This window comes from Gobio gobio (genome assembly GCF_949357685.1).
Source record: "Gobio gobio genome assembly, chromosome: 8".
NCBI classification, from domain to species: Eukaryota; Metazoa; Chordata; class Actinopteri; order Cypriniformes; family Gobionidae; genus Gobio; species Gobio gobio.
The window spans coordinates 55,244,211-55,388,389 of record NC_137114.1 but is presented as its reverse complement, the minus strand read 5'-3'; the positions used below and the strand labels follow the sequence as shown (position 1 = coordinate 55,388,389).

General features: G+C 42.8%; 3 protein-coding genes across 4 annotated transcripts in view; all 3 read left to right on the top strand.

Annotated features, from left to right (window-relative positions):
• The first annotated feature begins 23,939 nt into the window (after positions 1 to 23,939).
• On the top strand, positions 23,940 to 37,925 carry LOC307130046 (NLR family CARD domain-containing protein 3-like). Its single transcript, XM_079822908.1, has 5 exons — positions 23,940 to 24,064; positions 25,177 to 25,272; positions 25,479 to 27,215; positions 31,761 to 31,913; positions 36,562 to 37,925. The coding sequence occupies exons 1-5, from the start codon at positions 23,997 to 23,999 to the stop codon at positions 36,584 to 36,586; spliced, it is 2,079 nt and encodes a 692-aa protein (XP_079679034.1). The 5' UTR covers positions 23,940 to 23,996; the 3' UTR covers positions 36,587 to 37,925.
• Positions 37,926 to 61,235: 23,310 nt separating this feature from the next.
• On the top strand, positions 61,236 to 110,383 carry LOC307130040 (NLR family CARD domain-containing protein 3-like). The gene is given in 10 exon segments (XM_079822896.1): positions 61,236 to 61,418; positions 61,564 to 61,677; positions 73,122 to 73,226; positions 73,433 to 73,842; positions 73,845 to 75,159; positions 76,250 to 76,321; positions 86,618 to 86,791; positions 98,713 to 98,886; positions 108,350 to 108,523; positions 108,850 to 110,383. Coding segments are annotated over 10 exon segments (2,655 nt in total). The 5' UTR covers positions 61,236 to 61,308; the 3' UTR covers positions 108,857 to 110,383.
• A 33,521-nt stretch (positions 110,384 to 143,904) lies between these two features.
• LOC307130035 (NLR family CARD domain-containing protein 3-like) overlaps positions 143,905 to 144,179 on the top strand; it is a 90,008-nt gene continuing 89,733 nt past the window's right edge. The window contains exon 1 of one of the 2 annotated variants that reach the window (XM_079822888.1): positions 143,905 to 144,067. The gene's annotated coding sequence lies outside the window, so the exon portion shown is untranslated. The remainder of the gene's footprint in view (positions 144,068 to 144,179) is intronic. The other variant, XM_079822889.1, reaches the window with a different exon arrangement.

The following is a 144,179-nucleotide window of genomic DNA, read 5'->3' as shown; positions in this document are numbered from 1 at the left end:
CTGTTACAAAACGACATGATTTAAGTCCTGTGGACGACAGGACTTAAATCATGTTTATCAGGCATTTTGGAGACATAAGTGAATAGGGAAATAAATTACATATCAATATTCCTATTAAATATTAGATATTATTATGAAAATGTTGCCAATTATTACTCCCATTATTACACTTCTTTTTTCATTACATGTTGCACCAAGAACACATTAATATGCAAATTAGATGCAGCGTATAGATACATTGTATTGAATGGGAAAATCCAAGTATGGCCCTTTTACCCACATATTTCATAAAGTAAAATGGTATATCAATGCATTCCATTATATCTTTCATAACATAGTTCAGAATCATCTGTAAACAAAGTTTGTTTAAAAAAAATCCTGAAACCTTAAAATTGGTGAATTAAAAATAAATCCCATTGTTTTTGCCTATACATGCAATTTCATGTCATTTTATTTTTTAAAGAACTCAGTCCTGGTGTCAACTACAGAGGACATATCATAACATATGAATAAAATATAATTTTTCTTAAAAAAAAATGTTTTTCCATTTGTTTCTTATGCTCTAAACAATGTAATGACATGAAAAAAGACTAAATTCAAAGCACTTTTTTTTCTGGGTCCCAGGAGGATATCAAAGGCTCAAAGGAAAGTTGATTTCTCAATTCATCACCCCTTTAAAACAGCTTCATGAACTTTGAGTAAAAAATGCAATTATATTGGAGAGGTTGGTCAACAAGCAGCTTATGCACTATTTGGAGACTTACAGTGTTCTTAATCAGTTTCAGTCTGGCTTTAGATCCGGCCATAGTTGTATCACCGCTACACTTAAGGTTTTTAACGACATCATATGTGCCATTGACAACAAGGAATATTGTGTAGCTGCATTTGTTGATCTGGCAAAGGCCTTTGATTCTGTGGACCATAACATACTGATGGATAGGTTAAGAGGTATTGGACTTTCTGAGAGCTGTCTGGCTTGGTTCAAGAGTTACTGATCGTTCACAATCAGTAAGGGTGGAGGGGTTTTGGTCAGATCCCCTGCCCCTATTTAAAGGGGTTCCACAAGGAAGTATACTGGGCCTTATACTTTTTAATATTTATGTTAATTATATTGTTTTAGCTGCAGGCGATTCTCATGTACACTTATATGCAGATGACACCATCATTTATACATCCTCTTCATTGACCACTGCATTGTCCTTATTGCAGGCCAGTTTTACCCGCATTCAACATGCTTTCGCTAGCCTTTACTTAGTTTTAAATACAAATAAAACAAAATTCATGCTTTTTAATAGAAATCTTCCACACGTTAAAGATCTGCCTGAAATTTACTCATTGGATGGCTCGAAGATCGATTATGTTGAATGCTACAAATATCTTGGTATCTGGCTTGATAGCAAGTTGTCATTTGAAACTCATATAAACGTATTGCTTAGAAAGGTTCAATCTCGTATTAGGGTTTTTTTCCGTAATAAATCTTCTTTTACACACACTTCAAAACAACTTTTGGTTAAAATGACAGTGCTTCCAATTTTGGATTATGGTAATGTAGTTTAAAGGTCTGCTTCAAAAACTCTCCTTTATAAACTGGATGTTTTATCATGCTGGAATCCGCTTCACGACTGGTGCTTCATTTAATACTCACCATTGTCAATTGTATTCTTTATTAAATTGGTCTTATTGGGAAAAAACACCATTATATTTACAGTCACGTAATATTCGCAACATTAGTCGTAATCTGCACTCTAGCAATTACCTTAATTTATGTATACCTAAAGTCCGTACCGCTTTTGGTCATTATTCTTTTCAGTTTTCTGCTGCCTACGATTGGAATCATTTGGAGCAGACTTTAAAGCTTAGTTAATTTATTTCACTCTCCTCCTTTAAGAATTAAATTTGGTCAATAGTACAAGACCGCTGTACATGTTTTTAGTTATTTGTTTGTTTTATATGTTATTGTTTTTTGTTGTGTTATTTGTAATCATTTTATGTTTTTATTGTACTGCACCCACGTCTTATGCTGCCTCTTGGCCAGGTCGTCATTGTAAACGAGAACTTGTTCTCAACTGACTTACCTGGTTAAATAAGAAAATAAAAAAATGTTGTAGTAACTGTTGATTTACAGCCTGTAGGTACATCATTGATGACAACACATTTTGAGTAATATTTGATCCATGTGTGTATATTTACTATTTCAAAATTCTATTTAAAGGTTGGAACAAACATCATTCAGTATTTAGAGGAGGTGGAGCAACAGAGGCAATTCCCTCATGTTACTTCAATTCCTTCATCATTGTGGGAGGAGTGGCACTAGAGCAAGACAGCCTTTTACAAGCTGAAGATACATGCTTTAAATCATTTTATGTTTTAGACATTGACTATCCCAAGCCTGCTGCTGCTGTTCGGCAGTTTGGTAACGCTTTAGATTACGGCCCGGAAAGTACTGCGTAAGTAAAAAGAATTTACAGCATAACTTTCTGTAATTATAGTGTAACTATAAAGTAAGTATGTGTAGGTATAAGGGAACAATATGTAATATTGGGAGAATAAAGGGGTAACTATCAGTAACATTAACAAATTATTTATACTGTAATTATTACATAATATATATGTAATTATTTATATCTTTTAATTAAGGGGTAATTATCTGTAAATTCAAGAAAAAAAAATCTATAAAAAAAGTACAAAAGAATGAACAAATGAGTGAACAAATCGAGGAATAAACAAAAGAACAAAACTATATGAACGAAAGAAAAAGAAAGAACAAACAAACAAGAACACAATTATGAATAAAGACAAAAAACAAACCACAGGTTAGAAGACCGAAAGAGGAGTACAAGGTAATGCTTACAGATTCACACACACACACACACACACACATTTATATATTATTGTATATTATTATTATTATATATATATAATATATAAGCGTTAAAGCGTGTCCAGAAGAATGTAAAGACGAGTACAGGAGAAACAGATCAGGTGGAACAATCCTCAACAGTGGATGAACAACAAGTGAGCAGTCGAAGAGTAAATGATAAATACAATAATAAATAAATACAATGTTGATTGACAAGATGTCATTCATTGCATTTATGGCAGAAGTGGTTGATTGCTCAGCACAGACAGTGAGCCGTACGGAAAGAATCAGAATAATCCTAAAGGCAGCTCGAAAATATTTGGATGTGGAAGGAGTAACGGTGGAACAAGTAAATGAGAAATTAAAGGTTCAGATATCAAACACACAAGCAGCATGTGGTGGATCTTAATGGTGTTATGGTAGAAGTTTGATAGCAAATGGTCAGGAATTTATTACATTTACGTATTACATACGTTTCACACCTCAAGTAATATGTATTCAGGAATCATGGCTCAAACCGCACTTTAGATTAGTTTTACAAGGATACACAGCAGTTAGTAGGGACAGGAAAGTTGGAAATGGTGGTGGAGTGTGAAGGAAGAATGTGAATCAGTGATAGTAGAGGTGTGGATAGGATCACAACAAATTACAGTAATCCATTTTTACAATCCATGTGAAAGATTAAATAGTGAAACTGATAAATCTAGGGGAGAAGGTAATCATAGTGAGGTGAGGTGTGGTGATTTTAATGCACACAATACATTATGGGATAGCATGCATACGATCACAATGGAGGAGTAGTGGAACTGAAAAATCTACTGTGTATTAATGATGGTAATTATAAACTAGGTCGGATATATCTAAAAGGAGATATTCTGCTATAGATTGAACAATTATGTCTGAAAGTTTAGCAAAAGAATGTGGAAAGTATTAGGGGGAAATTTAATAGGAAGTGACAATTTCCCTATTTACTGTAAAATAGGATTACATTTCAAAAACAGACATAGGAAGGGTCCCTATATGGAAGATTAAAGCAGCAGATTGCAATGCATTTTAGTGTGAATGTCAACCAAAATTACTAAATTTGAGCAACAATAGCAATATAAATAATATTTGTGAAATTGTTTCTCGGTAGCAGAAGAAGTAATAGCTAAAAGTAAAGGTAGGCAGAAAAATGTGCCATGGTGGACGGATTTAGACGGAAAACTAATCTAACTACAAACTGTCTCACAGTGCACTGCAGTGGATAAAATCATATCTTAGTGACCGTGTACAGTGTGTGCGAGTCAATAATATGCTGTCTACATCAAAGGCTTGTGACACAGGTGTCCCCCAGGGCTCTGTTCTTGGGCCACTGCTGTTTACACTCTATATTAATGATCTCCCTTCAGTGTGTGGTGAGGTGGATGTTCAAATGTATGAGGATGATACAATTATTTATGCACATGGAAATGATGCCACTAGTGTGGCTAATAAATTCATGAATAACATTGCAGATTGGCTCACTTCTGCTTCTCTTACACTTAACGTAAATAAAACGGTGTCAATGTATTTCACTAAAATTAGAAAACCAATTACTTTTCCATGTGTTTTTGTAAAAGGAAAAAAGATTAAAGTAGTAGATGAATTCAAATACTTAGGGGTCATTTTAGAACCAACATTCGGTTAAAAAAACATATTAAAAAATTGTCTAATATTTTAAAATACAATATCTCAGTTTTTAAACATATTCGAAATATGCTCACTTATGATGCAGCAAAAATATATCTGGATGCAATGATTATTTCTCATGTTAACTATTGTATCTCCTCAAACAAGTCAAATAACATTAAAACCATTAAAATCACTTTATAATCAGGCTGTAAAAGTATTAGATAAAAAAACATTAAGACATCACCATTGGCAAATTTTTAGGCGGTTAAATATATTAAATTTTGAAAATCTAATTGTATACTCAAATGTTAGGTTAATTTTTAAGATTCTTAATAATAATGCACCTCCACCACTGAGGCGATTTGTACAGCTCTGCTCAGAACAGACTACCAGGACTTCTAGGTCCACAAGTCGAAATGACTGTAGATTACCTAAAAGATGCTCTGCCTTTGCACAGACAGCCTTCTCATTCAAAGCTGTTAAAGAATGGAACAAGCTTCCAGATAGTCTAAAATTAACCTCTGACCTGAGGGACTTCTCTCAAAATGTTAAAAAGGTATTATTAGAAAACCAACTATATCAGCACTGATTATGTTAATGTTTAGTAATAATTGACTATAGCCATTTTAAAAGGTTGATTGTTAACAATATGTACAGGGTTAGCTTAGGCTGAAGTGTAAATGTAAATGAGGTTGTAAATAGATAGTGAGTTATTGATGTTTAGATGTATATATTTTATTGTTTTATCTGCCCAGGGACTGCGGATGGAAATTAGCTGTGGCTAAATCTGGTGTAAAGCATCTTTTCTTTTGTACGATTAATGTACTTGCACATGGTCCCTGTCAAATAAATAATAAACTTAAACTTAAACTTATGAATGCATTAAATGTAGTTAAAACTAATATTACAATATTTAGATAGTCAATACTTTATTTATACAGACGGTTCTAAAGAAACTGGGCGTACAGCGGCTGCTATGTATATTCCTCACTTTAAGTATAAATGGGCAAAAGAGCAGCTGATAATATATCAGGATATGCAGCAGAGATGGTCACTATTCAGATCGCCTTACAGTGGGTGGAAGAAGTCCAGCCTACAACTGAAGTAATCTGTTCAGATTCATATTCTGCATTAATAAAGTATACGGAATGGAAAACCAGAATCTAGGCAAGATATATTAATAGAAGAACGACACAGTTTGTACAGAATATAGCAACTGAGAATAATTACAGAATAACAGAATGTTTATGTGCCGGCTCATGTTGGAGTGGAGGCAAATGAGGAAGTGGACAAGGCCATTAAACCGGCTCTTAAGCTACAAATATCAACACACACATACCCTTAATCAATCAGAAATGAAAGGGTTAATTAAAGTAGCTATCAGAAAAATGTGGTTAGAGAGATGGGATAAAGGAAATAAAGGGTTACATTTTTTTAATATACATAGACTAAACAAGTTGTCCATATAAGAGCAGCTTATGGTAATAGAAGGGATGATACGGTTATATCTCGATTGAGAACTGGACACTCTACTCTTAATAAAATCAGTCCAGATGAAGGGAAACATTAATCCGGTCCGTGTAATCATTGTGGACTCCAGAAACCGTCAAGCATGTGCTGATCAACTGTAGTGCATATGAAGAGGAAAGACTTCAGTTAAAAGAGGAATTCAAATCTGCTGGCATTAATTCCCTAACATTGCAGAATGCACTAAACAGTTCTTATAAAAGCGCTTATACATTTTCTGAAGATTATAAAGTTATATAAAAATATAGGTTTATTTATGTATTATTATTATTTAAATTGTATATATGTAAGATCATTTAATTTAACTATTCGTTTTTTTCCCCTTCATACACTCCATCCCAGTAGGTGGCGGAATACGCACCATAAGTTGGTTCGCCAACCGCCATAGTTGCCAGGGTCGCGGTTTTCCGCACAATTGGGCTATTTTAAAAAAGTTGTGGGAAAAATTACGGAGGCGCGGGTTGCGTTTTTTTGGGCTACTTTTATAATGTACCGCAGCCGCAAAAAAAATTGCAGGCAGAAAAAAAAGGAAAATCGAACCATTTATTCGTTTGTATTGATCCCCCGGGAATGAATACTTTGGAACAACCACTGCTGCCCGTTTGGATTTGACGTAACATCACATGAGTTATGCCTATTGGTGGTTGTAGTAGAAGCATCGGTTCGGTTGTCCGAGGATGAACTAGCAGCATTATAAAATGTCAGGTAAATGGAGAAAAACCATCACCACAAATGCTTTCTCTCTTTACTGCTGAAATCTACTCAGAAGGGTACGTGGGGAAGAGAGCACAAATGTCTAAAAGAAAACAGCCCTGAGATTATATAGTTTTGTTATATACACACATATGCTACCAGTCAAGAGTTTGGAAACTGTACTATTGTGATTGATTTTTAAGAAGTCTCTTCTGCTCACCAAGGCTGCATTTATGTTATTTAAAAAAAAAGAAAAAAAAAGCTGTAGCCTAATATTGTGAAATATTACTAAAATGTAAAGTAAACTGTTTTCTATTTGAGTATATTTTAAAATGTAATTTATTCTTGTGATCAATTTAAATTTTATAAAGATCAATTTATGATACATTTAAAGAAATTAATACATTTATTCAACAAGGATGCATTAAATTGATCAAGTGACAGTATAGACATGTATAATGTTGCAAAAGCTTTATATTTCAGATAAATGCTGTTCTTTTTAACTTTCTATTCATTAAATAATCCTGAAAACAAATGTACACAACTGTTTTCAACATTGATAATAATCAGAACTGTTTCTTGAGCAGCAGATCATGTGAATCACAGAAATAAATTGTATTTCAAAATATATTCAAATAGAAAAAAGTAAGTTATTTTAAATTGTAAAAATATTTCACAATAGTACTATTTTTGCTACATTTTGGATCAAATAAACGCAGCCTTGGTGAGCATTTGAGACTTTTTTACAGTCAGTTGAATGTGTATATGTGTGTGTGTGTGTATATATTTATATATTTCTGGGACCCTGCCAACCGCCATAAAACATCAAAAGAAGAAGAAGAACACAACACGCAAGGTGCTCTCGTGAACGCGCGTCTCCGTTACGCCGTGAAAGTGAAAGTAAGAGTTTTCTTCTCCTTTCACGAATACGACACGTAAAAACAGAGCTTTAAAGTGTTTAATAGAAATGTTTATCGAAGTTTAAGCAGGAATGTCCGTGTATCTTTATGATGTTAAAGCTGGAGGATTTGAGAAGCTGTATCTTGTAAAAGTTTGATCGAGGTGAGTGTTCATGTGTGTGACTTTCTCATAGGCTATTAATATGAATCTCTGGAGGATATTTTGAGTGATTGTTTGTTTGATATGAAATCTTTAATGAAGGGTTTCTTTCACTTCAAGGTTTCTTTAGTGTTTGGTGATGTATGTGATTCTTCAGAGGTTTAACAGCATATGTGTAAACTTGAGTGACTGAGCTTGAGTTCACACAGTCACATGATCGTCTGTAAACTGAAATCGGCCCAATAGACTTGGTCGGCGGCGTGTCATAGCTGGGGGCGTGACGTGGGGGCGGAGTCGGCGTGGGGGAAAACAGTCCATTCCCCCACAATGTAAATGCATGGGGTTAACCCAGTTTAGCCTGTGTAGAATCACTTCTGCCCCTCGACAGAGTAATATATATAGAAAAACGGACCCATATTGGGTCAGATTGTCCGTCCAGTATCTGTGACTGATAAACGACCCAACGGAATCAATGGCCAGGGCTGCATTTCCCGAAACCTTCTTAACACTACGTCGTTCTTAAGTTATACCTTAAGGTGTACCTTAACGTTAATACGTGTTTCCCGAAACTATCTTAGTTAAGAATACCTTCTATAAGTATTACTTTCGTATGGTTGGTCTGGACCACTCTTAGCCATACCTTATCACTATTGACAGTTAATTCCACTAGTGGCCACCACTGTGCAAAAAGCGTCTTTACATGTCAGTCTATACGAATATAATTCTGAAGTTGTAATATACACCTAATGTTCAATCAGGCTAATTTTTTTTAATGAAAGGATTACAATTGTCATTACACTAATGTTTGTTAGATTTTTAATTATATTATCCAAAGGTACATCAGCTGGCAAACCATTAGACAGGAAAAGCTTAGGAGCCTATTTAAAGGGAATGATTGTGGAGGGGAGTTTGGTCAAACTATGTGCTAAATCAAAGACGGCGCCGTCCGCGGAGCCATTTAGTGTATATGCACTATTTCATACGTGAAAACTTTAGTCCCCTGGCTACCATGTCAGAAGCCGCTATTCAAAATAAATTTGGCCTGCCACGACAGCAAATTGAGCAGCTTTTAGATCTTGTTGGTCCAACTTTGTCGAGACAAACTGGACGGAGCTACCCTCTCAGCCCTGAAATCCAGCTGCTGGCGGCTCTCTGTTTTTATGCCGTGGGGAGTTTTCTGGAGGTGGTTGGGGATGGATACCCAGCGGGCACCTTGATGTCAATTTGACGTCAAATATGAGTCAAGACTTGACCAATATACTGTACACGCCATTTTAAATTCAGTTTGGACAGCAATTTCTTCCAGTGTTAATTAGGTGAAAATCGGAAGTTAATCCCACACTAAAAATGATTTTATGGATATGTTGGCCAAAATTTTTGACGTTCAATTTACATCAAATCAATGTCATGTTTTAGACATCAAATTGATGTCATATTGACATCACATTGATATCAATATTTAGTAATTATTTTTCTTTAAGTTTAAGTATTTTTTCTTAACTGAGGCCTCGAAACACGTCCATTTGGCATTTCCTTTCGAACTGTGTTGGATTTGTAACATATTTTACGTGAATCAATGTTTTAAAATCGTTGTGTTTGCAAAAACAACAATAAAAAAAATCTTAAATGATAGAAGTGCCACAATTGTCCCACTATCATGTGGAGGAGTGGCATTTTGCATTAAAATGTAATGTGTTAATTATAAATGCTTATGTTTGTAAATGCTGCGTGACTTTGACGTGTTTTAATGGGCGTGCGCGTTGAACATTCAACTCGATTTCAAACACTGGAGCGCGCAGAGTTGCCCCGGAAACGGCGCAGCAAGCAACAGCTGACAACCAACCGACAAGCCGCAAAGCTCCCTCTGTCGCTGTTGTTTTTTACTGCTTTCAGGTGAGTTTAGTCTGTAAAGTTACACAAATAATACACACAACTGTTCCTGACCCCTTTCTTACGTGTAATTGACGCTTCTGTTGAATATTTACTTTATAGAAAAGTAACTTTAGCGTCTTCGAAGTTCATTAGCATCTCAACCGCCTCAGAACAGGTAAGTTAACGTTAACGTAAGCTCTTGTTTATAAAAGTTTGGACTTTTAATCAAATATTTATGGTAGATGACAGGTTTTGATAGTTTTTGTAAAGGTTTTGCTGCCAATTGAATGGGTCATTAGAAGTTGGCTAATTAATTTACAGTAACGTTAAATGTTAATCGATGACATCACTTAACTTACACAGAAAATCGCGATCGCGAAAATTGTCTGAAACTGGTTAAAATATTGATAAAAATGTTCTGTGATTTCAGGAAGGACAAAATAACTCCTCTACAACAGAGGGGAAGCTCTCAAGATCCCAACATGTCTGAAGGAAGCAGCTGACAGAGAAGTAGGAAACACAGGTGAACTGAAGAAGTTAATTAATCTCATATCCATTTAAACAATATTTTTCACCTATCACATACATCTATCTTCTCTTTATTTTCTCATATTAAATGTTTTATTTATTTAATTCATTTTAGAAGGCTTTGACATCCAAATATAAGTGACGCTGTATGAACAATATTAAATGAATAAGTAACTAAAAACATAAATTCTGATACCCTAAGAATAACAGAAATATGTTCTGTATTAAACTTTCTCTTTTCTGAGAAAGATCTTTTTTTTACCTTTCTTTCTCACATTTCACCTCTGCTGTAGCTTCTTTCCTTTTAATACACCTGGCATTGTATACTAAATATTGTTTGCTCTGTGATAAATTGTTTATGTTGATGCTTTCCAGGTTGAAGCCCTGCACCGTAGCAGAGTTGGAGTGGATCTCCTATTGGACATCTCTTAAGGCGCTATGAACCATGTGACTAGTAAGTGAAACCTCAAACATACACGTTCAAAAGTTTGGTGTTGGTGTTGTATATCTTTTAAAAAAGTCTCTAATGCCCACCAAGACTGCATTTATTTGATTAAAAGTACAGTAAAGACAATAACATTGTGAAAGAATATTAAAACAGCTGTTTTCTAATTTAAATATATTTTAAAGTGTAATTTATTCCTGTGATCAAAGCTGTATTTTCAGCATCATTACTCCAGTTGTCAGTGTCACATGATCCTTCAGAAATCATACGAATGATTTGCTGCTCAGTTATTATTAATAATGGAAACAGATGTGCTGCTTAATATTGATTTTTTTATTCAACAACATTTATTCAAAATAGAAATCTGATACTACATTAGTCCACTAAGACCTTTGTTCATCTTCGGAACACAAATTAAGATTTTTTTTTTTTAATCCGATGGCTCAGAAAGGCCTCCATTCACGAAGCACCATGACGCATGGACGAGAATATGACGTAGAGCCGTCGTTCGGGCATCCAGGAAATGCACGCTTTAGCACCATTTGAGCACTCTAAGCCAAGACCTAAAGCACAATCAATGTAGAATTCAGCAGCTTAGATATGGCGCGTCTTCCTCTGCTTGTAAACAAAGCTCCTCGCTTTCGGCTCTACGTCATATTCTCGCGCATGCGTCGTGGTGCTTCACGAGTTCACGTCAGAGGCCCAGACGGAACACAAGAACTTTTGAATAAAGTCGTTATTTTGATTTTTCTTTTGTGCACAAAAACTATTCTCGTCGCTTCATTAAATTATTGTAGAACCACTGCAGTGAGAATGACTTTTTAACGTCTTAAGTACCTTTTATGGGTCTTGAGAGAGGAAATGTCATTGCTGCCAATGGAGGCCTTTCTCAGCCATCGGATTTCAACTAAAATATTTTAATGTGTCTGAAGATGAACCAAGGTCTAACGGGTGTCGAACAACATGAGGGTAAGTAATTAATGACAGAATTTACATTTTTGGGTGAACTAACCATTTAATTGAATCCTTATTGGTGCATCTCACCCTATAGTGTGTTTCACGTTAAGCGTTTTAAAAACGTCCTGCTGTTTTTAGTGACTGAAATAGTGCAGCAGGTGCTACAGTAGCCTACTGTAGTTAACTAGTCATGTATTATTAGAATGGCAGCACAACACAGAAAGTATAACACTAGCTTTAGAGAGTTTAAATTACTTTGTGAATAAATGATGAACAAGTGATGGTTGCTGAAAATAGTATTTATGCTTTAAATGCTGTGAAACACGTAATACAATATTTGCTCCATCTTCATTCAGGTGCTGTACAGCAGTCAAGCCCAGCATCTTCAGAGGCTGATATAAACAAAATCATATGGAGAACTATATCTGCTCCTGACAGATATGGGGGAATGGGCAGCGATTGATCTGTATTCAGATTTGGTGTACATTTATCTACATTAATCATCTTTTCCATGCTATTTTAATTTGCTTTACATTGTCTCTTGATACAAAATCCTGTATTGTGTGTACCAAAATGCCTTAGTATTTTTTACATATAAGCCTGATTAATAAATTGTTCTTGCATTATTACTTTTGGGTCATTATTTTGGTGGTCAAGAAGACATCAATGTGTGGATGTCAAATTGACATCAAGTTTTTGACATCAATTTGATTTGCATTTTTGACCTGTTTTTTGACGTCAATGTTTGATGTCAATTTGACGTCGTTTTGACATCAATTGCCCGCTGGGTATGGGCTGAGTAACACCTCGGGGTGGCGGTGCGTTCATTCAGTAACAGAAATTAGTTATTTACACAATAATGTAATGCAGCTGCTGGGCAATCATCCCTGATTGTGGAGTAAATTAACACACTATGGAAAATATATTGTAATAATATAAATGACTCTTTCAAATGCCAGTGAAGGCATACTGCCAGTTAGTGTAGCGGGTTGACGCATGATGCGGTTGAGCATGAAATTGCTGGTTCGCGTACTCATGTCAGAATTATATAAAATTTAGTTTGCAAGTTCAACTATTTCTGAAGTGCTTCTTTTATAAAAAAATAAAATATAAAAAATTTGCATAAAGCAGTGAAACAACCCCTGCATAGAGTAAATAATCGATTCTTGAGCTATCGATATAAGCCACTTCAGCACCGCCGCCACGGACAGCACCTGCTAACGTCGCACTTAAGAAGGTTTACCTTAAGTAACCTCCTAAGGTATAGTTCGAGGAACACACCTAGAAATGGTATACCTTTAGTTAAGTTATACCTTTAGAGTCTTCGTAGCGCGCTAAGAGACAACGTTATCGGGAAATGCAGCCCAGAGGTGTCATTTTCTCATCAAAACACATGCTGCTCCGCCGACCCCAATATAGGTATGACATGCCAACTTCATAAATCACTTTTGATGAAGACGTTAATTCAGTGTTCCTGAATTTAATTGATTAAAAGTATGTATTACATACATTTAACGTTTGATCATAAAACGTGTCTTGTGCTATGAAATTGATATTTGGTGTTGACAATATGTTGTCAGTGTCACAATATTATTAGAATTACTGACAAGTAGAATTTTTTATTTACTTTTTTATAGCAAGCGTCTTCATCAAAAGACTGGGAGCAGCATTTTGACGAGAAAATGTACAAGTGTTGTACATATAATGTGACTATCAGCTTGAAGCACAAGCATGAGCCCAGCCCTTCCCATCATGAAATAAAGAAGCTTTTGAATGTGTTGTACATTAATAACCTTACGCATTATGTGGATATGTGATCGCTCATAGTGGAAAACAGCTTTAACGAGTCCCGTCCGTGACAAGTATGACTTTATTGCCGTTTTGTTCAAAGTTTTGCCATTGCGATTAGTAGTGCAAATGTTTAATTGTAATGGACGTATTGCACAGGCTTTTGGAATTGACGAACGGCTCTGTCTGTTTATTTGGCAGTATAAAACTTCAGACCAGGGTTTTTTTTTTACCTACTAGAGGTGCAGAACGCCACATGGCAACTTTGTGGGACTGCACCAAGCAAAAATAATTTGTAATCATCACAAAGAGTAAAGATAAAGCGTCTAACAAGGTCTACGTGCATTAATTCTCTAGAATTCACAAAATTTATATGGTTTGATGTTAATTCTCACTATACAGTATTATACATGCTTGATATTGTTTGAAATGTCTCAGTGCGACTGGTACAAAGATCTCATCCATCACCACAGAAGTAAACAAGAAGATAATAAAGGATTTAAGAGTTAGAGAAATTTGGCTTATTACGGTGGGTGTGGCTTCAACCATTTGGGGTTTTGTTAATACAGGTCATATGGGACAGTGATTAAATGTAAATTCCCATTGTTAACACGTGTTTCCATTTGAAAGAGATTTCTGTCTTGGGCTGAGCTAGGGCAACGATTTGACCAAAAAGAAAAACCTCGATTAATTGAACATTTTACCTCGAATTACGATTAATGAACGATTATTTTGCTTTTTTTTTTTTTTTCATTTTTTGCCCTCGTAAGGTTTTTGATTAAGTTCCTGATAAGGTTTGTACTGTAAGTATTTTCTACTATTAAAGGTGGAATTTTTTTTTCTAATGAAAATCTTTGTGATTTTAAAACACTTGAAGGAAACGGTTCTCTTTCAGCAGTTATTGCCTATGGGGCAGATTTCTGTTTGTTGTTCATCAGATGCAGATAAATTAACACTGTAGGCCTACATGACATTTATTTGAATGCATTAATGAGAGTGTGATTGTGTGTGAATTACTCATACCGTCTCTATTCATTATGAAGCTGTGGTTTGTACTTACTTCAAAGGTATTCAAATATATGCTATAATGGTGGCGTTTCTAATCTACTTTAGTGACTTTACTTTAGTCACAGGACAGCGTTGACACCGCGTTTCTGCGCACGATCTTCACGTGATGTGCGAGCTTCCGTCTGAGTGTTCGTTTGTCACAATATATCAGGCATTAGTTCAACATAATACACATCTGATGGTCTAAACTCGCTTTAATGTTCAAACTGGCAGGGCTTAAAACACATACAAATGACGCAGGTGAAAGAGGTCTGCCTTCAGGGCATGCGCCCGTTGTCAGAGACGCGACACGGCTCGGCTCTCTGTGTCACAGAAAGAAGCTGAGCACTGAACGGATACGTATTGTTTTTTTTGAATAGTGCACAATCGCTTTAAATGTTCAAACTGGCAAGCCTTTAAACGCATTTACTTGACAAACTTTATGAGCACGAAAGTGAAAGCGATCTGGCTTTGGGGCTTGCGCGCGCCATCTGTGTGTGTGTGTGTGTGTGTGTGTGTGTGTGTGTGTCGTGGCAGCGCATATAGGCTATAAGAAAGGCAATCAACTGACCTGTATATAAACTTTGTAAAACATGCAGTTACTACAGTGATTCTGGGCATCTATATACACAGATAACTGCTCCTGCATCTCTCTGTGTGCCTGCAAACTGCACTTGATGTGACTGACGGGGCGGAGTCATGTGAAAACCGAAATAACCGACATGGGAAAAATACATCGGTTAGAGGTTCTAAATGTCGGTTTCGGTTATTTTTCGATTAATCTTACAGCCCTTGTCTGAGCATATAAGGAGGTGTGAGAAAAGGTTAAGGGCGTGATACTGTCATGAGTTCGGCCCGCAACGCTGAGCGCCTATTAGATGCTCAGCGTTATGTAATTCAGAAGTCACTCTTTATTTCAGAGTATTTGATGTTATGTATGGATATCTTTGAATTGATTATATAATTGGCATTATACTGTTATTAAATTGTTACATTTTGATTTATTCTGACTTACTCTGGAATTATTCATTATCTCTAGTAGATTATGAACGAGTATAATTTCAACGAAGGGTTAAACAGAATAATTAAATGTGTGATTAACTATTAAATACAAATTACCAAATAACAAATTGGCATTCAAACCTAAATTCGAGATTATTATAAATGGAGTCAGATAAAAAATGAATTGGAATTAAAAAACGGTGATGCATGTGCAAACTCCATTCATGCTGTTGTTTCGAGTAGGCCTATCTCTTCAGCTGACGCGCAAACTGCCCCAAATGAAGCTTAAATGTTCAGCGTCGTATCCTGAAGCTCAACACACAGATGTTTTCATTTAAAAATAGTGAGACTAAATTATATCACCAGTGCTGATGCTGCTCTCTCTCGCATTGCAGTCTCCGATCTTGAGATGAGCTGAAACCGAAAGTTAAAGAATGACACACATTCATTGCGTTTTACTGTGAAATGAGAGCTCCGTGTCTTTATTAAAATCATCACATTAATGATTTCTCATCCGCCATTACTTTACCGACCTGACCCGCGGATATAACCGCAAAAAACACAAAAAATGTCTTTCTACAAACTGACCAATGGACTACACAAAGCTTCGAGGCAAATTATTTTTTGAATTCGAGTAACTCGTGTTACTCAAGGAATCGTTTTAGCCCTACAGTTTACAGACCAAATATCATTTTTGTTTTAAAATTAACATGAAATATTAAATGAAACAATCATTCAATTTCCTCAGTGTTTTTGATTAAAGAGGAATGTGTTTTTATTAATATGGTTCCTCTCATAAAGAATGATCACAGTAATGTAAAGGATTAAACTGAATCTGTTCTCTGTTCCAGTTCAGTCCAGCAGAAGAGCTCAAACCGAGTGTTCAGCTGTGTGTCTATGAAGAGTGACCGCTCTATGGATCCGCCAATGAAGTTTAAGAGTGGAGACAAACGGCCTCTCAGGTAAATCATCTCTATAAAAGTTATTGCTATAGTATGATTTTTTTGATCAGATGATCAGAAGCAAAATATATCAGTCAGTCAGTCTAATTCTAGCAATGATATAAAGTAAATGTAATCTGAGATTTTTCCACCTTTATATAATAGAATAAGTGTAAAATTGAGCAGATTTTTCTAACTGCTGGTTCAGATTTGTTGAAAGCTTCACAGTGTCTGTCAGAACAGGGATGTTTTACAGCAAGAGTACCGTTACTAGAGTACAGTCATGTGGTTTATCTGTAAAGCTCACTTTTTGAGCTCTCTGAAGTTGGTTGAGCCTTCGTCCTCCATTGTGCCACTGAAAAGAATCATGTGATCGCAGTTAATGTTCACCTGATTTGAATCGTTCTATAAATCTATATTTATTTTCAATTTGTTTGTATTGAATTCCTAATAATTAATATCCTAATATGTGACCCTGGGAGCACAAAACCAGTCATAAGTCAAACGGTTATATTTGTAGCGAGTCAAAATTATATTTTTTTCTTTTTATGCCAAAAATAATTAGGATATTAAGTAAAGATCATGTTCCATGAAGATATTTTGTAAGTTTTCTACCGTAAATATATCAAATGTATTTTTGTGAGTAATATGCGTTGCTAAGGACTCCCATTTGCTTGTCTCGCTTTAAGAGCCAATAGTAACTGAAACCAAGTAGTTAGCACAATAATTCTTTCTGCATACAAAACGTCTCGGTTACGTATGTAACCCTCGTTCCCTGAGGAGGGAACGGAGACGTACGTTAGTGACTAACGAATGGGGGTTTCGCTTAGAAGCCAATCATCTTCGAGTATTCAACAGCGCCCAATGGCAGTGCCAATGCCATGGGCATGCGGAATTTGCATGCGTAACTCCGCCCCACCTCGTGGGTATATAAGGAAGTACGCTGGCAACATCGCATTATGTTACTGCTGCAGGAGCCAAGACTGAACTCCGCGTTCCAGGCAGCACAGCTGACGTGGCAAGGAAACGTACGTCTCCGTTCCCTCCTCAGGGAACGAGGGTTACATACGTAACCGAGACGTTCCCTTTCGTTCAGTCACTACGACGTACGTTAGTGACTAACGAATGGGGGATCCTATACAACAACGCCACTCAGCTGTCATCCAGTGCCCTGCGTAAGTGTGAGTACCCTGTCGTAAGACTAGTACGGACGAAGGACTCCCACTTATCACAGGATTACCAAGGTACACTGGGAAGCATATCCCAGTGAGGGAATGCCAAGATGCCTACCCGTGGGGAGGACTTAGAGAATACACATATGACCCGCTAAGGGCTGCATATGGAAGATCTCTAGGGTACCAGCCGAAGGTGGATTTTTAACCCTAGGGGCGGCAGGGACTTGCCAAGGGAAAGACACCTGCTCGCTGAGGAGGCTTACGGTGGAAATACTCGTGTGGGGGTCGCCGGAGGGGAACCATGCACACGGAGCACCTGGCCGGACATGAGGGTCTGGGCTCGAAAGGGCAGACTGAACTGATGTCGGCGTAAGCAGTGCTGGAGGAGCTCAGGGCTCTCGGGGAGCTCACCTGAGGAAAATATCGCACGTATCCAGTCCTGGGAGTGGAATGACAAGCAAGCGAAGACACCTGAGCCTGGTCCATTACCGGCCACCCGTAGGGGCGAGTACATAGTCGGACACTGGCTCCACTCGGAGATTGTAGAATCTGGCGAATGTGTTGGGTGTCGCCCAGCCTGCAGCTCTGCAGATGTCTGTTAGCGAGGCGCCATGCGCTAGAGCCCAAGAGGAGGCCACACTCCGGGTGGAGTGTGCCCTCACACCAAGGGGACATGGTCGGCCTTGCTGCTGGTAAGCCAAAACAATGGTGTCCACTATCCAGTGAGACAACCTCTGCTTTGAGAGAGCCCTTCCCTTCCGCTCTCCACCATAACAGACAAAGAGCTGGTCTGAGGTCCTGAAACACTGCGTCATGTCTACGTAGGTGCGGAGAGCGCGTACTGGACAGAGCAATGCCAAGGCTGGGTCTGCCTCCTCCAAAGGCAGCGCTTGCAGGTTCACCACCTGATCTCGGAACGGAGAGGTGGGAACCTTGGGCACATATCCGGGCCAGGGTCTCAGGATCACGTGAGAGTTAGCCGGCCCGAACTCAAGGCACGCTTCGTCAACCGAAAATGCTTGCAGGTCCCCGACCCTCTAAGCGAGGCCAATGCGGTCAGCAGAGCCATCTTCATAGACAAGAACTTAATCTCAGCCGACCGCAAAGGCTCAAAGGGAGGCCTCTGCAGAGCACTTAAGACTACTGAGAGGTCCCAAGAGGGAACGAGAGGAGAGCGAGGAGGATTCAGTCTCCTCGCCCCCCTCAGGAACCTGATGATCAGGTCGTGCTGCTACTTACCTTTTTGTCTCCCAGGAGATCGTGGTAGGCAGATATTGCGGCCACGTACACTTAAGGGTGGAAGGAGACAGCCTTCGTCCCACCCCCTCCTGGAGAAACGAAGCACAGACCCGATCGGGCATTTCCAGGGGTCTTCCTGGCGGGAAGAGCACCATGTGACGAAGAGGTCCCACTTCAACGCATAGAGGTGTCGTGTAGACTCTGCCCTAGCGGAAGTGATGGTAGCGACCACCGCAGGTGGAGGGCTACTCAAACCAGCCGCGTCCCGTCCAGAAGCCACACGTGGAGCTTCCAGAACGCTGGACGCGGGTGCCAAAAGGTGCCCCGTCTCTGAGTGAGGAGTTTCAGAGGAATAGGCCAGGGAGGGGCTGTCGCAAGGAGTAGCAGTTCTGAGAACCAGGTCCGGCCGTGCCAACGGGGCGACCAACATGACCTGCTCCTTGTCCTCCCTGATCTTGCACAGTACCTGTGCGAGAAGGCTCACTGGGGGAAACGCATAATTGCGTAGCCCCGACGACCAGCTGTGCGCCAGTGCATCCGTGCCGACCATAGGTCAGGGAATAATACAGGGAGCAATGGGAAGAGTCCTGGGAGGCAACAGGACTACCTGTGCGTCGCCGAACCGTTCCCATATCAGCTGGACCGTCTGGGGATGGAGTCTCCATTCTCCAGGAAGTGGCTGAAGCCGTGAGCTCGTAGGCTGCACGGTTCAGGACTCCCGGGATGTGGACAGCATGAAGGGACCTCAGATGCTTCTGACTCCAAAAAACGAGATGGCGGGCGAGTTGAGACATACGGCGGGAGCGTAGACCGCCCGGCCGTGTCGTCTGTCCTGACTAGTACATGTTGACCCTTCAGCAACGCTCGGAAGCGGTGCAGGGCGAACCGTACTGCCAGCAACTCGAGGCAATTGACATGCAGAAGGCGCTGGGGTCCTATCCAGGAGCCCGTGGCTGCTTGTCCATTGCACATGGCACCCCAGCCCGTGGATGATGCATCTGTTGATACAACAAGATGCCTGGAAACTCGTTCTAAGGACACTCCGGTCCGTAGAAAACTGAGGTTCGACCACGGGGAGAGAGTCTGTAAGCAGGCCCGAGTCACTTGTACCCGGAGCGTGCCAGACCGCCATGCCCATCTCGGGACTCGATCGCGTATCCCGTGCTGAAGCGGTCTCATATGAAGCAATCCGAGCGGCGTTACCGCGGCTGCGGATGCCATATGCCCCAGGAGCCTCTGAAACAGTTTCAGTGGAACCGCACTCTTGCCCTCGACTTGTCGAAGGGAAGTCAGCAGAGACTGCGCGCGCTCGCTCGAAAGCTGCACGCACATGGCGACCGAGTCGATCCATACCGAGAAAAGAGATCCTCTGCGCGGGGCAAAGTTTGCTCTTCTCCCAGTTGACCCGAAGGCCCAGACGGGCTAGGTGATGGAGCACCAAATCTCTGTGTCCGCAAACCTGCTCTCGAGAGTGACCCAGTATGAGCCAGTCGTCGAGGTAATTCAGGATGCGAACCCCGTGCTGCCGGAGGGGCGCAAGGGCTGCCTCGGCAATCTTCGTAAAGACGCGAGGGGACAGAGATAGCCCGAATGGTAGAACTGCGTACTGATATGCCCGCCCCTCGAAAGCAAACCGTAGGAACGGTCTGTGTCGAGGTAGAATGGAGACATGGAAGTAGGCGTCCTTCAGGTCGATCGCTGCAACCAATCGTCTGGACGAACGCATTCGAAAAGGCGTTTCGCTGTCAACATCTTGAACGGAAACCGGTGGAGGTAACGGTTCAAGACGCGCAGGTCCAGGATCGGTCAAGCCCACCGGTCTTTTTGGGTACAATGAAGTACGGGCTGTAAAACCCGGAATTCACCTCGGCTGGAGGGACAGGTTCGATCGCACCCTTCGCCAGTAGGGTGGCAACCTCCGCTCGCATGACGGGGGCATTAGCCCCGATCATAGTGGAACGGACTCCCCGGAAGCAGGGAGGAACCTGCGCGAACTGAATCGCGTAGCCGCACCTGACTGTCTTTCTCGACCCAGCGGGACAGCCCTGGAATCTGAAGCCAGGCTCCCAGGAACTGCACCAGCGGGGTCAAACGGACTACAGGTGTACCCGGAGTGGGGCAGCGATGCAGCGTTACCGACCCGGACAAGGGAGGCTGTTGGGCGTCCCGGTGTGGGGGTGCGGTTAACGGCTGCGTCCTGACAGAGGAGACCAGGGAAGGACGCGCGTTCCACTGGGGTCTGCTCTGCCAGGAGGCTGGCGACAGAGAGGGATGCGAGTGGCGGGACCCGTGGGTGGCGCGCACTGTCATCACCGGTCTCTGGGTCCTCAGAGACAGGAACATGAGTTCTTCCCAATCGCTGCTAGCCCGGGGGCCAGCAGCGGAAGGATTTTCCTCCGGCCCTCCACCGGGGGAAGGAGAGGCCCTGCTACCATCCCCTGGGAAGAACTGGAACCCATCTCTGAGTTGTCCACCTCCAGCGTGGCGTTTAACCAGTCTGGGGAGCGGACTGGGCGACATTCCTCAACCACCTCCACGGCGCGGCCCAGGTTAAGGCTGCTGCTGGGGCCGGGCCGGAAGAGGGAGGGCGCCCTCGGCGGCGAGCGGACTGAGGCGACTGAGCCGGCGGCTGGTGCAGCAGCTGGCCGCCGGGGCAGTACGTGTTACAGCCTCAGTCTGCTCTGGGGCGGCCGAGAACTGTTGGGCGCAGTTCCCAGCCGCGCCGCCGAAGAGGCCAGCCTGGGATATGGGTGAGTTGAGGGGGCGGGCCCACTCAACGTCCTCCAAATCACCAGGTAAGGCCAGGTGTTCTCCCGGACCACAGCTGTGGACATCTCCCGACCCAGGGAGCGTGTGGCCACCTTCACCGCCCGGGGGCGGGATCAGTCGCGGCACGCAGCTCAATGAAGAGCCCTGGGTCGGCTCCACCCTTGTGCATGTGCAACGGGGCGGCGGCCTGCCCGTAGCTCTGCAGGACCACGCCACCGAAGTAGACGATCCCACAGGCTTTGGGAGGGTGCTTAGGACAGCCACACCACGCCACGTCAAGCCCTCTGTGGACACCGTAGTGCGCAACAGAGAGTTCAACAGTGGGGGTGAGGGGGCCCCAGTGTACCCTAGGCCGCGGCCCCATCAAGGGCAGAGAAGGCGGAGGAGGCCACCAAACTATCGCGGGAAGCACAGGGACTTCCAGGACCGCGTGATCTCCTCATGCACCTCGGGAGCGAAAGGCATTGGGGGCGGGGCCCAACAGCTGTCGGGTGCCGTCCCCAAAAACCAATCGCGCAACCACGAGCACTCGCGACTGGGCGGAGTTCCACACCAGCGCGAGACTCGCGGCTGCCCGAGATAACATGGCTGTCAACCTTAGGTCGGATCAGGCAGCGCTGACACACCCGGAGGCGGAGCACAACTCCTAATCGTCATCCCCAAAGGACTCCAGCCCACCTTGGGATGCGGCGATCGACATCTCACTGCTATCTGGAGCGTGGACGAAACGAACGAGGCGTCAGAGACGGGCCGCTGTTTCAGTCCAACACTCGCGGGTTTAAGCAATGTGCGAGAGGGGGCGTGGCCCGAGGAATGATCGTCGGGGTTCTTAATACCACGGCACCGCACTCAGGTCACCCTGGCCACCAGCCAAAGTACCACCTCACTCGGAGACGGTAGATTGGGGTGTGGCATAGGGGACTCTCTCTCCTCACGGAGATCACTGAGTCTCGACCGCAACATCGCGATGGTCACGTTCCCGCAGTGGGAACATGACGCATCCACAAACACTGCCCGAACGTGCTGAAGCCCAAACACATCGAGCAGTGAATGTGCCCATAGACAGCAACGGAGATCGATCGCACCCGGAAGTGCACGGGCGAACCGTCTTGAAAAAGACGTGCCACGCGCAAGCTCTTTTTGTGAGAGGAAAGCTCTGCAGAGTGCCGAAGCGCCCAGGGAAACACACACACAGCTGTTGCAGATCACTGCACAGATCAGCAGGCAGGCAGCATGAGATCGCTGGAACGCGCCGTAACACCAACACCCTGGAGAACCGCTGGTCTCGAAGACTGAAGAGAAGACTTCAGAATTCAGGCTTGTAGGAGTGAAGAGATCCTCTTGGCTCCAAAGCAGAAACATAATGCGATGTTGCCAGCGTACTTCCTTATATACCCACGAGGTGGGGCGGAGTTACGCATGCAAATTCCGCATGCCCATGGCATTGGCACTGCCATTGGGCGCTGTTGAATACTCGAAGATGATTGGCTTCTAAGCGAAACCCCCATTCGTTAGTCACTAACGTACGTCGTAGTGACTGAACGAAAGGGAATCAGAGACTTTGCACGTTCTGTTGTGTTATTCTCACCCTCTAATGAGTTTGCACACATTGAGTTTACAACGCAAACAGCGCACATGCGATAACTGAACACAAACGTAGATTTCACATGGCCTTTCTGCTCATAACTTTATGACAATTGCACAGATTATAGATCATGGCACATCACCATTTACAGCAGATTCTTACGATTAAAAAATCAACATAATCCACTGTGTCGATCACGAGAGATTACTTATAGAATGATGGAACATATTTGGCTAAAAATATTCCTCTTCTTATCGGGATGCAATGTGTCATATGTAGATTTCAAGTGGCATTTTTACTCATAACTTCATGAAACATGCACAGATCGTATAAAATGGCACATCATTATTTAAAGGGGTAGTTCACCCGAAAATCAGTCATCATTTACTCACCTTGTTACCTCACTCAAGTTGTTCCAAACCTGTATGAGTTTCTTTGTTCACAAAATAAAATATTTTGAAGAATGTTTGTAACCAAGCAGATAGAGCAACCATTCACTACCATAGTAGGGGGAAAAAATAAGGGTCAATTAAAAATAATGATGATTGGTTTTGTTGTCCAGGGTCACATATTACTGTTTTTCTCAGTTGCTTTGTTTCATTTTTTTTATCATGTTTAACATTTGCAAAGTTAATTTCTCAAAATAATAGTAATCAAAGTTTGAGACACAGTGAAACACCACTGAGTTACAGACGTTACAGCAAAAGTGTTACAACACTCACTGATCTTTCCTAAGACAGAAGTTTCCAGTAAAAGTGCACAACATGTATAAGTCTGTATGCTTTTTATTTTACTTAGTTTTAAAACCAGTTCAGTCCAGCAGAAGAGATCAAGACCAGAGTCCAGCTGTGTGTCTATGAAGAGTGACCGCTCTATGGATCTGCCAATAAAGTTTAAGAGTGGAGACATGTGCCCTGATCTCAGGTATTTCATCCAGTAGCGTACCGTGGGGTTTCAGTCAGGGCCTTCACTAACAATCACACCCCACGCCGCTGCCATAACACACACACCGATACATACAAAATAGAATCATGCACTGTAAACCCCGCTTTCAAAGTGCTCGTTGGTAAGGTCGCAAGCAACATAAAAGGACACGCGAGACAAAAAGACAATTGAACCATTTATTGATACCACTGCACTCACGTGTCACCGTTTAGGCAACTGGTGAAATTAATCAAAATGAACTCACACAAATACTCTTAAACAAACAAAAACACGGACCAACAAGAATATCAAAAGAAACACGAAAAAAAAACAGCTTGTCAGCTAACATTACCGGCTTGACATCAGGATTCACACGAAGCTCGCGCAGCTCGTCGTCTGCAGCGGCCATAGATAATTTCACATAGATGCTCACAACCCGCGAAAAGTTCAAACGGCTGATAACATCAGCGGGGGGTAGCACCGACACATCGCTGGGCCTCTGGGGCGTTTTATCACTACACATCAAAATCTGATTGGCTGATGACACGCGTCAGTCAAAGGTATGATCCAATGGAAAATGGCAGCTTCAGCGGAAGGCTAGCTATTCTACTAGTGCTGGTCCACGGAGCTGTGATGCTTTTAGATGATGACAAATGTAAAATACAGCTCAGCCTCACAAAAAATAACCACATTCTTTAAGGAAATATAATTGTAACGTACTGAAATAGACAGTAATTGCATGTAGACATGTTCAGACACACATTCATTTAATTTAATTTAATTATTAAAAAAATATATTTTTGATTTTGACAAGGCCATCAGGGCCTTCTCTTCTCCCTGATAGCCCACCACTGATATCATCTCTATTAAAGTTATGCTTATAGTATTTGATTTTTATAAAGTTGTTATTAATATACAGCAGTGTAATGAGTTCAGATCCTGTAAGTTTCAGTCTATTAATGATGATCATTGCGCTCTTGTGTAAAGCTCTATGTATTGTATTGTTAATACATTCACACACTGTAAAAGCTGTTGGTCTGTTACTCAGTTAATGACACAATTACATCAATATCAGTGTGTCTGATTCTTTACCCTCTTCATTCTGATTTAAGGTCAAATCTTCAATCCAGACCAGTTAAAAACAAAACTGTGTTCACACCTGTGATTCAACCACAAGACTTTAATGAAAGCATGTGTCCTGGTTTCAGGTAAAATGTGGGACTTTTGTTGTTGTTTAATTTTAGGAGCTGCAATGACATCACACATCACTCAAACACATGATTAATGATTGAAACATTTCAGAAACAGTATGACGTTCTGTGTCCCATAATACAGCAAACGAAGCATCCATTTTGTGATCTAAGGCTATTTACTTTTCTAACTTGTGTAATAATGTGTTATTTTAATCTTACAGCCATGACTCTAAACCTGCTGAAGTCCTCAACACATTGATATCAAATCTGAGGAAGAAGTTTGAGTGTGTGTGTGAGGGAATATCAAAGCAGGGAAACCCAACACTCCTGAATGAGATCTACACTGAGCTCTACATCACAGAGAGTGAAAGTGGAGAGATCAATAATGAGCATGAGGTGAGACAGATTGAGACACAGTCTAGGAGAGCAGAAACAGAGGACACACCGATCAAATGCAGTGACATCTTTAGACCTTTACCTGGACAAGACAATCCCATCAAAACTGTGCTGACAAAGGGAGTCGCTGGCATTGGAAAAACAGTCTCTGTGCAGAAATTCATCCTGGACTGGGCTGAAGGGAAAAAGAATCAGGACGTCCAGCTCATATTTCCACTTCCTTTCAGAGAGCTCAACTTGATGAAGGACAAAACACTCAGTCTTTCAGATCTTCTTCATGTCTTTTTCCCTGAAACCAAAGAAATGGAAATATCCAGTGATAAGTATAAAGTGTCATTCATCTTTGATGGTCTGGATGAGTGTCGTCTGTCTCTGGATTTTCAGAGCGATGTGAGGTTGTGTGATGTGACTGAATCAGCCTCAGTGGACGAGCTGCTGACGAACCTTATTGCGGGGAATCTGCTTCCCTCTGCTCTCATCTGGATCACCTCCAGACCCGCAGCAGCTGATCTCGTCCCCTCTGAGTGTGTCCATCGAGTGACAGAGGTACGAGGCTTCAGTGACCCACAGAAGGAGGAATACTTCAGGAAGAGAATCAGTGATCAGAGTCTGGCCGAAAGGATCATCTCACACCTGAAGTCATCAAGGAGCCTCTTTATTATGTGTCACATCCCAGTTTTCTGCTGGATCTCAGCCACAGTTCTGGAGAAGATGTTAAGTGAAGCAGAGACTGGAGAAATTCCCAAGACTCTCACTCAAATGTACACACACTTCCTGATCCTTCAAACCAACATCAAACATGAGAAGGACTATGAGAAGAAAGTGAAAGATGAAGACATGATTGTCAAACTGGGGAAACTGGGGAAATTGGCATATCAGCAGCTTGTGAAAGGAAACCTGATCTTTTATGAGGAAGACCTGAGAGAGTGTGGCATTGATGTGACAGAAGCATCAGTGTACTCAGGATTGTGCACTCAGATCTTCAGAGAGGAGTTGAGCTTGTATCAGGGGAAAGTCTTCTGCTTTGTTCATCTGAGCATTCAGGAGCATCTAGCGGCTCTATATGTGCATCTCTCCTTTATAAACAATAACATCAATGTGTTTGACCAGATTCCAAAACCAACTAATGGAGACACAGATTCACTGTCTGATCTCCATCAGAGAGCTGTGGATGAGGCTTTAGACAGTAAAAATGGGCATCTGGACCTTTTCCTTCGTTTCCTTCTGGGTCTGTCAGTGAAGTCTAATCAGAGTCTCTTACAAGAACTAAAGACACAGACAGGAGACAGCTCTCACAGCAATGAGAAAACAGTTGGCTATATTAAAGAAAAGATCAGTGAGAATCCCTCTCCAGATAAATACATCAATCTGTTTCACTGTCTGAATGAACTGGGTGATCTTTCACTAGTGGACGAAGCTCAACCTCATATGAGCCGTGGAGGATTACGTAAAGTGAAACTCTCCTCATCTCAGTGGTCAGCTTTAGTTTTTGTGTTGTTGTCCTCAGAGAAGACGATGCAGGAGTTTGACCTGAGGAGATTAATTGGGGGCAGATATGATCAGTAAGTTACTCTGAGTTCAATCATTACAGTCGAAAAAATATTGAGAACAAAGAAAACAGAGTACATATTTACAAACAGGTATATTTAAATTATGTAAGAAAGATTCCATTAACGAAGCATCAGAAGGAGAATGAGAAGTGTAAAGACTGGAGTAAAAGGAGGAAAACACAGAGTTAACTTTTTGAGGGTCCGTAAGAAGCTTATTAGAATGGTTATCATAAATCTGTGTAATATAGCGGGATGCGGACTGGTGTTTAAGCTGAGAAGCAAGAAGACAGCCTTCTCTGTCCCCATGTTCATAATAGGTGGCTTTAGTTCTTTTAAAATAATATTCTGCTTTATTTGTGAAAGCAAATCAAATTCAGTTTGCAACTTCAAACGTTTAAATTTAAGATCGGGTTTGGGATCACTGGAATACTGGCTATCCACCTCTAAAATTGAACGGATAAGCTCTTTTTGGCGAGACTTCCTAATCTTAGCTAAGTTGGCACCTAAAGAAATTATTCTATCACGAATGAAAACTTTAAATGTCTCCCATAAAAGAGAAGCAGACACTGATTCTTTTTTTTTAGTCTCAATGAAAAAGTCAATATTTTTGGATAAGAATTCACAGAAGTCAGTTCTGACGAGAAGCCCTACATCAAATTTCCACTGAGGTCGGCTCTTGAAAGTGGGCAAAAAGGATATATCTAATATATGCGGGACATGATCGGAAATACCAATGGCAGAGTAATCTGAAGAAATAACCGAAGAAAGTAATGCTTAATCAATCCAGGAATAAACATGGTGCACACTAGAGAAAAAAGAAAATACTTTATCAAAAGGATGGGAAAAGCGCCAGGGATCTACACAGCCTATTTGATTTGTTAGTGAAATTAGAAACCTGGACATAGCCGAGGAAGATGATGATTTAGTCACAGATTTATCAAGATTATTATCAATAACACAGTTATTGATTTGGAGGTCCCCTCCAAAAATAAGATGATGGGTATCAAGATTTGGGATTTTTGAGAAAAGCATAGGCAAAAAAGTAGGGTTGTCCCAATTTGGGGCATATACGTTTATTAACACTACTTGAGTTTGAAAAAGGACACCACTGACAATTACAAAGTGTCCTTCAGGATCTGAAAGTACTTGCTCTGCTAGAAACATGACTCTTTTATGTATCAGAATTGCAGTACCTCTGGATCTGCTATTAAAACTAGAGTGAAATACATGACCAACCCATTTTTTACGCAATCTGATGTGATCACCTGTACGCAGATGTGTCTCCTGAAGAAACAAAATATCATAGGACAGTGTTTTTAGATGAGAGAAAACTCTGGAATGTTTAATTTGGCCACCCAACCCACGTACATTCCATGTAATGATTCTAATATTGTGTCCAACTCCTCCCCCCTTAGAATTAACAGGAGACTTATTCATAAAACTGTGAAGAAGAACATAATGGTTTAAATTGGGAATAAATAAAAAACAATGCTTTTTTAAGCTCGAGCAGGTTTAAATGAGTGAGAAACAAAAATAAAAACCAAATAAGACAAAAGAAACCTCCATCAAACACAACCCCTGAACATACCCAGAACATAGAGAACAAAAACAAAAATATAATCAAAAATAACAAAAGAAAATCCCTTCTGATACCTGACCACTTAGACATGGCGAAAGGCCAGAAAAACTTTATCACAACCGAGTATGTAGTGGAGTTGACTCCAACAAACTTAACACTAATAAGACAGAATTACCCTAATAAAGAATAAACAGGGTGCAGTTCAGTACATTTACAAAACAAGTAACGCTACTCATAGTCTGGCAAGAAAGAGGTGAGTCGAGGAAAAGTTGAAATAGTACTCCGTATTGTTGAGAGGAAAACGAAAATAATAATAAAATAAATAAAAGGGGAAGAAAAGAAAAACAAGAAGGGAAAAAAGGTCTATCCTTGTCGTCAACGTCGCTTGTAAAATTGCTCAGAAAAGTTTTGGTGGTAGTTTTTTTTTTTTTTTTGCAGCCTCAGGAGATTCGAAGTAGTACTCCATATTGTTGAAAAAAAGGTCTCTCTTTATCGTCAAAAAGAGAAAGCTTGAAAAGAGAGGAAAGAGAAGAAAAAACACGCACACTCTCTCAGACACACACAGTCACACACACACACACACACACACACACACACACACACACACACACACACACACACACACACACACACACTCTCTCACACACACTCACACATACATACACACAGACACACACACACACACACACACACACACACGCACACACACACACTCTCTCACACACACACACACACACACACACACACACACACTCAGACACGCACACTCTCTCACACACATACAGTCACACATACAGTCACACATACACACACACACACTCACACCCTCACATACACTCTCACACACACACAGACACGCACACACACACTCACATACACTCTCACACACAGACACGCACACTCTCACACACATACAGTCACATGTACACACAATCACACACTCAGTCGCACACACACTCAGACACGCACACTCTCTCACACACATACAGTCACACATACACACACACACACACACACACACACACACACACACACACACACTCACACACACACACACACACTCTCACACAGTCAAACACACACACACACACGCACACTCTCTCACACACATACAGTCACACGTACACACACTCACACTCTCACACTCATACACACAAAGTCTCACACACACATTTCGGTTTCCATGTTTTATGGGACTTTCCACAGAAATAATGTTTTTATACTGTACAAACTGTATATTCTCTCCTTTAATCCTAACTGATGTATTTTAAAGGTCCCATGGCATGAAATTTTCATTTTATGAGGTTTTTCAACATTAATATGAGTTCCCCTAGCCTGAATATTGTCCCCAAGTGGATAGAAATGTTGATCGGTGTAAAACCGAGTTGTGGCTGTCTTTCTCTGCCTTTGAGAAAATGACAGGCCAGACTAGCCAATCCTGAAGTCTCCTGGTTTGACGTCCAAGCAGGCACGGTTTCCTCCCTTTCCTCCGCCCAGAGAATCTGGCACGCCCATGCAAACGCTCGTCGAGAGATCATTGCATCATTGCTTGTGAACGAGTGAACGCTGGCAGTTTCTCAGTGTTTGGATGTACAAATGAAAACAGAAGTCTTTTTTCAGTTCCTTCTGATCTGTGATCAGTGATTTCTGATGTGTAGCTAATTATTTATTATTCGTGCACACAATGCGACTTCTCTCTCTCCAGACAGAACGGTGTTTTCGTGTTTTATATCTTGTGAGTCAGTGTTTTTGTACGTCCTCGTCGCGTCTATCGGTTCTAAAATGTGCATACAGTCATGAGTTTCTGCTCAACATCAGCAGAGATAAACCTCACACACGCCGAAGCTCGGCCTTCAACATCCCCGACCCACAGTACTGCATCTGGCCCACAGCGGAGGCACCAAACGCGGCGTGAGATTAAGCAGAAGGGGGGTAAGCTTGAGCATATCCGGGCTAGCCAGCCTAGCCCCACAATAAACTGGATTACATCCGATTACTGCTGTTGTGTCTTTGTTTGCGCTGTGTACTCAACGCGCGTCACTGACGCTTTTATTTTATTTTAAAAATAATGCTATTATCAACACTTACTTTTAACTCGTTCATCTCGACAGCTGTAATGGTACTTTGCATGTGTTACAAAGTTGGTAGAATAATGATGAAGAGACGGACTCGGTGTGACTGTTTATTCAGAACTCTCAGATACAAACACAATAAACTCGCGCTGACTGACAGCGCTCTCATAACTCAGTAGTTACTATAAATAACTTTGTTAGCAATCGCTGAGCTCAGTCTCTGATACATTAGTGATGTCCGGTTCGCGAACGATCTTTCTTTTGAACCAGTTCTTTTTAGTGAACCGAATCAGTTCACCAAATCGGACTGAATCGTTCTAAACGGTTCGCGTCTCCAGTCAGCGCTGATCCATAATTTACTAAAGTTACTAACTTTCTGACATGAGTGACAGTCCCTCCGACTAGAAATAGACTAATAACCTAAAGTATATGCTGTAACTAAAACAGTTCAGACATGCTGAGAACTGATGTGAAGTGAACTCAGGTCCATCCGTCTCCCTGGCAGACTCGTGCCTGCTCGTGCCTCGTTAAACCACGCCCCCTCCGCTCATATAAAATGCAAAGATGTCAGCCAATCACAACAGTGGGTGTTTTTACTGAAGTCTCACAGCAGACACGCCTCTTGAAGCAGGGCATTCAGCCACAGGGCAAACAGCAGTATAGAAAAAATGCCTTTTATTTCTAAATTATGACATTTTATGATGTAAAAGTCATACTAACAATATAAGTACAGCTCAGGAAACATTATAAAATAATAGAAAAATGCCATGCCATGGGACCTTTAACAACGTGAACTAATGAGTATTTATATATATTTCATATTGACAGCATTATGTTATTTGTTTATTTTGTTTAAGTGGTCATGTTTAGCTTTGGAGACTTATTGTGTGTCATTGTTCTCTACAGGTTGAGTTATTGTGGTGTCACAGATGAAGGCTGTGCTGCTTTGGCTTCAGCTCTGAGATCAAACCCCTCACATCTGAGAGAACTGGATCTGTCTGGGAATAAACTAGGAGATGATCTGAGGGATGATCCACATTATAAACTGGAGACACTATGGTAACAATAGTTTTTAATAGAGATGCACCGATTGATCGGCCAGGGATCGGAATTGGCCGATTTTCTGCATGATCGGCCTGATCGATGATCGGCCGATAAGTCTCACGTGTCTCCGATTTTGAGCCGATCCGTCTACATGTAGCTGTGCTCACAGCCGCATGCAAACACTAGAAGACACTAATTATGCCATTTGTAAAACTTGTAAGGTTAAAATAAACCCCGGGGGAACCACCAGGAAAGTGCACAACATGACAAACCTAATTAGACACTTAAAACTCCATCCCCCCCGCGGAACATGCCCAGTTTGAAGAAGGTAACGTTAGCAAAGGTAACGGCTAAAGCTGGCCAGAGCTCAGAGCCAGCCACAGGTCTGCAGCCTCTCCTATCTTTCCTTGGTATAAGCAGCGAAAAGACCAAAGCAATTACAAAGAAATTATGGACTTCATGGCGCTGGATGACCAGCCGAATGCATAAACCGTCACTTCATGAGAATTTACCGTTTCATTTGAGAAAACTGTCATATGAACATAGACACTCAAGGGCAAATGCTACAGCTGGCTAAAGGCTAAAGCAAACCGTCTTCACGGCAACCCGTCAAAATAAAAGTTTGATTAAAAAAAAAAAAAAATTGTTAGAATATATTGGGCTACTGTTGTAGCCTACAGAAGATTTAGTGCTGGCTCTATGTAATAATAATACATCTCTACTACTAATAATGTTTATGCTTCAATGGTTGATTATTTTTCACTTAATCTTTTTTTATAAACAATGTTTACTTTTAAACAGCATACAGCCTTTACATTTTTATGTATTATTAACTTATAATGATTATCATCATAAATAATAAACTTAATACATTTAATAAAAAAATTTAAATGGTTAAATACATTTACCTGCACTAGCGGGAGTGGGCACAATGGTGCTTTTGGGGTGGCCGGTGGATTCACCAAATGACATTCACAACAAGACGCACACCACCTGCGTACATTCTCGTGAATGCCCGGCCAGAAGAACCGGGCCATTAGACGGTTAATCGTGGCCGTTTGTCCTAAATGCCCGGCCATCGGATTGAAATTATCTGCCTGGAAAAGCATTTCCCGGCGGCTTTTAGGTACTAACAACTGGGTTGTATCCTGCTTTGTCTGGGCGTCTTGGGTCATCCGATACAACCTATCTTTTAAAATGCAAAGATACGGATAAGAGAGCGGCTGGTCAGGGTGGATGAGGTGGCCGTCGATGGAACGGACCTGCGTAAACGCATTTTTAAGCAACTCGTCCTGGGACTGTTCCAGGGGAAAATCATCGCGGTCTGTGAGAACGGGCATCTCAAGACCGCTTTGTTCCCCCGGAACAGTTCCCAGAGGCCCCGAATCCACCTCTCCCACCTGAGCAACCGACTCTTTCCGGTTTACATGCTTACCCCAAGAAGCACCCGCACACAAGTGTCCCAACAATTCATTAAACGCTGTCCAATTGGTCCCTAAAATTAGCGGATGCCGGAGGTGCAGATTAACTGCCACCTCCACACTATGCTTTTGACCCCTAAATAGAATATCCACGGGCAGCAACGGATATTTCACCACTTCCCCATGCACACACCTTACCGTAACCGTGCGGCCGGTACCCAATGCCTCAGGGCGAATCAGGCTTTGGTGGATAGAGGTCTGGTTACAACCCGAATCGACCAAGGCCTGATACGTACCCCCCTTGATACTCACAGGAATTAGGTACAATCCAGCTTGATGGGGGGCGGCTTGTGGAGCGTCGGGGACCCGGACCAGTGTCCCGACCTCCATGACGGGACAGCGGTCGATGAAATGACCCGGATCCCCGCAGCGCCAGCAAGCTGGCCCAGACTTCCCCGCCGCCCTAGTGGCCGGAAGTAGGTCCGGCGATTGGCGTGGAGAGAGCGCTGAGACAGAGGGGGAGGCGTAGGGATCCGAGACGGTCGCCCCTCCCCTCGGGACCGGGCGGGGTGGTGCTGCCGGATCCCTGGGGCCGCCCGTCCTCCACCTTGGGGCTGGTCTGGGCGGCAACAGTCCACGCGACCTGGGAAGGGGAACAGGCTTGGGGAGAGAAGGGAAAGAAACAGGAAGGGGGAGAGAGAGAGAGAGAGACGCCGATGGTAAGGGTTCGCCGACCCCGTGGCACGCCACCATGTGGTCCTCCGCCAACTGGATGGCCTTGGTTAGCGACGTCGGGCGGTGGTACTGGACCGCGATGCACTGCTCCAGCACCACACGGTCGTTGATACCCTCGACGTCGCCTCCGCCGGCCATCAGCCACTTGCGGCACGAGTCCAGGAGCTGGTGCGCGAAGGTGAAGGGTCAGCCGGATTCGCCGAGGGTAAGGGACCGGAAACGCTGTCGCTGTTGCTCTGGGCTCCGGCCGACCAGCTACAAGATGGCACTTCAGGTCTTCATAGTGCAGGAGATTCTGGACTGGCAGTTGGTGTGCGGCTACCTGCGCTTATCCTGACAACAGTGGCAGGAGCCGCATTGGCCAGTCCGACCGGGGCCACCCCCGGGACTCTGCGGTCCTCTCGAAGAGGTCAATGAATGCCTCCGGATCATCCTCTGAGCCCATCTTCGAAAGGTGGATGGTGGCTACCGAGTCGGTGGTAGATGGGGGGGGGGGGGGGGGGAGTCCGGCCGGAATCTCCCGGGCCATCCAGCTCCGGAACAGCTCGCGGTCTTCATGCTGGGCCCGAATGAGGGCCTCGAAGCGTTTGTCCTGTTCGGCCCTCACGGCCAGCAGATCTTCATGGGTCTGTTGGTGAACACCGGTGAGCGACTGAACGAGGTCCGCAAGCGGCGTCTTTGGCGGGGTCTGCATAGCGGCGGCACTCTTCTCCCTTCCCGGGTTTCGGCACCAGTGTGATGTGTCCGCTACAGACTTTGCAGAACCACGCCCCCTCTGCCACAATATATATATATATATATATATATATATATATATATATATATATATATATATATATATATATATATATATATATATATATATATTAGGGCTGTCAAAAGATTAATCGCGATTAATCACATCCAAAATAAAAGTTTGTGTTTGCATAATATATTTGTGTGTACTCTGTATAATTATTATGTATATATAAATACATACACATTCATGTATATATTTAAGAAATATTTGCATGTATATACTGTATATACATTTATATAATTTATATTATATATAAATATAAATATCTTATGTATAAATATAACAAATTTTTCTTAAATATATACATGCTTGTGTGTGTTTTTATATATAAATAATAATTATACACAGTACACACACATATATTATGTAAACACAAACTTTTATTTTGAATGAGATTAATCGCGATTAATCTTTTGACAGCCCTAATAAAAAAAAAATAAATTAAAAAAAAAATATATATATATATATATATATATATATTGTAGGAGCCAAAATGTGTTTGGCTGGGTGATGTTATTCTTATTTTGACCACTGAGTGGCGCTGTGAACATTACTGAGAGATCAATGTATATAGGTAGCCTTCCTAATGCTGTAGGTAGGTGTTTTGACCCGGAAGGGCAAAAAGGTTTTAACCGCAACAGCTGTGAACGTATATAAACTTCCCTTTGGATGAATGTATTGAATATTCAAATGGACATTATGTACTGTGGTGTTTGTGAAGCCAATAAACTCTGTATAGTGATGCAACGGAAGAATGGTCTTCTCGTTATTATGGACGAAGTAAACAACGTGACACCAAAGAAAGGGAGTCAACCTAACTTCTCCGGGACCAAGACAACTCAGTAGCTTACAGTATTAGATTTAGCTCCTACATATATAAACATTTAGCTGTGGTACCGAAATTGGTACCGAGTACCATAACATTTTTATGGTATTTGTACCGACTACTGGAATTTTGGTACTTTGACATCCCTAGCTGGCAACATTTATTTCCCAAATTACTGAACTATTATTTGGAGGAGTATTGTACACTTCAGGTTTGTTCATTCATAGGATCTTTTGATCTTTTGAGAAAAAGGTCAATTTATAATGTTTTGTTTCATAAAGCAAATGATTTTCAGTTATTTGTTATTTCTACTTCTTTCCAGGCACAGAACACTTATTTTTTGAGGGTTGTTTAAGGGAGAGAAGATCCTGTTGTAATGTTTAATAATTTATTTTAGAATAAAAAAAAATTGCTTTGAAGAAAAAGTGGATTTTTGTTTGTATATGTTGTCAATTATAGTTCTTAGAAAGAAAATCGGAATCTGCAAAAATCGATATCGGCCGATCTCATTAACAAAAAAACGTAAATCGGAATCGGCCAAGAAAATTGCAATCGGTGCATCTCTAGTTTTTAACAGTTTCCATCATATTTTAATTTAAAGTTCAGATGGCTGTTTTACTCACTAGAAATAAAAGGAAATGTGTAGTGGAGTGAAATGATAATTTCTGCTGGTTCTGTATCAGCTGTCCGTTGTGTGAAAGTGACCTTTCATGACCTTTTGATTTTGTAAAGTGACTTTGAGCATCAGATAGAAGCTATATTATCATGTTTGAGAATGAATTAATAAAGCTTATCTAGTTAGTGCTCAGTTTTCTTATGAAAAGATGTGACAGACGTAATGTCTCACACTGCATATGTGACTGTGTGTGTGTTTTATTTTAGGACTTACAATCAGATGACAGTCTGATGTTGTGCTGATCATCTGATGGTGAATAAGGATCCACTACAGAGACTCACAGTCAACAGAATCAACAGAGACTGAAGATACAGTGACTTCACTGTTATAAATTAAGACTTCATTTAGATTTCAACGATCCTCTGACAGACCTGATGAGGCGGCAGTGAAACACCTTTTATTTCACAGCAGCAAATCTCAGTTTCTCATTCACAGATTAACCATTTGATTTCTATAAACACACAGTATAAACTAGGGGTGTGACGAGACACTTATTTCACGAGACGAGATACGAGATTGGGTTCACGAGAACGAGACAAGATTTTTACATAGTATTTTTAAGAAATCCTCATTGATGAAATGCATGACTAGAAAAATAGTTTGCAGGTGCATTTGAAATTGCATTTTGAGGCCTAGTACATGTTCTTTCTAATTACAGTGGAAACTATAGGCTCAATTTAACATATAATGCCATAATAGTTTACAAAACTATTTAATAACACTAACTATTTAATAACGTCTGTGTTTGAGCAACTTGCATCATAAATCCAGTAGATGGCGACAAGGGGCTGTCTTTATGAGTGAGCTATTGAACTATTAATTGAACTGATTAGTCCAAAAACATTAATAAAGTTAAGGGAACATTTTTTTTTTTTTGCTGAAACGGATCTTTGATGCTCATATAAATTGCTCATTTGCCTCTGGACACAGAAGGACTGCATTGACATTTCATCGAAATGTAACATCTACGCAAAATAATCCTTGAAACATTTCTTATTTAAGGCCATTCCTGTTTAGGAATATGTGATTGTGTATTGTCAACAATAAGCATAAATATTCTGCATTTCCATTGTGTAGTGTGGGTCACTGATGTCACTGGCTCACACCCCTAGTCAGATTTGCGATGGAGCTGCACTTCCGGGGTGAGGGACAGCCCTGTCCTCTTCTCCTCGGGCTCTGGCTTATGTATTGTGGTGGGTGTTAGCTCTCCGTCTGTGGTCGAGCGTGTAGATACGGGCTCTGGGTCTGGCTGTGTTCCAGATCGGGACGCGACACTCTCCACACACCGGATGACAGCTTCTCTCCAGTTTAGTCCAGTGGTATCTGGGAGGTCGAGAGGGTGATGGAATGTTGCCCCGATCTGGAACAGGGTTTTTAAGGTCTCGTCATCCAAGGAGCTGGTGACGGCCAAACAAATAAAATCTTTAACAAAAGAAAATAGGTTATGGCTCTCCTGAGCCAGGATGATTATTCTGACCCTATCGTCCATTTCGGGCGGTCCGATCATCTGTCACACAAAGTATTTTTCAACTAAAATCATCATTTAATAATAAAGAATTGTTTAAAATCCAGTCTCAACTTCTGCTCATGTTCTTTCTATTGGCATTAGTGGTGATGATAATGTGAATAGATTTATGATCCGTTAAAACTCCAGGATCAATAGTAATGTTGTCAATCAATGATGTCAACTCCTCTGATATTAACCATAAATCTATACCAGACTGCAATGACAAATCACTATTTTGAGAATTATTACATAAGACAGAAATAATCTTGTTACTAACATAATCTTTTACTCCTTTGGGAGGCCATCTCAGTTATTATCTGGGACACATTAAAATCATCCCCAAGTATAATTTTTCCATTCATGCATTAGTTGACAGGTCTGCAGTTTGTTTTTCTATTTCATCAAGTAAGCAGATTTGTAGATTTGCAATTAGCACCATAAATATGAGCTATATACTGCACATGTGAGTCCTCTAGTTTTAGTATTAAAATAAAAAACAGCCCTTTAACTTTCGAGAACAAAGAAACAGCCTTTCTTTAATTTATATTGTGGATGCTCTGAACATAAAGAGAAACTGATTAAAAAGTCAGGATTATGAATAACGTGAACAATTACCAGAGAGAGAGATAAGGAGGATACAAATGAAAGATAACTGTAAATAAGCCTTTACTGTCACTTTTGAATAATTGAATGCATTCATGCTGAATAAAATGATTAATTTCCTTATGACATCAACATTTTGAACGGTTGTGTACACTTTCACTTTGTTTATTGTTTATTATATTTTGTTAACTCGCGGTTGTTTCTCTGTCATCTGACAAGCATTGTTCAGGGCATCTTTAGCGTTATGATTTTATGCTTATGCTTTTAGAAACGCAGCCGTTTTTGATTAAGCGTCAGCAGCGAGCGCGCTGTGTATTGGTTCTCTCTTGTATCTGGCGAGCAGGAGAAATAGTTCTATCCTACACCGTAGGAAATAGTTTATTTTTCCACTTATGGTTTATTTAAAACATTGAGTTTTGTGTTAGATAAATAAAATTACTGGTTAAAACACTAGGATCAATCGTTGTATGTGATCTTGTCGGTACAACAGCAGAATCGAAAGTGTACGCCCATCCCACTGCAGTGGAATCGATACTTCAGGATCCATCCGCCCATCCCTATTACTGCAGTGATAAACAGTTATAAACGCTCCCGCCCGAGTCTGCACGGGAAGATTCTCCGAGAAGTCACGTTGCAGTGTGTGTGATGTTTACCAAAGACTGTGCGTCTGTTCGAGAAAAGTGAGTTCAATATTATTCCTTGCATGTTTAAGATGTATTATATATCTGTGTATTTACAAATAATTGAGTATTTTGGTCAGAAATACACTCGAGAGAAATGATGAATCATGGATATTCCCGTGTCATTTGCAAATAAGCAAAACTATAATGCAGGCTACAAATTTGTGAAACAATGGTGAGTTATAATGTATCATTTGTCATTGGATAACAAAATGTCCTCTTTTTAATAGGTGAGAGTTAAAAAGAATTTTAGCTAAAACTGTTTCTCAAACCTGTCCTGAGCACACCCTGCACATTTTGTCTCCTTAGGTTTGAGAAACATCAGGGGCTGGGCTGGGGTGGCGGGGTGGTAAGATTTTTTTTGCAATATTGTTTATTGGTAAACACAAAGCAACACACTGTTACAAAAAAGCTGATATATGTTTGTAAATGCTTATGACTGTTACATCTAGTGGTTAAACATTTACATTAGGGCTGTAACGATTTGACCAAAAATAAAAACCTCGATTAATTGAACATTGTACCTTGATTACGATTAATGAACGATTATTTTTCTTTTTTTTGTCCTCGTAAGGTTTTTGAGTAAGTTCCTGATAAGGTTTGTACTGTAAATATTTTCTACTATTAAAGGTGGATTTTTTTTTTTTCTAATGAAAAAGTGCATTTCTTTGTGATTTTAAAACACTTGAAGGAAACGGTTCACTTTCAGCAGTTATTGTCTATGGGGCAGATTTCTGCTTGTTGTACATCAGACACAGATAAATTAACACTGTAGGCCTACATGACATTTATTTGAATGCATGAGATTGTGTGTGTGTTACTCATACCGTCTCTATTCATTATGAAACTGTGGTTTGTACTTCCTTCAAAGGTATTAAAATCTATGCCTATAACGTTTGAGTTTCTAAGCTTAGTGACTTTACTTTAGTCACAGGACAGCGTTGACAATGAGTTTCTGCGCTGCTCTCTGCGCGCGATCTTCACGTGATGTGTGAGCTTCTGTCTGAGTGTTCGTTTGTCACAATATATCAGGCATTAGTTCAACATAATACACATCTGATGGTCTAAACTCACTTTAAAGTTCAAACTGGCAGAGCTTAAAACACATACAAAGGACAAAGCTTTGTGAGGACGCAGGTGACAGAGGTCTGCCTTCAGGGCATGCGCGCGTTGTCAGAGACGCGACACGGCTCGGCTCTCTGTGTCACAGAAAAACGCTGAGCACTGAACGGATACGTATTGTTGTTTTTGAATAGTGCACAATCGCTTTAAATGTTGAAACTGGCAAGCCTTTAAACGTATTTACTTGACAAACTTTATGAGCACGAAAGTGAAAGCGATCTGGCTTCGGGGCTTGCTCGCGCCGTGTGTGTGTGTGTGTGTGTGTGTCTCGGTGGCAGCACGACGATTAACTGACCTGTATATAAACTGTGTAAAACATGCAGTTACTATAGTTATTCTGAGCATCTATAAACACAGGTAACTGCTCCTGCATCTCTCTGTGTGCCTACAAACTGCACTTGATGTGACTGACGGGGCGGAGTCACGTGAAAACCGAAATAACCAACATGGGAAAAATAAGTCGGTTAGAGGTTCTGAATGTCGGTTTCGGTTATTTTTCGATTAATCGTACAGCCCTAATTTACATTACATTTGATTTCCACCAAATAGCACTAATATTCCTCCTTTCAATCATTCACTTGTCTGTGAATTATTATTATTTTTTTGTGCTGGAGTATTACACTGCTTTCACTTTAGTAACGTTACACAGAACATGCACACACATAACCAACTGTTTTCATGTGAACTTTGTGTGTTTCAGACATAACCTTGTGTGCATTTGACAGTTTAATGGCAATAACACATGAAAGAGAACTAGTCTAGTAGTTTAATACTCAGATGTGCCAACAATGTGCATGCGTCGGGTTTGTGTCTCAAGTTGAGATGCCATGTATGTACATTCAAGTTCACTCAAATACGTACTCATAACGTCAAATGCATCCTCACACTATCGGTGAATCGGCACGAAATAACCCCATAATACAGAATTAATGAATAAAGGATAAACACAATAACACTATGCTGTCTGTGGTTTCGCCGCCGGCGGGAGATGTGACGGTCCCGGATCCGTCAGAGATGCAGATCGGAGAAAACGTGAACTGTGCACCGTGACGTGAGTCTTGTTTTTTTAAACATTTGCTAAGTTACCAAATCAGTCGTGATGAGAAACCGCTAACGTTATATCACATAACGTTTAGTGTGGACGGATGTTAACGAGTGTGACTTTTAATGATGGTCAAAGCCTATTCGTTTCTGTTATTGGTAAGTATCAATACTAGATGACAATAACGTTACCAGCTTTGCTATTGCCTGAGACATGATAATAATCAGTACAGTACTGTAATCTGAGCAGTGTTCATAACGTTAGCTATCTTATATATAAGCTAACATTGGTCTCTCACGGAGACACCTGCCACTGTTCTCCACAGTTTCTCCTCACACAACAACTCATTTTGTCTCCTCTGATCTTTGTTCTGTCTAATCCTGGTCTGTCCCTAATTGTGTGTCATAATTGTATGGCTGTGGTCTGCCATATGAGTTTTAATAAACATTTATAATGTCCTCAGCGTCCGACCTGTCATTGCGATTCATTGTTTTACTATCGCTGAAATTCACCGCACTCCCTCTCATTATGTCACGTCCGGTTTTGGCATTTTTAGATGCGGAAGTAAAATTTTCTCACAAAAACAACTCCAAAAGCCTTAATAGCGTATTTTAAAGTATATTTTAAAGAAAATCTAGTTCCTACATTATTTTTCTATACATTGACTCACTGGAGTCTCTAACCTGCAATATGCCCTTTAAGCTTTTCAAACTTTTTCAAACTTTCTGGTCCGGCTTTCTCAAGCCAACTCTCGACAAGCTTTAATATCTGGTCATCCTTCATAACACTGTCGCTATTTAAACTATTGTAAACATCTTGCGTTACCAAGGCAACAACTGACTCGTTTGTGTTACATTTAGTTATCGCAGCGCCACAGTAGAAAACTAAACCATTCCCGCACCGGCAGGCTCGGATCGGCACTGAGCACTTGTTAATAAACAAAGAGAACAGGCCGATGGAGAAGCGGCTCCACCAGTCTATTTTAGGTGAAGGGGTATAAAGTAGAGCTGGGATTGGGCCTTAGTGCTGGCAGATGCCCTCTCACGAGCACCACAAGAAGTAGAGCCAGCACAACAGAAGCAGATGTGGAGACACATGTGGACATGCTGTGTGTGCGTTTCCTGTGTCAGATGCAAAGCCAAAGCAAAGAGGAAACCAAAAAACACACTGGATCGCAAGTTGACATTGATAACATGAATAATGGAAGGCCGACAGGATCCTCTCCAAAATATCGGGATCTAAGAGTTGTGGAGGAAATTCTCCTGAAGTGATCCTGAGAGACTCAATGTGTGAGACATCGCTTAAAGTCAGAGCAATGAGAAAGTGCATGTGTTTGAGTTGAACAGTTGAGTTCAGATGTTACACTGAATGCACATTTAGACACATCACAGAATAACATTACGCTCACTGTTGAATATTTCCTTTAAAGAAAGGGGGATGTGATGATACCAGATGATGATGTTACCTGAGGTCACCACTAGAGGTCACTGTGTGTTCATGTGATGGTGTTTTGACACAGAATGGCACAAACAGAAGAAACTGAGCAGATAGAAATAAAGAGACACATGTTATTACTGCACTACAGATTGTTTCATTGCAAATGTTTCATTGCAAAATATGACAGAAAACAATCATCTGTGATCTCCTCCTCCAGTGAATAGAGACTCATAATAGCACAGAAAAACAATAAAACAGAGCTAAATGTGACTAAAAGAGTGTGATGAGAGAGAACAGAAGAGATGACTTTAAAACATCAGGATTTATTCATTATTTAATGTGTCGCAATCATTTCTGTCCTTTCCTCTCCAGGAGTTTTGACCATTTCAGTAATTCAATTAAAAGTGCAATAAAGTTCTCAGTGCAGGAGAAATAAATGAAAACTGTTCAAGAGTTGACAGTGTTTTTACAGTATGGTTTTAATTTCTCTGATTCTTTCAGGTTTATGTCACATTGCATTGATCCACATTTGGAAAAATCATCTGATAAATGACTAAATGTGATTATAAACATGATCGGATGATGACAAACTTATTTCATATCATACAGATGTGATCAGACAAAGTCCTTTATTAAGATTTATTATCAGGAACTCTGCAGAAAGAGAAATGAAAGACAAAACTGAACAAATGAAGGCAAAGATGAATAAATAAAAAGATTGAATGAACGAGCCAAAGAGAACAAAACAGAAATAATGAAGAAAAACGAATGACAGAAAGAATAAATGAACAAACACATGATCATCACAGCGTGGTACGGGAACAGCACCAGTCACGACTGCAAAGCCCTGCAAAGAGTGGTGCGCTTATCCGAGCGCATCTCAGGCTCAGCTCTCCCGTCTCTGCAGGACATCTACACCAAACGCTGCAGAGGTAGAGCTACTAAAATCATCAGAGACATTAATCACCCTGCAAACTCTCACTTCACCCTGCTGCCATCTGGTAAGCGCTTCCGTAGCCTGATGGCAAAGACTGAAAGACTCAGGAGGAGTTTCTTCCCCCAGGCCATCAGACTCCTGAACTCAGTCACGTGACTTCACTTCACCCCGCACACGCATAAACATACAGTTTATACATTAACATTCACATACTGCCATTGCACTGCACTTTACGTTCCTATTGTTACTGTGTAACAACCTGTAATAAACCTGTTTGCACATCATACTCCTGTTTGCACATTATACTCCGATTTGCAATTATACCTATTGCATGCACATCATACTTCTCTATATATAAATATATATATATATTTTATGTTAACCACTTATTTTTAAGTCTACAGTTTATCTCACTTATCATATCCACTTACTTTATATTTTATATTTTTATTTTATTTTTTTATTTTTATCTTATTTCCTATTTTTATCTTACTTGTTTTATTTATAACTCTACTTATGTTAATACTTTTTATTCTAATTTTATTCTATTTCTATTTTAATTTCCCTTGTGTTCTTGTAACTGTTATTTGCACTGTCCATGGAGCGGACCTGTTTACATTTCACTGCCAGTTGTATATTGTGTATATAACTGTGTATGTGACAAATAAAACTCTTGAATCTTGAATCTTGAATCTTGAAACAAACTGAAGAGAGAGAGAAACTAAATGAGCCTCTCATCATTGCGGTCACTACAGTGGACGGCTGTTCATAAAGCATGTTCTTGCATTGCATGGGTTTTATTAATTTTATTTTTTATTAATATCCGTCCATTCCTTCTATCCTTGGAGACTCTTGCAGGTAAAACAGCATCAAACAATATCTAATGAGTCTCATCACAGTTACATTTGCCAAGTATTGATTTGAGAAACTTCTGATTAATCGTCTGTCCACTATAGTGGACATCACGCATCAAGAGCTGTTTAACTCATACTATTACTGTGACTGTTGTTTCTCATCTGCAGTGACTTTGACTGTAAATAAATGTATTTGTGTTATTAGTATGTAATGTGCATGAACATCATCTGATTACGTGATGATACTTGTACTGCGTTTCCCCAACACTGCTCATTTCAGATGAGATGTAAAGCCCTGATCGCTGGTCTTCTCAGAGGAGAGCTGTGGTAGAGATGTGTCCATCTTGACCATCATCAGAATGAGCACTAATGAGGGTAAATGGACATACTCTGGCCCTGGAGGAGCATCTGAGTCGGGTTTCCACAGCTGACCGGTGAGAGACGTCCTCATGCTCTGATATCAAACATACGCGAAGCTCAACAACTGCGTCTATCAATCTATATTTTTGTATATATTTGATAGTTTTCACATGATTTATACAATTGTATTGCTTGTTTTTTTTTTAAATACACACAATATTGCTGTGTTATTACGGCATTATGTTTAATACAGCATCTCTTCAGTTTAAACCATAAACTCTTGTTTTTCATGCCCTAAGAGCAATAAAAACACATAGGAAATAAATCTGACTGAGATTATCATAATTCATGCATACATTATTAAATTAACCAATGAATAGACAATAAAATATAATAAATTATACAGATAAAAACAAACTGAAACAAAAAACTGAATAAATTCGACAATAGTCAAATAAAACGCAGAAAAAGTACAAAAGACCAAAAGAGTGAACACATGAGGAATAAACAAGAGCAAAACTAGCCTATGAACGAAAGAGAAAATTAAAACAATCAAAAAATAACAAAATTATGAATAAAAGACAAAAAGCTAACAAAACGGCGCGAGGGCTCACACAAAAAAACTAAATTACCACTTTATTCACAAAATATTAATTACCAACAACGTCTGCTCTCACGCACGCGCAGTGGTGCTCTCGCGAACGCGCATCTCTGTTTACGCCTCTCTCTCTCGTCGCAAATGTAAAGTGTAAGTAAGTTAGAGTTTCTCCTGCCGCTATTTTAAGCAGAAAACACGGACACGACACGGAAAAACAGAGCTTTAAAGTTTTTAATAGACAGGTTTCTCGAAGTTTAACCAGGAATGTCCGTGTATGTTTATGATGTTAAAGCTGGAGGATTTGAGAAGCTGTATCTTGTAAAAGTTTGATCGAGGTGAGTGTTCATGTGTGTGACTTCATCATATTAATATGAATCTCTGGATGACATTTTGAGTGATTGTTTGATATGAAATCTTTAATGAAGGGTTTCTTTAGTGTTTGGTGATGTCTGTGGTTCTTCAGAGGTTTATCATCAGATGTGTTGTATTGGTCATTTCATGCGTTTGTTGGGTTTTGTCGGATCTGCGTCTGTTGGTGTTGCTCGGGTTTGTTTTCCAGGGCTGTGCACAGCTGGTCATGTCAATCACAGGACAGACTCTACACCAAACAATGATCTCGAAACTGTAACCAATGAAATTGAAGCCCTGCTTGGAGACAGGCGCTATAAGGGCTTGAGTATCATCTTACAGTTTTTTTCTATTGCTAAACGAGGGCACAACTGGAGTCACATGTGCAAAACTCTAACTACAGTCAGTCTGCACAGCAGCAGTTCATGTGGACCAAACTCTAGATCGTTTTTCATTGCTTGAACACAGTTTTCAAAACTCTACACACTTATCACATGACTTTAACCACAACCTGCACAACACTGGATTTACAGCACATTGTTCAAATGCTAATACACTGCTGTCAAAACTGTGAACCACACATTCAAAACAGAATAGATTTCAGCCTTATGCCTTTCAAACACTGCTGATTGCAATTTCAGTTGAAAGGCTTGTTTTAGACTTGTAACACACACACACACACACACACACACACACACACACACACACACACACACACACACACACACACATCTCGAATTACAGTAGCCTATGTACTTTTAGTTTCTATCTTTTGTTTCTCATTAGGCTACTGTAATTCCGTAAATTACTACAGACTATTGAAGCAAACTGCTGATTTTCATTTACCTTAAAGAATTGGTACATATATTCTGAAAATTTAAATAAATCATGTGACTCTTTTCTTTGAAGAAAATATGACTTTGTATGAAGTCACTGAAATTGTTCAAACTGTAAAGATGAAAAGTGTGTATTTTCTGTATTGGTGTTTGATGCTAGTGTGTGTTCTGAGTGGCAGTGTGTGTTATCTCAGTGAGGGTTGTGCAGTGTTTGGCTGCACTGAGCCTGTTTTGAGCCTGTGTTAGAGTTGTGTTGCTTGGAATGAGTTTTGCAGGTGATGTGAACTGTTTAGCTCAGGTGACTGTTGGTAGTGCAGACTGTAGTTAGAGTTTTGCACCTGTAGCTCCAGTTGGTCTCACTGTCGTTTAGCAATCGAAAAAAAAAATGTAATGTAGAGATTGAATAACAAACCTTTTACAATCATATTGCAAATACAGTTGTTAGGCTTTAGTGCTAATTCAGTTTATGTTGTTGTAATTATGCTTCCAAAAAGTTAATTCTGTGCTAATTTGATCTCATATCTAATGTTTTTTTTTAGATGTTGTAGATTTATGTAGCAAATGAGAATCGCTAAAATTATTGAATATATTTTGAGACACAGGTCTTGTTAATGATTTTCAAGGTAAATAAAGCAACAGTTTTTCAATAACAGAAGATTATGTAATGCATAGTATTTGGTGTAAAAGGCACAATAATTAACATGATAATAAACTTTAACATTTGTTGACATGATTAGGTTCAGATGGGAAATATAAAGTTGGGTGTCCACCTTAGAGATACTAATCATATTTATAATGAAACCATCAGATTTAAAAATATATTAATCATAACATATAATAAAATATATTATAATTATTTGTTTCTACTGTAAAGCTTTATTAAATTATTATGGGATTTCATTCAATGACAAAAACATATTTGTCGTTTTAAAGTATATTTTTATATTAACATTTTAATATTTATTGAACATTAATGAATTATTTTATTTATCAAAACAAACAGAAAATAGTAGGCTACAAACTTTGCAAACAGCAAATTAGGTGTTATTTTATATTAGATCAAATCAGGTACAATAATTTGATTAGACAATTAATTATCTTCCATAAACGTGGACAGTTGCTAGCACTAGAAAACCAGGAGCAAAAACATTAACGGTAAATGGACTGCATTTATATAGCGCTTTGAACAGACCCATGGCCATCCAAAGCACTTTACATATTTCCTCACATTCACCCATTCACACACCGATGGCGGTGTCAGCCATGCAAGGCCCATCCAGCTCGTCAGGAGCAGCTGGGGTTAGGGGTCTTGCTCATGGACACCTCAACACTTGATCAGGTGGAACCAGGGATCGAACCATCAACCTTCCGGTTTGTAGACAACCATGAACCACTGAGCCACTGCCGCCCACTACCAACAAAAATGTGGATTGTAGTTTGTAATCTGCCTGTAAATTTTACTATATCTCTTTACATAAATATTATTTTCTATTTAAAAACTACAATTTCCTTATTTTACTAACCCAACTAATGACTCATGCAGGCTTTCCAATAGTTTGCACGTGAGGGGGAAAAAAACTGAGCTTTTAGGGTTGACCGATGTCCCCTAAATCTGCTGCGTCCCAATTCGCCTACTTATACTGTGACCTAAATGTATGTACTCTTTTTGTGAAGAAAAAGTACATACTTTTGAGTGTGTAGCAAAAGAGTATGCAAGCTTTGGGACATACTACTTTGTTATCTTTAACGGACTCTGTTGCATCCCATTACTGTTTAAACTGCCCTGTCAATCATCGTCACAGTTAAAATCCTCCACATTCAGTTTAATGTCCTAACCGTGACGGAGAGAAATGTAGTCGCACGTTAAATACTGATAATTGATCACTCAAACCCCTTAATCTAAAACTCTCTATTTAATCATTGGACTCGCACATCCGTCATGTTTGTCATTTTTTTAACACTTTATATCCGCGTTTGTAGTTCTATCAAATCCTCGTCCATCTCGCACTGGGTTGTGGGCAATATCAGCCAGACATGTTCACTAGTCCCTGCGGTCCTAGTCAAGTCAAGTCTCAAATATTTGAGGTCCAAGTCAAGTTTCAAGTCTCTAAGGTCCAGGTCAAGTCAAGTGAAGTCAAGTCTTTAGGGTCCAAGTCAAGTTTCAAGTCTCTAAGGTCCAGGTCAAGTCAAGTCAAGTGAAGTCAAGTCTTTAGGGTCCAAGTCAATTCTCGAGTCTCTAAGGTCCAGCTTCAGGTCAGGTCAAGTCAAGTCATGTCTCAAGTCTCAAACCTTTGAGGTCCAAGTCAAGTTTCAAGTCTCTAAGGTCCAGGTCAAGTCAAGTGAAGTCAAGTCTTTAGGGTCCAAGTCAAGTCTCGAGTCTCTAAGGTCCAGGTTCAGGTCAAGTCAAGTCATGTCTCAAGTCTCAAACTTTTGAGGTCCAAGTCAAGTTTCAAGTCTCTAAGGGTCAAGTCAAGTCTCAAGTCTTTAGGGTCCAAGTCACGTTTCAAGTCTCTAAGGGTCAAGTCATGTCTCAAGTCTCAAACTTTTGAGGTCCAAGTCAAGTTTCAAGTCTCTAAGGGTCAAGTCAAGTCTCAAGTCTTTAGGGTCCAAGTCAAGTCTCGAGTCAAGTCCTAGTTCTATTTTTAGCAATATTTTTTCAGCTAGTTGTTATAATTGTATGTATTGAATGTATTGAATACTACTTATATCATTACTTTTCCTTTCCAACTTTGTACAAAATTATACCATTTAGAACCACCACAAGGGGGGAAAAGTGCTGTGTATTTTGAGCTATTTGAGTTGCTGTAGTTTGCTGTAGATCTCAAATCTCGTTTGTAAAAATGAGTCGGACAGGGTCATAAATAGCGTATGAAAGTGTTCGTGCAATCCAGATGCAAATTAACTTGGTAAATCTGGATTATATGCATAGCTAATAGCCTACTATGGGGAAAAAACTTGAATGGACATGGAAATGTTCTTGAGAATGGACCGCAAGCAAGCCTCTGCTGCTGTGAACACCACGGCTTCCCTTCGGATTAAGTGATTGCTTTTCAAATTAAATGACAAAGTTTTGTAAGGTAAGGCTTGACTATATTTGTTGTAGCTGTTTGTCTATAAGTTTATTTGATGAGTAGCTAATCATTCAAGTTCAAAAATGGCCGCTACCTAATGGCCGCTACTGACTGAGAGCTCCAAAAGGTCTCAGCCTGCTGCATTAATAACTTGACTTCTTGAGTAGGTGCTATAAAATTCATGTGACCTAAAGTTAAACCTAAAAGTCTGTTCTATCAACAATTGAAAGAATTTCTATCAAACACTGTCACAATGGAGAATATGGATCAACGTGAGTTTTCCCTCCAAACAATCTTGGGTGCCATAAAACAAAGCAAAATGGAAACGACTGCCCATATTGACAATATGATTCTACCTGTGCAGACTACTTTAAACAATATACAAGGGTCATTATCTACACTATGTGACCAAATCACAGAGTTAGAGCATCGTGTAAGTGCCAATGAATGTAACATCGAAGATCTGACTAAGCGAGTTGCTGTGCTTGAAAAGGAGAACACATACCTGAGGGAAAAAGCCGATGATGCCGAGAACAGGAGCAGGGTTAACAATCTTCGCTTCAATAATGTCTCGGAGCACAGTGAAGGCACCGACACGGCAAGCTTCATAATTCAGCTTCTACGCCACCTTTTCAGCAGTGACAGCTTTTCCACACCGCCAGTGATTGAAAAGGCTCATCGTTCTCCTACATACAGCTCCATAAGTAATGCGAGATCTCCACGGCCTATCCTTGTAAAGTTTCTACACTTCCAGGATAAAGTCAAAATCTTGCGTTTGGCCAGAGAGAAAAAAGAGCTCAGTTTCCAAGGCAGACGCATATACATCAATCCCGACTTCAGCACAGATCTGCTTAAAAGACGCCGCCAATACGATGACATCAAGAAAAAGCTGCGTGAAGCAGGCAAAAGTTACTCATTACTATACCCTGCTACTCTGAGAGTCATTATCGATGGCAAACCCAAGCTTTTTCGCACTCCCGGGGAAGCATATGAGTTTTTTCGGGATCTCGTCTCTTCTCCATGATGTAATTTATAATCCTGGTCATTCTTCTAACGGCTGAATAATGTTTGACATTACGAAAGATACACCATATGCGGTAAATACTTTAAACTTCTCATTTAAGTACTGTACATGCCAGGTCATGTCACTGCAAGCACTTCTTTAAGTTTTTTGTATTCTAATGACTCAACAAGCATGTTCAATGTTTGCCGTATTCTGCGGTGTTCTGTCGCACATTACTATGCTAATGTCGTAAGACCTCAGTGAGTGTAATTCATTGAAATACCTAGTGTGCAAATTGTGATTTTTATGTGCTTGCTATTTTGAGTTTATTTTCTCTGGTGATTTAATACACATTTTTATGTGTCTATTTGAGTTTCCTTATTATATTATTATTCCTACATTTAATTCAAGTAGTTTAATTAAGAGACGCAGCAGGCTACCTGTTATCTAATTGCAGTTGAGCCTCCTATTTTTCACTTTTATGTATGTCATGTCCTTTTTGTTTGTGTGTTTGTCTGTTGTGTGTTTGTCAATGTATGTCTTCTGCTTTAAGTCCTCTTTCTCTCCTATGCCCCATCTCATACTTATTAAATTTGAGGAATAGAATCGTTTAAGGGTCTAAAAATAATTCACCTTAACATAAGAAGTCTAGTACCAAAAATTGATCTTCTGAGAGTTTGGGTTTCCTATCATAAGCCTCATATTATCACCCTTTCTGAAACATGGTTACACAATAAAATATCAGATGTTGAAATAAAGATGGATGGTTATGCTCTTTTTAGATCTGACAGAGGCTCCAGGGGAGGTGGGTTAGTAACATATGTCTCTACAAATTTAACAGGTGAACTTCTCATTCCAACTGTTGAGCCGGTTAATTTTGAATCACTTATTGTAAAAATAATTTTCCATGACAATAAACATATAATTATAACTAATATCTATAAACCACCATCTGCTTCATCTGATTCAATTAAGTCAATTATTAATACAATTAATTCTCTCAGAAAAAACAGTGAAATGGTGGTTCTTGGTGATTTTAACAGCAATTGGCTTCACTGCTCTTCCTCGAGAGACAGAAATATGATTGCAAGTGCCAATTTCACTCAGTTAATAAAAGAACCAACCAGAATTGGTCGCTGTTCGTCATCCTTGCTTGACTGGATACTAGTTACAAATCCAGATAGAATAAGTACATCGGGCATATTGTCTGACAGCTTTAGTGACCACTCAATTGTTTTCTGTGTGTGGAAAATTAAAATACCCAAACTACCACCCAAATATATTAAAGTCAGACAATGCAAAAACATAAATACTGAACAATTTATAAATGACCTGGCTAATATTAATTGGACTAGATTTTATTTAATTCCTTCTGTTGAGAATGCATGGGATTTCTTCTATTCTGAAGTTAACAATGTAATTAATCAACATGCTCCATTTAAAACGATTCGTGTGAAAGGTCAACATCTCCCATGGATTAGTCCTGATTTAATATGCCTTTTTAAAAAACGTGATCGAGCGTGGGAAAAATGTAAACAATCTAGAGACCCTACTGATCGGGAAGTATATCGACAACTTGGGAACCACTGCAAAACACAAACTCGGAATGCAAGATCTAACTATTACAAGGATGCCTTTAGTCAAAATTGGAATAATCCGAAACAGTTCTGGAAACATCTAGATCACCTCCTTAATAAATCAAATAATGACTCTATTAATAGCGTTACTGTAAATGATAATGTTATTTCTGATTCTCTTATGATCGCTCAGGCATTTAATACACATTTTTCTCAAATTAGTAGTTCACTATATTCTGATTATTTAGTTTCTTCTAGTTCATCAAATCAAACTGATGGATCCTTTTCATTTTCTAGAATTCAGCCATCGGAAGTATTTCAAGCCATCTCTGAATTAAAAAATGGTAGTGTTGGACCTGATGGGTTGGAAGCCAAATTTCTTAAACTTGGATCCAGTATATTAATACATCCACTTTCTGATTTGTACAATATGTCTTTAGATATGAGTTCCATTCCAATTGTTTGGAAAACAGCAAGAGTAACTCCAATATTTAAGGGAGGTGACAATACAGATTTATGTAATTACCGTCCAATTTCTATTATTTGTACAGTTACCAAAATATTTGAAAAGATTATTTATCAACAATTATATAAATATCTTAATCAATTAAACATATTATCTCCTTATCAATCAGGTTTTCGTTCTGGGTACTCTACTACAACTGCTTTACTTAAATTCACTAACGATGTATTCTCCTCCTGTGACAAGAACCAATGTACAGGTGCTATATTTCTTGACCTCTCCAAGGCTTTTGACTTGGTAGATCACTACTTGCTCCTGGACAAGCTTAAATCCATAGGTTTTAATAGAAATGCTCTCTTATGGTTTAATGCTTATCTCCATAACAGACGTCAGTTTGTTCAATTTAAAGATGCACAGTCTGACGAATGTATTATGGAAAAAGGTGTGCCACAGGGTTCTATCCTTGGCCCCCTTCTTTTTTCTATTTTTGTTAATGATCTCCCGCAAGTGTGTAATAATTGTCAAGTACATTTATATGCAGATGATACTGTTGTCTATTTTTCAAGTTCCAACTCATTTCTTCTTCAGAACAAATTACAGACAGATCTTAAATCTGTTCAAAATTGGCTTAAAAGTAACCTCTTAAAACTCAATATGAAAAAATCATTATGTATGCTCTTTGGTACTAATCATTCTCTTAAATCTGCTGAACTTAACCTGTATTTTGATAATGGTACTCCAGTGACAAAACAGACCTCTGTTAAATATCTGGGAATTTGGCTTGATCCAGAATTAAATTTCAAACCACATATTGATTACATAATAAAACGAACACACTCTTGTTTAATGCCTCTATACAGGTCATCAAATTGTTTTACATTTAGAGTACCAAAAAAGATAATTACCCAATTAATTTGACCAATTATTGATTATGCAGATATAGTTTATCAAAACACGTACAATATATATCTTAAACCATTAGATGTTCTATTTAATAATCTGTGTAGGTTCATTTTAAAGTGCCCATATAGAACTCATCATTGCCAATTATATAATCAGCTTAACTGGTTGCTGCCTGATAAAAGACGACAGTATCACTGGTTTCAATTTATCTTTAAATGCATCTATTTGAACTTACCACCATATCTGAAAAGTTTTTTTGTACAATATACTCCGACTTATTTTCTTCGACATTCTCAATGTCTGACTTTTACTGTCCCTGTTATGTGCAAAGTAGTCGGTCGGAGGTCCTTTTGTTATAATGCTCCTTCAGACTGGAATAATCTGCCTCCATCTGTGAGATCTAATACTACTTTAAGCTCCTTTAGAACTTCTTTGTTAAACTATTTGAAAACTGATTGTAAATGCTTTTAATTGTAATGGTTTCTTGAAATATCTTGTTCTTAAAAACTGAAAATCAGTTTTTGTAATTGTTATGGTTCCTGAAACAACTGTCTTTGTAAACATTTGTATACTCTGAAATGGTCCTGGGAGGGTAGGGGGGATCTTTGAGCAGATTTGTCTTGTAATGTTTTGTTTGTTTTGTATTGTATTGAGTGCACTGTATCTGTTGTATGTTCTTGGTCCCCCTTGAAAACGAGATGCTGCATCTCAAGGGGCTTTCCATGAATAAATTTCATTATTATCATTATTATTATTTATTATAAGTTGTTATTTGTTTTTTTTAATATTATTATTATTATTATTATTATTTACTATGTGCATATTTATACTTGTATTTAGGAATTTGTTAAGTTCCCTTTCGTTCAGTCACTACGACGTAACGTTAGTGACTAACGAATGGGGGTTTCGCTTAGAAGCCTATCAACTTCGAGTTTTGAGAAAACGCCCAATGGCGTGCCAATGCCATGGGGCATGCGGAATTTGCATACGTAGCTCCGCCTCACTGCGTGAGTATATAAGGAAGTACGAGGCAATATCGCATTATGTTTCTGCTTTCGGAGCCAAGAGTACCTACCTCTTCACTCCTACAGCCTTCTGAGACTCTGTCAGCTTCTTCGAGACGAGCAGCTTTCCAGTCGGTGTTGGTGTGACGGCGCGTTCCAGTGATCGCATACTTCCTGCCTGCTGATCTGTGCAGTGGTCCGCCTGACAGCTGGTGTGTGTTTCCCTGGGCGCTTCGGCATCGACTGCAAGGTTTTCCTCTCACAAAAAGAGCTTGCGCGTGGCACGTCTTTTTCAAGACGGCTCGCCCGTGCACTTCCGGGTGCGATCGATTTTCCGCTGCTGTCTGAGGACGCATTCACTGCTCGAGCGTGTTTGGGCTTCAGCGCGCACGGGCAGTGTTTGCGGATGTGTCACGTTTCCATTACGGGGGCGTGACCATCGCGATGTCACGGTCGAGACTCAATGATCTCCGTGAGGAGAGAGAGTCCCCTCTGCCACACCCCAATCTACCGTCCCCGAGTGAGATGGTACTTTGGCTGGTGGCCAGGGTGACCTGAGGGCGGTGCTGTGGTATTAAGAACCCCGACGTTCATTCCTCGGGCCACACCCCCCTCTTATACATCGCTTCCGCGAGTGTTGGATTGAATCTACGGCCCGTCTCTGACGCCCCGTTCGTTCAGTTCACGCTCCGGATAGCAGTGAGATGTCGATCGCCGCATCCCAAGGTGGGCTGGAGTCCTTTGGGGATGACGATTAGGTTGTGCTCCGCCTCCGGGTGTGTCAGCACTGCCTGATCTGACCTAAAGTTGACAGCCATGTTATCTCGGGCAGCCGCGAGTCTTGCGCTGGTGTGGAACTCCGCCCAGTCGTGGGTGCTCGTGGCTGCGCGATTGGTTTTTGGGGGCGGCACCCGACAGCTGTTGGGCCCCGCCCCCAATGCCTTTCGCTCCCGGGGTGCATGAGGAGATCACGCGGTACCGGAAGTCCCCGTGCTTCTCGCGACCGTTTGGTGGCCTCCTCCGCCTTCTCTGCCCTTGATGGGGCCGCGGCCTAGGGTACACTGGGGCCCCCTCCCCCCCCCACTGTTGAACTCTCTGTTGCGCACTACGGTGTCCACAGAGGGCTTTGACGTGGCGTGGTGTGGCTGTCCTAAGCACCCCCCCCAAAGCCTGTGGGCTCGTCTACTTCGGTGGCGTGGTCCCGCAGTGCTACGGGCAGGCCGCCGCCCCTTTGCACATGCACAAGGGTGGAGCCGACCCAGGGCTCTTCATTGAGCTGCGTGCCGCAACTGACCCCGCCCCCGGGCGGTGAAGGTGGCCACACGCTCCCTGGGTCGGGCGATGTCCACAGCTGTGGTCCGGGAGAACACCAGGCCTTACCTGGTGATGTGGAGGACGTTGAGCGGGCCCGCCTCCTCAACTCACCCATATCCCAGGCTGGCCTCTTCGGCGGCGCGGCTGAGAACTGCGCCCAACAGTTCTCGGCCGCCCCAGAGCAGACTGAGGCTGCAACACGTACTGCCCCGGCGGCCAGCTGCTGCACCAGCCGCCGGCCCAGTCGCCTCAGTCCGCTCGCCGCCGAGGGCGCCCTCCCTCTTCCCGCCCGGCCCCAGCAGCAGCCTTCACCTGGGCCGCGCCGTGGAGGTGGTTGAGGATGTCGCCCAGTCCGCTCCCCAGACTGGTTAAACGCCAGGATGGAGGTGGACAACTCAGAGATGGGTTCCAGTTCTTCCCAGGGGATGGTCGCAGGGCCTCTCCTTCCCCCGGTGGAGGGCCGGGGGAAAATCCTTCCGCTGCTGGCCCCCGGGCTAGCAGCGCTTGGGAAGAACTCATGTTCCTGTCTCTGAGCACCCAGAGACCGGTGATGACAGTGCGCGCCACCCTCGGGTCTCGCCACTCGCATCCCTCTCTGTCGCCAGCCCCCTGGCAGAGCAGACCCCAGTGGAACGCGAGTCCTTCCCTGGTCTCCTCTGTCAGGGCGCAGCCGTTAACCGTGCTCCGACCCGGGGACGCCCAACAGCCTCCCCTGTCCGCGCCGGTAACGCTGCCTCGCTGCCCCACCCAGGGTACGTCTGTCGTCCGGATGACCCCGTTGGTGCAGTCTCTGGAAGCCTGGCTTCAGCTTCCGGGGCTGTCCCGCTGGGCTGCCCGGACCATCAGGCTCGGCTACGCGATTCAGTTCGCGCAGGCTCCTCCCCGTTACAGGGGAGTCCGCTATACCATGACCGGGGCCCATGCCCCCGTCATGCGTGCGGAGATTGCCACTCTACTGGCGAAGGGTGCGATCGAGCCTGTCCCTCCAGCCGAAATGAGGTCGGGGTTCTACAGCCCCTACTTCATTGTACCCAAGAAAACCGGTGGGTTACGGCCAATCCTGGACCTTCGCATCTTGAACCGATCCCTTCACCGGCTTCCGTTCGAGATGTTGACTGCGAAACGCCTTTTCGAATGCGTTCGTCCGTACGATTGGTTTGCAGCGATTGACCTGAAGGACGCCTACTTCCATGTCTCCATCCTTCCTCGACACAGACCGTTCCTACGGTTTGCTTTCGAGGGGCGGGCATACCAGTACGCAGTTCTCCCATTCGGGCTATCTCTGTCCCCTCGCGTCTTCACGAAGATCGCCGAGGCAGCCCTTGCGCCCCTTTGGCAGCACGGGGTCCGCATCCTGAACTACCTCGATGACTGGCTCATACTAGGCCACTCTCGAGAGCAGGTTTGCGGACACAGAGATCTGGTTCTCCACCACTTAACCCGTCTGGGCCTTCGGGTCAACTGGGAGAAGAGCAAACTTTGCCCCGTGCAGAGGATCTCTTTTCTCGGTATGGAGATCGACTCGGTCGCCATGTACGCGCAGCTTTCGAGCGAGCGCGCGCAGTCTCTGCTGACTTGCCTCCGACAAATCGAGAGCAAGAATGCGGTTCCACTGAAACTTTTTCAGAGGCTCCTGGGGCATATGGCATCTGCAGCCGCGGTAACGCCGCTCGGATTGCTTCATATGAGACCGCTTCAGCACTGGCTTCGCGATCGAGTCCCGAGATGGGCATGGCAGTCTGGCACGCTCCGGGTCCAAGTGACTCGGGCCTGCTTACAGACACTCACCCCGTGGTCGAACCTCAGCTTTCTACGGGCCGGTGTGCCCTTAGAACGAGTTTCCAGGCATGTTGTCGTATCGACGGACGCCTCTGCCACGGGCTGGGGTGCCATGTGCAATGGACAAGCAGCCGCGGGCTCCTGGACAGGACCCCAGCGTCTCCTGCATGTCAATTGCCTCGAGTTGCTGGCAGTACGGTTCGCCCTGCACCGCTTCCGAGCGTTGCTGAAGGGTCAACATGTGCTTGTCCGGACAGACAACACGGCCGTAGTAGCGTACATCAACCACCAGGGCGGTCTACGCTCCCGCCGCATGTCTCAACTCGCCCGCCATCTCGTCTTATGGAGTCAGAAGCGCCTGAGGTCCCTTCGTGCTGTCCATATTCCGGGAGTCCTGAACCACGCAGCCGATGAGCTCTCGCGGTTTCAGCCTCTCCCGGGAGAATGGAGACTCCATCCCCGGACGGTTCAGCTGATTTGGGAACAGTTCGGCGACGCACAGGTAGACCTGTTTGCCTCCCACGACTCTTCCCACTGCAGCCTGTATTATTCCCTGACCGAGGGCACGCTCGGCACGGATGCACTGGCGCACAGCTGGCCGCGGGGCCTACGCAAATATGCGTTTCCCCCAGTGAGCCTACTCGCACAGCTTCTGTGCAAAATCAGGGAGGACAAGGAGCAGGTCCTTTTGGTCGCCCCGTACTGGCACGGCCGGACCTGGTTCCCCGAACTCATTCTCCTTGCGACAGCCCCTCCCTGGCCTATTCCTCTGAGACCGGACCTCCTTACTCAGAGACGGGGCACCCATTGGCACCCGCGTCCCGACCTTTGGAACCTCCACGTGTGGCTCCTAGACGGGACCCGGCAGGTTTGAGTGGCCTACCACCTACGGTGGTCGCCACCATCACTTCCGCTAGGGCAGAGTCCACTCGGCATGCCTATGCGTTGAAGTGGAACCTCTTCGTCACCTGGTGCTCTTCCCGCCAAGAAGACCCCTGGAAATGTCCGATCGGGTCCGTGCTTCAGTTTCTCCAAGAGGGGCTGGAGCGAAGGCTGTCTCCCTCCACCCTCAAGGTATATGTGGCCGCAATATCTGCCCACCACGATCTCTTGGAGAACAAAAAGGTAAGTCAGCACGACCTGGTCATCAGGTTCCTGAGGGGAGCTAGGAGACTGAATCCTCCTCGCTCTCCTCTCGTACCCTCTTGGGACCTCGCAGTAGTGTTAACTGCTCTGCAGAGACCTCCCTTTGAGCCTTTGCGGTCGGTCGATATTAAGTTTCTGTCTATGAAGACGGCTCTGCTGACCGCATTGGCCTCAGTCAAGAGGGTCGGGGACCTGCAGGCATTTTCGGTTGACGAAGCGTGCCTGGAGTTCGGGCCGGCTAACTCTCACGTGATCCTGAGACCCCGGCCTGGATATGTGCCCAAGGTTCCCACCACTCCGTTCAAGGACCAGGTGGTGAACCTGCAAGCGCTGCCTTTGGAGGAGGCAGACCCAGCCTTGGCATTGCTCTGTCCAGTACGCGCTCTCCGCGCCTACGTAGACATGACGCAGTGTTTCAGGACCTCAGACCAGCTCTTTGTCTGTTATGGTGGAGAGCGGAAGGGAAGTGCTCTCTCAAAGCAAAGGCTGTCTCACTGGATAGTGGACACCATTGCTTTGGCTTACCAGCAGCAAGGCCGACCATGTCCCCTTGGTGTGAGGGCACACTCCACCCGGAGTGTGGCTTCCTCTTGGGCTCTAGCGCATGGCGCCTCGCTAGCAGACATCTGCAGAGCTGCAGGCTGGGCGACACCCAACACATTCGCCAGATTCTATAATCTCCGAGTGGAGCCAGTGTCCGACTATGTACTCGCTCCCCCGAGGGGCCGGTAAGGACCAGGTTCAGGTGTCTTCGCTTGCTCGCCACTCCACTCCACGGACTGGATACGTGCGATATTTCCTCAGGTGAGTTCCCCGAGAGCCCTGAGCTCCTCCAGCACTGTCGACGCCGACATCAGTTCAGTCTGCCCTCTCGAGCCCAGACCCTCATGTCCGGCCAGGTGCCCCATGTGCATGGTTCCCTCTGGCGACCCCCACATGTGTATTTCACCGTAAGTCTCCGCAGTGAGCGGGTTTCTTCCCTTGGCGTGTCCCCGCCACCCCTAGGGTTAAAAATCCACCTTCGGCTGGTACCCTAGAGATCTCCCATATGCAACTCTCTCCGGGTCATATGTGTCTCTTAAGTCCTCCCCACGGGTAGGCATCTTGGCATTCCCTCACTGGGATATGCTTCCCAGTGTACCTTGGTAATCCTGTGTTAAGTGGGAGTCCTTCGTCCGTACTAGTCTTACGACAGGGTACTCACACTTACGCAGGGCGCTGGAAGACAGCTGAGTGGCGGGATTATATTGGGACCCCCATTCGTTAGTCACTAACGTTACGTCGTAGTGACTGAACGAAAGGGAACGTCTCGGTTACGGATGTAACCCTCGTTCCCTGAGGAGGGAACGGAGACGTAACGTCCCCTTGCCACATCAGCTGTGTTGCCTGGAACGCAGGAGTTCAGTCTTGGCTCCTCAAGCAGGTAACATAATGCGATATTGCCTCGTACTTCCTTATATACTCACGCAGTGAGGCGGAGCTACGTATGCAAATTCCGCATGCCCCATGGCATTGGCACGCCATTGGGCGTTTTCTCAAAACTCGAAGTTGATAGGCTTCTAAGCGAAACCCCCATTCGTTAGTCACTAACGTTACGTCTCCGTTCCCTCCTCAGGGAACGAGGGTTACATCCGTAACCGAGACGTTCATTATCGTTGTTGGTAACCTGTCAGGTGCGTAGGGTATATGTCACCGGGTATGGGCGGGATAGGAAGTGACAAAGAACAAATGTTTGGATTTTGGGATGGTGGTGGTTATTCACAGTTTTTTGACCACACTTGGTTTCTTTTGCTGGAATTTTCGTTTGTTGTAATTATGAACTTAAATTAGAAATGCTTTTGAAATAAAACATTTTGTGTTTAATAAACACAATTCATTATGAAATGAAGACGGTGGTGGACTGGAGTGTGTGCAAATAGTTTAATCACTGTTCCCTGAATCCACGGCCTACTATGAAAGGCCGATACAATATTGTTACTATTTGTTGCTCATTTATTTAACAGCAGTTTTCTAATAGGTGATGAATTTGCGTTCCTTCAGATGCGTCATGCGCTCACTGGCTTGGTGTGTTTAGAAATGTTTTGTGATATTCGCTGCTGCAGCACATATTTGTGAATGAAGGGAGGGGCACAAGAGGGGCACCTCAAGCGATGAGGGCAGAGGGGCAGTGGCTCTAGCCAACGGGTCACCCCCCTGTGAACAGCCCTGGCCCGACCCAACATGTTCAATCAGTGTTTGGCTGTGTGTGTGAGAATAGGCCCTATGACTGAGCTTGGGTTCACAGTCACGTGATCCTTTCCTCACACACTCCAGATGTGTTAAGATAAATTATGAAGTTTGTTTAATTTAATAATTTAATTTAGTGTCTGATGTTTGTTCATTCAGAGTCAGTGGAGGAGATCAAACTCATCAGATTCTCCAGCAGCTTCATCATGGGCAATTCTAGGTCCAGAGATGGAGATTTCTCTCCGGGATGCAGGTACTTTCAACAAACACTGTTCAATATTGTGTTACATCACAGAAAAAGATCACACACTTACACACACACATTTATTTTTGGTTCCTCTCATAAAGAATGATCGCAGTAATGTAAAGGATTGAACTGAATCTGTTCTCTGTTCCAGTTCAGACCAGCAGAAGAGCTCAAACCCAGAGTCCAGCTGTGTGTCTATGAAGAGTGACTGGTCTATGGATCCGCCACCAGAGTTTAAGAGTGGAGACACACGGCCTGATCTCAGGTATATCATCTCTATAAAAGTTATGCTTATAGTATTTTTTTTTTTTAATGAAATTGTTATTAATATACAGCAGTGTAATGAGTTCAAATCTTGCAAGTTGCAGTCTAGTAATAAAAAGAATCAAATTAAGTTTAACATAGGGTTTACCCAGACCTCAGACGTGCACACACACATTGTAACGACCACCTGTTTAATACTGCGTGTTCTCACCCGCCTGTATTTTCCTTACAAATGCTCTACGAAGTCTTCATTTATTTCGTTAGGAATGCAGTGCTTATATATTACATACAGTAAACTCACTGACAGAAGGCTTTCAGATTCAATTGCTCGCGCCGTGCTCTATGAAGATGCTTTTATAACGCAAAATGAATGTAAACACCATCAGTAATGTCTTAATGAATTCATTAATAATGAACAGACAGGACAAGTGCAGATCTCCCGCTGTCTATGATAATGTCATCATTAATCATCAGGCAACAGTAAAGCTGAGAAAGAGAAAAATCACTCACAGTTCAGACACTCTTAAATACTGAAGCACTCTTTGTTCATTGCTTGTAATGTTTTTTGTTCCTCTTTATTATTTACTAGCTTTTATGTTTTGAAACAATATTAGTTTACATAATTCAAATTCTTAACAAGCTATTTTTAAATACCTTTTTAATGTGTTATTATTTTAAAAAGTACTTATAATTATATAATGTAAACAAATATTTTAAGTTGTATTTATTAGATTAATTGATAAGAAAAAAGGTAAAGAAAAAATTAGATTGTTTTCCAAAATCGTTCATCCCTAGTGTAGCTCTATACAATCCGTTTTATTTTTTTCCCAAATGAGTTTTAATTTTTGCAAATTCAGTTTTTTTACGCTTTACTTTTATTTTAGTCATAAAAAGAGTGTGCTTTTAATGTTAATATAATAGAACATAAAACATAAAATAGGAATGACCTTACATTTATTGAGGTAACAAACATCACATTTACTCAGTACTTTTCAGGACAAATACTGCATGATGCAACATAACACTGCATTCTAAGTACTTCAAGTCACAACAAAATATTAATGGTTATGAGCTTTAAACTGTCCAGTACAATAAATTATATTAGTTGTAACAAGTAGAATTAGGTGCTGCTCCTTTAAGGCGGAACGCACTCTCTCCTTCACCCGCTGATGAGTGGGCAGTCCGTAGATGGAGCGCATCGCATGTATGTGTTCTATATTTCTGTTGCTCTTTGCACAGTTTATTTTCTGTACAGTAACGCAGTTGTTAGTGGAGTGTTGCAAACTGCCCCATGTGTGCGTGGGATCGACGCTGATAATAATCCCCATGTAAAATGTCAGATACCTGAGTTTTGCTTACACTTTGCTACAACCATTCAGGCCAGCTTTCCCGTCTCTCTGTGTAAAGCGCTACATAGTTTATATAAGTTCAAATGAAAGTGCTCTGTCACAAGCTAAGCTTGGTGACATATGGAATTACATGGACTTGACACACATGCACACATCACTGCCTGATTATGCCGGCATTTAACATCTTATAAGTCAGAAGGTGTTGTGTAATTGTTTTACCTATTTCAAATGAGTGTGATACTGGTTTTTGTTTTGTCTGTTTGCTCCAACATTTTGTTCAGTTCAATAATTCCTTAAAAAAAACTCACAACCCAGTTTAATTTCAGTCAGAATTACCTTTATTTCTTGTGAGAATTCACCAAACCTGTTGTTTGTCCGTTGGTCTTCCATTTCCAGGCTGTACCATCAAACAGTCCAGCTGGATCAAACTGGTTTTTGTAGCATTAGCATGCTAATTTGGACTGAACCATGTGTAGTTTTGTCTGGGGGGAGGGGGAATAACAGCTGAATGTTTATTTTCTTTTCTTTTCCTTTTTATATTCTTTATCTAGTGTGTTTAAGTACCCATGGGTTTATATTGATTGTTATGTGTGTATATGTTTAGTGTTTTATTATTTTTATACTTTTGTGTATATGGCATTCTGTGGTTGGCCCCGGCTTGTTCAATTGGTACAGGTCGAGGGTGGAGCTAGCCTTATAAATGGGAAGCTGTAGAGCTTAAGGGGGGTTTTTGGTCTGTTAATGGCCAAAGGATAGACCTGTTGCAGATTGGGCCAAATTACTTGGTATAGCCATTCTTTGCACATTGTTGCAGTTTTGTTTTGTTCAGGTTTTTTTTGGTATTTCAGTATGTGACCATGTAAATATATATATTTTTTTCATTTTTCATATTAATAAAACCACCTTCTTTTGGGATCCACTGAACTTCTGTCCAGCTTGTTAAAATTATTTCCTATGACCACTGGGCCAGCCCTTACATGCTCCATTAGCTTTTTCTTTCAAGTAAAAAATATAGGACCAAAACAAACGTGAATTGGCGTGAACGAGCCAACTTACTGATATTGTACTTAAACTTATTATTCTTCTTCTTAGACTAAAAAACTAATTGCTACTCCTCCTAGACTGTTCAAGCTACATCCACCAAACTCGGCTCAGACCTCCAGACTGTTCTGACTCGGGTTGCCTTATCTTTTCAGACTGATCCGACTTACGGTTTTTAGAGGAGACAGAGTGATGAAGCCAATCAGTATGGGGATGATTAGGAGGCCATGATGGAGAGGGGCCAATGGGCAAATTTGGCCAAGATGCCGGGGTTACACCCCCTACTCTTTATCAAAGGACATCCTTGGATTTTTAATGACCACAGAGAGTCAGGGCCTCGGTTTAACGTCTCATCCGGAGGATGGTGCTTGTTACAGTATAGTGTCCCCATCACTATACTGGGGTGTTAGGACCCATACGGACCACAGGGTGAGCACCCCCTGCTGGCCTCACTAACACCTCTACCAGCAGCTACCTGGTTTTCCCAGTTGGTCTCCCATCCAGGTACTGACCAGGCTCAGCCCTGCTTAGCTTCAGTGGGAAACCAGTCTTGGGCTACAGGGTGATATAGCTGCTCAAACCCAGAGTCCAGCTGTGTGTCTATGAAGAGTGACTGGTCTATGGATCTGCCAATAGTGTTTAAGAGTGGAGACACACGGCCTGTTCTCAGGTATATCATCTCTATAAAAGTTATGCTTATAGTATTTGATTTTTATGAAGTTGTTATTAATATACAGCAGTGTAATGAGTTCAGATCCTGTAAGTTTCAGTCTATTAACCCTCTGGAGTCTGAGCCGTTTTGGGGCCCTTTAGAAGTTTTGACATGCTCTTACATTTTTGTTTTTTTCAGTTGCTTATAAACATATTAATGGCAAAAGTGTAATTACACCGTATTCAGCACAAACTGGGCTACCATAATATCTAAGCAACATGTATGTACATGCTTTCAAAATTAAGGCCTCAAAACACACAATAGATATGTGTTCACAAGACTTTGGACTCCATGGTGTATTTTCATTGAGTTTTTGCTTCAAACTGATGTGAGAATCATTGAGCATACTCATTCACATAAAACAATACACTGATTTAAAATTTGTACGTTTTTCTTCACAAAGCCCATATGCGAGGAGGCGTGATATCTAATGAATAATGATGAGATAACACCTGAGAGAACAATAGCCTGCATAATGACCCTGCTTAATGAGCTGCATAATGAATGAGCTTCAGGTGTGTGACTGAGAGAGCAAAAAATGCTCTTCTTATTTAGTTGAAACTGTACTTATCTAGTAAATGCTTCTTGCTTTAAGAATGTTTAAATATTTAGACTAGAAACAAGACAAAAATGACTAAGAAGAGCATTTTTTCTAAATTTGTGCTATTTTTAAATGTTTTTAAAAGTAGTCTCATGCTAAAAAATAAAAAATTTAAATTAAGATACAATTTATACAAAACGAAATTAACTTTAATGAAAGCAATTCACTTTCTATAAAACAAAAAAAATGCACTTTCTACAAAACCAAACTCCAGAATCATTTATTTAGAATGTAGTCAACAAAGGCCTATTATATTTTAAATAATCAAAAGATTTGACTACACTTAAAAAAATGCTCTTCTTATTTAGTTAAAAATTATACTTATCTGGTAAATGCATCTTGATTTAATAATGTTTAAATATTTAGACTAGAAATAAGACAAAAATGATTAAGAAGAGCATTTTTTCTACTTTTTTTGTTTTTAAAAGTAGTCTCATGCTAAAAAAATGTAATAATAAATAATAAAAATTAAGATACAATTTATACAAAACGAAATTCACTTTAAAGAAAGCAATAATTTTTCTACAAAACAAAAAAAAATCACTTTCTACAAAACAAAACTCCAGAATAATTTCTGACGAACTTTGATATTAAATTAAAAAAATACCATTAGGCTATAACATTTAAACATCAATATGAAGCAAAATACGTTTGACTGGTACTATATTTATAGCATGTGAGCAGATATTTGCTAATAAAAGCTTTATTGCTGTGCCACTAGGCTCTTTTACAATACACACATTATAATTACATTTACATTACATTTACATTTAGTCATTTAGCAGACGCTTTTATCCAAAGTGACTTACAAATGAGCGCAATAGAAGCAACTAGAACAGACAAGGGCAACAATATGCAAGTGCTGTAACAAGTCTCAGTTAATCTAGCACAGAACACACAACAGAATCTTTTTATAGATAGATAGATAGATAGATAGATAGATAGATAGATAGATAGATAGATAGATAGATAGATAGATAGATAGATAGATAGACAGACAAATAGAAAATGAATAGAGTGATAAGTGCTATTCTTGATTGGTCAGGTGCTGCTGGAAGAGCTGTGTCTTTAGATGTTTTTTGAAAATGGCTACAGACTCGGCTGCACGAATTGAGATAGGCAGGTCATTCCAACAGGTGGGGGCGGTCCAGGAAAAGGTCAGTGAGAGTGATTTCATGCCTCTCTGGTATGGCACCACGAGGCGTTGTTCACTGGCAGAACGTAAGCTCCTGGAGGGTGTGTAAGTCTGAACAAGCGAGTTTCGGTATATTGGTGCAGAGCCAATGGTTGCTTTGTAGGTGAGCACAAGTGCCTTGAATTTGATTCGAGCGGCTATTGGTAGCCAGTGCAGACTGATGAAGAGAGGGGTGACGTGCGCTCTCTTCGGCTCATTAAAGACCACCCTCGCCACTGCATTCTGGATCAGTTGCAAGGGTTTGATAGTGCATGCCGGAAGGCCTGCTAGAAGAGCATTACAGTAGTCACAGAGTTGTGTGGCCTGCTCTGATAGGAAGGGTCTAATCTTCCTAATGTTGTATAAAGCAAAACTGCAGGACCGGGTTGTTGCAGTGATGTGGTCAGTGAATTTTAGCTGATCATCAATCACAACCCAGAGGTTCCTGTTGGTTCTGGACTGAGTTATGGTTGATGAACCGAGCTGTATGGAGAGATTATGATGAAGCAAGGGGTTGGCTGAGACCACAATCAGTTCTGTCTTAGCAAGGTTGAGTAGCAGGTGATGTTCCTTCATCCAGGCAGAGATGTCTGTTAGGCAGCGATATGAACACCAACTGTAGGATCATCTGGTTGAAATGAGAAGTAGAGTTGGGTGTCGTCGGCATAGCAGTGAAAGGAAAAGCCATGTTTCTGAATGACAGATTCTAGTGATGACATGTAGATGGAGAAGAGAAGTGGTCCAAGCACTGAGCCCTGGGGAACGCCAGTGGCTAGATGATGTGACTTAGACAATTCACCTCTCCATGACACCCTGAAGGACCTACCTGAGAGGTAAGACTTGAACCACTGGAGAGCAGTTCCTGAAATGCTCATCTTCATGAGAGTTGACAGGAGGATCTGGTGGTGAACCGTGTCAAAAGCAGCAGACAAATCCAGTAAGATAAGTACAGTGGATTTGGAAGCTGCTCTTGCCTGTCTCAGTGCTTCAGTTACCGAAAGCAGGGCGGTCTCAGATGAGTGGCTGCTTTTGAAGCCGGATTGGTAATTCATAATCTGTCCAAAACAAGCCAAATAAATCTTGTCTAAACAGTCTTGCATGTATGACATTTAATGTTGCAACAGGATTAATATTTAAACGTTTTTTATGCATTTAAAATTCACAGATGCTAACAGAATGAACTGACCTTACAATCAGCGGCAGAGTCCTTTCTTAGAAATGAACAGCTTTGCATGAGGAGAATAAATCCAGGATTATTGCTCAAACGCGTCTCAAAACGATGTATCTGAAGTAACTTTACAGCGCTTCACTAGATGTGTTTGTATGAGTTGATGTGGGCGTTGATGCGGGGATCGTCAGTATTTGAATCTCAATAGAGCGCGCGATATGTGGGCGTGGCCGCATTAGCGGATAATGAAGTGGATCGTGGGTGACCGACATGTATCGCTTTTCAACCAGATTACATAAACACAGAATTTTTGTTTTCAGCGTTTCTTTAGACATATGTCTCATGTTTGTGAGACAAGTTTTCACTAAGCCTTTTCTGAAGACTATCTGAATGAACGTCTTTGACAGAGAGGCTGCAGATCGCACATCGTGTGTTTTCTTTGTTTTGCAAAAAGCAAAACATGAAGTTTTTATTGTGACTGTACACAAAAAAAATAGAAACTTAACCGATTAAAATGATGTATAACACTTGCAAAATACGTTTGACTTGTACTATATTTATAGCATTATATTTATAGCATATGAGCAGACATTTGCGAATAAAAGCTTTATTGATGTGACACTAGGCTCTTTTACAATAAACACATTATAATCTGTCCAAAACAAGCCAAATAAATCTTGTCTAAACATTCTTGCGTGTATGACATTTAATGTTGCAACAGGATTAATATTTAAACGGTCTTTTTGCATTTAATTAGATTAGATTAGATTAGATTCAACTTTATTGTCATTACAGAAGTACAAGTACAAGGCAACGAAATGCAGTTTAGGTCTAACCAGAAGTGCAATAGCAGCAAGTCCAGGACATGGATATGTACTGAATATATAAATATATATAAATAGAGAGATGGTAATTACTATAAACAGAATTTACAGGTGAATATGTACAGTGAATAAATATACAGATGGCTATTACTATAAACAGAATTTAAAGGTGAATATGTACTATGAATATAATATACAGATGGCTATTACTATAAACAGAATTTTACAGATAGAGGTATACAATATGTTGGACTAAAATGCGGAATATAGTAGTGGATTAAGGTAGTGCAATAAATTATGGACAGAAGCTATCCGAGAAAGTGTAAAAGTGCAGTGGAAAGTGATTGCATATTACAGTTAGAAGTACGGTGCAAAATGCAAATGTAAACAGTTGGTACTTTAAATAACAGTTGGCAGTGCAAATGAGCATAATCCAATTAAGGTATGGTAGTGCAAGATACATAAATAAACAGTTGTTACTGTAATAAACAGTCGGTAGTGCAAATAACAAAGTGAAGGCAGATGTGAGGGGGGAGAGGAGAGTTATCAGTATATGAGGGAAATGGATCAGCGGGGGTTAGAGTTCAGTAAAGAGACAGCTCTGGGGAAAAAACTGTTCTTTAGTCTGCTGGTCCTGGTCCGGTGGCACCTGAAATGCCTGCCGGACGGCAGGAGAGAAAACAGTCTGTGGGCTGGGTGAGAGGAGTCCTTAAGGATGCTGCGAGCTCGATGCAGACAGCGTTTCCTCTGGATGTGCTCGATGGCAGGTAGTGGAGTCCCTGTGATGCGCTGGGCAGTTTTTACCACCCGCTGCAGTGCCTTGCGCTCTGCAACAGAGCAGCTCCCATACCATACTGCCACACAGTTGGTCAGGATGCTTTCTATTGCGCAGCGATAGTTCACCAGGATAGCCGAGGAGAGTTAATTTTTTCCTCAGCGTCCTCAGGAAGAAGAGGCGCTGGTGAGCCTTCTTGACCAGGCTGGAGGTGTTGGTCGTCCACAACATGTCCGCCGAGATGTGGATCCCCAGGAACTTGAAACTGGAGACACGCTCAACCACCATTCCATTGATGTGGATGGTGTCGTGTGTGCCTCTTGACTCCTTCCTGAAGTCCACGATGAGCTCCTTCGTTTTGGTGGTGTTGAGGAGCAGGTTATTTTCAGTGCACCATGTGGCCAGGTGCTTGATCTCCTCCCTATAGGCAGTCTCATCGTTGTTGCTGATGAGACCAATCACCGTAGTGTCGTCCGCAAACTTGACGATGGAATTAGATCCATACACAGGCTTGCAGTCGGAGGTGAAGAGGGAGTAGAGAAACGGGCTTAGCACACAGCCCTGTGGTACACCAGTGTTAAGAGTGATGGATGTGGAGTAGGTGAGTCCTGATCGAAAACATTCTGGGGTCTGTCAGTTAGGAAGTCGTAAATCCAGTTACACATTGAAGTGTTGATGCCCAGGTCTCCAAGTTTGGCTATTAACTTGGTTGGGATGACAGTGTTGAATGCTGAGCTGAAGTCAACAAACAGCATTCGTGCATAAGTGTTCTTATTGTCCAGGTGAGTGAGCACAGAGTGCAGTGCCATGGAAACGGCATCCTCTGTGCTCCTATTGCTGCGGTAGGCAAACTGGTGTGAGTCCAATGTGGATGGTAGAGAGTCTTTTAGGTGTTCCAGGACCAGCCGCTCAAAGCATTTCATAACGATGGGTGTGTGGCGGAGGGGGCGTGGTTCTGCGAAGTCTGTAGCGGGAAGCGAGGAACCGCGGAGACGAGCGGTGAGTAAGTAGGTCAAGTGCAGATCACTAACACCTGTGTCTCGTTCCAGTAATTGGCGTGGAGAGACCGTATGTCGGGAGAGAGAGAGGAGAGAGATCATGACTGGGACTGAAAACACCGGCTGAGAGACACGAGAGAAAGATATTGAGTTTGAAGTGCAACGTTACATGTTTTGAGTGAAAAAGTTTGAGTTCTGAACGCGCTGAGCGCCTGACAGTTTTGAGGATCGTGAGATCAAATAAAGTGCAGTCCAAGTTACGCCGACCCCGTCTTCTTCCTTCCCGCATCTACACGAACATACATTACAGGGTGTGAGTGCTACAGGGCGGTAGTCATTAGGGCACCTCAGGCTAGAGTGTTTTGGCACTGGCACAATGGAAGTGCGTTTAAAGCATGATGGTACAGCTGCTTGGGCAAGAGACAGGTTGAAAATGTCTGTAAAAACCCCAGCGAGCTGCTCTGCACATGCCCTGAGAACACGACCAGGGATGTTGTCTGGTCCAGCAGCCTTGTGCGCACTGCTCCGGCTCAGTGCCTTGCAGAAATCTGTGGAGGAGAGTGTGATTGGTGGGTGGTCAGCTGAGGGTTTGAGCTTGGTTGCAGTTTCTCTATTGTCTCTTTCATAGCAAGCATAAAAGTAATTTAGCTTGTTCAGGAAGTTGACATCAGTGGCTGCGGGGGTGGAGTGGGTGGGTTTGTAGTCCCTGATGGCCTGAATGCCCTGCCATATGCGTCGAGGCTCAGAGTTGGAAAAGTGACCCTCTATCTTTAGCTTGTAGCAGTGCTTGGCCTGTTTGATGCCCCTCTTCAGGTTTGCTCTGGATGTACTGTAGGCTTGTGCATCTCCTGATCTGAAGGCAGTATTGCGTGAGTCGCACTTCCCTGTTCATCCATGGCTTCTGATTTGGGTATGTGGTGATCTGTTTCTGGGTTGTAACACTGTCAATGGTGGTATTGATATGATCCAATACAGAGAAGGTGTAGGAGTCAATGTCCGTGTGAGCGCCACTGGTGGCTTGAGAAGCAAACACACTCCAGTCTGTGTGTAGAAACCTTTTCTGGAGTGTGGAATCTGCTCCCGCAGGCCACACCTTGATGGTCTTTACTGATGGCTTCACACGGTTGATGAGGGGTGCATATTTGGGGGTGAGGAACAAAGAAAGGTGATCTGACTGTCCCAGGTGGGGGAGGGGTGTCGCAACGTAAGCGTCAGCCATGTTTGTGTAAACATGGTCTAAGGTTTTGTTTCCTCTGGTGTGGCAGGAAACATGCTGGTGAAACTTGGGTAGCACTGACTTTAAGTTTGAATGATTAAAGTCACCTGCAACAATAAAAGCAGCTTCCGGGTGATCAGTCTGTTGTTTACTGATGGCTGCGTGAAGTTCTTTCATAGCAAGCTTGGCATCAGCATCCGGGGGAATATAGGCTGCAGTTATAATGGTGGAAGTGAACTCCCGCGGTAGATAAAACGGTCTACATTTAACCATGAGAAACTCAAGGTTAGCTGAACAATGACTTCCAACAATAGCAGAGTTTGTGCACCAAGCTTTGTTAATGTAAATGCACAATCCACCACCTCTTGTCTTACCGGAGACATCTAATGTTCTATCCGCCCGGAGCATGTGGCATCCCGCTAGCTCAATAGCGGTGTCCGGTATTCCGCTGTTTAACCAGGTTTCCGTGAAGATTAGGACGTTACAGTTCAAAAGTTTCTTGCTGTGTGTGATGCTGAGTCGAATCTCCTCCATTTTGTTCATTAGCGACTGTACATTGGCAGGAAAATGCTGGGTAAAGAGAGCCGGTGTGGTGTTAGCTTTAGCCTTAGCTCTCAGTCCTCCGCGCTTCCCCCCGCCTTTGTTTACGGTCTCGACGCCACCTGCGCGCACTTTCGCCCGGCCGGGTAGAGTGCATAGCCTCGGGTGTCCTAGCGATCTCAGAAAGGAGTCGAAGATTGTCCATAAAACTGTCGGAAATTCGCAAACCAATATCCAAAATCTCACCATGGGTGTACGATGTTAAGGCACAACTGTTCTGCACGAACAGACCCGAGATGAGCAAGAAAAATAACGCAAAATTGCCTCGCAATCTACTCGCGCCGCCATCTTGGGTGATTCACAGATGCTAACAGAATGAACTGACCTTAAAATCAGTGGCGGAGTCCTTTCTTAGAAATGAACAGCTTTGCATGAGGAGAATAAATCCAGGATTATTGCTCAAACGTGTCTCAAAGTGATGTATCTGAAGTAACGTTACAGCGCTTCACATGTGTTTGTATGTGTTAATGTGGGCATTGATGCGGGGATTTGAATCTCAAGTATTTGAATCTCAATAGAGCGATCTGTGGGCGTGGTCGCATTAGCGGATAATGAAATGGATTGCGGGTGACCGATATGTATCGCTTTTCAACTAGATTACATAAACACAGAATATTTGTTTTCGATTTGGTTTACATTGTTTAAAAAAAAAAGCAAAACATTTTGATTTTTATTGTGACTGTACACAAAAAAAATAGAAACTTAACCGATTAAAATGATGTATAACACTTGCCTGAATGATAAACAACGACAGAGTTATTTGAGTCTCTTTGGCACTGATAAGAAAAAAAGAGAGCCGATCGTGCCGGCGCAACCGCCGACTCGAGAGGGTTAATGATGATCATTGTGCTCTTGTGAAAAGCTCTATGTATTGTGTTGTTAATACATTCACACACTGTAAAAGCTGTTGGTCTGTTACTCAGTTAATGACACAATTACATCAATATCAGTGTGTCTGATTCTTTACCCTCTTCATTCTGATTTAAGATCAAAGCTTCAATCCAGACGAGCTAAAAAAAAGGAAAAAAAGAAGAAAAAAATGCCTGTGATTGAACCACAAGACTTTAATGAAAGCATGTATCCTGGTTTCAGGTAAAATGTGGGACTTTTGTTGTTGTTTAATTTTAGGAGCTGCAGTGACATCACACATCACTCAAACACATGATTAATGATTGAAACATTTCAGAAACCATATGATGTTCTGTGTCCCATAATACAACAAACAAATCATCCATTTTGTGATCTATGGCTATTTACTTCTCTAACTTGTGTAATAATGTGGTATTTTAATCTTACAGCCATGACTCTAAACCTGCTGAAGTCCTCGACACATTGAGATCAAATCTGAGGAAGAAGTTTGAGTGTTTGTGTGAGGGAATATCAAAGAAGGGAAACCCAACACTCCTGAATGAGATCTACACAGAGCTCTACATCACAGAGAGTGAAAGAGGAGAGATCAATAATGAGCATGAGGTGAGACAGATTGAGACACAGTCCAGGAAAGCAGAAACAGAGGACACACCGATCAAATGCAGTGACATCTTTAGACCTTTACCTGGACAAGACAAACCCATCAGAACTGTGCTGACAAAGGGAGTCGCTGGCATTGGAAAAACAGTCTCTGTGCAGAAGTTCATCCTGGACTGGGCTGAAGGGAAACAGAATCAGGACGTCCAGCTCATATTTCCACTTCCTTTCAGAGAGCTCAACTTGATGAGGACAAAACACTCAGTCTTTCAGATCTTCTTCATTTCTTTTTCCCTGAAACCAAAGAAATGGAAATATCCAGTGATAAGTATAAAGTGTCGTTCATCTTTGATGGTCTGGATGAGTGTCGTCTGTCTCTGGATTTTCAGAGCGATGTGAGGTTGTGTGATGTGACTGAATCAGCCTCAGTGGACGAGCTGTTGACAAACCTCATTGCGGGGAATCTGCTTCCCTCTGCTCTCATCTGGATCACCTCCAGACCCGCAGCAGCTGATCTAGTCCCCTCTGAGTGTGTCCATCGAGTGACAGAGGTACGAGGCTTTAGTGACCAACAGAAGGAGGAATACTTCAGGAAGAGAATCATTGATCGGAGTCTGGCCGACAGGATCATCAAACACCTGAAGTCATCAAGGAGCCTTTTTATTATGTGTCACATCCCAGTTTTCTGCTGGATCTCAGCCACTGTTCTGGAGAAGATGTTGAGTGAAGCAGAGACTGGAGAGATTCCCAAGACTCTCACTCAAATGTACACACACTTCCTGCTCCTTCAGAACGACATCAAACATGAGAAGGACTACGAAAAGAAAGTGAAAGATGAAGACATGATTGTCAAACTGGGAAAACTGGCGTATCAGCAGCTTGTGAAAGGAAACCTGATCTTCTATGAGGAAGACCTGAGAGAGTGTGACATTGATGTGACAGAAGCATCAGTGTACTCAGGATTGTGCACTCAGATCTTCAGAGAGGAGTTGGGCTTGTATCAGGGGAAAGTCTTCTGCTTTGTTCATCTGAGCATTCAGGAACATCTAGCGGCTCTATATGTGCATCTCTCCTTTATAAACAAGAACATCAATGTGTTTGACCAGATTACCAAACCAACTAATGGAGACACGGCTTCACTATCTGATCTCCATCAGAGAGCTGTGGATGAGGCTTTAGACAGTAAAAATGGGCATCTGGACCTTTTCCTTCGTTTCCTTCTGGGTCTGTCAGTGAAGTCTAATCAGAGTCTCTTACAAGAAGTAAAGATACAGACAGGAAACAGCTCTCACAACAATGAGAAAACAGTCGACTATATTAAAGAAAAGATCAGTGAGAATCCCTCTCCAGATAAATACATCAATCTGTTTCACTGTCTGAATGAACTGGGTGATCTTTCACTAGTGAACGAAGCTCAACCTCATATGAGCCGTGGAGGATTACGTGCTGTGAAACTCTCCTCATCTCAGTGGTCAGCTTTAGTTTTTGTGTTGTTGTCCTCAGAGCAGATGATGCAGAAGTTTGACCTGAGGAGATTAATTGGAGAAGAAACTGATCAGTAAGTAACACTGAGTTCAATCATTACAGTCTAAAACATTATGAACAGAGAAACACAGAGATCAGAGGTGTTTAAATCACACGGCACAGATTGATTTCTGGGATATTAAACATAATTTGCGGGTGTTTCTCAAACGGAGGCTGTGTCCTAGTAAGGCTGCATATCTCGACGGCCACGTCATCAAGCGCCTCTGAAGGCCGTCTCAGTTTGAAGGATCCTTTGACGGCAGCCTTCGTTTCACATCTTTAATTCAGCTCAATCACCCACAATCCTTTGCACACATACACATTCATGAAAAAGACCTGCTGGAGAACGAGCTGAGCTTATCTGAGTTCATTATGAAATGTAAGACACAAATAATGTTTTCAGAGATGAAGGCACACATGTTATCTTTTGTTTTCGTGAAATTAATCACTCAACACTAAACTGCCAATAATGAGCCACTGGAGACACAGACGGCTGTCATTCACTGCATTGCATTCATAGAAAAGCCAGTTAATATAAAGATCTTTAATACAAAGTATTTTTCCAAAATGAAGTTTGAATGGTATTTTGGTGGCGTGACCGTGGGGGCGGGAACACGTGCCGTAGCCATGAGCACTTACTAGAGCGTCTCCTAGTGTTTAATGCTGAGGAGGACTGGAGTCTACAAGCCTCAGAAGGACTGGACTAGGAAAGACACAACCTCTCTAGGATGCAGCCGTCCGTTTGAGACGCTCCCAATATCAATATGAGGGAGACTCCTGGAACTTCCCGGAGAGCTGGGATGTCTGATTATGGGAGGGAATCCGCTAAACTATTGATCTGAGTCACTCCTGATATTGTGATGATTGACACAGTGATCACCATAGCAACGGACGGGACAGTAAATCTGATGTCATCATAGATCTGAGCACTGAGTGTTGTAGTGTAAATGCAGACTAATAGACCGGACACAGAAACACTGACCAGAGAAAGAAACAACAGATCTGTGTCCGTTATAAACCAGTTTAATTAAAACAATATTTGAGGGTATTTAATGTATTATTTACTTCTGATATTAATTATTATCATCATTAATAATGAACTTTATTGTTTTATGTTCAAACAGTGACTCAGTAAACACAGCAGATGAAGTTCTTCAGAAGCTGCTGCCTGTGGTTACAGCAACTACATCAGCTCAGTAAGTAACACTGAGAACAATCATCACTGCTAAAACATTATAACAATTCTCACTTAAACATGAGAAATTAATGCTTTAATAACAAATATGAGTTATGTATGTAAAGATTTTTTTAATTTAATATAAATGTTAATACATTAGTGGGACCAAATCAGTGTCTCAGAGAATTTAATAATTTCATTTATTCATAAAGTAACAAAATTTTTTTTTTCATTGTTTTGTCACTGGTGTCACTTCTTTGGCAATATTAAAGGTTTGGTAACGCTTTAGATTACGGCCCGGAAAGTACTGTGTAAGTAAAGAGAATTTACAGCATAATTTTCGGTAATTATAGTGTAACTATAAAGTAAGTATGTGTAGGTATAAGGGAACAATATTTAATAGTGGGGGAATAAAGGGGTAACTATCAGGAAAATTAACACATTATTTATACTGTAAGTATCTTTTAATTAAGGGGTAATTGTCCATGTAGTTACAGGGTAAGTACAATAAACAACACATACAAAATCGGATATCACTTGGAAATATTTATTTGAAAAACAACTTAATCCAAAATAGATTTGACACTTCGTATTCATTTTTTTTTTTTAAATAAACTTTCCATTTCAAATAATAACGTCCGGACAGAAAGAGGCACGTTTTGTGCCTTTTTTTGTTTCTCTTGCTTGTCTTCCTCTTATTCTTTATCATTATTTCCACTGATGGATCTTAAGATGAATCCCATGTCTTTTGATATTTTGTATTATTATTTATTAAAATAAAAAGTACACCAAGAAATGCTCTCATAATTTACTAATCTTTTCGCCTCCGATTAGCTGTTACCAGCGCGTGCATGAGTAAAGAAGCTTCAAGCTTTCATGACGTTCTCGCGCGCGTTTAATCTGAAACACACGTGAGAACTGGTGGTCGGAAGCGATAGTCTACAGTTTAAATTTTTTTTAATATTGTTATTTTTCTTACAAACACTTATCGTTTCACTTCAGAAGTCATTGATTCATCCATTGGGGTTGTATGGATTACTGTAGTTATTGCTCTATGTGCTGTTTGATGCTTGAACTTTTAGGAACCCAAATGAGTTTTCATTAGCAGAGATTATTTATTTTTCTGTGTTCATATGAAGAAATAAAGTTGTATGTACATCTCGGATGGCATGAGGGTGAAAGATGTAAACGGTAACGGTGAACGGTGTAAACGGTGAGGACATTTCTGCGTGAACTGTATTTTCAGTGTAGCTGATACATAATACAGAATAGCTAGAGACATCCTTCTTAAGATTCATCTGTGGCAAGGACAATAAAGTAGAGGAACTAGACGAGGATAAAGCCATGCAAGAGAAACAAATAAATGTTGTAAATCTGTTTTAAAAAACTTGTTTTTTAAATAAAGGTTTCCGAGTAATATCAGATTGTGTACGTGTTTTTATTGTACTTACCCTGTAACTACATGAAACAAGAGGGGAACAAGAACCACTTTAATTTACAGCCCGCAGATTCATACTTACCCTGTAACTATACGAAACAAGAGGGGAACAAACACCACTTTAATTTACAACCTGCAGATTCATACTTACCCTGTAACTATACGAAACAAGAGGGGAACAAACACCACTTTAATTTACAGCCTGCAGATTCATACTTACCCTGTAACTATACGAAACAAGAGGGGAACAAACACCACTTTAATTTACAACCCGCAGATTCATACTTACCCTGTAACTACATGGATAATTACCCCTTAATTAAAAAATACTTACAGTATAAATAATGTGTTAATTTTCCTGATAGTTACCCCTTTATTCCCCCAATATTACATATTGTTCCCTTATACCAACACATACTTACTTAATAGTTACACTATAATTACCGAAAATTATGCTGTAAATTCTCTTTACTTAGGCAGTACTTTCCGGGCCGTAATCTAAAGCGTTACCAAAGGTTTTTATGAAATATTATTTCTCAGTTATTCCAACACATGTAGTCAGAGTTACAGAAAAATAATGATAATGCAACAAATAAGGAGATTATTTTATCTGTTGTTTATTTATTGATGTTCGTATTTTTTGAAAATATCAATGAAATAGAAAAAAGAAAATATGAGCCGAAAACAGCTTCGAAACGACTGCGCTGTGTGTGTGTGTGTGTGTGTGTGTGTGTGTGCTGTGTTCTCTGCTCCGTGTGTGTGTGTGTGTGTGTGTGTGTGTGTGTGTGTGTGGGCTGTGTTCTCTGCTCCGTGTGTGTGTGTGTGTGCTGCGTTCTCTGCTCTGTGTGTGTGTTACGAACTGCTCTGAGACAGAAGGGTTGAGAATCCACTCGCAGCTTTATTTGAGGGCAATCCAGAGGCGTAATCCAAAGTACAGGCAATGGTCATACACAGACAGGCAGTCCAAACAAAGAAACGAACAAACAAACAAAACAGGCAGGGACCAGAGGCAAGAGAGTAATCCAGGGAACAGGGCAAGATATCCAAAACCAACAGACAAGAAAAACAGGAGAATGCTCGGAATTGCAGCGTAACACTAAACAAGACTTCGCGGTGAGTAAATGAATGACCAAGGTTTAAATAGACAGGAAATAACAGGATGGTGAGACACAGGTGAAATGCAATCAGTAAATGAAGTACAGGTGAATGTGATCAGTGATAAGTGATGATGAGTCCGGGCAGTGAGTTATGGGAAATGTAGTAGGTGAGTGAATATAGTCTTATGTGTGGAGTGCCCTCTGGTGGCTCTCAAGGGCACTCCAGCTGGTGATCGTTACAGTGTGTGTGTGCTGCGTTCTCTGCTCTGTGTGTGTGTGTGCTGCATTCTTTGCTGTGTGTGTGTGTGTGTGCGTGTGTGTGCTGCATTCTCTGCTCTGTGTGTGTGTGTGTGCGGCATTCTCTGCTCCGTGTGTGTGTGTGTGCGGCGTTCTCTGCTCCGTGTGTGTGTGTGTGTGCGCTGCATTCCAGGGAACTACACTAACCTTTTCCACTGGTGGCACTTGCGCTACTAACTTTTTCAGTTACTGGCGCAAAACATGATTTGGTCGCACTGATTATTTATAGTAAGCCACTCTGGATAATAATGAACAATAATGAAACTGTATTGCATACAGATGTGCTTTTTATTTTACTTGCCATCTTTTAAACCACATGCCTTCTTGTTTTCTTTAACATTGGTTGGGATAGATTTACTGCAATAAAAAAACAGTACACAATAAAGTGCAAAATGAATTTCTTTTGGATTTCAACATGCTATGGTTGGCACAGATGGGCAGACTCCTGAACTCTTAAGGAAAAATAAAATAAATATAATCCATAAAATAATATAATAATAGATTTTCAGCAGCTATTGACTTTTCTGTATTAAAGATACAATAAAAAAAAAAACAATGTATGTCCACTTCACAGGACATCCCCCTCACATGTTGGATTAATGGCCACCCCGTAGAATAATTTGCGATTTAATTTTTTTTTTTTTTTTTTTTTTTTTTAATCACAAATTATTCTACGGGGTGGCCATTAATCCAACATGTGAGGTTTGGTCTCCAAAATTTGGTCTCCTCCATGAACTGCCACCTTAACGTGGTGGAGGGGTTTGAGTACCCGAATGACCCTAGGAGCTATGTTGTCCGGGGCTATATGCCCCTGGTAGGGTCTCCCAAGGCAAACAGGTCCTAGGTGACGGGTCAGACTAAGAGCAGTTCAAAAACCCTTATGATGACCAATAAAACGAGGACCGTGACGTCGCCCGGTACGGCGCAGCCGGGGCCCCACCCTGGAGCCAGGCCTGGGGTTGGGGCTCGTATGCGAGCGCCTGGTGGCCGGGCCTTCCCCCACGGGGTCCGGCCGGGCTCAGCCCGAAGGAGCGACGTGGGGACACCTTCCCGTGGGCCCACCACTCACGGGAGGGACCATAAGGGGCCGGTGCAAAGCGAATCGGGCGGCAGTCGAAGGAGGAGGCCTAGACGACCCGATCCCTGGACACAGAATCTGGCTCTTGGGACATGGAATGTCACCTCACTGGCGGGGAAAGAGCCTGAGATTGTGCGTGAGGTTGAGAGGTTCCGACTAGAGATAGTCGGAATCACCTCCACGCACGGCTTGGGCTCTGGAACCACACTACTCGAGAGGGGATGGACTCTTCACCACTCTGGAGTTGCCCATGGTGAGAGGCGGCGGGCTGGTGTGGGTTTGCTTATAGCCCCCCAGCTCTGCCGCCATGTGTTGGAGTTTACCCCGGTGAACGAGAGGGTCGTTTCCCTGCGGCTTCGGCTCGGGGATAGGTCTCTCAGTGTTGTGTGTGCCTACGGGCCGAACAGCAGTGCAGAGTACCCGACCTTCTTGGTGTCCCTGGGAGGGGTGCTGGAGAGTGCTCCGACTGGGGATTCCGTCGTTCTACTGGGGGACTTCAACGCCCACGTGGGCAATGACAGTGAAACCTGGAGGGGCGTGATTGGGAGGAACGGCCCCCCTGATCTGAACCCGAGTGGTGTTCAGTTGTTGGACTTCTGTGCTAGTTACAGTTTGTCCATAACGAACACCATGTTCAAGCATAAGGGTGTCCATCAGTGCACATGGCACCAGGACACCCTAGGTCGTAGGTCAATGATCGACTTTGTGGTCGTTTCATCTGACCTGCGGCCGTATGTCTTGGACACTCGGGTGAAGAGAGGGGCGGAGCTGTCAACTGATCACCACCTGGTGGTGAGTTGGATCCGATGGCGGGGGAGGAAGCTGGATAGACTCGGTAGACCCAAACGTACTGTGAGGGTCTGCTGGGAACGTTTGGCCGAGTCTCCTGTCAGAGAGATCTTCAACTCCTGCCTCCGGCAGAGCTTCGACCAGATCCCGAGGGAGGCTGGAGATATTGAGTCAGAGTGGACCATGTTCTCCACCTCCATTGTCAAAGCGGCTGCTCGGAGCTGTGGACGCAAGGTCTCCGGTGCCTGTCGAGGCGGCAATCCCCGAACCCGGTGGTGGACACCGGAAGTAAGGGATGCCGTCAAGCTGAAGAAGGAGTCCTATCGGGCCTGGCTGGCTTGTGGGACTCCTGAGGCAGCTGACAGGTACCGGCAGGCTAAACGGACTGCAGCCCGGGTGGTTGTGGAGGCAAAAACTCGGGCCTGGGAGGAGTTCGGTGAGGCCATGGAAAAGGACTATCGGCTGGCCTCGAAGAGATTCTGGCAAACCGTCCGGCGCCTCAGGAGGGGGAAGCAGTGCCCTACCAACGCTGTTTACAGTGGCGATGGGCGGCTGTTGACCTCAACTGGGGATGTTGTCGGACGGTGGAAGGAATACTTCGAGGATCTCCTCAATCCCGCCGTCACGTCTTCCATTGGGGAAGCAGAGGCTGGGGGCTCAGAGGAGGACTCGTCCATCACCCAAGCTGAAGTCACCGAGGTGGTCAAGAAACTCCTCGGTGGCAAGGCACCGGGGGTGGATGACATCCGCCCTGAGTACCTCAAGTCTCTGGATGTTGTGGGGCTGTCTTGGCTGACACGCCTCTGCAGCATCGCGTGGCGGTCGAGGACAGTGCCTCTGGGATGGCAGACCGGGGTGGTGGTCCCTCTTTTTAAGAAGGGGGACCGGAGGGTGTGTTCCAACTACAGGGGGATCACACTTCTCAGCCTCCCCGGGAAAGTCTATGCCAGGGTACTGGAGAGGAGAATTCGTCCGATAGTGGAACCTCGGATTCAGGAGGAACAGTGTGGTTTTCGTCCTGGTCGTGGAACACTGGACCAGCTCTATACCCTCTACAGGGTGCTGGAGGGTTCATGGGAGTTTGCCCAACCAGTCCACATTTGTTTTGTGGATTTGGAGAAGGCATTCGACTGTGTCCCTCGCGGCGTCCTGTGGAGGGTGCTGAGGGAATATGGGGTCTGGGGTCCTTTGCTGAGGGCTGTCCGGTCCCTGTATGACCGAAGCAGGAGTTTGGTCCGCATTGCCGGCAGTAAGTCAGACTTGTTCCCGGTGCATGTTGGACTCCGGCAGGACTGCCCTTTGTCGCCGGTTCTGTTCATAATTTTTATGGACAGAATTTCTAGGCGCAGCCAAGGGCCGGAGGGTGTCAGGTTTGGGGACCACACGGTTTCGTCTCTGCTCTTTGCGGATGACGTTGTCGTGTTGGCCCCTTCTAACCAGGACCTTCAGCATGCACTGGGACGGTTTGCAGCCGAGTGTGAAGCGGCTGGGATGGGGATCAGCACCTCCAAATCCGAGGCCATGGTCCTCAGTCGGAAAAGGGTGGCTTGCCCACTTCAGGTTGGTGGAGAGTTCCTGCCCCAAGTGGAGGAGTTCAAGTATCTAGGGGTCTTGTTCACGAGTGAGGGGAGGATGGAACGGGAGATTGACAGACGGATCGGTGCAGCTTCTGCAGTAATGCGGTCGATGTACCGGTCTGTCGTGGTGAAGAAAGAGCTAAGCCGTAAGGCGAAGCTCTCGATTTACCGGTCAATCTACGTTCCTACTCTCACCTATGGTCATGAGCTTTGGGTCATGACCGAAAGGACAAGATCCCGGATACAGGCGGCCGAAATGAGCTTTCTCCGCAGGGTGGCTGGGCGCTCCCTTAGAGATAGGGTGAGAAGCTCAGTCACTCGGGAGGAACTCGGAGTAGAGCCACTGCTCCTCCACATCGAGAGGGGACAGCTGAGGTGGCTCGGGCATCTGTTCCGGATGCCTCCTGAACGCCTTCCCGGGAAGGTGTTTCGGGCATGTCCAACCGGGAGGAGGCCCCGGGAAAGACCGAGGACACGCTGGAGGGACTATGTCTCCCGGCTGGCCTTGGAACGCCTCGGTGTCCCCCCGGAAGAGCTAGAGGAAGTGTCTAGGGAGAGGGAAGTCTGGGCATCTCTGCTTAGACTGCTGCCCCCGCGACCCGGCCCCGGATAAGCGGAAGAAGATGGATGGATGGAATTTGGTGAAAGGCATTTCCTCTTTGGCATTATCTACCATTAATGATAAACTAAATCCTATAAAATCCTCTGCTTCAGTCTATTGCAGATATAGATAATCATACAACCATGTGTCACACGGCGAAAGCGTGAGAGTTGGCAGCTCTGTGTACCTGTCTCTACACTTCGCGTGCTTCAGACTGTCATTGTGAAGCTTCAATGATTCGTGTTTGAATTGTTTTGACGCAGTTACAAATTTGGACAGTCCTGCAATTGAAGGCCCAAAGAATTTACATTACACACAGTGCATTGCTCCGTCTTGGTACCTTAACCGCTGGTATTCTTCAAGCCACTGGTGTCGAAATTCATATGTCCGTTTCGTTTTTCCCGCGTGTGCTTTCCCTGACGAATCCTTCTCAGCCTCATCATTCCCACAGGCTCCGTTTGACATGTCGCATCGACATCAAGTGATGGTTCTGTTACACTTGAACTTCCCTTCTTAAAATAGGAGTCAATTGTCCGCTTCATTTCAACACGTACAGATTGTAGGCTATGTTGAGATATATATGCGATTGCTGCGTGTGTCTTAATTTTTTTTAAATCAACGTTAGGCTACGCCTCGCCTACACCATTTCGAGAGGGGGCGGGGGTCGCAGGGTTGAAGCCAACTTGATGTGTTGAATGCTCAGAGCACGTTATAAAACGTATTCTTAAAATGCACATTTCTGTATTAATGAATGCTCATAGTAAATCATAGCATATTGCCTAAAACACAAGGTAGGTACAAAAATAATCAGTGATACATTTGCGACCCCATAGAAATTAGGGTCGCAATGGCATTTCAAAAGGTCGCATATGCGACCATTTTGGTGGCAGTGTAGTTCCCTGCATTCTCTGCTCCGTGTGTTTGTGAGCTGCGTTCTCTGCTCCGTGTGTGTGTGTGTGTGTGTGTGTGTTCTGCGTTATCTACTCTGTGTGCTGCGTTCTTTGCTCTGTGTGTGTGTGTGTGTGTGTGTGTGTGTGTGTGTGTGTGTGTGTGTGTGTGTGTGTGCTGCGTTCTCTGCTCGGTGTGTGTGTGTGTGTGTGTGTGTGCTGCGTTCTCTGCAATTGGGAGTCGACATGTTGCTAAGGTATTCTTGGTGGTTGCTATGGTGTTGCTAGGCAGTTTTTATTTGTCACAGATGGTTACTATGGAGTTTTATTTGTGTGTGCGCTGCGTTCTCTGCAATTGGGAGTCGACATGATTACCATTCATTAATTGTAATATCACATCTGTTTAAATGAAGTGTAAGAAATAATATTTTTCTGTGTTCAAGTGTTCAGTCTCTCTTTCTTGAGTTGAGGTGATCGAGTGATTGATCTGTAAATGACTGAACACATGAGCTGCTCCTCAGTAAAGTGATACGATCAACATTTAACACTCTTTACTTTAAACACACTCAATCTCAGCACAGTCAGGACTTCAACACATGAAGAACAAGATGAATTCATCCTTAATCACCATCACATCCATTTTGTTTCTGTGATCATCTTTACATATTATTTAATGTGATCATTTATGTCAGCTTTTATATAAGCTTTCCCTCACGCACACACACACACACGCACACACACACACACACACACGCACGCACACACACACACACACACACACACACACACAAATAACATTGTAAATTCAATTCAAATTTTTCAATTCAAATTTATTTGTATAGCGCTTTTCACAATACACATTGTTTCAAAGCAGCTTTACAGAAAGTGCATTTCATAGATGTACAGTAAAAATGTTAGAAAGACAATGTTAAAGAATAATGTTCGAAAAAGTTAATCAATCGTGTATTAATTTAGGCCATAACAACGCTGGCGTTGAGTCGTCTCTTCACAGGCGTGGAGTCGTCTCATCACAGGTGTCGGGGCATCCGAAGTCTCCATGAGAGGCTGGATACAAACTGGAGCTGATGAACTATTTACCTCGGGACTAGTGTCCCGAGATAACAACAGAAAAGCAGATGGGAAATGATTAGCGTAGCTGCTGTTCAGAATATTATATTAATGCTTTTGATCCGATTTAACTGTAGTATAAAAAGATATTTATAATGTGAATGCTTGGCTAAAGAGATGCGTCTTTAATCTAGTTTTAAACTGGGACAGCGAGTCTGAACCTTGAACAATATCAGGAAGACTATTCCAGAGTTTAGGAGCTAAATGTGAAAATGCCCTCCCTCCTTTAGTGGACTTAGATATCCTAGGAATGACCAGAAGCCTCGAGTTTAGTGATCTTAAAGAGCGCGATGGATTGTAGGGCGATAGAAGATCCGTTAGATACACTGGAGCTAAACCATTTAGGGCTTTATAGGTTAGTAGCAATAGTTTGTAATTGATACGGAACTTCACAGGTAACCAGTGTAGAGATGATAAAATTGGTGTTATATGATCATATTTTCTTGATCTAGTAAGAACTCTAGCAGCCGCGTTTTGGACTAACTGTAGTTTGTTTATTGAGGATGCAGGACAACCAGCTAATAAAGCATTACAGTAATCTAATCTCGAGGTCATGAATGCATGAACTAACTTTTCTGCATCAGAAATAGATAGCATGTTACGTAGCTTAGCAATGTTTCTAAGATGGAAAAATGCCGTTCTTGTAACATATGAAATATGATTTTCGAATGTCAGGTTGCGGTCTAATATAACACCCAGGTCTTTTACTGTAGTGGATAAAGTGACAGGACATCCTTCCAAGGTAAAATTGTATTGCGAGAGGTTTTGTGGGCAGTTTTTTGGACCAATAAGTAACACCTCCGTTTTATCTGAATTTAATAGCAGAAAATTACACGTCATCCAGTATTTAATATCTTCAACACACGCTGTCAGTTTAGATAATTTAGCGTTTTCATCCGGTCGTGATGAAATATATAATTGAGTGTCATCAGCATAACAGTGGAAATTAATTCCATGTTTTCTTATAATATTACCAAGTGGCAGCATATATATAGAGAATAGCAGAGGGCCTAACACGGATCCTTGCGGCACCCCATAGTCTACTGACGTCATCTTTGATTTTTCCCCATTTAGACAGACAAAATGGTAGCGGTCTGATAAGTACGATCTAAACCAGTTTAATGCCTGTCCCTGAACACCAGTATAATTTTGAAGTCGATCTAATAGTATTTTATGATCTATAGTATCAAACGCAGCACTAAGATCGAGTAGAACTAGTATTGAGATACAGCCTTGGTCAGAAGCTAGAAGTAAATCATTTGTGATTTTAACGAGTGCAGTTTCTGTGCTATGATGCGGCCACTAAATCTCACTAACATCAAACATGGTGATCTGTACATTATAATAATGAAGTCTCTGTTGATCTGATCTGTGTGTCTGATCTGAGAGTGTAGAGTGAAGAGTGTGTCATTGTTCTCTACAGGTTGAGTTGGTGTAGTGTCACAGATGAAGGTTGTGCTGCTCTGGCTTCAGCTCTGAGATCAAACCCCTCACATCTGAGAAAACTGAGTCTGTCATTTAATAAACTACAAGACCCAGGAGTGAAGCTGCTCTCTGCTGTACTGGAGAATCCTCACTGTAAACTGGAGACACTGGGGTAAGATCATCTCTACCATAAAGACTCAGAGTGAATAAGGATTAATATGTAGATATTGTACATGAAAGCAGATGAGCCGTATGAAAGAAAGCAAATCTGTGTTCAGGGTGCAAGGTTGGGAGAGATGGCTTGTTATAGTTCTTCCTCTGTGTTTATGGCAATCTAAGGCTCCGTTTACACTTGGCATTATCCGGATGTTGTCCAAATGTTATCCGATTAGCGTGTCCTGGTCCAGAGGTAGTCGAGGACACATTGTGATCTCAGTGTAATGTAAACTCAATCCAGCCATCGGATCTACACTCAGAGGCGGCATCATATATATAAATTAAACTTATTTGAGCTTTACAATAAACGTCAATCTTTAAAACAGTTTATTCAGACACATTATTATTTAGACAACATGTGTGTGTCATGTTTTATTTTAATTGTGCAACATTATCTGAGCGATGCGATCGCCTGTACAATCATGAGATCTTAATGAAGAGCTGCACGCTGTATGTTTTAATTGTTTCTGCATGTTTATTAATCTCCCATTTCTGTCAATATAGCCTAGTCACTGCACGCTATAAACTTAAACCCGGATGGTGTGACTTGTTTATCATGATCAGCCCCTGTTATTTCTGTATGATCAACTCTGGGAGAATTCCTTCATTTAAACAACTTAATTTGATCTAAGACTGGAGATTGCATCGGACTAAAGTAAGAGAGGGAAAGCAAAAAGACTCTTTTCAGACTGATCCAACTTACAGTTTTCCTAAAATTGCTGATCAAAACTCAGAGAAATCCCATAGAGACAGAGCGTATTTAGGCTACACCCACACCGGGGGCTGGGGGGGGGGGCAATCCAACGCTCTCCATTGACTTTGCATTGCGTGAGGCTGCATCCTTGTCATTTCGGACTTATGACAAAAAACAGAACAATGTCTAAAAGCTGATATGTGACAAAGTGTACAGTAAGAGTTAAATATAACGAAAGAATTGGATTTCTGAGTGGATGCGATAACTTGGAGAAGCTGTCGCCGAAGTGAGAAGAGGACGAGGAGGAGTATTGGAAATAGAGGCTGTGGCGGACCCACGGAGCATTAAAGCATCGTGAAATTAACTTCTCTTTCCTTTTATATTCTTTCCTTGGCGAGTCATATCTCAAATATTAGCTTGATATGCAAAAAGAAAAGTGTTGCAAACTCTGCAGTGAACTATTAGAGTGTTTTTGTGTGTGATATTGGTGTTTGCATAGACCGTGTTCATATCGTGCAAGCCAGAGCTAGTTTGCACGTGTGCTAAAGCTAATCACATGTAGAGGCTAACGAGTTGATGAAATGTGACAAAGGGTGATATTTAAGTGTCAATGTGTTCAATATGTGTTGAAATATTGAGTTAATGTTTTCTTTAAAGTACATGCATGTCATTTTGTGTAGGGGTGCTCCGATTGATCGGCAACCGATCTCTATCGGCCGATAATCGCTTTGGGATGATTGTTCGGCAGTCTCTAAAAATGCCGATCTCATGAACCGATCGCATGCTGACGACACATAAAAACCTTTGCCTGCCGTGAGAGCTAGGGCATGACATGCAGCGACACCGTCTCATTCTCTTTTTCCGGCACTGGTAAAATAATTATAATGCTGAAGGTGAGGTACAATTCATATTTCTATATTAAATAACTTGCGCAGTCATTTGAAAACTTTCTGTGAGACGTAAGTTCACAAACAGCGCGAGTGAATCACTGCGTGCGCGTGCTCTCTCTCTCCCTTTCAAAATGCTCAAATGTCTTCACATCAGCGCATCGCATCTGCACTAAAATCGAGCTGCACAGTTGACAGGATTTGCCACTGTTGACAGGATTTGCCACTTGCACAATCGAGGCAGTGTCGCATCGTCACTAAAGTTTATCATTTGCATTTTTTTTAAAGTCTTGCCAGTGTTCAAACCACTCCGCACTTGCGCGCTCTCCAGACCGTGAGCATGTGCGCTCACGCGCACACAAACACACACACACAGGCCATCTCACAAAAAGCTTGCGAGAACAAATTGCGCTGAAATGGTCAGATACACACAAATGTAAGTACTAAATTACCATCTTGACGAGTATGCATGTAAACCCCGTCGTGACTTGCGAGTGAACATTTGTGCAACTGCATGTAACCGTATCCGTGTTCGCTCTTAAAGTGACAGCTGTTGAATAAACTGCTGCTGTCTCTGAGTTTCTCTTGTCTTGTGTTGTTTGATGAACCTTTATGACACGCACTGCTCTTGAATGACTAACTTTTGCAACCTTAAGTGTAAGGATTAATCTAATTTAATTTATTCAGGGAAGACCAATATTAATTTACATTTGATTTCTTATTAAATGTCTTTAGTATTTCTTACCTCAATACTAATGTTAGACCTACCTGAAAATTTGTCATTAAAAACAAAAATCCACTGCATGATCAAATATTTAGGTGAGATAATTATATACATTTATTATATACATTTATTTGGGAAAGATGGCCTACAGTAGCCTTAAGTTATCTCATTTTCTAAAATAAACACTTGGTGGTTCTTCAAGATCTTGACTCTAGCCTATTTCTATAGTTTTTTTTTCTCAATACAGTTAATTTAGAGTTAGTTTCATTTCTACAAATGGTGCAAAATCTGCAAGATTATAGATAAAAGATTCCCATTCCCCTGCCATTCTGTGATCGGCAGTGATCGGCAATTGGCAGATCATGATCTTGGTGATCGGTGATTGGCCCCAAAAATGCTGATCGGAGCATCTCTAATTTTGTGTATGAGAGTTTGAATTGAAGATTGAATATTGTTTCTGCCTTGTGTTTTTACAAGGCTGGGTTTTTTTGAGAGATTGAGATCATCTTCGAGAGTGATCCATTCCGGACACCAGATGCAATTTAAGTGCATACATGGCGAGCCACCCATGGATCTGATCTGCCTGTTGAACTGTGTGTTAGAACCACTGATCTATATAAATGACTGGATTGCTCATGACGTCATAAAGAGTGAAGCCGCCATGTTGGTGTTCCCTAGTCAGCTCACGTGTTCAGTAGAGTCTGGGAAACTACGTCATTGCGCATTGCATTATGGGTAGTCACCGCCATGTTTTAGGAAACGCTCAGGAGCGTACAATGATAACAAATGCGAATCACCAGAGGAAAAAAACTACTATTTTCGTTAAATGGGTTCAGTACTGTATATGAACAATACCAGATTAATAATCAGATTAAACATGCCTTGTAAAAAAATACCTGATAAATAATGTGAAAACAAGCTTTGTGCATCATAGAGAATAATATTCTGAGTAATTTACAGTAGGTTTGATATGTTTAGGCCAAACAGTGTTGTCGTTGAATGGATTTAAATGGGTTCAGTACTGTATATGAACAATACCAGATTAATAATCGGATTAAACATGCCTTGTAAAAAAATACCTGATAAATAATGTGAAAACAAGCCTTGTGCATCATAGAGAATAATATTCTGAGTAATTTACAGTAGGTTTGATACGTTTAGGCCAAACAGTGTTGTCGTTGAATGGATTTAAACGGGTTCAGTACTGTATATGAACAATTCCAGATTAATAATCGGATTAAACATGTTTTGTAAAAAAAATACCTGATAAATAATGTGAAAAACAAGCCTTTTGCATCATAGAGAATAATATTCTGCGTAATTTACAGTAGGTTTGAGTCCTTTAGGCCAAACGGTGTTGTCGTTTAATGGATTTAAATAGGTTCAGTACTGTAAATGAACAATACCAGATTAATAATCGGATTAAACATGCCTTGTAAAAAAATACCTGATAAATAATGTGAAAAACAAGCCTTGTGCATCATAGAGAATAATATTCTGAGTAATTTACAGTAGGTTTGATACTTTTTGGCCAAACAGTGTTGTCGTTTAATGGAATTACGGTATTGCATATATTAAACTTTCTAAAATTATTATAAAATATGGGAAATGCTAATTCCAAAAACGGAGCCTTGTGCAATAAAAGGGATGTTTTTCTGAACATTGTAGCATTAGTTTGATAACATAATGTCGTATAGTTAAATTGTTTAAATGATTTATACGGGTAATTATTATATATTTTATCTGCCAGAATTAAGCCTTGTGCAACCTAAAGGACTTTGGTTTATGCTTTAAACTTTTTTTAAAGGGGGCCGGATTCGATATTGTGGACATACCCGGGGGCCGGTCCCTTTTCTAGCCTATTTTATATATATATATATATATATATATATATATATATATATATATATATATATATATATATATATATATATATATATATATATATATATATATATAATGACATGTTTTGTTTCTTTGAAACATGACAGATTTTCATCAACAAAACTTTCATCAACCAAAAAGTTTTAATGGGTGAAATTTTAATATTATTACAGAGTTAGAACTCTATTCTTATTTAAATTTAAAAAGTGCTCTATTTAGATCACCACAGGTAAAACCACACTACAAAACATGTTTTTGTGACTTGGTATTTCTGTCTTTTTTCCAGTCCAAATATCTAAAAATCAAGATGCTTTTACTGAGGAAAATTACTGATTCCTGGGGGAAAAAATCTAAATGAATTGAGTTTTAGCTTGAAACAAACTAAATTATCTGCCAATGGATTAGAAAAATAATCTTCCAAAATCTTCCTTAAAGATTCCAAACAGAAACATTATTTTTCTTACCCCATTGGCAGATATATTTGCTTGTTTAAAAAAAAAACTCACTTCAATTTTATTTTATTTTCCAGAAAACAAGAAAAAATATCTGATGTCATTTATCTTATCTAGTAACATCTTGATTTAAGAATGTTTTGATATATTTAGACTAGAAACAAGACAAAAATACATTTTTTGCAGTGCACACAAGGCAAAAAGTCCCATGCCCATGAGAAGGATGCAATACTAATGCAATACTAGACATTGCAGTTAAGGCATGACCATTGGACAGTGAAATACTCGTTGGGTCAGCAGGATCTGACTTTTGATCCTGCTGGCAGTCAATCTGGCAGTACATTTTGGGAGTTCATTTTAGTCCATCCTGAAGTCCGTTTTGCAGAGATGGACTAAAAATGAACTCCCAAAACGTACTGCCAGATTCTGGAAGATGAATTCTTCAAACAGTGGTACTAGAGGATGTGGTGCTGGTCCTTCAAGAGTCATTCTCAACCTATCTGTCCATAAAGCCTATAAAAAAACCTTCTTCATGTATTTTACAACACTTCAGCTTGTGATTCTTATCTAGTGGGGGTCATTTTTTAGGATTCTTTACCTAACTGAAGTCTCTGAGATCCTGACACCTTGCACTTCTGGAGACTCCAGGTAGGTTGCAGCTTTGGAAAATGGTGGTGCTGGAGACTAAAGGGTTCCTGATGGTTTCACCCTTAATTCTTCACCTTAATTCTTAATTCTTTTGCAGTTAACAGGTGTCTTTTCTCCGCCACATGTTTTTGTCTGACCCTGCTGACCCAACGAGCATTTCACTGTCCAGTGGTCATGCCTTAACTGCAATGTCTAGTATTGCATTAGTATTGCATCCTTCTCATGGGCATTTAATACTTTTTGACTTTTCAGTCTGAGTTAAATCTCTTTTTTGGCTCAATTTATCTGTAAAAGAAAACATGCCTAATAATTCTGCACACCTGAATATAAGGTGTTTTTCATTTCCAGCCTTCATGAACAATTATATATCACTTATACATTATTAAATACTAAATTAATAGTAGTTATTAGGATTATTGTGGTTTGGAATTGGTCAAATGTGCCTGGAAAAAAAATATGATCAGAAAATCAACGTGCCTAATAATTCTGCACTCCCTGTAGAATGGTATTTAGTCTACATATAAATTCAAATGCACAAAACTGCAAGTTTATGACAAAAAATAGTCTGCAATTTGGCCTTTATTAGTCATTTAATACATGTCTACATTACAAATTAAATAAAATTTGATATTAACCTACATTTCTGACAAATTACCATGGTTACAGGTAGTGTTACTACAGTAAATCCATGATAAATTCGAAATGCGAATTGTTGTTTGAAAAGTATTTTGAATCGGCTCAGCTGATTTGCACGTTAGTGTTGTTGATTAAGTCAGCGCTGTTTAACTGGAAATTAAATCAAATCACCGAGAGATTTGCATCTCGTAACGGAGACCTCTGTGCCGAACTCGAACACTTCTCACGGGCTGCGTGATCGAGACACTCAGCTGGTAAACACATTTGTTCAGAGTCAGAGCTCGCGTGAGTTGCGCAGAGCACAAGTCGCGCTGTTTCGTTCCGCTTTGGGGGCTGTTTCCCTGGCCTAAATCTAGTACTGCCACCTTGCGGTGACATCGTGAAACTGCATGATTTGTAAATGATCCGTGGCGGGCCACATATAATACATTTTAATAGACGCGCTGCGGGCCGTTTGAAATTCATCCCCGGGCCGCATTTGGCCTGCGGGCCGGACTTTGGACACCCTTGGTTTATGCATATCTGAGTTGCTTTGAGCTGAAAATATGAAATGCGCAGAGAGTTTAATGGGTACGAAACTGAATGTCTAACGAACGTCAAACGTTAAACTAACTTTACCGCAATTATGAATTTCGCCATTGAAAGTGAAAATGGAACTCATGAAAAGAAAACGTGGCAGTACTTTAAGTCAAAAGAAGGCGATTCAAGTCGAGCTACATGTTCAATTTGCAATGCCGATTTGTCTCGTGGTGGCAAGCACCCTACACAACAGCCGCTGTTAAAACATTTGCGAATGAAACATCCGAAAGAATACGAGTTGTGCATGAGGGAATCTACAGACAGCAGCCAAAATGTATTTTATTTTACCATGCAAATAGCCGCATACAGATCAGATAAAATATAAATAAAAAGAATAAAATAAATAGGCCTACACTAAATATTTTTCACTTAAATAATTACCAAATTAAGATGACAAACCGAAAATACACTGAATCCGTAAGCTTTGAAGAACCAGAATTGCTATTTTTTTTTTTTTTTTTCAAATAAAAATAGCAGGCCTAGGCTACCTCAATCCACACCTTGTATGTTTTTTTGTTTGTTTGTTTTTTAAGTAACCTGTCTAATTGATGTGGGTTACTCTGGAGCGCAGCCTGTTGACAGTTAAACCCGCAGCAGAAAACAACCTCTCAATCCTTCTGTCTCCGCAGCGCAAGCCCCCTGCGCTCTCCGTTGTGCTGTTCTTTGAAACAACAGAAGATGCCTCGGGGTAATTTTTCTATAAACCATCAGGAAACAGCGGCGAGAAGAACATACGCGACAATGTTTACTTTAGTCAACTTTACCAAAACCACACTACGAAAGGCTTCAGATGGCACTGATGTCCCGGAAATACAGAGATAACGCCTCGCTAGAGTGGCCAGCCTCGGGAATCGCCTTTCATTTGCTTTCCACCAGTCAGAGTTTGTACTACTGCTGTATTTTTCTGTCGAAATGGTCCAACACAGTAAGCTTTTCCATTGCTTCATTTTGCGAGATCTGGTTTGTGGTTGCACATATCGACACGCTCCATGAGTGAACAAATAACGCTATACACAGCATATTTCTTAACCATGCATCAAAAAAAAAAAAAAAAGCGTTAAAAACATTTAAACCGTTTAACTGATAGTATTAATCGTCAAAGTTCTTACTTTCGGTTAACGGGTAAATGGTCAGTAGCATCCCTACACTGCTGTGGACGTTGTTTACTTTTTTAATGTGTTTACTGTGATAATGGTTTGAGGATGGGAGTAGGATTTGGTATTCGGTTTTGGATTCGGATTCGGATTCGGCCAAATCTTAACCAGTGGATTCGGCCGAACCCCAAAAATCTGGATTCGGTGCATCCCTAATTTTAACAACGTGAACTAATGAGTATTTATATATATTTCATATTGACAGCATTGTTATTTATTCATTTTGTTTAAACCTCTCGAGTTGGCCGTCATGCCGGCGTGATTGGCTTGCTTTTTTTCTAATAAGTGCCAAAGAGACTCAAATAACTCTGTCGTTTTTTTTATCATTCAGGCAAGTGTTAAACATCATTATAATCTGTTAAGTTTCTATTTTTTTTTGTGTACAGTCACAATAAAAACAAATTGTTGTGCTTTTTTCAAAATAAGGGAAACAAACATGATTCGCGATCTTCAGCCTCTCTCTCAATGATGTCTAATCTGATTCTCTTCAGAAAATGACCTCTAGCTTAGTGAGAACTTGACACACAAACATGAGACAAATGTCTAAAGAAAGGTTGACATGTCAGGTTTTAAATCGTGTAAATCAAAACGAAAACAAATATTCTGTGTTTATGTAATCTGTGTGAAAAGTGGGAGATATCAGTCAACTCATTACTGCCTCATTACCCGCTAATGCGGCCACGCCCACGGGCCACGCGCTCATTCATTATCAAATACAGGCAATCCATGCGTCGACGCCCACACACACATCAACTCATACAAACACAACTAGTGAAGCTATGGGTCAGATACATCGCTTTGAGTAATAATCCTGGAATAATTCTCCTCATGGAAAGCTGATTGAGAGTTCATTGTAAGGTAGGGTAATTTTAAAAGGCTCAGTTAGCATCTGTGAATATTAAATGCAAAAAGACTGTTTAAATATAAATCCTGATGTAACATGATGCAAGACTGTTTAGACAAGATTTATTTGGCCTGTTTTTGTTTTGTATAAATTGTATCTTAATTTTAATCAATGTTTTTAATATAGTTGCTTCTTATTTTATAAGAAGTCAATATAACAGACAATAGCCTTAGCGCTGCATTGCACGCGTCTCATAAATTAACTTAAGATGGACAAAATATTTGAGTTTTAATTTCCTTTTTTACAGTGAATTTCGTTTTGTATAAATTGTATCTAAATTTTAATCAATGTTTTTAAAACGAATTTTGCTTCATATTGATGTTTAAATATTATACCCTATGTTGTTGTTTTTTTGTTTGTTTTTTAGAATGTTAATTGCTTTCTTTAACCCTCATGCATTGTTCGATTTCTGTTTACACTCCTTATGGTCCGGGTCAAATTGACCCTAATTGGATTCAATACAATTCCCCAAAAATCATACAATGAAAAAACACATACAATCAGGTACAAACAATTCACTTTTAATATCAATACTTTTCACACATTACAAAGAATAAATATCTGAATTTACGATTTATAAAAATACATTTAACCACTATTTTTAAGATTGGCCCGTAGGACACTTGCCTTTATACATTTAGAACAATAATATCTTAGTCTAAACCTAAAGTAATCTTGACCAACTATATAGCATTTTAAAGCTTTCAGACTCTAATTTTCATATTTGGTGACTGATTTTCAAAAGAGATGACAGAGCAGTAGATAAATAGCGATAGATTCGTCATTTGTGATGCAGTGCCAAACGATAACGCGCGCTCTGACTCTTTCCATATCGTTTTTTATATGCATTTTAGAGATTTAATTCAAATCAAATATGAACATTACTACCCAAACTACTTCTGAATAGGATGTCTACTTCATAGATATTTTTAAAAGTATGAAAATATAACGTTCAGATCACTCAAACCATATATGGAAATCGAAGAGTCTACATGTCATCTAGTGGAAAACGTTGGTACTGCGCACAAAAACATCTTTTTTTTATTTTAGATATCAACCTAAAATTTGGTACAGAATTTGTTCAGATATTTAGCTTTGATTTTCTTGAGGTTTTAGAATTGAATATATATATATATATATATGTTATATATTTTACATGTTCATAAACTTCTATTACTTGTTTTAAACTTTACTTTTACGACTTATACAGTGATGGCAAATTTCAAAACACTGCTTCATGAAGTTGTTAATCTCAGCAAGACACTGGCACTTCAGGACTAGAGTTGAAGAGCTCTGAGATGCACAGAGTGTTTTGTATTTTGTGTCTGTACAGTTGCTTTTGAATAGCTGTCCTATATGGGTCAAATTGACCCACAAACAGCAAGAGTGTGTAAAATTTTGATATGCACATTTCACAACGCATCAGCATGCTGAAACTTTGCATGCATGTTAATGACCCTAAATGAGAAAAGGTCACACAATTTCAAGAAAAACAATGTAGGTTAGATAGTATTTCAGATAGATTGAAAAAAGAAATTATAGCTCATTTTTACCATTTGTGGCATACAAAAAATATTTCTGTATTGAAAAAATGGGGAAAAGCTAATTTTTTTAGCTTCATATGTTAGTAAAAAACTAAAATAACAAAATATAACCAAGAAATTTTATTATTTTGGGTCTCTACATTTTCCTTAAAACATTAAAATATGCGGATCAAATTGACCCGTGAACATCACGAACGTAACAGTAATTGTGTGTGTATATGTCAAAACACATCAGTGTGTTGAAACTTTGCATGCATGTTCATGACCCTAAATGAGAAAAAGTCAAGTTAAGTCAACTTTATTTATATAGCGCTTTTAACAATACAGATTGTTTCAAAGCAGCTTTACAGTGTTAAACAGGAAAATAATGCAGCATAATTTTATTCAACCGTCTAGCCATTCTGGAGAAAACGCTGATGTCATCAGTTCATTTCAATTATCATACAGTGACAGTGTGGGCTTTAGATCAGTAATTAGAGCAGTAATTTAGTTTATATGGTTAATTTAGTTTAATAATTAGATTTATTTCGATATTTGGTTGAAAAATTTAGTGTCCAAAAAAAGTCACAAAGTTTAAAGATGAAAAACATAGGTTAACTGATATTTCAGACAACTTAAAAATCAAAACGGGTCAAATTGACCCGCAACATAACACAAGGGTTAAACTGAATTTAGTTTTGTATAAATTGTATCTTAATTTTAATCAATGTTTTTAATATATTTAATATAATTTAACACACTGGTATAATACATATATTTGTATATTTGATACCAATATAGCAGACAATAGCCTTAGCGCTGGCTCATGCATTTCACGTGTTTCTGACTGAAGCTCGAAATGATATTTGAGTATTTTGTGTATTTGATCGTTTACAAATGATTCAGAAAATATTTGTTATTGAAATGACTGGGAAAAAGTGTCCCAATCAACCTAAAGTCACCAGATACTATTTGAAATCATAATTGCATTGCATAATCCCAAATATTTTACTTATAACATTCATCATTACCAATTGTCACAATATTACTGTTTTTTTAGCTCTTCTTTCAAAAACATTTCTGATTGAAATCTTGTTTCTTTTTTGGCAGATCATTTAGCTTGCTTTAGGTAAAAACTTTAATTAAAAAACATTTAGATTTTCCCCCCAGAAAACTATATATATTTTTTTACTGTTACTGTACTTATCTAGTAAACCTAAAATCTAGTAGGCCTACCTAAAGCTCATTTATTATGCAGCTCATTATTATGCAGGTCTTTGTTTCTCAGGAGTGATCACATTATTATTCATGGTTCGTTCACACCTACTCGCATAAGGCCTGAGTAAAGAAAAAGTGTTTTACAAATTGTAAATGAATATATTGTTTTATGTGAATGAGTAGGCTCAATGATTCTCACATCAGTGTAAAGCAAAAACTCTAAACAAAAACACCCAATAATCAAAGGGCTTGTGAACACATATCTATTGTGTGTTTTGAAGCCTTAATTTTAAAACAATTTTTTTCATTTTTTCAAAAATTATGCATAAACATTATTCTCTCAAAAATACATGCATGTACATACATGTTGCTCACATATTATGGTAGCCCAGTTTGTGCTGAATAAAGTGTAATTACACTTTTGCCATTAATATGTTTATAAGCAACTGAAAAATGCACAAATGTCAGAGCATGTCAACTTCTAAAAGGCCCCAAAACAGCTCAGACTCCTAGGGGTTAAGTGGTCATGTTTAGCTTTGGAGATGGACTTAATGTGTGTCATTGTTCTCTACAGGTTGAGTGGTTGTGGTGTCACAGATGAAGGTTGTGCTGCTCTGGCTTCAGCTCTGAGATCAAACCCCTCACACCTGAGAGAACTGGATCTGTCATTTAATAAACTACAAGACTCAGGAGTGAAGCTGCTCTCTGCTGTACTGGAGAATCCTCACTGTAAACTGGATGAACTGGGGTAAGATCATATGTGACTCTGACATGAAACTGAGTCTCTGTGTGTGACAAGCAGGGCGGGCGAGAGCCGTGAGAGAATGTTGCGAGGCCGGTGGCGTTATTGCAAATGAGCGTCACCTACACGTCACACTGTGAATTTTATAATTTAATTTATTCTTAACCCTCTAATGCATGAATGATGTTCCCCTTCGAGGGAACTCGAACTGCGTCGTCGAGTGACAACACTCTGGGAACGCCCACAGCGTTACGCATCTGAAGTATGAATGAAATCAAGCCAATCTGATTGGTGGTGCGTCGTGACGTAGTAGATGACGGCATACCCGGAAGATACAAAAAGGAAGCTGATGCAAACACACACTAGCTTTTTTGCTCTTCAGCGAAGCGCTATATGTAAAAATTGTCTGTCTATTTGGTGTTGTTTGTCACATATATCCAAGTACAAGATGGCTAGTGAGCAACAGTTCACAAGGTGTGTGCACCCGTGTCCGCGATTCCTTTCGGGCACGGACACACACCTTTTGTGTGTACAATGCCTGGGCGTGCAGCACGCTAAGGCGGCTCTCGAGGGAGCCGCCTGTAGCGAGTGTGAGAAGCTGCCGCTCAGGGTGTTGCGCTCACGGCTGGCTGTGTTCGGCGAGACCGGCCAAGCCCGCGAGCCCCAGGGTTCTGGGCCCGCTGTTGCTGAGGCACGGCGGCGCCGTAGATCATGGGGCTCGCAGCGGGACCTCGTGACGGGATATGGGACTGCTGAGGCACCTTCCCTATCCTCGTCCGAGGATTCCGATGTTCTCCCGCCCCGTGCGGAAGCCCGCGATGCGGCTTCTTCCCGCGGGGTGGAGAACCCGATGCTTCAGCTATCTGGCTCTGAGGAGTCGGATGTGCTGAGCGTCGAGGCGGGTACAGTGGAGCCTGAGCCATCGCTTCACGCACCCGCTCCAGAGGAGCTAGTGGAGGTTTTGTCCCGCGCCGTGGCCAAGTTAAACATCCATTGGCCACAGGAAGAACCGGAAATCCAGCCGCCCAGTAAGCTGGATGAACGGTTCTTCAGGCGCAAGCCTCAACCTCCACGCCGGGGTCTGCCTTTTTTCCCGGACCTACACAATGAGTTGTGTAGGTCTTGGGATAAACCCTATTCGGCCAGATTAACCAGCCCTCCAGTACTCGACTTCGGTAATGTGCTGGGGGCGGCCGAACAGGGTTATGGGACACTGCCTAGGGTAGAGGAGGCTCTCGCGAGCTACCTTTCTCCCGAGGCCGCTTCGTCCCTGAAGACCCCGGTATTGCCCGCCAAACCAGCGCGCGATACATCAGCGCTGGTTGGGAGGGCATATATGGCGGCTGGGCGGGCTGGTAGTTGCCTGCACACTATGGCGGTGTTGCAGGCCTACCAGGCCGACCTCCTCAAGGAGCTCGACGAGGGCGGGGGCCCGTCTCCGGACGATGTCCTCGAACTCAGGAAGGCCACCGATTTGTCTCTCCGCATCGCCAAGGAGACGGCCCGTTCCATCGGCCGCTCCATGGCAGGTATGGTGTGTGTGGAGAGGCATCTTTGGTTAAACCTGTCGGGGATGAAGGAGAGAGAGAAACACTTTCTCCTGGATTCCCCGGTCTCGCCTTCTGGGCTTTTCGGCGGTGCGGTTAACACCGTCGTCGAGAGGTTCCAGGAGGTGAGAAAACAGGCGGCGGCCTTCCAGCAGTATCTCCCTCGTCGATCCAGCTCTTCGGGGAAGGCTGTCTCAAAGGGACAGCCTCGGCCGTCTGCTAGCTCCTCGCACCGGCAGGTGCAGAAGGAGAGCGTTGCTTCTCGCGCCCCTCCCGAGGGAGCTTGGCAAAAGAGGCGGCGCTCTCGTGGCAAGCCTTCAGAGCCTAAGGTCGATCTGAGGACCGTCCTTCAGGCGAAGAAGGCTGCCACTAAGCGGTCCTAGCTGCGGCTGGATCGCTCAGAGCTGCCCCCCCCGGGTTGGAACGACCGAGGTCGTCTTCCCCCCGGAGCTCTCGGGAGATCAGTGCTGTGTTCCCGCCGTCACAGACGCTTCGGGCCTCACTGATCTCCCGCACACGCGTGCTGTCTTCGCTGCCTCCAACAGGACTTGCGGCTGGACAGCAAACGTGTGCACCCACCGAAAATCGTTCCCGACTTCTCCCTGCCGGTCAGCCGCTTCAGGGGATCGGGAACGAGGCTCGGTTGACACCCGTGGCCAGCCTCGAGAGGCTGGTTCCCTTAGTAGATTATCTTGGCGCATGGACATGCCTTCCGAGTGTATCTACATGGGTCCTGCAGACTGTAGAGCTGGGTTACAGACTGCAGTTCGGTTCTCCTCCCCCGAAGTTCAACGGGGTGGTCCGGACTGTGGTTGGCCCAGAGCAGGTTCGGGTTATGGAACAAGAAGTACAGGCCCTGTTAGCCAAGGAAGCCATAGAGCGGGTTCCGTTGGCGAACAGGGACTCCGGGTTCTACAGCCAGTACTTTATAGTTCCCAAGAAGGATGGTGGGTTGCGTCCGATAATAGATCTCAGGCTTCTGAATCGGTCTCTGAGGAGATTCAGGTTCAGGATGCTCACAATTCCAGCCATCGTGAGTCAGATCCAGTCCGAGGACTGGTTTGTCACGATAGATCTAAAGGACGCATACTTCCATATTTCCATCCTTCCAACCCACAGGAGGTTCCTGAGGTTCGCTTTCGGGGGCGAAGCGTACCAATATCGGGTTCTTCCCTTCGGCCTGGCACTCTCCCCTCGCACCTTCACCAAGTGTATGGATGCAGCACTGGCTCCGCTGAGACTCCAGGGCATCCGTATACTAAATTACATCGACGACTGGCTCATATTGGCCAGATCGCGCGAGATGGCGGTTCGGCATCGAGATGTCGTTCTGGCCCACATAAGGTGCTTGGGGCTGAGACTCAACACGAAGAAAAGCGTGTTGACGCCCTCCCAGAGGACCACGTTCCTGGGAGTCGTATGGGATTCCACGTCAATGCGGGCACGTATGTCTCCCGCACGCGTGGAATCCATACTGGCGAACGTCTCCAGAGTGAAGTCAGGCCGCAGCCTCACTGTGAAGCAGTTCCAGAGACTGCTGGGGCTCATGGCAGCAGCGTCCAACGTGATACCTTTTGGCCTGCTGCATATGAGACCCCTACAGTGGTGGCTGAGGGCCAAGGGGTTTTCCCCGAGGGGAAATCCGTTTCGTATGATCAGGGTAACGCGCAGATGCCTTCGTTCCCTCGTCATATGGCGGAAACCTTGGTTCCTGTCCCAGGGGCCAGTGCTGGGAGCATCATGTTGCCGGAAGGCCGTTTCAACAGATGCCTCCCTCACTGGTTGGGGCGCGGTCATGGAAGGCCGCTTTGCGAGAGGTCTGTGGGAGACCCGGCATTCTTCATGGCACATCAACTGCCTGGAGATGCTGGCGGTCTACAAGGCTCTGAGGAGCTTTTACCCGGACCTCCGTGGCCACCATGTCCTGATACGCTCAGACAACACTTCGGTTGTCGCGTATCTCAATCACCAGGGGGGTTTGAGGTCGCGCCCTCTATGCAGACTGGCGCATCAAATCCTCCTGTGGTCCCAGGGGAAGTTATCGTCCCTCAGGGCGATATACATTCCCGGGGACCAAAACCAGGGAGCAGACATCCTGTCGAGGCAGGGGCTGAGGCCCGGGGAGTGGCGACTCCACCCAGAGGTGGTGGAGGCCATGTGCGAGAGATTCGGCCCAGTGGAAGTGGACTTGTTCGCGTCTCGAGAGACGTCCCACTGTCCACTGTGGTTCTCTCTCAGGCATCCAGCCCCGTTGGGACTGGACGCCATGATGCAGACGTGGCCGAGGCTGCGTCTGTACGCATTTCCCCCGATCACTCTGCTCCCGGGAGTTCTGGAGCGGGTCCGCCGGGAGGGCATCAGCCTGCTCTTAGTAGCACCCCGGTGGCCCACTCGAGTATGGTTCTCGGACATCATAGCTCTGATAGACGGCTCTCCGTGGCAGGTTCCTCTGAGGAGGGATCTGCTCTCTCAGGCAGGGGGCACAATATTTCACCCCAGGCCGGAGTTGTGGAGCCTCTGGGTCTGGCCCCTGAGGGGGCTCGGTACCTAGAGGCAGGCCTGTCAGCAGAGGTAGTCGAGACCTTACTCAGCTCCAGGGCTCCTTCTACCAGGAGACTGTACAGCCTCAAGTGGAACGTATTTTCCACTTGGTGTAGAGAGCGTGAGGTGGATCCAGTTAACTGCCCAGTGGCTTCAGTGCTGGAGTTCCTCCAAGATCGCTTCTCCGCTGGTCTTACCCCGTCCACCCTGAAGGTGTACGTGGCTGCCCTTGGGGCTTTCCACGCACCTCTAGGTGATGGACCTTTGGGGAAGCACCACCTGGTTGTACAGTTCCTCCGTGGGGCTCGGAGGATGAGGCCGGTAGCTCGCTCCAGAGCCCCAACCTGGGACCTGGCGGTGGTTCTGGAAGGGCTGGCTGAGGCCCGCTTCGAGCCACTGGAGCTGGCTGAGCCTAAGAACCTGACCTTGAAGGTGGCCTTTCTACTCGCCATTACCTCTCTGAGGAGAGTGGGAGATCTCCAGGCTTTGGCGGTCACGCCAACCTGCCTGGAGTTTGCCCCTGGCAGAGTAAGGGCCATTCTTCACCCTAGACCGGGTTACATTCCCAAGGTTCCATCTCAGGGAGCCCGGTCTCTGGTTCTTCAGGCTTTCCATCCCCCTCCCCACCTGACGGCGGAAGAGGGGAGACTTCATCTGCTCTGCCCGGTCAGAGCTCTGGGTATTTATCTAGAGAAGTCTTCCCATTGGAGGAGGTCAGACCAGTTGTTGGTGTGCTTTGGCTCACCCAAGAAGGGGCTGCCTGCGTCAACTCAGACGATCAGTAACTGGATCGTCCAGGCTATAGCCACGGCTTATGGGGTGCGCAATTTGCCTTCCCCCATGGCCGTGAGGGCCCATTCCACCAGGAGCATAGCTTCCTCAGTGGCCCTCCTTTCTGGCGTCTCGCTTCAAGAGGTATGCGAGGCGGCCGGGGGGGCCACCCCGCACACCTTCATACGTTTTTACAGTCTGCACCTCCCGGTGACGCCTGGTGCTCGCGTTCTTGCGTCCTGAGTGTGCCTGGGTCTCCAGCTTCACACTGGGACGTGGGGTGATTTCGGTGTGGCCTAGTGGGTATTAACGTTCCCAGAGTGTTGTCACTCGACGACGCAGTTCGAGTTCCCTCGAAGGGGAACGTCTCGGGTTATGACTGTAACCCTTGTTCCCCGAGAAGGGAACGAGACACTGCGTCTCGTCGCCACACCTATCACGATTAGAGCGATTGCTTCATCGCAAAAGAGCTAGTGTGTGTTTGCATCAGCTTCCTTTTTGTATCTTCCGGGTATGCCGTCATCTACTACGTCACGACGCACCACCAATCAGATTGGCTTGATTTCATTCATACTTCAGATGCGTAACGCTGTGGGCGTTCCCAGAGTGTTGTCACTCGACGACGCAGTGTCTCGTTCCCTTCTCGGGGAACAAGGGTTACAGTCATAACCCGAGACGTTTTTGCACTTTAAAAAAAAAAAGTAATCTTTTTTTCTGGAAGATTTAAGATTACAGATTAACAAAATAATAATTAAAAAAATCACAAAATCATTTATTTCAATGCTTACAGTCTATATTTATTTATTAGGTCATATAAAAGTGTTGGCATATACTTATTTTATATATTTCATAATTATTTTATTCATAGTTTTAATTTATGTATGTGTTTCAAAATATTTATGTAATAGAATAAATTTATAAGTTCGCTTACACTCGCGCTAGACCCAAGTTATGGACAGCCTCACGATTGGTCACATTCTCTGCTCCCTTTCTGATCAGTTTATTCCAGTTAATATAATTTACTCATCATGCTGCTAAGATCATATGAAGGCTTCATTTTCTAATGCATAAAAAGCATTAAAGGGGTGATGAATTGAGAAATCAACTTTCCTTTGAGCCTTTGATATATAAAATTTAATCGCGATATAAGAATATCCTGTAAGTTTCAGAGCTGAAAACGTCCTTGTTAGTCAAAGAAAAGCTTTTATTGACACCAGGCCCAGAAAACGAGAGATCTCTGAATATGTCGACCACTGACGTAATAGGATGCAGACGCACCGCCTCAAGCCCCGCCCACCGACTCGTGGAGCTAAACAGGTCGCGCTACCGAGCAATAAACATGCCGGTTCCAGCTCACGTGCGTAAGACATTGCGCGTTTGTTCGCTTCATTTCACCACGGAATCGATTGTAAACAAGGTACAGGTCGAGACTGGATTTGCATTGTTACAGATAGTTTGAAATCTATTGATTACATACCTTAGCACGCAGTCACAGGCTGGAGAATCCTCTATTTGAAGTGTTATTGCTTGATTCGTGATCATACTCGGACTTGTAACATTATGGGCTAAGGCTCGGACTTGACTTTTTTAAAAGCCCAACGTCCCGGGGCTATGTGTTTTTCAGCCTGCCGACGGGCTATCTTAAATAGTGAAATAACATTCCTTTCTTGCGCGCGCACGTGTGTGTATGTGTGTGTGTGTGTGTGTGTGTGTGTACGGTTCATGGTTATATTCAGGCGACAACATTCCAATCAATCGCGGGTGGATGAGAGACGAATCTTTGTGTTTGTTTGATAAAGATATTTTGCAGGTCCTGTGAGCGTTTCTCCAGACGTTTTCAAAACAATTCCCACATGTACTGAGAGGAGCTGAAGCTCATTAAATATGCAAATCTTATCCAATCCTAGCCGTGGGCGTTTACTTCCAAGTCTTCAGTGCGGCCCATCAAAACCGACCGTTTCTTCAGAGAGCCTATTAGAAAATAGCCTATTACTTATTCATTATAATGTTTTTTGAATGTAAAAACCACGCGAACGTCATAAGTTGACGTCAGACAACAGTATAAAAAAGTAAAAAAGCCAGTTCATTACACCTTTAAAATAATTAATAAATGGATGTAAGATTGTTTTATCTGTGTAGTCGGAATATGACGTCTTTAAAAGCCATCTTTACACTGCAAAGTTGGAACAGAAGCTGCTTCTGAAATAGCATAAATGTTTATTTACAGACGGTTTAATGTTACTCAAATTATAAAATGAACATTTATGCTGTTTCAGATGCAGCTTCTGTTCCACCTTTGCAGTGTAAAGATGGCTTTAGTTATTGTTAACAGTCTATATACAGGGAGTGCAGAATTATTAGGCACGTTGATTTTCTGATCATATTTTTTTTCCAGGCACATTTGACCAATTCCAAACCACAGTAATCCTAATAACTACTATTGATTTAGTATTTAATAATGTATAAGTGATATATAATTGTTCATGAAGGCTGGAAATGAAAATCACCTTATATTCAGGTGTGCAGAATTATTAGGCATGTTTTCTTTTACAGATAAATTGAGCCAAAAAAGAGATTTAACTCAGACTGAAAAGTCAAAAAGTATTAAATGCCCATGAGAAGGATGCAATACTAATGCAATACTAGACATTGCAGTTAAGGCATGACCATTGGACAGTGAAATGCTCGTTGGGTCAGCAGGGTCAGACAAAAACAGGTGGTGAAGAAAAGACACCTGTTAACTGCAAAAGAATTAAGAATTAAGGTGAAGAATTAAGGGTGAAACCATCAGGAACCCTTTAGTCTCCAGCGCCACCATTTTCCAAAGCTGCAACCTACCTGGAGTCTCCAGAAGTGCAAGGTGTCAGGATCTCAGAGACTTCAGTTAGGTAAAGAATCCTAAAAAATGACCCCCACTAGATAAGAATCACAAGCTGAAGTGTTGTAAAATACATGAAGAAGGTTTTTTTATAGACTTTATGGACAGTTTTTTTTATAGGCTTTATGGACAGGTTGAGAGTGACTCTTGAAGGACCAGCACCACATCCTCTAGTACCACTGTTTGAAGAATTCATCTTCCAGAATCTGGCAGTTTTGGGAGTTCATTTTTAGTCCATCGCTGCAAAACGGACTTCAGGATGGACTAAAATGAACTCCCAAAACGTACTGCCAGATTCTGGAAGATGAATTCTTCAAACAGTGGTACTAGAGGATGTGGTGCTGGTCCTTCAAGAGTCACTCTCAACCTATCTGTCCATAAAGCCTATAAAAAAACCTTCTTCATGTATTTTACAACACTTCAGCTTATGATTCTTATTTAGTGGGGGCCATTTTTTAGGATTCTTTACCTAACTGAAGTCTCTGAGATCCTGACACCTTGCACTTCTGGAGACTCCAGGTAGGTTGCAGCTCTGGAAAATGGTGGCGCTGGAGACTAAAGGGTTCCTGATGGTTTCACCCTTAATTCTTCACCTTAATTCTTAATTCTTTTGCGGTTAATAGGTGTCTTTTCTCCGCCACATGTTTTTGTCTGACCCTGCTGACCCAACAAGCATTTCACTGTCCAATGGTCACGCCTTAACTGCAATGTCTAGTATTGCATTAGTATTGCACCCCTATCATGGGCATTTAATACTTTTTGACTTTTCAGTCTGAGTTAAATCTCTTTTTTGGCTCAATTTATCTGTAAAAGAAAACATGCCTAATAATTCTGCACACCTGAATATAAGGTGATTTTCATTTCCAGCCTTCATGAACAATTATATATCACTTATACATCATTAAATACTAAATCAATAGTAGTTATTAGGATTACTGTGGTTTGGAATTGGTCAAATGTGCCTGGAAAAAAAATATGATCAGAAAATCAACGTGCCTAATAATTCTGCACTCCCTGTAGTATATACTGTTCTGATTGATTTAAGTCATTGGTTACATTGAAGTATTTGACAAACGACAACACAGGTAATCATTCAAAACTGCACTTATAAATGAATAAAATGCTCCTGGAAATCACTTATTAATCATTGTTGCCTCCCATTGATGTGTGTTAATCCACTGCTAGGGTCAGTGTTTTATCTGACGTCTCACTGGTGTGTCAGCATTTATTTTTTATTAAACCACAGAGCTTGTCATTAGTTAGTTCAGATATGCTGTGATTTGACATTTGAACATTAATTTTATTTTTATTTTACATACACAGACGATTCATGGAAGGTCATGAATAATTGCCGAAAATGGAAATGTCGCACACACACTCAAGCACACACTCACACAAACACACACACACACACACAAACTCTTTCACACACACTCTCACTCTCTCTCACACACACACACACACACACACTCTCTCTCTCTCTCTCTCTCTCTCTCACTCACACACACATTGGGTTTCCATGTTGTATGGGACTTTCCACAGAAATAATGTTTTTATACTTTACAAACTGTATATTCTCTCCTCTAATCCTAACTGATGTATTTTAACAACGTGAACTAATTAGTATTTATATATATTTCATATTGACACCATAATGTTATTTATTTATTTTGTTTAAGTGGTCATGTTTAGCTTTGGAGATAGACTTAATGTGTGTCATTGTTCTCTACAGGTTGAGTAAGTGTGGTGTCACAGATGAAGGTTGTGCTGCTCTGGCTTCAGCTCTGAGATCAAACCCCTCACACCTGAAAGATCTGAGTCTGTACGGGAATAATCTAGGAGACTCAGGAGTGAAGCTGCTCACTGTTCTGAAGGATGATCCACATTATAGACTGGAGAAACTAAGGTAACAATAGTTTTTAACAGTTTCCATCATCATATTTTCAATTAAAGTTCAAATGGCTATTTTACTCACTAGAAATAAAAGGAAATGTGTAGTGGAGTGTAATGATCATTTCTGCTGGTTCTGTATCAGCTGTCTGTTGTGTGAAAGTGACCTTTCATGATCTTTTGATTTTGTAAAGTGACTTTGAGCATCAAATAGAAGCTATATTATCATGTTTGAGAATGAATTAATAAAGCTTATCTAGTTAGTGCTCAGTTTTCTTATGAAAAGATGTGACAGACCTAATGTCTCATACTGCATATGTGACTATGTGTGTTTTATTTTAGGTGTTAGAGGAGAGTCTGATGTTCTGCTGTTCATCTGATGGTGAATAAGGATCCACTACAGAGACTCACAGTCAACAGAATCAACAGAGACTGAAGATGCAGTGACATCACTGTTATAAATTAAGACTTCATTTAGATTTCAACGATCCTCTGACAGACCTGATGAGGCGGCAGTGAAACACCTTTTATTTCACAGCAGCAAATTACAGTTTCTCATTCACAGATTAACCATTTTATTTCTATAAACACACAGTATAAACTCAAAAGGTGTGTGTTTTGTTACAGAGAGAATATAGAGCCTGAATGTGTTTGTGTTGGACCAGCAGAGGGAGACAAAGACTAATGAAAGATTAATTTACAAACAATAGAAGCTTGAGTGTATAATCATGTTTATAATAATAGTTGTTACATTTGTATTAATGTATTAAAGGGGTCATGTGATGCGTTTTCATGTTTTCCTTTCTCTTTAGTGTAGCCTATAAAAACCACAATGACCAAAGTGCGGTTGATCTCGCTCTATTTGTTCAGTACTAGCTCATGCTGATGACGTTTATTCTTCTATACTAACGTGTGTCGTAGCCTGAGATTCAATAGGTGTCATCATCGTACAGTAACACACATGCCGTACCCAAGTTCATCAGATCCGTGTCGTTCAGTGTGATTTGTGATGATCTTACAGGATTGGTGAAATCACACAGTCTGTAGCAGGAATAAAAGAGAAGGCAGATCCAGACCAGATAAAACACCTCGATCGGATTCTCCCTCACAGAGCTATGTCACTCGGTGGAAATATTAGCATAATGCCACCCAAATGCACACGCAAAGAAAGAAGGCGTGGCTTCAGTTGCCAGTGTAAGGATCGGTTTTTGTGCTAAGACAAAAGCTGAGATACACACCCCAGCAATAGAACAATAAAAGTCACTAATCTTGAGAGAAGATCTCACAGAAACTGTGTGACACCACCCTAACAAACATTTCTCCCCCCTCCCCATTTTGCCCTCTCCTTGCCCTGTTTTCAAGTCACCAAATCCAGATATACCAGTGATGATGTATTTTGTAAATCTATTGTTTTATCCCTTTCATGTTTGATGTCTTTTTAAAGGTCTCAGTGCGAATGGTAAAATTGTCTCAGTTTCACTGCAGTCACTAGTAGTATTAGAAAGATTGAAAACTAATGAGAATTCAGTTCTCCTTTTGAGGAGTCTCTTCAAATATATCTGATCCACTCCCCCAAAACCAGGTGTTTGTGTTGCAAATATTTACAACCCTTTTGTTCTAGCTGGAGTATTTAAGCGAGGGTAACAGAGCTTTCAGTGGGAGAAAATTCTGTAGCCAGAACCCCCATGTGGTGCTGTGTCAGTGTCTTTGGGGCACACACATACACGACATGTAGACTATGAGTCAGACTAAATTATTTTCATATTGCTTTGCAATTGTGTTTTATGTTTTTACGCTGATCAGTTGTGTACCATGGATTCTTGTTTACTTATTTACTTTTCCTGTCTGGCCAAAATAAATGTTAATCTTGACTTATCTTGCATTATTCTGAAATCATTTTTCTAGTATGGATCGATGTAGACTCCTTAATTACCGCAAAATCTAGTGTTATGATTGATCACACCGATGATGGCACGACTGAAGCATGGAGCGCAGCGTGCGCGATATTCCGTTTTCTGACTATCGCTGGATTAGCAAGTTGTAGTCCGTGGATATGACTAAAAATTACGCTTTTTGTTGAGTGAGCATGGGCAACCACTTAAAGGTAACATATCCACTCTGCATCCTCTGACTAATCTCAGAAGTAATCATTTTGTGTCCGTAAAAGCGCGTCCGGATGCGTCTGTTTCTCTGCGATTTTGGGTCTCTCGATGAACGAAATTGAAAACTAGGAAGATACAAAGAAAATCAACGATCTAAATTAAATCGCAACTAATCTTAAAATCAGTTGATAAACTCTAAACATAACACTTTATGGAGTCACATAAAATTGGAGTCAGATAAAATTATTAATGGAGTCAGATTTAAAATGAGATATCAATAAATTAAGAGAACTTCACCAAAATGCTGAAAAGGCTTACACGCAAAATTCCTTTTGACCAAGCCATTAGCATCCGGTTTTTGGGCTAAATGGATGGAAGTTTACAGTGATGACCTGTCCTCTGTGATCTCCCGGTGGCGAGTGTCTTTTCAGCTAAATATTGGGATTGCCACAAGCGAGAGGTTTGATCTTCTTCTCTTTCTTCAGCTGTTATGGTAAGTCCATTCTTATTTGCCTTTTAGAAATGTTGGGAGTGTATAGTACTGAATACTGTATAAATCTGATGGGGCGTGAAAATTAGACAACCATATTGCTTATCAGGGACATGAAAGCAACAGCGTAGAGTAGAAATGATATCCCTTGCTTTAAAATTCTCCTTGTTTGCCTACGCAGCAAGAGAGGTTATTTTATTTCTGTACTCAAGAGAGCTTGAGTAAATTAGCTTGAGTAAATAGTAGCTTGTAAATTAAAACCTTGAATTCTGAGGAAAAATGTCCAGTTACATTTGTTTATTTGCTTTGCTGCAACAACGCAACAAAGAAAAAGAACAAATGGTCACGTTAACTTGTGAATGAAATCTTGGAGTAGATGAGCTAAAATATAATTGAAACGATCTCACTAGAATCCTTTGTGTGTAAAATGTGAAGGTGGACAAAACTGGTTCAGGTCTGATGTCACAATTATAGATGTCTTATAAAATATAGTGTTTTACTATGGTCTTACTTCAGACTTTGCAATCACTGCACTTTTGTGTGTTTATTAATGTCTCAGAAGAGACTGAAAAAATTAACAGACCAAAGAGAATCTGTGTCTTTCTCCATCAGACCTGTGTTTGTCAAACCTTTCTTTTCATGTGCAAATAGATTCTCCAAAGAATGCAATTGATAACTTCTCAGCCTAAAACAAGAAAACTGCAGCAAATAAAATTATTATTTAATTCATACTATTTTAATATAATGTTGAAATGTAAAATGGTTTTAATCTCATGATGATTCATTATTATTTAGAAGAGGAAAAGAATGTTGGGAAAGTATGAGTGTCACAGGGTGTTTTGGTGTTAGTTCATGTTTCATGTTTTTAGTTCATGTTTACTGTCATGGTTCTAAGTTTGTCTTGTTCTGTCAGCTTCCTGGTTTTGTCATGTGTTTCATTGTCATGTGACTCCCATGCCCTCACGTGATCTTGTGTCTTGTCCTGTCATTGGTTCATTGTTTAATCACTGTTCACAGGTGTCACTTGTCTTGTCATTAGTGTGTGTATTTAAGCCCTCATGTTTGCCATGTGTCTTTGTCGAGTATTACTATGTGTAACCGCTGTTGGTGAGTGTCTGTCATGTTTTTTAGTCAAGTCTTTTTCAGTTCAAGTCATGTCACATCAAGTCAAAGTCACCATTGGATTCTGTGTTTCACCTTGTAAATAAACTGCACTTGGGTTCTCAACTTGCCTCCAGTGGATTCGTTACAGAATACTCGACCTTCAACCATGAACCCAGCAGTTTCTCTGCTACGTCTACGCCAAGACCAGCGTCCCATTGAGGACTATGTTGTGGACTTTTGTGGACTATGCCATGAGGTAGACTTTAATGACGTGGCCCTCAAGGACATTTTTAGGTTTGGGCTAAACGACCCTATCCGCTCACAGATGCCAGGGGGGAAGATCCATTTTTCCCTGGCCCAATATATTGACTTTGCTCTTCTGCTGGCTGGGTCTTCTTTTACGGTGGGGACTGTGGAGGAGGGGCCCCACAACCCCACAGTACCCACCACAACCCAGCCAGAGTCATCCGCTCCAGCCCACGTCCATGCTCCAGCCCACGTCCAGGCTCCAGCCCACGTCCAGGCTCCAGCCCAAGTCCAGGCTCCAGCCCACGTCCAGGCTCCAGCCCACGTCCACGTCCAGGCTCCAGCCCACGTCCATGCTCCAGCCCACGTCCATGCTCCAGCCCAAGGCCCCGTCCAGGCTCCAGCCCAAGGCCCCGTCCAGGCTCCAGCCCAAGGCCCCGTCCAGGCTCCAGCCCAAGGCCCCGTCCAGGCTCCAGCCCAAGGCCCCGTCCAGGCTCCAGCCCAAGGCCCCGTCCAGGCTCCAGCCCACGGCCCCGTCCAGGCTCCAGCCCACGGCCCCGTCCAGGCTCCAGCCCACGGCCCCGTCCAGGCTCCAGCCCAAGGCCCCGTCCAGGCTCCAGCCCAAGGCCCCGCTGTCCCGCCCAAGAAAATTTTGGGGGGGGGCAATGGGTACATGGAGGCCATGAAGGCCCCGCCTCTGTGGCCCGATGAACTCCCGTTACCGCCATGGCCCGATTAACTCCCGTTGCCGCCATGGCCCGGTGAACTGCCGTTGCCGCCATGGCCACCCACGCCCGAGGGTCCAGGTCCTCCCACGCCCGAGGGTCCAGGTCCTCCCACGCCCGAGGGTCCAGGTCCTCCCACGCCCGAGGGTCCAGGTCCTCCCACGCCCGAGGGTCCAGGTCCTCCCACGCCCGAGGGTCCAGGTCCTCCCACGCCCGAGGGTCCAGGTCCTCCCACGCCCGAGGGTCCAGGTCCTCCCACGCCCGAGGGTCCAGGTCCTCCCACGCCCGAGGGTCCAGGTCCTCCCACGCCCGAGGGTCCAGGTCCTCCCACGCCCGAGGGTCCAGGTCCTCCCACGCCCGAGGGTCCAGGTCCTCCCACGCCCGAGGGTCCAGGTCCTCCCACGCCCGAGGGTCCAGGTCCTCCCACGCCCGAGGGTCCAGGTCCTCCCACGCCCGAGGGTCCAGGTCCTCCCACGCCCGAGGGTCCAGGTCCTCCCACGCCCGAGGGTCCAGGTCCTCCCACGCCCGAGGGTCCAGGTCCTCCCACGCCCGAGGGTCCAGGTCCTCCCACGCCCGAGGGTCCAGGTCCTCCCACGCCCGAGGGTCCAGGTCCTCCCACGCCCGAGGGTCCAGGTCCTCCCACGCCCGAGGGTCCAGGTCCTCCCACGCCCGAGGGTCCAGGTCCTCCCACGCCCGAGGGTCCAGGTCCTCCCACGCCCGAGGGTCCAGGTCCTCCCACGCCCGAGGGTCCAGGTCCTCCCACGCCCGAGGGTCCAGGTCCTCCCACGCCCGAGGGTCCAGGTCCTCCCACGCCCGAGGGTCCAGGTCCTCCCACGCCCGAGGGTCCAGGTCCTCCCACGCCCGAGGGTCCAGGTCCTCCCACGCCCGAGGGTCCAGGTCCTCCCACGCCCGAGGGTCCAGGTCCTCCCACGCCCGAGGGTCCAGGTCCTCCCACGCCCGAGGGTCCAGGTCCTCCCACGCCCGAGGGTCCAGGTCCTCCCACGCCCGAGGGTCCAGGTCCTCCCACGCCCGAGGGTCCAGGTCCTCCCACGCCCGAGGGTCCAGGTCCTCCCACGCCCGAGGGTCCAGGTCCTCCCACGCCCGAGGGTCCAGGTCCTCCCACGCCCGAGGGTCCAGGTCCTCCCACGCCCGAGGGTCCAGGTCCTCCCACGCCCGAGGGTCCAGGTCCTCCCACGCCCGAGGGTCCAGGTCCTCCCACGCCCGAGGGTCCAGGTCCTCCCACGCCCGAGGGTCCAGGTCCTCCCACGCCCGAGGGTCCAGGTCCTCCCACGCCCGAGGGTCCAGGTCCTCCCACGCCCGAGGGTCCAGGTCCTCCCACGCCCGAGGGTCCAGGTCCTCCCACGCCCGAGGGTCCAGGTCCTCCCACGCCCGAGGGTCCAGGTCCTCCCACGCCCGAGGGTCCAGGTCCTCCCACGCCCGAGGGTCCAGGTCCTCCCACGCCCGAGGGTCCAGGTCCTCCCACGCCCGAGGGTCCAGGTCCTCCCACGCCCGAGGGTCCAGGTCCTCCCACGCCCGAGGGTCCAGGTCCTCCCACGCCCGAGGGTCCAGGTCCTCCCACGCCCGAGGGTCCAGGTCCTCCCACGCCCGAGGGTCCAGGTCCTCCCACGCCCGAGGGTCCAGGTCCTCCCACGCCCGAGGGTCCAGGTCCTCCCACGCCCGAGGGTCCAGGTCCTCCCACGCCCGAGGGTCCAGGTCCTCCCACGCCCGAGGGTCCAGGTCCTCCCACGCCCGAGGGTCCAGGTCCTCCCACGCCCGAGGGTCCAGGTCCTCCCACGCCCGAGGGTCCAGGTCCTCCCACGCCCGAGGGTCCAGGTCCTCCCACGCCCGAGGGTCCAGGTCCTCCCACGCCCGAGGGTCCAGGTCCTCCCACGCCCGAGGGTCCAGGTCCTCCCACGCCCGAGGGTCCAGGTCCTCCCACGCCCGAGGGTCCAGGTCCTCCCACGCCCGAGGGTCCAGGTCCTCCCACGCCCGAGGGTCCAGGTCCTCCCACGCCCGAGGGTCCAGGTCCTCCCACGCCCGAGGGTCCAGGTCCTCCCACGCCCGAGGGTCCAGGTCCTCCCACGCCCGAGGGTCCAGGTCCTCCCACGCCCGAGGGTCCAGGTCCTCCCACGCCCGAGGGTCCAGGTCCTCCCACGCCCGAGGGTCCAGGTCCTCCCACGCCCGAGGGTCCAGGTCCTCCCACGCCCGAGGGTCCAGGTCCTCCCACGCCCGAGGGTCCAGGTCCTCCCACGCCCGAGGGTCCAGGTCCTCCCACGCCCGAGGGTCCAGGTCCTCCCACGCCCGAGGGTCCAGGTCCTCCCACGCCCGAGGGTCCAGGTCCTCCCACGCCCGAGGGTCCAGGTCCTCCCACGCCCGAGGGTCCAGGTCCTCCCACGCCCGAGGGTCCAGGTCCTCCCACGCCCGAGGGTCCAGGTCCTCCCACGCCCGAGGGTCCAGGTCCTCCCACGCCCGAGGGTCCAGGTCCTCCCACGCCCGAGGGTCCAGGTCCTCCCACGCCCGAGGGTCCAGGTCCTCCCACGCCCGAGGGTCCAGGTCCTCCCACGCCCGAGGGTCCAGGTCCTCCCACGCCCGAGGGTCCAGGTCCTCCCAGGTCATGTCTGGGTCCGGTGCCCCTGCACGGGTCTGGCCCACCATCCCTCCCCCAAGACCGCCCCCCAAGACTTTTTGTTGAGACTCTCTGTTGTTAGGCCATTGGTGTTGTGGTATTGTTTGGGCGTCAGGGGCCGCCCATAGAGGGGGGGATCTGTCACAGGGTGTTTTGGTGTTAGTTCATGTTTCATGTTTTTAGTTCATGTTTACTGTCATGGTTCTAAGTTTAGGTGTGTTCGACATCGGCTGCGGCTGGATGCAACTGATCGGCGAGAGTAGCCGCGTGAAGGCGGGGAGGAGCTGCAAACACAGACGTGAAGTCGGACACTTTCTGCTTCCCGCGGTGACGCTCGCGCTGTGTTTGCACACTTTAACAGCTGAAGTGAAATAAATGCAATATTTGGCAATACACAGATGTTTCAGAGACATTATTGTCATGTAATACTTTATGCACTGCTTAATACAGCGTGTGTTTTTACAAGAATAAAGTTCAACATATAAGCCTACACTATCAATGAAGTGGGGTCTATGTTTTTAATCAGTTATATTTTGATAAACATGACAATATAACATCGCGACTACATGAAAGGAGGTTTTACTGTTGTAAAAAACAGATTTGTGCGCATTAGTGGAGCTGAAGGTTTTAGAATAAACACGAAACACACGTGATCGCTGTCATGCGGTGAATCTGGCCAATCGTGGAACGGCTGTGTCGTCATCAGAGTCCGTGCAGCCTCGAGCAGCTGCTTTGGAGAAACTGCACCGGCTGTAATCGCCGGCTGCTCTCGAATCGCTCTCGCGGCACTTTGTTGACATACGTCACTGTCACGTGGCGTCGGCGCTGCCTCAAGTCGGACAAAATTTCTAACCGGCATGCACTGCTTCAAGTCAGCCGCCGATCGGTCTGCGCATCGCTGGGTGAAGTCGAACAAGCCTTTTGTCTTGTTCTGTCAGCTTCCTGGTTTTGTCATGTGTTTCATTGTCATGTGACTCCCATGCCCTCACGTGATCTTGTGTCTTGTCCTGTCATTGGTTCATTGTTTAATCACTGTTCACAGGTGTCACTTGTCTTGTCATTAGTGTGTGTATTTAAGCCCTCATGTTTGCCATGTGTCTTTGTCGAGTATTACTATGTGTAACCGCTGTTGGTGAGTGTCTGTCATGTTTTTTAGTCAAGTCTTTTTCAGTTCAAGTCATGTCACATCAAGTCAAAGTCACCATTGGATTCTGTGTTTCACCTTGTAAATAAACTGCACTTGGGTTCTCAACTTGCCTCCAGTGGATTCGTTACAATGAGAAGGATTAGAAGGTAGAAATAGGGGATGTGCAAGTAGGGAAAAGCTTCCTGAATGGAAATAAGACGGCAAGAGCACTATTAGTGTTGAAATGATGGGAAGGAGAATATAGATAGTTAAAGAAAGAATTGTTAAGGAAGAAAACTGAAGAGAAAAAAACCTAAAGAGAAAGAACTTCTGTACCTTCGATTTGTGCAATAATTTAAATGAGAAAAATTACAATGCCCAGTTGAATGATTAACCTGATTGTTGTAACTTGAATAGGCTGAATTCAGGCAAGGCCTAACAATTTGCATTTCATTGATCTGCAACCCAATGAGAAAGGGGAGGTACAAGTTTTCCATTGCAATGAAACTCGCAAGTGTTAGCAAATTCCTCTCTGGGTACGTCAGATTACAGGGGACCTGATTGGGGAAGTCATTTTACTGGGAATGTAATGAAAGTTGTGTGTTATGTTAACTTAAGGCATTCACTCTACAGGGGTCACACATCACAGAGATCCAAATGGTCAAGAGTTCAAATGACACCATAAACACCTGGTGACCTGATGCTCTAAACACAGATCTGACTTGTATAAACAGCATCATTTAAAGAGATTGCCCCAGGGGACCTTGGTGTGATAATGATCACAATACAGCAGATTGTGTAAACACAACTGCAACAACAACTTAAGGTGCAACTGGTCCGACTGCATTTACACACAGTCAGATCTAACCATTATAAATCAATTTATCTGACCTTTTTCTTTACAGAAACATGATCATGATTATGATACATGTCTTTGTAAACTACAACAAATTTTCTCATAATGGCATAAAACCTTAACAGATTAAAGCCATCTACAACAACTATCTGGCTAAGACCATTTTAGGAAAAATAAGATAGCACCATCTATCTTAATTAAATTTGTGTGAAGGTTCAATATTAAACTGTATTTCTCTCTGTGTTTGTTTTCCTTTCAGGTGAATGGCTGCCACCCTTCAGACCCAGATTCCACTGGGTCTGAAGCCAGGACACACACACACAACTTAACATCTAGGAGATGGGAGTGAAGAGACTTCATGAAGCCATTCACACCTCACAGCACACATAGTTACGTGGCTTCCCAGTGTAAAAACTGGAATAAAATTATACAAGACAGATTATGGTAGGATAGACACACCCATCTCCTATACACATACACACATACATCCACAACACACACCCTTAATTCTATCACCGCACAACATATTTTTCCTGGCATAGATCATGGGACTATCCAGGCCAAAAGCATTCACATAATGCAAATTTATCATACACTATTAATCTCCATACATGCAGGACAAAATTAATTATTTTCATAATTCTCTTTGTATTTGGTTTGAACAATTTTATTTTCATAATTCCCTTTTTATTTGGTTTGAACAATTTTACAGCTTACAGCCATGTCAACTTCCTGTATGTGAATGCTGCAAGATGCGTAAAACATGTGCATGGCTTTGTCACACAGTAATTGATGGACAATTAATTGATCAGTAAACTGATGGACAAAATGTTTAATATGTACAGTCCTTAGCATTTTTGAAAGCTGGAAGGGCCCCTAGTTTCCAACATATGACTGACAATGCAAATATATATAAAGACTTAGATCTGGGATGCAGGCATTTCTATAAATTAATTAAACAATTCTCAGTCAGACCTGCATCATTGAGTGTGACTCTGCCTGCACATCAAATGAGTAGAAGATGAGTGCCAAAGTTTAACTAAAGATTTTAAATTTCTTTTTCTGTAAATCTCATTCTCTAAGTAATCTGATTGAAACATAAGAATTCAAAAATGAATTGCATTTATAACAACTGATACAAACAATTTTATAACGGCAATTATCCAATTGTGTATTTCCATGTTTAATTATGTGATATATTTTAATTATGCATACTGCTGGTAAATATACTGTTCTATTGACGGTTTTGATACCCTTCCTTCAATTCATCCAGACCATGTTTAAATTCCACTTCCATATCACTAGTGGTATTGAAGAATCTGGCGATCAAATGAGACTTGCTCACTAAATATCTTTATAACGTAACGTTACATTACCCATGCCCTTGTTCATAGCGCCTGCAGTTTGCCTCAGAGTTGTGAAGACGAAGACAGCCTCCTGAAAATTAGTCGAAAAAGTTGGTCGCGTCCATGCAGAGTTGAAGACGGCGTCCTGTCATAGTTGATCGCGAAAAAGGAAAGCAGCAAAAAACATAGGAAATGTAAAAAAAAAAAAAGTTTAAAGCTCGTCTTCTACGCGTCATGGCCATGACCTCGACCTCGCACGTCATTGGACTAGGGCTCTACTATGGAACGTGCCCGGGGCCAAATCTCTTTATACGAAACGCGTGACTTATGACTTTTTTACGGTCTATGGTTTCAACACGCACTGTTTTCCGCGTCAACGCAGCAATTTTTTACGTGTTTCTTCTGTATGTGCAGACACGCACATTCTGGTCGTGTAACAGGCATACACGCACAGTCGACGCACAGTTTTAACATGTTAAGAAGACACATTTGAACGTGTTTCTTAACGCGCACATTCTGTACATGTCGAAGTGTAATATATATATTTTTTTAAAGCAGACTTACCTTTAGATGTAGCCTGGGCTACATACATATTAATAGAAGATATTAATTAATTGCTTAACTGACTACTGTGCTAGAGTAAAGTAGCCTAATGTTACAATGTATATTAAGTAAGTGCTTAATATTATACAATTATTATAATTTATCTATATGGGTTATTGTTTGTTTTTTAAAGTTAGGCTATATATAATTTCTAAAAGTATATAGGCTAATTTACACAGCACATATTTATAACTGAAAACACACACACACACACACACACACAACTTTATTCACTTTCACATAATAATGTTTTAGTAATTTGGTGTTTAGTTTGTTGTATAGTTTGTTTATACTGTTCTGTCTCTGTTTTGTTTCCAGGAACATCTGATGAGTGCTATAATAAAATGACTTCATTATATTTAAAATATGTTTTGATATACATTTTATTTATATTATTAATATTTTATTTACCCATAAACGTGTCTTTAGGAAGCCATAAGTTATAGAGACAAGAATAACTTTTGCCATTTAAATGCCACATTAATTTACTGAGGACCCATACAGCCAATGATCATGTGTGAAAACACATACATAAATTGATCACTTAGAAATCAAAACTAAGGTTTGAGAAATAAAGAATATGCATACAACAAAATATATTGTTTCATAGCAGCTTCAGTAACAAGTTCAAAACAAATTCTGCTGTAAACCGGCTCTAACAAGCCAATATAATGTCAATATTCAGCTCAAGTGACTTCAGTGTTGATTCAGTTCAGCTGATTTCAGTTCAACTGTAAATTCCTCAGTTGTGCATATTTGTGTGTAGTTAGATATATGCAAAAACAACATTTTTGGAAGAGTTAAAATAGTTTTGCACAAAGTGTTGCTTTTGCAAGCGATGTCTGATGTTTTGCATGTTGTGTGTTTTGTGTGCAGAGTTACAAGAAATGGAGCCGTATATTCAGAAATTGTGTGTAAGCAATTAGATAAAACTGTAAATGAATCCAGTTTATTTTAGTTCAGGACTCATAGTCCAGGTGTTAGTAATCTGTGCTTAATCCTTGTTCCAGGCAACAATTTTTTAACTCGCGATTTACTAGATTAGGCCTACTCTTGGCATAATTTAAACCAGGAAACCACCTCTTGAAAATCTGCATTGATAATTCATAAAATGTGGTGTGAGCTCAATTTAAATGACAATTACAGAAAAACACAATCTGACTTAACTATAAACACACAAACTTGTACTTTTCACATTTATGATTAATAGCCATTTAAAAAATCATTCACAGTGCAGGGTGGAAAAGTTAATTTTGGTATGTAAACTGTATGCTTTACTTGATTTATTTGTGTGCTTTGGTTCATTGTCTTGTTGCATCATATAACCTCTCTAAAGGTTGAAGACATGAACTGCTGTCCTGTATTTTTTTTTTTTTACATAACATTGGTTATTGCTAATGACATACAGAGTAATTAATCTACACTGTGAGCCCGGACAAGTTGAATCTACTTAAAAAATTGGAGCAAACTGGTTGCCCTAAAAATGTAGTAATGTGAACTAAAACGAGTACATTTAACTTAAATTTAAGTTAACATTTTAACTTAAACTTTGCATTTGTGTAGCTCACAGCATGTTCATTTACATGATAAAGCCTCCTCTAGAATTAAGGGGAGGGGGGGTCATGGGGGGACAACTGCCAAGCAAGGCCCACGTCAATTTCAGACAATTTACGGCAGTTTTCGGTGTTGCCTGCAAATTGCCGTGCACAGTCGTAAACCTGAAGTTCCACGGCAATCTACAGTGCCACATACTAGAGGGCTGCATTGGGATTGAGTCCCGCCGGGTCCCGCGGGACCCAACGTAAATCTCGCGGGAGCGGGCGGTTTGAATTTTGCTGCGGGCGGGAATGGGCGGCTAAAAAAAACACAGCGGGAATCGGCGGGATAGGGAGGTTGCCTAACGACATGATGGAGATGATGTCAATAGATGATGTAGAAAAGAACCTCAAACGAGGTATTTACAGCACAAAAGCTAAGCAAGGAAAGTCTGACATTTGGAGAAGTTTCTCAATTGTTTTGGTAGGCAAAGTCATGCGGTATAACGTTATATGTATCCACATATTGCGCAGCTGGCAAATACATAGATCCCTGCAGGTCAAGTTGACTGTTTGGTGTTTTTGACAAACAATACATAGAAGTTTAGTGAGTGGAAATGGATTGTTTCTAAATGTCCGTTTGCTATTTTGTGTTCACATTACGTTCTGTTGAAGCATGTTTTCTCAGGTTTCCTTTCAGTCGGTCACGTTCGACGGAATTGGGATCTGTTTTTTGTTTCTCAATCTGGTTTTCTGTTTTCTGTTTTGCAAAGCAGTCTATTTTTATGTGCAAAGTTTTTGATAAAAACGAAATTATATTTGAATGTATTTGTCTTTTTTTTTTTTACATGCAGGCCAGGGAAACGAAACAAACAACCCCATGAATCTCTTTAATAATATCAATACAAATACGTGTTTTTTTTCCCCTGCGGGATGGGAGAAGACACAAAATCAATGCATCTCTATTCTTGTGCGGGAATAAATTCTCAGAGTTTTGCGGGTGCGGGCGGGAGTGGACATACATATTGCGGGAGTGGGCGGGAGTGTAACACATACGTTGCGGGAGCGGGCGGTAATGGTCAGAAATTCGGCGGGTGCGGGCGGGAGCGGGATGAAGAAAACAGTCCCGCGCAGGGCTCTACCACATACTGACGAAAATCCCACTTTTCATGCAGTGTCACTAAATATATGACACTGAGAAATGAGACCGTTTTTACCACTCGCACTTCTGACAGGAGTTTATCATGTGATTATCCAACAATTCTCTTTTTCCATCTCACAATAACCACAAAGTCATCGGTGTTCAATTATTGCATGGTTATTCAGAGTTTGTTCAGTTCCCCTTCGAGGGAACTCGAACTGCGTCATCGTGACGACACTTTGGGGAACGCCCCTCGCGTAAAGCGTCTGAAGAAACTGTAAAATCAGCCCAATCCGATTGGTGTTGCGTGATGACGTCGTATGTGACGGCATACCCGGAAGATACAAAGAGACGTCTGAACGAAACAGAGATAGCTTTTTTGCTCTTCAGCGTTAGCGCTCTGTGTTACCAGTCTGAGAGTATTTGGTGTTGTTATCTACCAACGTTGTTTTCACAAGCATACAGGGCTCGCGAATTCCATGGCCGGTCCCGTGCTGTTGAGGCAGCACGGTTGATCTATCATGGACTCGCAGATGGGTCTGTCAGGGGAACTTGAGAGTGCTTATGCATCTTCTCCTTCCCGGTGACAGCTCCATTGTTCTCCTTCCCCGCGTGGAAGCCCGCGCTGCGGCTTCTTCCCCCGGGGTGGAGGACCCGATGCGTGAGCTGTCTGATTCTGAGGAATTAGATGGGCTCCGTATCGAGGCTCGCCTTTCCTAATGCAGATTCAACCTCGAGTTGCCGAGGCGGCGCGCAGGTTTGGGTCTGTTATTAGAGTGATACAACGTGACACGGTGAGAAGGGATACTGTGGGTGCGAGGCATGCAGTCAGCTCCTGAGGGGGCGGGCTGTTTTCATTCAGAAATATCTCGACGCGGACTGCCGTGCGCCTTCGGGTGTTTCAGCCTCGCGCCCTTTGGCTTTTTTCTCGAGGGATGAAAGCCAGTTGTATTATAGCGGCTTGAACCGCGTTGCTGAGGCAACGTGTGGTTTACGAGCTGTATATAATACAATTAAGCAGTATTGTCTGATAATTGTGGCTGCGTTTTATTCTGAGGAATTAAATGAAATATGATCTGACTTTGAGGAGTTAGATATTCAGCCTATTATTCAGACCATGTTCACCGTATTTGTGAAATGTGATACTGTTTGGCTTTCTTCTCGAGGGAGGAAGGCCAATTGTATTATAACTGCTTGAGCCGCGTTGCTGAGGCAACGTGTGATTTTCGAGCCGTATATAATATAATCGAACAGTATTCGCTTTCACCTTACTATGGCTGCATTTAATTCCGAGGAATTAAATTAAAATATTATCTGACTATGAGGAGTTAGATGTATTTTTTACTCAGCCTATCATTCAGACCAGGTTGCACGGTTTGGGTGATTATGATGACATTTAATTCTGAGGAATTGAGTGTCATGTTATCTGACTTTGTTAAGTTAGATACTTAATCAGTCTGTCGCCCAAGCGTGTTTGACTTGTCTGGATATCCATCTAAGATTGGAGGTTGCGGCCCTGTCGAGCTGCTCCCTTAGATGAGGCCCCTGCTGGCCGGCCCCCTCTCCCGGGTAGGAGCGATCGAGGTCGCCTCCCCTGTGGAGCTTTTGGGAATCGATGTTGTGCTCCCGCCGTCTAGTACGTTTCGGGCCACATCATTTCTCAGCGCACGCGCGCTGCACCAGCCGCCTCTAGCAAAGACCTGCGGCGGTCCAGCAAACGCGTACGCACACCGAAAATCTTCCTCGATTTCGCCCTGCCGGTTAGCCGCTTCAGGGGGTCAGGGAGGAGGCTCGGTTGACACCCGAGGCCGGCCTCGAGAGGCTGGTTCCCTTAGCAGATTATCTCGGCGCATGGTTATGCCTCCAAATATATCTGCATGGGCCCTGCGTACTGTAGAACGGGGTTACAGGCCGCAGTTCAGTTCCCTCCCCCGAAGTCTAACGGGGTGGTCTGGATTGTGGTCGGCCCAGAGCAGGTGCGGGTAATGGAACAGGAAGTACACTCCCTGTCGGTTAAGGAGGCTTTGAACGTATTCCTCCGCCAGTCGGGGAGTCCGGGTCCTACAGCCGGTACTTCATAGTTCCTAAGAAGGATGGCCAGTTGCGTCCAACTTTAGATCGGAGGTACTTGGATCGTTCTCCGAGGAGATTCAGATTCAAGATGCTTGAGTGTCGTGGTTCAGATCCAGTCTGAGGACTGGTCTGTCACGGTGGATCTAAAGAGGACACATACTTCCATGTTCCATCCTTCTGTGTCACGGGGGATTCCTGAGGTTCGCTTTCGGGGGCGAAGCGTATCATTATCAGGTTCCTCCATTCGGGCATCACTGTACAGCAGTTTAGGACTGCTGGGACTTGCGGCAGCTGCGTCCAACAGAATTTCTCTTGGCCTGCTGCACGAGACCCCTACAGTGGTGGCTGGGAACCAGGGAGGTTTTCCTTGAGGGGAAGACCATTCTGTATGATCAGGGTAACGCGCAGATGCCTTCGTTCTCTCGTCATATGGAAGAGACCTTGGTTCCTGTCCCGGGGGCCAGTGCTGGGAGCTTCATGTTGCCGGGAAACCGTTTCAACAGACGCATCCCTCACTGGTTGGGACACGGTCATGGAAGGCCGCTTTTTCAGAGGTCTGTGGGAGACCCGGCATTCTTCCTGGCACATCTACTGCCTGGAAATGCTGGCGGTCTACGAAGCTCTGAGGAGCTTCCTCCCGGACCTCCGCGGCCACCATGTCCTGATGCAGAAGTGAACCAGGGGGTTTTCCTTGAGGGGAAATTCATTCTGTATGATCAGGGTAACGCGCAGCTGCCTTCGTTCCCTCGTCATATGGAAGAGACCTGGGTTCCTGTCCCAGGGGCCAGTGCTGGGAGCATCATGTTGCCGGGAAACCGTTTCAACAGACGCATCCCTCACTGGTTGGGACACGGTCATGGAAGGCCGCTTTTTCAGAGGTCTGTGGGAGACCCGGCATTCTTCCTGGCACATCAACTGCCTGGGAATGCTGGCGGTCTACTAAGCTCTGAGGAGCTTCCTCCCGGACCTCCGCGGCCACCATGTCCTGATGCGTAAGTGAACCAGGGGGCTTTCCTTGAGGGGAAAATCATTCTGTATGATCAGGGTAACGCGCAGATGCCTTCGTTCCCTTGTCATATGGAAGAGACCTTGGTTCCTGTCCCGGGGGCCAGTGCTGGGAGCATCATGTTGTCGGGAAACCGTTTCAACAGACACATCCTTCACTGGTTGGAACACGGTCATGGAAGGCCGCTTTTTCAGAGGTCTGTGGGAGACCCGGCATTTTTCCTGGCACATCAACTGCCTGGAAATGCTGGTGGTCTACAAAGCTCTGAGTAGCTTTCTCCCGGACCTCCGCGGCCACCATGTCCTGATACGATCCGACAATATGTCGGCAGTATCGTATCTAAACCACCAGGGGGGCCTGAGGTTGCGCGCCTCTTTGCAGACTGGCGCATCAGGTTCTCCTGTGGTCCCAGGGGAGGTTGTCATCCCTCAGGGCGATGTACATCCCCGGGGACCAAAACTAGGGAGCAGACATCCTGTCGAGGCAGGGGCTGAGGCCCGGGGAATGGCGACTCCACCCCGAGGTGGTGGAGGCTATGTGCGAGCGGTTGGGCCCGGTGGAAGTGGATCTATTCGCGTCTCAAGAGACGTCCCACTGCCCGCTGTGGTTCTCCCTCACTCATCCGGCCCTGCTGGGGCTGGATGCCATGGCACAGATGTGGCCGAGGCTACGTCTGTACGCTTTTCCCCGATCACTCTGCTCCCGGGAGTACTGGAGCGTGTCCGCCGGGAGGGCATCAGCCTTCTCTTAGTAGCACCCCGGTGGCCCACTTTAGAATGGTTCTCCGACATCATCTACCTGCGGGACGGTCCCCCATGGCAGGTCTCTCTGAGGAGGGACCTGCTATCTCAGGCCGAGGGCACGATTTAAGCCTACCCCCGGCCAGAGGTGTGGGGTCACTGGGTCTGGCCCTTGAGGGGGCCCAGTACCTAGTAGAGGGCCTGTCTGCGGGTGTCGTAGAGACCCTACTCAGCTCCAGAGCTCCTTCCAGCAGGAGGTTGTACAGCCTGAAGTGGAAGGTTTTCCACTTGGCGTAGAGAGCGGGAGGTGAACCCAGTTATCTGCCCGGTGGCTTCAGTGCTGGAGTTCCGTCAAGACCGCTTCTCCGCCGGTCTTTCCCCGTCCACACTTAAGGCGTATGTGGCTGCCATTTGGGCTTTCCACGCACCTCTAAGTGATGGGCCGTTGGGAAGGTACTATCTGGTTGTACGATTCCTCCGTGGGGCTCGGAGGATGAGGCCTGCGGCTCATTCCAGGGTCCCAACCTGGGACCTGGCGGTGGTGCTCGAGGGTTTGGCTGAGGCCCCCTTTGAGCCGCCGGAGTCGGCTGAGGCGAGAATACCGACCTTCAAGGTGGCTTTTTTCCTTGCTATCACTTCTCTGAGGAGAGTGGGGGACCTCCAGGCCTTGGCTATCACGCCGACTTGCCTGGAGTTTGCCCCTGGCATGGTTAAAGCCATCTTGCATCCCAGCCAGGGCTACGTGCCCAAGGTGCCATCTAAACAGGGCAAGGTCAGTGGTTCTCCAGGCATTCCATCCTCCACCTCACGTGACGGCGGAAGAGAGCAGACTTCACCTCCTCTGCCCCGTGCGGGCATTGAGGATTTATCTGGAGAAGTCTGCTCAGTGGAGAAAGTCAGACCAGCTGTTGGTGTGTTTTGGTTCACCCAAGAAAGGGCTGCCTGCGTCAAAGCAGACGATTAGTAACTGGATTGTCCAGGCTATAGCCATGGCTTATCGGGTGCGCAACCTGCCTTCACCCTTAGCCGTGAGGGCCCATTCTACCAGGAGCATGGCCTCCTCGGTAGCCCTCCTTTCTGGGGCCTCTATGCTAGACATCTGCGAGGCAGCTGGGTGGGCCACTCCTCACACCTTCATTCGTTTTTATAGTCTGCATCTCCCTGAGACGCCTGGCGCGAGAGTGCTCGCCCCCTAGTTGTGCCTGGTTCCAGCTTCACACTGGGGTGGGTATGATTGGTGCGGGATAGTTGGTACTCGTTCCCCAAAGTGTCGTCACGATGACGCAGTTCGAGTTCCCTCGAAGGGGAACGTCTCGGGTTATGACTATAACCCTTGTTCCCCGAGAAGGGGAACGAGACACTGCGTCTCGTGTCCACCCAATCATCAGAGCGCTCGCTTCATCGCAAAGAACGCTATCTCTGTTTTCGTTCAGACGTCTCTTTGTATCTTCCGGGTATGCCGTCACATACGACGTCATCACGCAACACCAATCGGATTGGGCTGATTTTACAGTTTCTTCAGACGCTTTACGCGAGGGGCGTTCCCCAAAGTGTCGTCACGATGACGCAGTGTCTCGTTCCCCTTCTCGGGGAACAAGGGTTATAGTCATAACCCGAGACGGTGTCTCGCACACAATGGAGCATCATCAGTGAAATGATTCCTTCACCCATGGAGATCTGACCTGCCCGGCAGACCAAACCTTCTGTTTGAAGGTGACAGAGGATTTCTCTAAGGGTCAGCTATTGATAAGTATCCTGGGGAGGACACAGATGTTTCCTCAAAGTGTAAAGACACTTTCCACTGACACTTTCTGCTCATGCTGACTAACACAAATGACTTGGGACAACAAGTCCTTCTACAGACTGAAAACCATCACAATCATCGGCAGGTAGAAACAAACCTGACCAACGGGCTAACAGATATCCTGCTTAATTGCTACAGCATCCAGTCAGCACAGTACGCCTACACCTAACGGGACTGTGCCGCTGAGGTGTATTTCAGCAGTGTTTTAATCTTCATGTTCAGCCTGTCTTAATGTTGTTATTCCAGGTGACTACTTGACTCCGGCACCCATTGACTTGTGCTGTTAAAGGGTTAGTTCACCCAAAAATGAAAATTCTGTCATTAATTACTTACCCTCATGTCGTTCGACACCCGTAAGACCTCCGTTCATCTTCGGAACACAAATTAAGATATTTTAGTTGAAATCTGATGGCTCTGAAAGGCCTCCATTGGCACAATGCACTTTACATTCTCAAGATCCTTAAAAGGTACTAAAGACGTCATTACAAAGTCCATCTCACTACAGTGGTTCTAAAATAGTTTTATGAATCGGCGAGAATAGTTTTTGTGCGCAAAAAAAACCTAAATAACGACTTGTATAGTGATGACGATTTCAAAACACGGCCTCATGAAGCTTCGAAGCGTTATGAATCAGTGAGCCGAATCAGCAGTTTGGATCGCCAAATTTCAGCAGTTTCGCGGTTTGACACACGATCCGAATCATGATTCGACTCAAGTGTTTTGCCATAAGTGTTCATTTTCTATCCATACAGAGGGGGCATATTTAGAGAGACTTAAGAGACTTCATCTCTGAGCTTCGTGATCGCTTTGACATGTTTGAGGGGAGAGCAAAGGAAACGTCACAAAGTCTCAAATATACCAAGCTAACAGAGTAATGTTGTGAAGACGAAACCGGACCAGTCCATATTCGGCGTAGCGGCGTTACAGTGGCACATTACTGGATCATGGCAGGTACGTCCTAATGACCAAAATACCACGTTCACACTAGCATCTCTCCTGCATTATTTGGCCCACCCAAAAATACATCAGCAGTTTTTTGTTGAAGAAAATGAGGTGATGTCTTTCTCAGGATCTGTCATTCCTGACTGTGTCCTGGTGGAAAACACTCTTTCAGACAGTGTTGAGGAGGAACAGGGAGATGACGGAGAGCTGTGAGAGAAGAGGAAGAGTCTCTTTCTTAAGCCCTATTCGGACGGGGATTGTGTCTCACGTGGACGTCCTTAAAAATAAATGTGCAGCACCTCAGTGATGAACTCGAGCATTCGGATGTGATTTATTCCCGGCAGAGGAGCGAGTTTTGTGATTGGGAACGCTGATCATGTGCTCAATAACATGATTGTGCTGTAAATAAAATGTCCTATGCTTGGTTTAATAAGAATAAATGCATATCTAATTTAATAATAGGAAAATAATATCCTAATTATTATTAAATTATTTAAATCTGTTTCAACCGCAAAGTAAGACCCTAGCAACCACTCAGAGTACCCTAGCAACCACCCAAAGTAGCTTAGCAACTGCATAGCAACCACCCAGAATACCTTAGTAACCGCATAGCAACACCTTAGCAACCACCCCAAGTACCCTAGCAACCGAATACAAGACCCTAGCAACCACTCAGAGGACCCTAGCAATCACATAGAAACACCCTAGCAACCACCCCAAGTACCTTACCAACTGCATAGCAACCACCCAGAGTACCCTTGCAACCACCCAGAATACCTTTGTAACCGCATAGCAACACCTTAGCTACCACCCCAAGTACCCTACCAACCGCATAGCAAGACCCTAGCAACCACTCAGAGTACCCTAGCAATCACATAGCAACACCCTAGCTACCACCCCAAGTACCTAAGCAACTGCATAGCAACCACCCAGAGTACCCTAGCAACCACCCAGAATACCTTAGTAACCATATAGCAAAACCTTAGTAACCACCCCAAGTAATCTAGCAACTAGGGATGGGCGATATGGACTTAAAAATGTATCCCGATATTTTCTAGTATTTATTGCGATAACGATATCAATGACGATAAATGTAGTATCATTCCCCATGTTTTTGGATACAAGTGAAAGCTGCATGCATTCTTGCGAGTTTCAGAAAAACAAACAATGATCTAAAGTAAAACGTACATGTCATCAAATAGGCTCCTATAATACATAAAAAAATTATATATTATTATATATTATATATATATTTAATTAAATTTTTTTTTTTTATGTTAAATTCCACACCAGCCTTTTCAGAAATGGAAAAGTTGCAGATATAATTGTCTTCTGTAAAAGTGCAGGTAATGTTTAAATAGTGCAACTGTGCTAAAAAACATCACACAATACAAACAATAATAATTCAAATCAATGACAAGTTTTACATGTAAACTGATTCTGTATTTATTCATACACTCATGGTGCAAACAGTGGTAAAATAGCAGAAACAGCAAAAGCAATTATCCCAAAAATGTCTTCAGATTACAAAAAAGTTGAAAATAATGATAGAACTTCAGTAATTTGAGTTGATAAGATAATACCACGAATTCTTCTACTAATAAAAATAAACTGCACTAAGGATTAATGAGCTTCTGGGTTCATGAATATTAATCACGTTGTCAGCGCTCATTCTTACTGATTTGCTGAAATCAAAACAGGCACTGTAATAGGTGCACGCCAGCCAATGAGATTCCCGTCTGTGCATTCGTTTCTTCCTGTTCATGAAAGGCTGAATAATTCCAAATAAACGCTATTATTTTACAGGAAAATACAAAAAAGGATATTGTTTACATGTAGCACGTCAATTCTGTGTGGTATAAGACTGCTATAAGTATAAGTGCTGTGGTATAAGTATAAGTGTTTGTGTGAAACACTGAGCGCTCTCAGTCGCGCGCCTCACACTAGTGTTTAATGTGCGTCAAATACACTGCGCATTCATTGAGATGAACTGAAATAGTGTGCTTTGCCGATCGATTGAGACAGAGCGAATCTCTTAAGCGCTCAGTCCAAGTGCTCAGCGAGTGAAAATACATCTGTATGTACAGGTTCAGATTACCCTCAGGTGCCCCTCGTTTAGCTATGAACTCTTCCGCAGCTTCTAGTTGTTTTCGCTCTGCACGTGAGATGCGGATTCAGTGCCGCCGTTCCCATTGCGCGCCGCTTAGGACACCGAGTGCTGCGGGGGGCACCACAAGAAAATTCTCTCTCCAACCCCCGTTCAGCTATACAAATTGACGAACGCAGCCACCGCGGCCATCATAAAGTAATAACGCTTAGGGCATCAAGAGACGGCCAGCGGTGGCACGGTGCGGATGGGTCGCGCTATCAACTAGGCTTTATCGTTATTATCACGGGAAGACAAATTCTTATCGTGGGGAGAATTTTTACCGGTATATCGCAAACGATAAGATATCGCCCATCCCTACTAGCAACCACATAACAACCACCCAAGCAACCACCTGAGTACCCTAGCAACCACGTTGCAAGACCTTAGCAACCAGCCCAAGTACCCTAGCAACCGCATAGCAACCACCTGAGTACCCTAGCAACCACATAGCTGTTTTCTGATATCTTCTGATAGACTGTATTGACTTCAAACACAGCAAACATTAAGCTGAAAATCTTCAAACTTTTAGCTTTTAAAACTTGTTCAAACTTTCTGGTCCGGCTTTCTCAAGCCAACTCTCGACAAACTAATCGCAGCACCACAGTAGAAAACGAAACCATACCCGCACCGGCCGGCTCGGATCGGCACTGAACGATTAATAAACAAAGAGAACAGGCACGATGGAGAAGCTGCTCCACCAGTCTATTTTAGGCAAAGGGGTATAAAGTAGAGCTGGGATTGGGCCTTAGTGCTGGCAGATGCCCTCTCACGAGCACCACAAGAAGTAGAGCGAGCACAACAGAAGCAGATGTGGAGACACATGTGAACATGGTGTGTGCTGCGTTTCCTGTGGCAGATGCAAAGCCAAAGCAAAGAGGAAAACAAAAAACACACTGGATTGCAAGTTGTCATTGATAACATGAATAATGGAAGGCCGACAGGATCCTCTCCAAAATATCGGGATCTAAGAGTTGTGGATGAAATTCTCCTGAAACAAAACGGATTTGTCATTCCACAAAGCTTGAGAAAAGACACACTACACAGAATCCATGAAGTTCATCTCGGTGTAGAGAAATGTAAGAGGAGAGCGAGAGACACTATCTTCTGGCCTGGAGTTAACAAAGACATTGAACATCTGGTGAGACAGTGGCACATGTCAAGTCAAGTCAAGTCAACTTTATTTATATAGCGCTTTTAACAATGTAGATTGTTTCAAAGCAGCTTTACAGTGTTAAACAGGAAAATAATGCAGCATAATTTTATTCAGCTGTATAGCCATTCTGGAAAAATTTCAAGTATCATACAGTGACAGTGTGGGCTTTAGATCAATAATTTGATCAGTAATTTAGTTTAAATGGTTAATTTAGTTTATTATTTAGATGTATTTCGATGTTTAGTTGAAAAATTTAGTGTCCCCAACTGAGCACGCCAAGCCAGAGGCAACAGTGGCAAGGAAACCAAAACCCCATTAGGTGACCTAATGGAGAAAAATAAACCTTGGGAGAAACCAGGCTCAGTCGGGGTGCCAGTTCTCCTCTGGCCAATTAACAAACAGCGTATTATTATTATTATTCTGGCAGTTTTACAGCTCGGAGGTCATAATAGATCAGAATATTCGAGGGACCGGGGGCAACATGCTGGAGACGGGTTTATTGAGGATGATGTTGATTAAATAATTATTAAAGTGCAATATTCGAATGATCGGAGGCAACACGCTGGAGACGGGTTTATTGAGATGCCGTGTCGATGAGGCAGTTTCAGGGGGAGTCTAATCACGGTCTCCCAGACACTTCGGGGTCCTGTGTTGGTCTTCTCTGGGCGCAGGTCCACCATCTGATCTGGATACGGCCCGGATCCGGCTGACTGCAGTAAACCTCGGGATAAAACAGAGAGACTAACATTAGCGTAGATGCCATTCTTCTGATGATGTAACGAGTACATCAGGTGTTATGGGAAGTGTTCCCGGTTCCGGCTGACCTAGTTAATGCAGCCTAACAATCATTTCATTGAAAAAGTGTTTTATGTGTATGCCACAGTAAAGAGATGTGTTTTTAGTCTAGATTTAAACTGACAGAGTGTGTCTGCTTCCCGAACAATGTTAGGAAGACTGTTCCAGAGTTTAGGTGCTAAATAGGAAAACGATCGACCGCCTGCAGTTGATTTGGATATTCTCGGTATGATCAACTGGCCAGAATTTTGAGACCGCAGTAGACGTGATGGAGTATAATATGTTAAGAGCTCGCTCAAGTATTGGGGAGCTAAACCATTTAGTGCTTTGTAAGTAATAAGTAAGATTTTAAAATTTATGCGATGTTTAATAGGCAGCCAGTGCAGTGTTGACAGAACTGGGCTAATATGGTCATACTTCCCGGTTCTAGTAAGAACTCGAGCTGCTGCCTGGTTTTGGACCAGCTGGAGTTTATTTATTAAGCGAGCAGGGCAACCACCCTGTAGAGCATTAAAATAATCTAACCTTGAGGTCATGAACGCATGAACTAACTGTTCAGCATTTTGCATTGAGAGCATGTGCCGTAATTTAGATATATTTTTAAGATGGTAGAAAGCAGTTTTACAGATGCTAGAAACGTGGCTTTCAAACGAAAGATTGGTATCAAAGAGCACACCCAGGTTCCTCACTGACGACGAGGACTTGACAGAACAGCCATCAAGTGTTAGACAGTGTTCTAGGTTACTACTTGTGGAGCTTTTTTGTCCAATAATTAAAAATTCAGTTTTTTCTGAATTGAGTTGCAGGAAATTACCAGTCATCCAATGTTTTATATCAGCTATGCATTCCGTTAATCTTGTGAATTGGTAAGTTTCTTTAGGGCGTGAAGAAATATAGAGCTGAGTATCGTCAGCATAACAATGAAAACTAACGCCATGCTTCCTAATGATATCTCCCAGTGGTAGCATGTACAGGGTGAAGAGTAGCGGTCCTAGCACTGAGCCTTGTGGTACTCCATACTGAACTTGCGATCGGTGTGACATATCTTCATTTACTACTACAAACTGATAACGGTCGCATAGGTATGATTTAAACCATGATAATGCAATTCCACTAATACCTACATAATTTTCGAGTCTATTCAAAAGAATGTTGTGGTCGATAGTATCAAATGCAGCGCTAAGATCGAGTAACACTAATAGAGAGATACAGCCACGATCGGATGATAAGAGCAAATCATTTGTAACTCTGACGAGAGCAGTCTCAGTGCTATGATACGGTCTAAATCCTGACTGGAAATCCTCACAGATACCATTTCTTTCTAAAAAGGAACATAATTGTGAAGACACTGCCTTTTCAAGTATTTTTGACAGAAAGGGTAGATTTGAGATTGGTCTATAATTGACTAAATCTGTAGGATCAAGTTGCGGTTTTTTAATAAGTGGTTTAATAATAGCCAACTTAAAAGTTTTCGGTACATATCCTAATGACAAAGATGAATTAATGATATTAAGAAGAGGATCTATGACCTCTGGTAGCATCTCTTTTAATAGCCTAGTTGGTATAGGGTCGAGCATACATGTTGTCGATTTTGATGATTTAACGAGTTTAGCCAATTCTTCTTCTCCTATAGCAGTGAATGAGTGTAATTTTTCCTCAGTGACACTACAATGCTCTGTCTGATGTGATGAATCTCATGTCAGAGATTCAGACGCAGGCCGATCAAAGAGCCAATGATAATTCTGGACTGGCCAACATCAGCCTGGGAGAAAGTGGGAATGGATCTCTTCATCTGAAAGGCAATCATTATTTAGTGGTGATTGACTATTACTCAAACTGCCCTGAATTAGCCTCACTTCCTAACATGTCCACAAAGTGTGTGATAACACAAGACATGGAACAGCACAAACGGTCCTCAGTGACAATGGCCCATGTTTCAGCAGCAAAGAGTGGCCAGATCTTTCAGTGCAATATGACTTCAAGCATGTGACCTGGAGTCCAGAATATGTTCTGTCAAACGGCAAGGCTGAGAAGGGTGTTCATATTCTCAAGAGACTTCTGAAGAAAGCTGCAGACAGCAAGTCTGATCCATAGCTTGCTTTGCTCAATCCCAGAACCTCTCCATTAGAGTGTGGTCCGGCTCCGGCTGAAGCGCTGAGGAATTGGACACTTCGCACTTCACCGCCATCTTGTTCAAAACAGAAAGGACGTGTGAAAATGAAGCAGAGGTTCAAGCAACTAAAAGAAAAGCAGAAGTTCTGCTGTGACAGAGCTGCAAAACATGTGCCACCACTGATGATGGATGACATATGAGAATCAGAAATGAGGAGAACTGCAAGCATCTAAAAGTGTAATCTTAACTTTATAATGAAGTATGCAAATCAGGAAAAATTCTGTCTTCGTGGAAACAAGGAGTTGTGGTTCCTCTTGCCAAGCCTGGGAAAGACACTCGATTCAGACGAACTATAGACCTATTGCATTAACATCAAACACATGCAAAGTTATGAAAGAATGGTTTTGTCACAAGTATTTTTTTTATTTGGAAAGCAGGAATTTGCTGCATCCGTATCAGAGTGTGTTCAGAAAGGGGCGTAATACACTAGATGCATCGTGTGCTTGGAGAATGAGATAAGGAAAGCTCTTGTGGAAAAAGAAGCGCTAATAGGAATATTTCTGACATTGAGAAAGCGAATGACATGGTGTGGAAGGAAGGACTGTTAATTAAATCAGATCGAATGGGCATCAAGGGGAGATTATATCACTGGATTATGGATTTTCTGCAAAAACGAACTATTCTAGTGAGAGTAGGGACTGAATACTCTGGTATTATCACATAGACAATGAAACCCCTCAAGGTAGTGTTTGCAGCCCCATACTTTTTAAAATGATGATACATTTTGGGAAAACTGAATCAGGTAAATCATTATACGCAGATGACGGAGCTCTGTGGAAAAGAGGGAGGAACCTGCAGTATGTAGGGAAGAAAATGCAGGAGGCAATAGATGTTGATGAAAACTGGGCTAATCAATGGGGATTTCAGCTTCAGTAGCAAAAACACAGGTAATATGTTATAACTCCTGAAGTTAAATTACAGTTATATAAGCAAACATTAGAGCAAGTGTCACTAATTAGGTATCTGGGAGTGTGGATGGACTCCAAATGAACATTTGGGTCACATATTCAGAAGCTAGTTGATAAATGTAAGACAGGAGTAAATGTGTTGAGATGCTTGGCAGGAGTGGATTGGGCTGCTACAAGGCATTCTCTAATAAGGGTATATCGTGCACTAATTAGGTTATCGATTGATTATGGTAGAATAATATATGGCTCAGCGTCAACATCATTGCTTATTAAGATAGAGGTGATTCAAAACCATCCATCCATCCATTCATCTTCTTCCGCTTATCCGGGGCCGGGTCGCGGGGGCAGCAGTCTAAGCAGAGATGCCCAGACTTCCCTCTCCCTAGACACTTCCTCTAGCTCTTCCGGGGGGACACCGAGGCGTTCCAAGGCCAGCCGGGAGACATAGTCCCTCCAGCGTGTCCTTGGTCTTCCCGGGGCCTCCTCCCGGTTGGACATGCCCGAAACACCTTCCCGGGAAGGCGTTCAGGAGGCATCCGGAACAGATGCCCGAGCCACCTCAGCTGTCCCCTCTCGATGTGGAGGAGCAGCGGCTCTACTCCGAGTTCCTCCCGAGTGACTGAGCTTCTCACCCTATCTCTAAGGGAGCGCCCAGCCACCCTGCGGAGAAAGCTCATTTCGGCCGCCTGTATCCGGGATCTTGTCCTTTCGGTCATGACCCAAAGCTCATGACCATAGGTGAGAGTAGGAACGTAGATTGACCGGTAAATCGAGAGCTTCGCCTTACGGCTTAGCTCTTTCTTCACCACGACAGACCGGTACATCGACCGCATTACTGCAGAAGCTGCACCGATCCGTCTGTCAATCTCCCGTTCCATCCTCCCCTCACTCGTGAACAAGACCCCTAGATACTTGAACTCCTCCACTTGAGGCAGGAACTCTCCACCTGATTCAAAACAGGCAAACCAAGCTCTTAGAATATGAGCTTTTAGATCCTCTCCTGTGACAGCTTTGCAAGTAGAAATGGGTGAAATGCCACTTGAAATTCGTGAAATTTAGTTACAATGTTATACTGGACTGGTATTAAAGGTCATTTTGCAAACCACCCAGTTAAAAACAAATATTGTAGAGCTGCTGGGAATATGAGCAGACTTCTCTGAATAGCTTTGGCTGGACAGTAGATGAGCAAGCTCAGCAAACTGGTATTAGTGATGTAGATATTAGTCCCACAGTGCCTCTGCCAGTCTATCCACCTCGGCTCTTCTCTATGCCAACAGTTCATCTGCAAATATCTCAATTAATACATGGACACCAGAATTATCTTCCATAGGAAGCAATATTTAGATAGTCAATACTTTATTTATACAGGTGGTTCTAAAGAAACTGGGCGTACAGCGGCTGCTATGTATATTCCTCACTTTAAGTATAAATGGGCAAAAGAGCAGCTGATAATATATCAGGATATGCAGCAGAGATGGTCACTATTCAGATCGCCTTACAGTGGGTGGAAGAAGTCCAGCCTACAACTGGAGTAATCTGTTCAGATTCATATTCTGCTCTTACAAGTATACGGAATGGAAAACCAGAATCTAGGCAAGATATATTCATAGAAGAACGACAAAGTTTGTACAGAATATAGCAACTGAAAATAATAGCAGAATGTTTATGTGTGCCGGCTCATGTTGGAGTGGAGGGAAATGAGGAAGTGGACAAGGCCGTTAAACCGGCTCTTAAGCTACAAATATCAACACACACCCTTAAATCAATCAGAAATGAAAGGGTTAATTAAAGTAGCTGTCAGAAAGATGTGGCAAGAGAGATGGGATAAAGGAAATAAAGGGTGACATTTGTTTAATATACATAGACTAAACAAGTTGTCCATATAAGAGCAGCTTATGTTAATAGAAGGGATGATACGGTTATATCTGGATTGAGAACTGGACACTCTACTCTTAATAAAATCAGTCCAGATGAGAGGGAAACATTAATCCGGTCCGTGTAATCATGTGGACTCCAGAAACCGTCGAGCATGTGCTGATCAACTGTAGTGCATATGAAGAGGAAAGACTTCAGTTAAAAGAGGAATTCAAATCTGCTGCCATTAATTCACTAACATTACAGAACGCACTAAACAGTTCTTATAAAAGTTCTTATAAAACAGTTCTTATAAAACAGTTCTTATAGATTTATTTATTTATATGTGGCAGGATGAGTAAATTCCCTCCCACGTATTTATTGAGAGCCTATCAGTAACTCGATTCCTTCCTATATAAGAACTTAGTTTAGCCTACTGTGGTATGCGTCATTGTTAGCTCCGCCCCCCGTGGCGCGGCCGCGCTGCCATTCAATGCTGAACTAGTGTTTTGTTTTAGTAGTGGGAAGTTCGGATCATTTTACTGACTCGGATCTTTGAGTCTCGTTCAGCAAAATGAACTAATCTTTTTTCGAGTCATTTCGTTCAATTCAGAAAAATATAATTAAAATGACATGTTAAATAGCCCAACCCATCTAGTACTTATGAAAATGTTGATTATATTTGTACAACTAAATAAAAATAAACTATAGGGTACTGCAACCAAAGCCAAATGATAAGAAACTGAAACGTTTAATTAATTGATTAGTTGTTGGGTCAGGCTATTGCAGTCTAACTCTGTTAGTTCACCTCACCTCCTGATCCGAGACATTCTTTCTTTTGCAACTTCATATTTATCACGTTTGTTCTCCGCCTCTCGTGTCTTCGAACTCCTTGAGACGTTAGTTGTCGACTCGTCTGTGTCTGACTCTGATCTGGGCCTGGGCCGGGCCATGTGACACAGGTCCGGGAACAGAATGATTAGTTTATCTTTCGAGTCTCGAGTCTCGAGTCTCGAGTCCGGGTTTGAGTCTTTCGTTCTTCCTGTCAGTCCCATAGAGTCTATGCTGTCAGTAGCGGAAACAGAAAAGATTAGTTCTTACGAGTCTTTCGGGTTTGACGTTTGAGTCATTCGTTCTTTTGCCATGTGACTTGTCACCGTATTGAACACTAGTTCACAACCTTTTTACTAACAAGCACGTAGTTATTTTTTTTTTTTTTTTTTTTTTTTTATATATATATAATTCTCAGTTAATATCAGACATAAACAAATATGGGAAATATATTGACTATTCAAGTCTAACATCACAAATTCAAGTCAATTAGACTATTACTCATTTTGAATCATATAGCACATACACACACACACACACACACACACACATACATACATTATATATATATATATGTGTGTGTGTGTGTGTGTGTGTGTGTGTAATATGTTTTTGTATAGGTGCTATAGGCCTATAAGCTATGTTACAACGGTTTAGGTAACATTTTTAAACTGATTTTTATTCATTAATAACACAAGGACAAAAAAAATGATATAACAACTCAATAGAGAAAAATTAAATACAGTTGATTCAAAACGAGTAATAGTCTAATTGACTTGAATTTGTGATGTTAGACTTGAATAGTCAATATATTTCCCATATTTGTATATGTCTGATGTTAACTGAGAATTATATATAAAAAAATAAATAAAAAAAATAACTATGTGCTTGTTAGTAAAAAGGTTGTGAACTAGTGTTCAATACGGTGACAATTCAAGTGGCAAAAGAACGAATGACTCAAACGTGAAACCCGAAAGACTCGTAAGAACTAATCTTTTCTGTTTCCGTTACTGACAGCATAGACTCTATGGGACTGACAGGAAGAACGAAAGACTCAAACCCGAACTCGAAAGAACTAATCTTTTCTGTTTCCGCTACTGACAGCATAGACTCTATGGGACTGACAGGAAGAACGAAAGACTCAAACCCGAACTCGAGACTCGAGACTCGAAAGATGAACTTATCATTTTTGTTGTTTCCAGTACAGATTCAGCGTAATGCGCATGCGCGGTCAATACAAAATGAACGAATCACTCTCTGAGACAACTCGGTAGTCCCGAGTCATGTTAAAGATTCGTTCAAAATGATACATCACTATTTTGTTTGCGACTCCGCGGTGGTGCGCAGGCTGTTATAGGGCTTGGGCGTCATGACGTCATTACTTGGCGTGGCGGCCATGTTGATGGCCTCCTTTACTGCTATTCGGACTACTACACACTGTTTATAGATGTACTCCCTCTCAGTCGTGTGTCTTAATTTGATTAATCTGGCGTCGAAATGGATTAACTTTCCACCGCTTTACTGCTTGAAGGTGCAACCATGGAACAGAGTCGTCGGCTTTCACAAAAGGACACTGTCAGCTGGATGCAAGAGATGTGGAGAGCACAAGAAAAAATGCCCACCTCCGAGTTCACGTGGAAAGGGTGATTGGAACCGTCCGCAACAAGTACACTATTTTGTCAGATAAAGTACGGATTCACATGGTGTTGCCAAGCAAGGACGAAGACATGACATTCCTCGATAAGATTGTGTCTGTATGTTGTGCTCTGACAAACATGAGCCCTGTGTTGTGCTGAAATAAATGTGCATTAAAGACAGCCATAAGTGTCTTTTGCATCCATACCCACAATCTTCACAACAAATATACTTAAATTAAATGCATGTGTCTTATAAACAAGACGCAATAACAGTATAATGTGCAAAAGCAAGAAGTGCCACACAATCAGATGTTTTTCAGTGTTTATTTGCAAGTAGTGCAACCTGAGAACACAGAATGGTGCAGTGCAGTTGGAATGCTTCAAGGTAAAAGGTTAACGTTACATAGGCTTCATGATCTGCAGCTCCTGAACCCATCCATTTGTGAACTGCACATTTCATTTGGATCCTAACCGTTAATAGTTCCGCTTTTGTCCATATACCGGTCCCTGGCTTCCCTATTTAACGTATCCCGGTAAATTCCACATCCTTTTCGCGATTTTAACATAGTTTTTCTTTCTCCCAAATCTGCTTCTCCTCGTTCGATTTGCTGTATGTTTACATTCGCGAGGCCATCAACATGGCCGCCACGTCCCAGAATGCAACGCGGCGCCCAAGCCCTATTACCCCCAGGTAGGTTAAGTTTAAATATTTGTTGTGGAACTCATGGTGTTTGTGGTAACTTGCGTCTATTTTATTCCAGTTTGTTTCCTCTCAATGCATTCATATGCGCAAGCTGCTGTGAAAAATTCTGCAGCAATAGTACATTCTATGCAGTTGTGATCACCTGGTACGTATAGATATTCTTTTAACTCAATGTTGCTCATTTGAGCTAACCAACTGATGTTTTTAGCAGGATGCTCGATTCCTTTGAGGGTGCTCCGTCTTAGTGGGAGTGCTGGGGAAATTTTCAGGGGAAGTTGCTAAAGGCAGATCGAGTTGTTGCTAAAAGTTGCTAAATGACGTTGTGACGTCATTGTGCTATGACGTCATTACGTAATCGCAAGGCAAAACTTCGCCATTATGTAACACGTAGATATTATTTGAAATGCTAATTTAGATTTGTTTGTAAAATAAATTAAAGCTATGTGTTGGTTAATATGTACGGATCGAGCCCCACACATGACGTGCAAGAAAAAAAAAAGTAAATTGTGCACAAAATTTACAAATTTGTTCCCTCGATTTGCTAAACCGTCCACATGATTTACTCATTTGTTCCCTCGATTTATAAATCGTGTGCACGATTAAGCCTACTAGTTTTTTTCCTGCATGTCATATGCAGGGCTCCGTAAATATATTACCTAAATGATCTTCCGGTTTCTACAGCGATTTCCACATTTCCACAGCAATCTTAAGGAATTAGGAATAAACCGCTTGGCCTATTGAGCTAGCTTGTACGTGTGTTGTTTGGATAGTCACTTTCCAGAAGTTGCTAAATAAAAAAAAAATTGCTAAATTTGTTGCTAGGTGCTTTTAGAAAAAAAAGTTGCTAAGGTAGTCTGAAAAGTTGCTAAATCTAGCAACAAAATTGCTAAATTGGCAACACTGTGTCAATTAGTTTGTTTTCTTTATTTTTTTGTTTGTGTATTGAGTTATTACGTTTTTGTCTTTTGTCTTTGTTTTAGTTTGATTTTGTAGCCTGACGTCGTCATACTCAATTTTAGTCAGAATATGAGTCTGATACTGCTCAGTTGGGCTGTGATTATGGGGCGTGTTTCAACCGAACCAGGAAAGACCTCAATTGGATAGACCTACAACCAATCAGAGCAACGGAGCGACGCATAACGTTAGTTGTCAAATGTCAACAGAACTCAACTGCACTGTGTTGCCATGTCCGCGGGTTGAAGCGACCCCAATTATGTGATATACAGACCCAGAAATGCGATATTTAGCAGGCAGCCCTGCCAAAATAACACATATTTTACCCCCCAAATGCCTTTTTTCCCAGAGAACCCCCCCCTGGAAAGCTATTGGGCTTGTTTTTGGCTAGTTTTGAGGAACATTAGCAATTGGGCGGGTTTTGTTGTAAAAACTTGGCAACCCTGTCTGCACGCATGCTGGAATAAGTAGCCTAACGTTAGAAGAAAAATATGAGTGTAAACGATCTTTGCCGGTGTTGTAAAAAAAGAATTTAAGGATACACAGAGTACTTACCAACACGATCATCATTTCTGAGAGAAATAGTAAAGGTAAATGCATATACGAACAAGTTCTCCGTTTAGGATTAGAACAAACTCAACCCAAGCGCCTTTGATGACGTTGATGATTACGTTACTGTTGATCATCTGTCCATCATCGTCTAAAGCCCGCCCTGACAATTTCATTGGTCCGAACAGTTTCTGTTCGGGCATAATTACTCCTCTATGGATCAAGTCCAGACAGAACTGCCCGAGTAAAAATGTTGTGGGCGGGGCTAAGTTCGGCTGGCATCCAGGCTATTGATTTTGTTTATTTTGTAACTTATTCAGTTAATAATATTTTGCTTGCTTTTTGTTGTCTGCAAGTCAGTGCTCATTTGTGGTGAGTGTTTTACATCAACAATCATCTGAAAATTATTGAATTATTTGTTTGGTGTCTTTTTATTGTATTCAGTGCATTGGTGTGTATGTATATTGGTTGTCTCTTTTCTTTTCTTGTGTGTGTCTATTTTAGGCTGACAGGCCCCGGGTCGGGAGGCTAGCTTTTCCTGCCCTTCTGGTGGTGGTATTTCACGCACAGAGTGGTTTGCTGTGTATAACTGCTTACACATCACTTGGAGTGTGTGTGTGGTGTGTATATATAAGTCACCTTCCAGCTAGCCCAACCCGCTACTGGTAAGCCTCACCCGCTTTAATTTAATTTCCATGTGTTGACAAACACACTGTCTTATACTGACTTGAGTGACGCTCTGCATTGCAACAGTAACCGGAAAGTTATCCATTCATGTGAACTTAATAAATTCATTTTTTGTACCGATATCCACGTCTCTTTGCCTTCCATGGTAACGAACCTGTGCCCTATTTCCATTGGGTAGTTATTTCCCCTTTCTCTGAAAAGGGGTGGCATAGTCAGCTTATTATTTAGTGTTACCACCAAGGAGTTGGTGTTTGTCATCTAATTTCTCCCCACCGCCTCGCCACATATATATATATATATATATATATATATATATATATATATATATATATATATATATATATATATCATTAGATAATTTAATTTAACTATTAGTCCCCCCCCCCCCCCCCCTTCATATCATCGCCTTACACTCCATCCCAGTAGGTGGTGGAAAATGCACCATAAGCTGGTTCGCCAACCGCCATAAATCATCAAAAGAAGAAGAAGAAGAACGCAAAACGTATGCACTCTCGTGAACGCGCGCCGTTACTCTGTGAAAGTTAGAGTTCTTTTCTCCTTTTAAGATGGAAAACACGAATACGACACGGGAAAAAACAGAGCTTTAAAGTGTTTCGAAGTTTAAGCAGGAATTTCCGTGTATGTTTATGATGTTAAAGCTGGAGGATTTGAGAAACTGTATCTTGTAAAAGTTTGATCGAGGTGAGTGTTTAAAGCCAATTTATACTTCTGCGTCGAGTGCACGCAGAGGGTACGGCGTATCCTACGCATAGACGCGTTGGATACGCCGTACCCTACGCCGTAGCCTGACGCG

Excerpts from the sequence above, each read along its gene's own strand:
- LOC307130046 (XM_079822908.1), top strand. The coding sequence starts at position 23,997 with ATGAAGAGTGACCGCTCTATGGATCTGCCAATAAAGTTTAAGAGTGGA. Across the intron at positions 24,065-25,176 it reads GACATGTGCCCTGATCTCAG|GTCAAATCTTCAATCCAGAC; the intron begins GTATTTCATCCA and ends TTCTGATTTAAG. Across the intron at positions 25,273-25,478 it reads AGCATGTGTCCTGGTTTCAG|CCATGACTCTAAACCTGCTG; the intron begins GTAAAATGTGGG and ends TTAATCTTACAG.